Source organism: Rhinolophus sinicus, chromosome 12 (genome assembly GCF_057876585.1).
Source record: "Rhinolophus sinicus isolate RSI-liver-muscle chromosome 12, RSI-T2T, whole genome shotgun sequence".
In the NCBI taxonomy this organism is placed as follows: domain Eukaryota; kingdom Metazoa; phylum Chordata; class Mammalia; order Chiroptera; family Rhinolophidae; genus Rhinolophus; species Rhinolophus sinicus.
Window position 1 is genome coordinate 21507146 of NC_142512.1, and position 111707 is coordinate 21618852.

Genomic DNA, 111707 nt, shown 5'->3' on the forward strand with positions numbered 1-111707 from the left:
CCTGTGAGTCAAGCCCTAGCTAGGCATTTTCACATTCATTCTTACGTTTAATTTTCTATACTGGTTGAGGTGGTTATTATCATTAAACAGAGGAGCCAACTCTAGGCCTCGGTAAAGGGAAATGACTGGCCCAAGACTTCATGGCTAGTACGTGGCTGAGTTAGAACTCAAACCCAGATCCTTCAACTCCCAGCGTAGTACCCTTTCCACCAAGCCTACAGCCCCTCCTTGGCAATGCTGAAAGGTTGATGGGGGAGTTGGCACCCATGCCCAGCTGAGAGGAAAGGGTAAGGATGAAGGCCCACTGGTGGCGACATTGCGGGGCACAGATGATGGCAAGAGGCCAGAAAAATGGCCTTCTGGAAGAATATGGCCCTGCTTTGCATCACATTCAAATCAGGCCTCACAGTCCTCAGGAATGCTGCAGGACAGCTCATTATAATTGAGAGGAGGCAGAGTCCCTGACAAGCCTCAAGGGCTGCCTAATAGCAGCTGGGTCCCACACCCCCAGCCCAGGCCTGGCTCAAGTCTCCTGCTGGACTTCCTACAATGCAAGCATCATCCACACCAAGCCCTAGGACTAATACTTTTACCTCTTTTGGGCCTTGATTTCCTGATCTCCAATGGGATGATGATAACAATGGTCTATGTGAAAACTGTTTTCCTGAAACACAACGTCGTGGCAGTCAAGGTTCCATTCAAATAACTTTAGTCCCCACATACCTCATAATAACAATAGGTTTGACTTGTTATTAAGTACCTAGAGCATGCCGGATATTAGTTATATCTTTACAGCATCCTATTTTACAAATAAGAAAACTGAGGCACAGAGAAGTCAGTTGCCCTACGTCGCACAGCCAGTAAATGGCAGAGCTGTGATTTATTCTCAGGATCATCCAATTTCAAATCCAGGGCTCTTCCCATGACATCACAACACTCTTGTTAATTGCGATTCAAAGCCCTCCATAACATGCCTTAACTTCCCTTTCCAATCCCAGCTTTATCTGCACAGGCTCACTCACTGGTCCCCTCGATACTTTCCCCATCTCTCCAATGGCCTAGATGTGTATGCTTGTGTTTGGATGTGTGTGTATTTATATGAGTGTTTAGCTACATGTATTTATATGTATGTGGGATTTATGACATATATATGTATAGTGTTATATATATATAGTGATATGTACATGTATCGTGAGTACAGTGCATATGTATTTGTAATGTATGTTGTTCATGTGAATGCATTTATAAACGTTTGTGTGTGAGATGAATGCTTGCATGTGTCTACATGTATATATTCCAGTGACTGGGGAGAATTTGACAAGTACTTCACGAAGTCTCATTGTACCTAGTAAGAAAGAAAGAAAAAAAAACATCCTGACAACTGGTAGTTGGCCAATAGGGTAGTTTGCTTGGGACTGTCCCAGTTTTAGCACTAAAAGTCCTGCATCCTGGGTAAGTCCCAGGCAAACTGTAACCAACAAGCAGTTGTGTTTCCTGCTGAACATAAACAATTTCACAGAAGATCAATATCAGATGAGGTCACTCTGTGACCAGGATAGAACAAGACAAAAATTAGGACACTATGCAACTTAAAAAGTGACCAAATATTCTTCTCTCTCACCTAACATGAGTGGCCACTGCTTCCTTACCAATGAGAACTCCAACACTGCTTTGTTCCTCCTGCCTCCTAGACAAAAATTAAGATGCCCAGTCACCAAATTCCCCTTGCTTCTTGGCAGCGTTCAACCCAGAGCAAAGCTGTGTTTCCTTAAGTACTCTCCAGAATTTGCCAGCACAACCCCAAATCCTACAACAAGCCCATCCTCCTGAAACCATCTCTTACTAAGATGCCCCACCGTTCCCCATGGCGTCTGTCCTCCTGCCACAGCCAGTTAATAAACCTAATTTTGGGGCCGGCCTGGTGGCTCAGGCAGTTAGAGCTCCACGCTCCTCACTCCGAAGGCTGCCGGTTGGATTCCCACATGGGCCAGTAGGCTCTCAACCACAAGGTTGTTAGTTCAATTCCTCGAGTCCCGCAAGGGATGGTGGGCTCTGCCCCCTGCAACTAAGATTGAACATGGCACCTTGAGCTGAGCTGCCTCTGAGCTGGATGGTTTAGTTGGTTGAAATGCGTCCTCTCAACCACAAGGTTGCCAGTTCGACTCCCGCTCGGGATGGTGGGCTGCGCCCCCTGCAGCTAAAAAAAAAACGGCAACTGGACCTGGAACTGAGCTGCACCCTCCACAACTAAGACTGAAAGGACAACTTGAAGCTGAACGGCACCCTCCACAACTAAGATTGAAAGGACAACAACTCGACTTGGAAAAAAAAGGCCTGGAAGTACACACTGTTCCCCAATAAAGTCTTGTTCCCCTTTCCCAATAAAATCTTTAAATAAATAAATAAATAAATAAATAAATAAATAAATAAAATAAACCTACCTTTGATTACAGGTGTGCCCCGGGGGGTATTTAGAGCCTGAGTTTTATCACTAACAGTCTAGCAAAATCTCATGTGGAGAGAATGTAAAATTCAACTTTCATTTGTTCAACAAATACCTACTGAGCATTTAACCATGTGTCAGGCACAGGTGCTGGGCAGAGGGAACAAACCCATCCCTTGTCCTCAAGGAGTTTACAGTAGTTGAGGGAGATAGACTAACAATGACAAAAATAAATATGCAATTAAAAAACGTGTTAAATGCTAGGATACACAGTTAGTGGGTCAGGGGATATTTAACAGCGCCTAACCAAGCCCAGCCAGTCAAAAAAGTACCCCATTCAAATGTGAGTTCCCCAGGCCTTGACCTGCGGCCTCCTGAAGTGCCCTTGGGTTGTTAAGATCCTACCTGAAGCCCCAGATCTATTTGGGGTTAGACACATAGACAGCCAGAAATTTCATTTCTCTTCTCAAGTTTCCTCCCTAAAATGAGTCCATTGGAGCCCCAGGGAGTAAATCCCATCCTAGGAGGAGTTCCAGGTCCTAGTAGCAGCTGGGAAGTGAGTCTCTGATAAACCCTGCTGGATGGGAGAGCTTATCAAGTGCCTAGGATCTAGTTGGCACTTCCAACAGTCTATAAAAATGTTTGAGACCTGAAAATAAACTTACAGTGGCACCAAATACAAAAATCAAATTGACAAATAAAAATTAACAACTTAATAATGAAATGTTTCCCCAAAAAGTAAGTTGTCAAGGGCAACTCAATTTAATGTGTAAGGTTTATTTACTGTTGCAGGGAAGGTTGTAAGCTGCCTGGGCGGGGCTGGTGAGGACCCCAGGATTCACTCCCTCCAGGGGTTTTTTTCCCCTCCTACACGTGCTCCAGTGGCCGCTGCAGAAGGGCAGGGCAGATGGGGCTCTAGATAAGATCTCTGGGACATACTGTCACCCCATATCTCTGAGTCACTGAACAGAGGCACTGGCCTCCACAGGATTCCAACCTAGGGCAGCTCTAGGGTGTGGTGGGGTGTGGTGAAGAGGCCAGGGCAGCCTCCCTCCCTAACAGGTGAGGGGGAGGGGACTGGCTACCGCCATTATGCCCTCATCAGGACTCCCTCAACCGAGGTGTGAATTCTCCCCAACCATGCACAGACTAGTGTCACCCACCCCGCACCCCGCACCCCCACTGTAGGCATTGTGGCTACTAAGTTGATTTGGGGTCACATCTTTATAGTCCACCTTTAGTCTGACTTGGCTTGATCTTATTCTCTATTTTTAGCCTCTAACATGTATTCTTATAGGCCCTCCAGGTTCTCTTTGAAATAATGAGGTAAACAAACTCAGGACTTAATCTGTACATGACAAATATTTAAAATGTTCTAAGGCTAAAGATTCTATAAACAAAGTTGATACAGTGACTGGTTGGGGAGAAATATATATGGAACGTCTATAACAAATAAACACAAGTTGTTATATATAAAATATTTAAAACTCCTATAAAACACTAAGGAAAAGGCCAAATGTCCAATAGAAAAAAGGAACTGAACAAGCAATTTGCATAAGAAAGCAAATGACCAATAAACATGAAAAACTACTGAATTTCAGCAATAGTCAAATAGTCGAATAAAGCATTATTTGCCCAACAGATTACAAATTTTTAAAAAAAGAATTGGTGAGAGTGAGGGGGAAGTGGGTTAATTTTAAAGCGAGAGTATAAATTTGTACAACTTTTCTGGAAGCAATTTAGCAGTAATCATCCCAATTTTCAATGCAAATCCCTTTGACTCAGAAATCTTTCTTCTATGAAATTTATCCTATAGAAATATTCAATGTCCAAACATTTTTGTACAAGGACATTCATTGAAACTTTATTTTTAATAGTTAATGATTACATAGATAAACTATGCAGTAGCCATATAATGAAATATTATGCAACCATTAAAAACAATGAAAGCTAGGAATGGACATGGAAAAATGTTCACAATATACTTCAATGAACAATGCAAGATTATTCTATTTTTGTAATTAAAAACAACAACGAAAACTCGAGCTTTTTTTTTTTTTTTTTCCCCATTAGGGAACAGTGTGATTCCCCAGAGCCCATCAGCTCCAAGTCGTTTTCCCTTCAATCCTGTTGTGGAGTCCCTTCAATCTAGTTGTGGAGGCCACAGCTCACTGGCCCATGTGGGAATCAAATCGGCAACTCTATAGCTCAGAGCTCACACTCTAATCAACTGAGCCATCTGGCCGCCCCTCAAGAGTATCTATAAGTCAGTGTTAATTGCAAATACAAGATTTCACTTTAGCTAATTTTAGCAGAGAATAATTCATCAAAGGCTTTTGATAAATCCCTGAAACAGCCAGAGGTCTGGTTTTTTGTTTTTTTTTAATGAAAATATAAGGAGTAAAAATAGTGTATTTATTAGTGATTTACATACCTGCCAGAATGGCAAAAGTGTCTGTAACTTGCATGAATAATACACTCCAGAACATTCCACATCCCCTCTTGGTGTTTAGAACAATGCAGTTTGTAAAGCAAAAAGTGACTTCCCATCAGACATCAAAAATTAGTTTTGAGAAAGAAGATGAAAGGGGTATTCTCTAACTCCTGGATGCTAGGAAGCAGAGTTTTTCAGAATCAAAAACGAAGAGAGCTCCAATTAAGAGAAAGGCCCCACCCCTCAAGAGTCACATAGTTGGTTCTGTTGCTTTTAACTAATTTAACACCCTGAGATAGATCATTACCAGAATCTACACAAGAATTTGCTATTTAGGTACAGTGAGTACAATTCATATTTAAAGTCATTTCATAAAAATAACTGTCCCAAATCATCCAAGTTCCATTTTCTCCTATGATGGTCACCAACAGAGATCGCTATGGTTAAGAGCCTTCTTCATTGCTTGAATGTAGAAACTGCTTAGGAAAATTCTCCAGCTCATTTTTAAGTTGAACAGCTTTATTTCTTAAAAGCTTTGTTTGGTGTTTCCTCCCATTGATCTATCTCTTTGGAAAATCTAGCAATTTCTTCTTGTAGATGTCCTTGTGTAATATCAACTTGTTGGCACAGGCAAGCAAAAGTTCTTGCCATTGCCTGTTGTACTTGATGGCTGCCATTTGCACTAGTGAAACCAACAATGATCTGCAGTTTTTCAGTTGCATAGTTCACAAACTGCTGTTTAAAGGCTCTCTCCTTGGCACAGGTGGTCCCAGTCAGCCTTTCATAAAGATACAAAGCTCCATGCATCCTTAATGAACAGATGTGAGTTTCCAGCCTACACTTTTCCAAATCACTCTTCCAACAACGATGATGCCCATAGACAGTCTCCATGTAAGAGAAGCTAATCATGTTATTAATGTAATCATGAGTTCTCCCTGTGATGTATTATTTGGCGTTGCTGGATTGGTAGGAGAAGCGGGAGTACCGTGTTTCCCCGAAAATAAGATGTAGCCAGATCATCACCTCTAATGCGTCTTTTGGAGCAAAAATTAATATAAGACCTGATAATATAATATAATATAATATAATATAATATAATATAATATAATATAATATAATATAATATAATATAATATAATATAATATAATATAATATATAATACCGGGTCTTATATTAATTTTTGCTACAAAAGATGCATTAGAGTTGATGGTCAGGCTAGGTCTTAGTTTCGGGGAAACACGGTAGAAGCTAAAGTTCTGGGGAGCTGAAAGAGAGGCTCTGATAATCCTAGAAGCACCCTGCGAGCATTCATAGGGCCCAAGAAACGATGGACAAGGGAAGACCAGCCCAAGGAAAAACAAAAGACAATATCCTCTTGAAAATCTGAACATAACTTGTGGCAATTTAGGTCATAGCTGAGATCAAATTTCTTGCAAGGAATCAGTGTGTGTAGTTTATTCTACATATGTTTTTCTTAACATCCAGTGTTAAAAGGTTCATTTGGTTTCAGATAAAGTCCAGTCTATCAATTTGATCTTCCCTCTCTTCCACTGAATAAACTCTTTTCTCTGCTGCCGCCACGCTTATTGAATCCATTATGTTTTTCACAGTATCTAGTATCTGTTGAGCTCTGATAGTGGGCTGTTCAAACTTTGTTTTCACTGATGACTGCAAGATACCCTCCTCAAAGATTTGTTCAAAATTCTGAACCTCCTGTAATCTTGCCTGAAATCTTTCCTCAAGTGCACCACCAACTTCTGACATCCCCTGTGCTTTGTGCATTCCAGCATTAAGAACTTCCTTTGCAGAAATAAAGATATGATTCTTGCTTCTGAAGGACCCACAACTTTGAGCTCCTCCACGAAGAAACGTAGGCATCTTTCCATGTGCTGTCTGCGTAGATCTTCCATGTATCCTGGCTATGATGCAGAGGCATTCCAACGATTATTCAGAATGAAAATATTAGGCTTGGAAAGTTGCTCATTTACCCTGTGAAAAAACTGTTTTTCCATGTTTATTAGTGTTGATTCAGAGTTTGTGACCAAAATGAAGACATCAGCATCTAAGCAAACCTTATCAATCCAGCTATCCAGCTCAGTAGTGACATCTGTACTTGGACTGGCCACTAATACCAGGTCATCTCTGAAGAGGGCACATTTTGCCTTTGACCAAACCACATGCACGAGAGAGCCAGCTTTCAAGTCTTTGTCCACATGAAGGGCATGGGCGAGCTGATTAACTGTCTTCACACTCTTTTTTTTAAAATCTAATCCTCTGTCATAAGATAAGCTTTATCTCCATCAATACCTTCAACACTCAGTAAGCAATTGGTCGTATGGCCAATCCTACTGGGGAGGACTTTATCCCACAACATTGCATTGATAACAGGGCTCTTCCCACCGCTTGTCCTGCCAAAATAGGCCACTGTCATGTGTCTCCGAGACAGCACTTCACCAATGATGGAAAGCTTGTTTTATACCCCTGTATTTCTACCATATCATCCTCAGTAGCTATTTGATCAAGTTCTGGATTCTTGGCTGTCGCTTCAACAAAATGTGACCCTTCAGTAACACACTCCAGTAACTGTCCAAGATTGTCGTAATTGCCTTCTTTGCCAGCACAAAGTGCTTCCGTGGAGAAGCACTTTCTGCCATTATGCTAGCTGTCCTGGCTCCGACCTGTCACTCGGCAACTGCAGTTCAGCCACAGCCCTCAGGCCGCCTCATCCTTTTAAAGGAGGTTCCAGAGGTCTGGCTTTCATGTTTTGCCACCATTAATATTCAAACCAGACCACAGGACTCCTCTAGCAAAGACCCCACTGCCACAATTTCTGGGTGCCAAGAATGCTGAGCAGTAGTTATAAGGATCTTCTTTATGGCTACCCCTGAGAAGTCAACTGCCTCTGTAACCACAATTGCTAAAAGATGGATAACACATGGCCCCTGCGTCCTCATGTCGCTCTTTTTCAGACTCTCGCACAGCTGTTTCTAAATAATAAAGTAGATCATGTGCCTGAGCTCAAGCAGTAAGGGAAGCTGGGAAGGCAAATTCTAGCTCCTCTCTCGGTAAGGTGGACCTCATAATGTGAGAAATGCTCGTCCCCACAGGAAAGCTATTCAAAAGATCCTGGATCTTTCAAATAGGAAAGCTATTAAAAAATACACAAAGCGGGCGGCCAGTTAGCTCAGTTGGTTAGCCTGTGTTGCTACTAACACCAAGGTTGCCGGTTCGATCCCTACATGGGGTGGAGAGCTGTGCTCTCAAAAAAAAAAAAAAAAACCACACAAAGCATATACTCCTCCCCTTAGATGCCCCACGTCTTTCATACTTAAATTTCCAAAACAGTAATGACAACATACTCCCCTAACAATTCACTTATCCTGTACACAAATGAAAATGAAACTATCCTTTCCCCAAAAGGAGGGCATTTGAAAGCCAAGTGACTTACCACATCCAGCTCCAAGACTAAGATCTCAGGCTGTTGTCTATTATCCCTCTAATTCTGTCAGTTATGTCTTGGTATTCCACAATATAGACTATAAAGTTAACCAACAAAAAATATACCTTTTACAAAATAGGAAAAATAGATAGGGAAAATTAGTTAAGAATGTAAACATAGCAAAGAAGAAAATGTGGGTACATACTATAGCCCTCATTTATGCGACTGGTCACTAGGTCAGAATTGACATTTATGATTTCCCTCTTCCACTATTCATTTCACGTTCTCCTAGTTCACAGCCGGCAACTCAGATGGTCAGGGTTCTTTATCGGGTGGTATGGTCCAAATCTTTATTTCTAAAGGATCTGAGCCTTTAGTGGTCCTGCGTTTGTGAGGTTGCTATGACTTTCCATTAACTTTTACCTCTGGAAGTTGCAGTGTTAAGTGGCATTCCCTTGGATATTCCTCTAGAGTCTAGACAGCTCTTTGCTACTCCTATTATACAGCAACAACCTTATTTCTCCTTGGAAAGCAGGATCAATCTTCTATGCCAATATTGCAATCTTATCTTTTGCCTGGTTATTCAATGGCAGAAAAGATCAAAAAGTCCAGGTGACAATCTCAGCTTCCATTTCAATGCAACCATTCTTGTGGTCCCTGGTGGAAGCATTTTCCCCTTTCTTGGGATTTTTTCAGCGTTCTTTTTCTAACTTCTTATTTTAAGACCTAGCTTATTATCAACCTCTTTGTTTTCTAATACAGGCGATTATAGCTGTAAATTTCCTTCAGGTGACCATGTTGGCTTTATCCCATATATTTTTTAAAAATCTGAAACTTGTCAATCATCATCAAATAGACCATGACGCAGGATATAGTCTACCTTCGTGGGCATTTTATGTACATTTGAAGAGAATGTATATTTTGCAGTTGCTGCGTATTGTTTTGTTTTATAAATGTCTATTAGGTTAAGTTGGTTGTTAGTATTGTTCAAATAATCTCTATGCTTTCTATCAATTACTGAGAGAAGGCTGTAAAGAACTCTAACTATGGTTAACAGATTTGTTTACTTTTATCTTTAGTTCTTCATATATATTGTTTTTTTCATATGTTTTCTTCATATGTTTTGAATTACATGCAAACATACTTAACATTGTTTTGTCTTCCTCATGGATTGACCATTTTGTCATCATGACATGTCCCCTTTTATTTCTGGTAATACTCTCTGTCTTGCAGCCTACTTTATCTGACATTAATATAGTCATACCAACTTTATTATGCTTACTGTTAGCATATTATATCCTTTTCCATCCTTTTGCTTTCAACCTGTGTCTTTATATTTAAAGTATATCTCTTATAAACAGCAAACAGTTGGGTCTATTTTTTTTGCCCAGCATGGCAATCTTTTACCTTTTAATTGGAGTGCTTGGTCCATTTATACTTTACGTAATTATTGATACGATTGAGTCTACTGTCTTACTATTTGTTTTCTATTTGCTCCTCAGCTCCTCCTTTGCCTTTTTGGGGGATTAATTTAATATATTTTTAGTACTGTATACATCTATCCATCTCTCTATCCATCCATCAAACTATCTTGTTTGTTTGATGCGTTTCCAAGTAAGTTGTAGATATCAAAACAGCTCATCCAGTAGTACGATGGTAAATGTTTAACAACTGAATCTCTGAGAAAAAAAAGTATTGAATTGTAGTATTTACCAATTTCCATCGTGCAAATATTCCCCTCATGTCTGATTTCAAACTATCAATGTGACACCACTGAACACAGAGTTGGGAAGAGATGATTAATAGTATAGCATTATATAGTATTTCCATTATACAGAATAGATATAACCTCAAGAGCATAGATTATAATAAAATGTCATAGCATTAATAAGAAGTGATGAATTTCAAGTATTTGCTACCTTTGTTTTTAGTATAATTTATTTAATTTAAAGTTTTGTAATTTACTTTTTAACAATGCTGTACTTTATCACTGGCTCTCTACAGAAAATGTTTGCTGATCCCTTCTATAGAGTTTCTAGATAGGAAGTTTTGAAAGTTTCCTGTTATTGATTTCTGACCTTATTGCATTATAGTCATCTGTATATTATTGGTTTTAAAAATATTTGTTGAAATAAATTTTGTTGCCTCATATATGACCAATTCTCAGAAATTACCCATGTATACCTGAGAAAAATATGTATTCTTGAATTTTTTTGTGTAGTGTTGTAAATATAATGTCCATTAAACCAAGATTGTTAACTGTGTTGCTCACATTTTCCATATCTTTATGAACTTTTTTGTTTGCTTGATCATAACTTAACTGAGAGGTGTGTGCTGAAATCTCCTATAATGATGGAGATTTATCTTTGTCAACTATCCTCATTTGTCCACTTGTCCTTGTAATTCTGTTACTTTTGCCCTATATATTTTGAGACTATATTAGGTGCATATGAAATCATAGTTGGACCTTCCTGATGAATTGAAGCTTTTTATCATTGTGTAGTAATTCCCTTTACCCATAGAAAGGCTCTTGTGCACTAACGTCCATTTTGTTTGATATATATACATTTAAAGCACATCTAAAGATTTTTTAAAAATTTTTATTGAGGAATATTGGGGAACAGTGTGTTTCTCCAGGGCCCATCAGCTCCAAGTTGTTGTCTTTTAATCTAGTTATGGAGGGCGCAGCTCAGCTTCAAGTCCAGTCACCATTTTCAATCCTTAGTTGCAGGGGGTGCAGCCCACCATCCTATGTGGGAATCGAACCGGCTCATGCTCTCACCAACTGAGCCATCCGACCGCCCCACATTCTCTTATCTTTTAAGTGTTGATTTTAGTTCATATTTATTTACTATGATTATTATATACTTGGAAATATTCCTATTTTTTATTTATTTTTATTTTTTCAAAGATTTTATTGGGGAAGGGGAATAGGATTCCATTGGGGAACAGTGTGTACTTCCAGGACTTTTTTTTTTTTCCAAGTCAAGTTGTTGTCCTTTCAATCTTAGTTGTGGAGGGTGCCATTCAGCTTCAAGTTGTTGTCCCTTCAGTCTCAGCTGTGGAGGGCACAGCTCAGCTCCAGGTCCAGTTGTCATTTTCTAGTTGCAGGGGGAACAGCCCACCATCTCTTGAGGGAGTTGAACTGGCAACCTTGTGGTTGAGAGGACGTGCTCCAACCAACTGAACCATCCAGGAGCTCAGTGGCAGCTCAGCTCAAGGTACCATGTTCAATCTTTAGTTGCAGGGGGGCACTGCCCACCATCCCTTGTGGGACTTGAGGAATTGAACTGGCAACCTTGTGGTTGAGAGCCTACTGGCCCATGTGGGAATCGAACCGGCAGCCCTCAGAGTTAGCAGCATGGAGCTTTAACCGCCTGAGCCACTGGGCCGGCCAGCGTATCATGTTATTTTGTAATTATATTTTTCTTAATTTTTTTATGCTTTGTTTTTATTTTTTCCTGCCTTCTTTAGAACTGAATGGAATTTACATGTTAATTTTTATATTATCAAAATAACATATCTTAATAGTGTAGTGTAAGCTCTGACAGTTGTTATTTTTGGAATGTAATTACCTGATTTAACCTTTGGTTGCTGAGGCACCCACTTCAAAAAAGCATCCAGTTCAAGGAAAGCTATCTACTAGATAAATAGCCAGGCAGCCACTCCTCACTGTGGCTCCTTTGTTTTAGAGATCTTAGTTGATTTCAATAACTGACCATCTCACCACTTGATTTTCTTTTCTCTTTTTTCTCTACCCTCACTTTAAATTCCTGCTCTTATATTTTAAATTCACCAACTGTGAGCCTGCAAAACCTCTAACCCCCACTCTGACCCCAATAAAAACAGAACCCCAAGAAACGTGCACGTTTTCTTTACCCGTGACCTTACTGTGTGACTTCAGGAGTGCTGTGTAATTTCCAGGTCCTGTAAATAATAAACTTTTATTTTTTCAAAGTTTATGGTTATTGCTGAGGTGCATCTTGCTTTCATAATAAGAACCACAAGGGTTGGTCCAGTCAATAACATTGGTTATTAATAGGCTGAGACCAGCAAAAACAATTGGCACAGTCACAGGATTGCATGATTGCCTCTGCCATTAACAGGGGAACGCCCTTTACCTACAACTTCCTTACTAACCACCTAATTCAGGTGGATAACACCATCCAGGAAAGGAAAGGAGCATTGCTTGCTGGGGTGGGGCGGGGGGCGTCTGCCTTACTTTCGTGTATTACCTCTGTTGTGTGTCGCTTACGGTATCCAACCCAAAAGGTCATGGCTTCCACAATAATCCAACAAACTCCCAAGAGCAGCGTGATGAGGGTCATACGGTCTAATAAGAAGAACGGACCACTAATTATAAAGGTTTTAATGAATAATTCATGAGGGTAAAGGTCATTTCTGCCTCAAGACTAAGGAAAACTAAGGAACGTGGATTGGATGTCACTGCCCAAGTAGAGGCTCTGGGTTACAAGCACTAAGAAAAGATTCCAGTGTGTGAGGAAGACGGGAGACCTCTGCTGTTACCACTGAGTCGGTGGGTTGTGCCCACACTGTATGTTCTAACCTGAAAGAGTGAAATAGCCTTGCAACCAGAAATCAATGGCACCACCACAGGGAAAGTGCAACAAAGGCCTACGGTCTCAGTGTCACCACTTTACACACTAATATTGCTCTTTGTCCCTTGACCTGATGGGATATTATGGGTTCAACCCCTGGTGTGATATTGCTAAAAAATTAATGGGCAAATATGAATGTCCTGAACATCTGATGCCAGCACCTCCTAAGACCCCTGAGGAAGTAGGTAACCAGCTCCTTGATAAATGCAAAGCTCCACGGAAGCTTCCTGAGCATTGCAGTGCCATGTTTACCAACACGCCAAAACTCTAGTATTATGCTCCACAGGCCTCGGGGCTTTCCCTAAGGACCCTGTGCATATCACACCAGTGTAAGCAGACCCCAATCCCAAAGAGGTCTCTTGGGATACCCTGGAAGGGAAATCAGCCACCTATGAAGAGGGCTCACAGTAATATTATCAAAAATTAAGCTTTGATTGCCAAAGCATCCACTTCAAAGAGATATCCACTTCAATGATGGCAATCTCAAATAAACAAATTGCCTTCAGGTAACAGTAAAAATATCAATTCTCCTCAAATTAACATACAGATTTAATACAACCCCTATCAAAATCATAGCAAGAGTTTTTGTAGATATACACAAGGTTATGTGGAAAGGCAAATTTATGTGGAAAGGCAAATAAACTAGAATAGCTAAAAACAATTTTGAAAAGAAAAATAAATTACCAGGAAGGAGTCTACCCGATTTCAAGAGTTATAATATAGTAACAGTAATCAAGATGGTTTGGTATTGGCAGAGAGATAGATCCATAGATTGATGGAACAGAACTGAGAATCCAGAAATAGACCCATACAAATATGCTCAACTAGTTTTGTTGTTGTTGTTTATAAAGGAGCAAAAGTAATTCAATGGAGAAAGGCTGGCCTTTCCACAAATGGTCCTGGAGTAATTGAATATCCATAAGCAAATAAAAAAAGTAAAAATAAATTTAAAAAACCAAAACCAAACAACAAACAACAAACACCTCACTTCTTGCATAAAAATTAACTCAAAATGGATCACAGGCTGAGACAAAATAGTAAAACTGTGGAATTTTTAGGGAAAAAAGGGGGAGAAAATCTTTAGGATCTAGGATTAAGCTGAGCTATTTTTGACTCAACACTATAAGCACAATCCATAAAAGGAAAAACTGCTAAATTGGACTTCATCAAAATGAAAAACTTTTGGTCTGTGGAAGACCCTGTCAAGAGGATGAAAGACTAACTACAGACTGAGAAAAAAATATTTGTGAACCACATATCCAACAAAGGACTAATACCTAGAAAGAAGAAATAACTCTGAGAAGTCAACATTTAAAAAATCCATTTAGAAAGTAAGCAACAGATATGAAGAGAAAGCTCATCAAAGAGAATATACAGATAGAAAAATAATTGCACAAAAAGATGTTAAACATCATTAGCCATTAGGAAAATACAAATTAAGACTGTAATGAGATATTACTCTACACTTATAAGAATGTCAAAATTTAAAAAGTGACAACACCAAATGCTTGTGAGGATGAAAAGAAATTTTTACACGTTGCTAGTGGGAATGTGAAGTGATATAGTCACTCTGGAAAAATTTGGAAGTTTATTTAAAACTACATGCAATTAACATAAAACCCAGCAATTGTGCTCTTGAGCATATATTCTAGAAAAATAAAAACTTACATTCACACAAAAATCTGCACATCAATGTTCATAGCTGCCCTATTTGTAATTGCTCCAAACTGGAAACTCAGATGTCCTTCAATGGATGAATGGTTAAACAGACTGTGGTATATCCATACAGTACCGTACTATTTGGCATTAAAAAGGAGCAAACTATTGAGAAACAAAACAACTTGGATAAATCTCCAGAGAATTATGCTGAGTGTGGGGGTGGGGAGAGCCAGTCCCAAAAGGTTATATAGTGTATGTGATTAGAAATGGAGAAGAGATTTTTGGCTGTCAGTTTACGGATGGAAAATGGGAATGAGAGGGAAATGGATAGAGTTTTAAAAGAGCAATACAAGGGATTCCTGTAGTGATGGAAATGCTCTGTATCTTGATCATATCAATGTCAACACCCTGGTTGTGATGTCGTACTACATAGTTTTTCAAGATGTTACCACTGGGGAGAACTGGGTGAAGGATACATGGGATCACTCTGTTTTATTTCTTAGAACTGTATGTGAATCTACAATCATCTTAAAAGGTTTTATTTAAAAATGAAATCCTTTTCTATGGATTGCAAGGGTTTGAATGACAGAGAACAGGAAAAATCATTTAGGAGTTTTGTTGTTAATATTCTTACACACACACAGGACTTCATTGATAAAATATTCTGGTCAATGAATCCTTAATAAATGACCCTTTTCAATGAGAATTCCCAACCAAAAAGCTTTAAAATCTAGGAGGACTGACTCTCTCACGGTAGGATTTCCGGCAGGAGACCAGTTCAGTGGGTGCAGCCGTTTTGTCAGGAAGCCTTCCACAGCCCGGAAACCCCCACTCGTTGTTAATGGTGTCCCTGCCTCTTGCCAGATGTGGGGTTTCTGGACCTGCCCCATCTGTCCATACGGGTGTCCACAGGCCTCAATGAGTCAATATGAAGTGTTTCAATATTAAGTGTTAAGTGTTTCAGACAGTAACTTCCCCTCCTCCTCCTCCTTTTCTTTTTTTTCGAATGAGGTATATAACCTGTGTTCTGGGAATGCCTAATACTTGGGGGCTGAAAATGGCAGGTGGTGGATCAAAGTCTGTGGGATGTGAAGAAGCAATGTTAGCAGTCAAGTCTGAAGGTGATGAGAGGTCTTGTGTGAGTAAGGAAGACTAGGAAATGGGGTGTGTGTGCTGAGACGGAAGTTCCTGGTAGAGGCACGTGTTGTGTTGACAGGCTGACACTGCAATAGTGTTTGCCTTTCCACCCAGCATAAAGCCCCACAGAGCCACGACAGGCAGGCTTTCAGAAGGTCACTGACACTGTGGTCTGGCATTTGCAACATTCTATGAGGGTCCTGCTATCCTGCACTTCTACTCTTTTCAATATAGATGACTTGAATTGTGGCTTGCAGGATATAATTGCTCGTTCATACCTTTCTAAAACTTGTTATTACATTACACAGATCAACCCATTGAAAAAAAAAGTCTGTCTTAAAAATACTTTGTTTGGAAAATATGCTTGCTTAACCTGCTATGCTCACTTTTAAGGATGCAGAGCGAGGTCCCTACCTGCAGGCTGGGAACTTTTTCTTTGAGACCGGAGAGTACTGTCACACCAGGCATGGCCACCCGGGGGCAAGCAAGAGCAGCTTGGGCAAGGTCTGGAAAGAAATTCCATTAGGAACAGCAGCCAAGGAGAGAAGGAAGAAAGAGGAAGCTAAGGCTCCCAGTCACCAGAAAGCAGGAAACCCTCCCAGGCCATGGAGATTGGAATTGTCTTGCTTCCTGTTGGCTGAAGCCTGTGCCCTGGGGTTTCCTGCAGGATGGTGAGCACTAAGCCCAGCATACTCCATAAGTCCTAGCCTGTCCCTTGGTGGGGTCTCCTCTGAACGGATGGGTGCCATAGTGCCTCACTGGCTGCCTGGCTGCCTTCAGGACCACCTGCCGCAGTGCTGTGCTGCTCAGAAGCGAGCCTTGGGTGGACCCTGCTGGAGCCCGACCCAAGGTTACCGTTTGCACGCTGCACTGAATCTTTCCCATCCTGGCTTCCTTTATCTCTAGAATTTGTCCAAGTTACAACAAAAGGACAGCAGCACGGAGATAATTCACCTTCTGATAACAGCATCTTGCTCTTCCTGCCCCAGTGGGTACAGCCTTGGGAGAATCACTGTGCCTCCCTCCTTGCCAAGGGGTGAGCATGTGACCCAGCCAGGCCAGCCGGCCTCTGTTTCCTGGGAACCAGAATCTTGAGAGTGATAGAATAGGGAGACAGCTGATTTCTCCAGACACCAATGTACTGCAAAGTGTATCTGTGGTTCCTGCTGCTGGGATTCCCTACTTGCCCTGCTTCTCGTCCTCATCATGCCCTGGCTGTTCAGCATTCTGTGTGTTACGAGTTACCCTTCCAGAGTCTGCAAACTCTTTTTTAAAAGACAACCAGAATGTATTTCTTTTCCTTGCAAATAGAGAATGCTAAGTGACACAGATGGACTGAATCTAACAAGGTGACATCACATATAAGGGATACTTGTCTGGGCCTGAAAACGGGGCCAAAACCACCTGTATGTAGGCCAGATGGTGGAAATGGACCCTGGCAGGAGCAGCATGTGAGGTGAGAGCTTAGGGATTCCGGGAACAACACAGCAGGAGCCAGCAAGGCGGTGAGACGACCCCTCCTCCCCCAGTTATGGCTTTATTAATGGGGCATACAATTTGGACAAGCCAGGTGGTGCTCACGTGGCATCCTGCAGAATGCTCAGAAAGGCCACTGTGGGGAGGAATCTGCAAATCCAGAGGTAATTGAAGGAGCAGAGTTGTTGAGCTTGGAGTGAGAAGGCATGCTATCTTAAAATACCGCTTTCTTAGTCATCTGACAATTATTCCTGGCCTATCAGACACTGCTAGATAAGTCAAGGCATATTCTCTTTTAGAGAACTAGCAGTCTAGTACCCTGATGGGGGAAGTACAGGGCTCTGGGACAGTGGGTGCTCCGGAGGAGGAGTGGGCGTCCTGAGGAGAGGGTATCGCAGGTGAGTCTAGCAGGATGTGTAGGAAGGAGTTACTTTAGCAAATAGGCAGGTGGGGTGGACATGGGAGAGGGGCCTTTTAGGCAAGGGCAGTAACAGCAGGTGCCAGGGCTATATGGGGCGGGGGCATAGGATCTCACATGGAGTGAGGGCTGAGTGTAAGGGAACTGGTACCAGATCTAAAAGAGCTTCAGATGTCATGTTAAGGGAACCGTTGAAGGTTTTTAAGTATGAAGCAACAAGGTGAGATTTTCATTTTTAAAAGATCACTGTGAAAAAAGATTTGGAAGCAGAGCAAGACTAGAATATATGAGATTATTTAAGAGTTAGTTGGAATAGCTTGAGAAGGGAAGGGGTCTGGGCTGGTGAAGTGGCAGTGGGACAGGGAAGGAATCGATGGCAGGTTATTGGAGTGGTAGAATAAGGGGGAGGAGAGGAAAAGAAGAGGTCACAGCAGGCCTCATCTCCCAGGTAAGACATTTAGTGATGAGGGTGACAGCTGGTCTTCGAAAAGAGCTGTCCTGTCCATGGTAACAGAACCTTGGATCACCAAATGCCACTTTGTCCAGACAGCCAGACTGTGTCTGGTTTACCGAGGCTGACACTCAGCAATGAGATCCACAAGAGACTGCCTCATAATTCCAAATACTAATGTGTTAACTCCCAGTAGGGAATCAAACTTCAAAAATTCTCAATAGATGTTCCCAGAGGGACCAGATTACAACAGGTACCTCTGCACAGTCATCAAGGGCCCTGGAGGCTGGAAGGGTCATCAGAGGTCACCAGAGGACAAAGGGAATGAAGGCATGGGTGTGGGTGTGTGGGGACACTGTAAGGCTATTTAGCATGACCGTGAGCTACCTTCTGGCAAGGACTGTTGTCCACTGATGTATCCACGTTTCCTGTGAAGTGATTTCTCATGTTAACGCCTCTTACCCTGGCCAATTACCAAATTTCATCTTTCCGTTTGATCTCCATTTTCTGCACAGTTCCCCCATCCTATTTTGGGTCACTTTTTTCAGTTGACACATTTTCCCACTACAGGCAGTACCTTATTTCTATCATACTGTGGAAATGAAAGATGTGAAAGTTGAGAAATGATTTACATGTCATGTGATGGACTCCATTCCTAGGGCTCATAAATGCTATAAAATCCTATTTATTACATAAATGTCTATGGGTATTTCTTTACGACTCAGTATTTTTCAATGTATACCTGATTTTGGAGGGAAACACTAAAACACTAATTTTTCAACAAGTCGATGGGATGAAAAAAAAAAGCTGACATGGGGGATGATGGGGAATGGAAAGACTGTTTTAGAACAAAAAAGATTTAAGAGCCATAACATACCCTTAAAATGTATTATGTAGACATTTGAAGTCTAATTCAAATACAAGACTCCTCAATTGACAAACATTAAATTTCTTGTAAAACATGGCAAGAGTGGAAGTGAAATCAGAGACATGTTAGTCCAAGTTTATGGGGATAATGTCATGAAAAAAATGGCAGTGTACAAACGGATTAAACGTTTTTCTGAGGGGAGAGAATGCATCACTGATGAAGAGAGGTCAGGGCAGCCAGTAACGGGCAGAACTGATGAAACATTGCAAAAATTAATTGAATTGTGCGTCAAAATCGTCGGCTGACTGTGAAAAGCATAGCAGATAAAGAAACAGTTAGGAAAATCATAACTGAAAATCTTGGCATGAGAAAGGTGTGTGCAAAATGGTCCCAAAGAAACTCACTGATAAACAAAAGCAAAGGAGAGTTAAAGTTTGCCAAGACCTTTTGGAGAGGCAAGATGATGTTTTGGCCTGTCTTATCACTGGTGATGAAACATGGGTATACCAATAAGACCCTGAAACAAAGCGTCAAAGTGAACAATGGAAGTCAGCCAATTCTCTACAACCAAAAAAGTTCTGTCAGTCCAAATCAAGAGTCAAAACAATGATGCTAATCTTTTTTGATATCAGAGGGATTACTCGTTAGGAATTTGTACCAACTGGACAGTTAACCAAGTTTACTATTTGGAAGTGCTGAAAAAGCTGCATGAAAAAGTTAGATGAAAACGACCTGAACTTTTTGCCAACAATTCATGGCTCTTGCATCACGACAATGCACCAGCTCACACGGCACTGTCTGTGAGGGCGTTTTTAGCCAGTAAACAAATAGCTGTATTGGAACACCTTCCCTATTCACCTGATCTGGCCCCCAATGACTTCTTTCTTTACCCCCAAAATAAAGGAAATATTGAAAGGAAGACATTTGGATGATATTCAGGACATTGAGGGTAATACAATGACAGCTCTGATGGCCATTCCAGAAAGAGTTCCAAAATTCCTTTGAAGTGTGGACTAGGTGCTGGCATCGGTGCATAGCTTCCCAAGGGGAGTCCTTCGGAGGTGGCTGTAGTGATATTCAGTAATGAGGTATGTAGCACTTTTTCTAGGATGAGTTCGCGAACCTAGTTGTCAGACCTCATACATGTGGAATCTAAAAAACCAAACTCATAGAAACAGAGAGTAGAATGGTGGTCATCAGGGGCTGGGGAGCAGAGGAAATGGGGAGATATTGGTCAAAGGGAACAAACTTCCAGTTATAAGATGAGTAAGTTCTGCGGATGCAATGTACAGCATGGTGAGTATAGTTAACTATACTGTATTCATGCACTTGAAAGTTGCTAAGAGTAGATCTTAAAAGTTCTCACCACACACACACACACACACACACACACACGGAAAAAATGTAACTATATGCGGTGCTGGATGTGTTAAGTAACCTTAGTGTGGTAGTCATTTTACAATATACAGATATGTATATTAAATCATTATATTAAACTTACACAATGTTATATGTCAATTATGTCAATAAAGCTGGGGGGAAAGAGTTAGGATTCCTGCAAGAACCTTACATTGGTATTCATCATCCGTGTTCTAGTTCACACCCGTGGTCTAAGGTCATTTATCCTGTGCTCCAGGTGGATATTTTGACCATTAATCCGTCCTTTTAGAGACATCTCATTTCTTCATGTTTTAGACACAGCCTTGGATACACAGTCCCATCATTTCACAAGAGTTCTTTAAATTTGCCCTTTTGCTTCACTGTTGAGCATCTGTCACCCTCGCTCAGGGGAATGAACACTCACCCGTGATCCAACTCCATGGCTTTTAGGTGCCTGGTGACATTCCATTTTCACCTGAAGTATACAGCACTGGGGTCAGCCAGTGTTTTCCCTTTTCCCTCTCAGTCTTATAAAATAAGGGCCAATGGCAACCAAACGTCAAAATAACGGCACAGAAAAGCTAAAAGTGGGGAAAGTACCATGGGACCGCTTAAGTATTGGTTTGTCAGGGCTGTGAAGGCGTCCCAGCTTAGCTAACTGTGACAGGTGACCTAGGAGTATAAGTATGAAAACGTCAGTGCTCCAATCATCCTGGGGAGCTGGCTGCCTTCACAGGTTAACTCCATGGAGAATGCAAGGACGCATCTGCCGCTATCATCCACTTCAGCAGCTAGCGTTGGCTAGAATTACACCTTTTGCTTTCTCATTCCCCTGACTGAGTTTCAGACTCAGATATGCTTCTCTGAGATTCCACTGGTCATTCCACCAAGATTAGGCCTGCCTAGCCCTAAAGCTCCACAGTCCCGCCTTTGAGAGAGGAGCCAGTCTCACCCCATAACATGTTGTATCTCGCTTGCTACATTCCCTAAGGGTGAGCTTATCAAGGGGCAATTCTACTTCATTCTTCAGTCCAGTTGATCCTTATGTAACCCCTTGTGATCCGATTTTTATCTTTTCCTTCCCTTATCTCACTTGCTAAAACTTCTGGAGTCCCCAGCGCTGACCCTTGACTGCCAACACTTACTAGACCTCTCTTTAGTGCCCAGTCAGCCACACTCTCGCCTGCCATTCTGTTCTCTTCGCCTCAGCCTTCTCTCCTGCTTCTCTTTTTCCTCCCTCTCCTGCCCACTCCACTTCTCTGTCCATCTGAATCGGTGGTGCTCCTCTCTGATCCCTGCCCAGGCTCCTTGTCACTTGCCTGTCCACTCCCACGGCTCCATCACACATATGTGGATGGCTCCCAGCCCTGCCCTTCCTCCTGAGCTCTGGGACAGCACCTCAGACACAGTAACAATCGAACTCCTTAGAGGCATCATCTAATTCCTGCTGACTCCTCTGGCCTCACACTCTTTCCCCATTACTATGAGGTATAGCAAAACCAGATTAGACACTAAGATGGCCTTATAGCTGATTCAATCAGCCTGATAGGGGAGGAAACAAAATGTTTTTCAGACCCCTGGAATAGCAGCTTGGCATAGTGTCACAGGGATAACATCCGTTTTGTGTTCACAAAGCCTCAGTACAGACCCTGTGGAAAATTTGGGATCCGATTCCCAGGCAACAGCAGAGCCCGGTAAAGGGGCTGCAAGCTTGACAGCCTACAGGGTCAGGTGCTTTTTATAGGAGAGAAGGGGAGTGGCGGGGGAGTGGTGAACTAGAGAACATATAAGCCACCTCAAAATGGGACAGTCCCTTCTAGCTTCAGTCAGGCATATAGGCTTGTATGAATGTAGCACAATTTCCAGAGAATCCAGAAATCTGGATTTTCATGTAAATGTTGGCAACGAATTCAAAATTTAAAATGTGCTATGTGCGCCAACTAATTCTTTAAAAACACCATGTGAAATCAGACAAAACACACCACACCTGGGGGTCACATCCAGTCCCCCGCCCCCCGCCAGGGCACGTGTCTGTGAACTACAGAGAATAGAATGTGTGGAGGCTTGGCAGCCAGACAGACACCAACTCCAATGTCAGTTCTGCTACTCTGTAGCTGTGTGTCTTTGGGCAAGTCACATATCCTCTCCCATTTCCTCATCTGTAAAACAGGGAGAACAATACTTCGCCCACTGAGTTGTAATGAGGATAAGACATCACATTTGTAAAATGGCTAGCACAGAGCAGTTCCCTAAACAGAAGCCAAATAATCAGCACTATTAATACATCTATAAGAACATGTTCACATGGTCAGCATAGGAAAATAGGGCATATGAGCATCACCAAGGAAGGGGCAAGTGAGTGGCTGACAGTGCCACAAGCACTTCAGTCCCTAGAGAACAGTTTTTAGTGCTGGTCTCCATTGTGCATGGAGACAATACCCCCAAACCATCTTCCTTTCTTGGGCTCTGATTCCTGGCTCACGCAGCACCTTTCTGATCAGGAATTCCATTGCCCATTTCCCTGGCCCTGGGAATGACAGTCGTAGATGAGCAATGTAGCCATTACAGTCTGTGAACAGACCTTCTGATTTGTACCCCAATGTCATTTGAGTTTAGTTGTCTGGTGCACTTAGAAAAACCAGACCATCAGAGCTGGGGTTCTGAGCCTGGAACTGGGGGGAGGGCCTGACTAAAAGACGTCCTTCCTGCAAACCCCTAGATGTTACTCTCACTGTCATCCCGAAACTGTCAGCCATGAGAAGTTCCTGCAGGGCCTTCCCCAGAGGTCAAGATCCCTGGGCTACTTCCCTTGTTTGATCCGGGTAAATTAAAAATGAACACTTGCCAAGACAGGTTTTTATAGTATATTTTAAACATTTACATTTAACAAATTAACACATTTTAACACACACAATAGAGTGCTATTTCACTGTGCTAGTCACAGGATAATTACATGGACCTGCCTTTCCCATGGTACAGAAAGCCCTTCTCCATTTCCTCCCTCTGTTCTCCTGGGAACCCCTTTCATCTTCTCATTCTTCAAAATTCAGCTCTTCTACTGTGAGTCCTTCTTTGATTTTCTTTTGAGGACACTCTCTGAACTGATTTATGCTACTGTATACTTTTATTATTGTAATTTTGGATTTGTGGTGCTGCCTCCCACTGGCCTGAGAACTCATTGAGGGAGAGAATTGTGTAAGCTCTTGTCTGTACCGTAAACCCAGCTCCTAGGAGTGGGCCTGGCAAGCAATAGATGCTAAACGAACAGATGGAGGGATGGAGAGATGAGAAAGCTTTATCAAGAACAAAGCAATGAGAAGAGAGATCCAAGATGGCGGAGTAGATAAACACCACGCCTGGTTCCTTCTGTGAACACATTAAAATTATAACTAAATTATAGAACAATCAACCTGGAGAACCATCTGAAGTCTGGCTGAACAGAAGTTTTATAACTAAGGATATAAAGAAGAAGCCACATCAAGACTGGTAGGAGGGGCAGAGACATGAACCAGGCTGGTCGCAAACCTCCGTGCGGTGGTTGCAAATAGGGAAGAAAACTTCGACCGCAGAGGTTCCGTCCAGAGGAGCGAAGGATCCTAGCCCCACTCCAGTACTGGTGCCAGGAAGAGGAGCCACCACAACATCTGGCTGTGAAAAACAGTGGGGATTCCGACCATACAGGTGGGATGGAAGGCTGCAGAAAACCCAGACACCCTCTTAAATGGCCTGCGTACAGACTCACTCTCTCGCAGGCACTCACCTTGGGCTCCAGTGGAGGGACGGTAACTCGGGGGGTGTCAGAGACATACAGGGAGCAGACTGAGGTGTGTGTGGCTTCAGGGCCAGGGCTGGAGGACAGTCATCATTTTCCCTGTGTGGATTCTTCCTCCCATGTAGCCAGCCAGTGGCCGCCATATTTAATGTGTTGAGCCCTGCCCCTACATGTACGGTCAAATCTGAATCTCATTGGTTCAGTGAGCTCTGTGGCTCCGCCCTGCTGACTCACTGGGACCCTGCCCCACCCAACTCCCCCAACCCTGGAGGCACTTTCTCGGGAAGCAGCCAACCCCTCCCACATTACATTCTTTCTTGGAAAACTATTGGAGTTCACACGCCCCAGACAGGCGACAACTGGCTTCAGTGTGCTCTGAGACTTTTCCTGAGTAGCTCCAGGCTCAGCACTGACACCAAACCAGACTCTATGTTAACCCAGTGAGCACAACTCTTCCCATTATAGTGACTCCCTGAGCTCCTGCCTCATCCAACTTGCATATCACACGAAGCTTTGTCAGTGGTTGAACCTTAAGGGAGCCAGCAGGTGACAGCAGGCCTTGGGGTGTCCTGGCTTTTTGCAGAGCTACCCCAGGCCTGGTACTAGTAGCAGCCATCTTCGGTTCACAGTGTGACCTCTTCCACGTGCCTTCAGGTTTAGCACAGGCAACAAAAAACCACAGGTCACTTTGTAGTTCTTATCATGTAGTCCTCGCTGGTCACAGGCAGTGGGTGACCTGGGCCTACACGAGAGTTGCTCCCAAGAGGCCCCAGAACCAACATACCTGGAGGTTGGCTTCAGACCACAGCAGAGCACCTCCCAATTAGCACCACAAGTGGTGTACACAAAGGGTGGTCTTAAGATATACCAGAGCCTGCTGGTGGCAAATCCCACTTACTGGGGTAAATCCCCCACAAAGCAGTCCGTAAGCTGTGGACATGGCCAAACACCACAGCCAATTAGCCTGATGGTCAATCCCAGCCACTGATGTGCCAACAGCAATCAAGGCTCAACTATAACAGGGGGGCACACACAACCCCCAAAAGGGACACTCCTGGAGCAACCTGGAGCAGGTGACCAGGGAGACTGTGTGAGGGCCCCACAGGGCACCTACTACATAAGGCCACCTGGCCAAGACTGGGAGACATAGCAGATCTACCTCATACATAGGAACAAACACAGAGAGGCAGCCAAAATGGGGAAACAAAGAAATGTATCCCAAATGAAAGAACAGAATAAAGCCCCAGAAAAAGAACTAAACAAAATGGAAGCAAGCAACTTACCAGATAGAGAATTTAAAACAATGGTTATAAGGATGCTCTAGGAACTTAGTGAGAACTTCAACAAAGAGATAGCAAGCAGAAAAAAGGACATAGAAACTATAAAAGAACCAGGCAGAAGTGAAGAATACAATAACTGAAATGAAGGATGCACTAGACAGAATCACCAGCAGATTAGATGAAACAGAGGCTCAAATCAGTGATTTGGAAGACAAGGTAGCAGAAAACTCATAACCAGAACAGCAGGGGGGGAAAAAAAGAATCCAAGAAAATGAGGATAGTTTAAGAGACCTCTGGGACAGCATCAAGTATAACAATATTCACATTTTGGAGTACCAGAAATAAAAGAGAAAAGCAAGGGCTTGAGATCCTAGTTGAAGGAATAATGACTGAAAACTTTCTTAGCCTGGTGAAGGAAATAGACATACAAGCCCAGGAAGCACAGAATCCCAAACAAGATGAACCCAAACAGGCCCACATCAAGACACATTACAATTAGAATGGCAAAGGTTAAAGACAAGGAGAGAATCCTAAAAGCAGCAAGAGAAAGGCAACTAGTAACTCATAAAGGAGCTCATAAGAGTGTCAGCTGATTTTTCAACAAACGTTGCAGGCCAGAAGGGATTGGCAGGAAGTATTCAAAGTGATAAAAAGCAAGAATCTATTACAAAGGTTACTCTACCCAGCAAGTCTATCATTTAAAATCAGAGAACAGATAAAGAGCTTCCCAGACAAGAAAAAGCTAAAGGAGTTCATCACCACCAAACCAGTATTACAAGGAATGTTAGAGGGACTTCTTTAAGAAGAAAAAGATAAAAAATATGAATAATAAGATGGCAATAACTACATATCTATCAACAATTACTTTCATTGTAAATAGATTACATGTTCCAATCAAAAGACATAAGAGGGCTGAATGGATAAGAAAACAAAACCCTTACATATGTTGCCTACAAGAGATTGAATCATACACAGAGAAGGAAAGTAAAGAGATGGAAAAAGATATTTCATGGGGAAAAAAAAATCCTGAATAGCCATCCTTACACCAGACAAAATGACTTTAAAACAAAGGTGTTAACAAGAGACAAAGAAGGACCCAGTAATCCCACTTCTGGGTATTTATCTGAAGAAACCCAAATCCTACTTCGAGGGGACGTGTGCATCCATATGTTCACTGCAGCATTGTTTACAATGGCCAAGATGTGGCGGCAGCCTGAGTGTCTGTCTATGGAGTGAATAAATAGTAGGTAGTACATATACTCCTCCCATGGACTATTGCTGGGTCATGAAAGGGAATGGGTTCTTGCCATCTGCCGCGGCATGGATGAACACTCAGTGTGCTGAGTGGAGTGTCAGACAGAGAAAGACAGATGCAATGTGATTTTGCTTATATGTGGAATCTAAAAAACAAAATAAACAAATCAGAAACAAAATAAAACAAAAAACAAAGCATTTAAACTGAGAGTAAAAGTAGGACCCCCAAGATAGGAAGTGGTTTGGTGAATCTCCTCTGTGGGGCGTGTGGTTGGGGAGCTGCACTTCCATCCTGCTCTTCTCTGGATTCTGGACAGCATTCCTCCCTCAGGCTCATCTTAGATATTTGTCTGACCCTCACCTGAGACAGCCGCATTTCTTTCTGGTGAAATCCCTCCTGACCTTCAAGCTCAGTTCTTCAGCAACCACCGCCTCTGGCACCTGGACACAGCCACACACATTTTCTCACTGGATCCTAACAAGCTCCTCATGGGTAGCTAGCATTACTTCATTTTTCACAGTCTAGGAAACAGACGTTGTTTCTGACGGAGGTCAGAAATTATTTCACAGATGAGAAAACTGAGGCCCGAAAGGGACTTGGCTAAAGTGTCACAGTGAGTGGATATGATTATAGTTTCCACGTCAGTGCTATGAACACCCTTCGTTGTGATATGAATGCTGTTTACACTTTTAGAGTTGGCACGTGAGAAGCAACAACTCAAAACAATTCAAAACTCATGCTCTCCTCCCTTCCTCTAAATATTCCAAAACACGGTCAGCAATTTAGAAGCTCTGGTTGGCCACTTGTGGAAAGAAAGCACAGGCTTTGTGTGTACGCTCTGACAAGATTGTCATCTGGATGAGGAATTCATGTTGCAACCATCTGTCTCACAGTTTGTACAGTCTTCTACAGGCATTACCCAACTGGGAGTGAAGAAACCATTATAGCGTCTAAGCACTTTTCCAAAGCTTCTCAGCAAAACTTACTGAGCACATATTCCAGAGTTGGACAACACTGTCATTAGTGCCAATACTTTTCATTCCTGACCCATGGCAGACATAACCAATGAATCCAGGACTCCCTGGGATTCAACCCAGAGAAACAGCCCATCTCAGGGCAGCAAGCCAGGCAGCTGCAATCAATTGACTGGAGTTGGTGCATGCCATCAAATCTTAATATTTCATCTCATTGCATGGCAAGCCGTTGTCTCTGCCCTCAAGTCTGGAGGCAGGGCACGGACAAGTGTTGGGAGGAGACAAACCTGTGAACACATATTTATACCCAGGTTACATATAAAACCAGGGATAAATATACAAACACAGTATGTGGAAACACATATGACACAATGACTAATTTTGCCTAGAATTGTGACGCAGAGGTGAGCCTTGAAGGATGAACAGGAGTTGGACAGGCTAAGCAAGGTGAGAAGGGTATTCCTGGCAAAAGGACTAACATATATTAACGCTTGGGATTCAGGAAGCACTGGAACAGGTATAAGGAGAAGAAAACCTATACTCAGAGTGGGAAGGACCATTTTCCTGCATCTCTCCAAGCCAAAGATATGTCATATATAAAAATGTTAATAGGGCGGCAGCCAGTTTGCTCAGTGGTTAGAACGTAGTGTTCATAACACCAAGGTCGTTGGTTCAATTCCCACATGGGCCAGTGAGCTGCGCCCTCCACAACTAGATTGAAGGACAACGACTTGACTTGGAACTGATGGGTCCGGAAAAAACACACTGTTCACTAATACAATTTTTTTTTAAAAGTTATAAAAAAAATGTTAATAGGACCTGCCTTATAAGGTTGTGGTAATGACTGAATAAGATAATGTACGTAACGCCCTCACATAGCACCCAGTTCAAGAAAGTCAGCTCCTACCAATGTCTCCAAAATACTAAGGGGCATGAAGTTAATTTTTGACAATTGAGTCAGAATAGGTGTGAAGTAGAAGAACATCATCAGATTTAAAACATTTCTATATTTTCCATGATAAATACACATGTTTATAATAGAAGAGTTGAAAATATATTTAAAAGAAAAACAAATCTTACCTTACTCCCCCACCTAGCTAGTACCTCTTTTTTTGGTGCAGTGTCTTCAAGTCTTTCTTTATTCAGTGCAATTCTTTTCTACACCTATAATGATACCATATGAACAACAAGTCCGGTGGTGAACTCACAGTGTGATATACAGATGATGTATTACAGAATTGTACACCTGAAACCTACGTAACTTTACTAACAATTGTCACCCCAGTAAACTTTAATTAAAAAAAAAAAGTCCTCTGGTTTTTTTCACATAAAAATGATAATGTAAGCAGTTTTCTATATTACTATAACCTCTTTGAATATATCATTTTAATGGCTAGCATGCATTGAATGGATCTATTATAATTTATTCAACCATCTCCCTTCTGTTGGACAAGTAGGTTATCTACAATATTTTTCTTTTTTTTACTATTGTCAGTAATGTTATAGAGAACATCTTGGCACATACGGCTTTTTTCCTGTACTTCAGATTATTTCCTTAGGACAGCGACTCAAAGGAATTAGAGAATTTAAGGGTTTTGAGGCAATGCTACCAAACTATTTCCTGAAAGGGTGCCTTGACACTCTCCTCAGCAGGGTTTGACACAAGCCTTACCAGCTTTGGGCAGTCTTATTTAAAACTAAATCTCTGCTAATGTGTTGGCCACAGAAACAAAAGCAAAAGGCACAGCATTTCCTTCATTATTCAGAAGTGGGGGAAGAGCTCACGTGTCTCATACTCAGTTCTGTATTACGACATCTCAATGCTTAGTTTTGTTTTTTTATTTTTTTAAGGAGGGCGCAGCTCACAGTGGCCCATGCAGGGATCAAACCAGCAATCTTGGTGTTATTAGCCCCAAACTCTAACCAACAGAGCTAACCGGCCACTCCTCAATACTTAGTTTTTATCCAGTTGTTTGATGGATGGGGAGAGATCTTAAGTTGTTATCAAATATACTTAAAATATTAATTCATTGTCATATTTTAAAGAAATATTTTGTCTGTTGTTTTTAATTCTGTTGGAATTAAATCTACAGATCATTTCCTTTGCAATCACTTGTTTCCTTTAAGGATTTGAAAGGGCAGGAATTTTTAGCTCCCTTGGATAAGTCACCTCTCTCTCTGGATCTCAATTTCCCATCTTTTATAAGGGCGGGTAGGCAAAGATGTGATCTCTCTGCTTCCTTCTAGGTATAGATTCTTGGACTGTGGACCCCACAGGGTAGCTCCATACAGGCAATCCTCTCCATATGCTCTGGGGCGCCAGCTGGAGAATCCCTTTTCCTTAATGGGTTCATTTAGTCATTCAACTACCACCTTCTGAGCATCTACCATGTGCCAGGCATTATTCTAGGTGCTGGGGATACAGCAGTGAAGAAAACAAAGCCTCTGCCATCACTTCTAGCAAAGAGAGACAGATAACAAACAAACAAGAAAGTTGTAATAATGCTGATGGTGATAAATACCATGGAAAAAAATAAACTGAGTTAAGGGGTTAGGGAGTGCCAGGAGATGGGGGAGGGGAGTTGCTATTATATACAGAAGGATCAGGTGATATTTCAGCAGAGACCTGAAGGAAGTGAGAGAGCCAGTCAGGTGGATATCTGGGAGAAGAGCATTCCAGTTAGAAGGAACAGGATTTCTGCAAAGACCCTGAGGCAGGAGAGACTGTTGGACAAGTTGGAGGGGGAGCAAGGAGGCCAGGGTGGCTAGAGCAAAGGGAGTAGGAAGGATGGAGCAGGGGAAAGGGTAGAGAGGGCACGTGGTTTGGGGGCCCTCATAATGACTTGGCTTTCATTGAATGAAATGGAAATCATTGGATGGTTTTGAGTGGAGCAGCGACCTGGTCATAGATATGTTTTAAAGGAGTTAGGAGAGCTACCTAGTCTAGTGGACACCGCAGGCTCCAGCTCTGAGATGAGCCACACCCCTTCCCAGCTGATGGACCTTGGCCTTGTTTCTCAGTTCTTTATCTAGGAAATACTTCTAAGATTTCAGGTGGGTACCCCTCCCTCACTGTAGCTGACCTAACTGGGCCAAGCTTTTGTGTAGGTGGTGAGGAGGGGCAGGAGCCAACCCAGGGTCTCTTATATGTCATGTGGAATTTCCTATCTCTAGGAAGACCACAAGTTCGTGGAGGTCGTGTGGGAATGTGGCCCTCATTCAATCTCCCAGTAAATAGCCAGCATCTACTTATTCTGAGCCTGGAAACTCTTTCTGGCTCAGGGAAGATGGGGGATTGTCAAAAAGCTAGCAACAAGCCCAAACATAGCCACGGTGGCCAGACGTGGAGCCCCCACCACCCCAAGAATCAGATCTGTGGGTCATGGCACAGGGCCTCCCTCCAGAAATCCATTCAGCTGCCCTATTGGCAGGGAAGGTGGCCTTTCCTGGTTCAGTTCCTCCCAGACCAGGCCAGGCCCCTGAATTAGCACACCCGGAGCCCCGAGCCCCGTAACTCCTCTCTTTAAACCACTTGCCACAGTCGAAATCTTACATGGATTAGCATTCTTTGATGTCTCTCCCTACTATAGAAACTACAGGGCCTGGTAAAGGCTTTGTTTTTGTCACAGCTGTGTTCCCAGAGGTTCCCCATCCTGGTTCCTGACACATAGGGGTACTCAATAAATTCACTGAATGTGTAAAGAAGGGAGAAAGGCAGGTAATGCTGTTCCCTTTTATAGGCAATAAAACAGGCCCAGGAAGGAGGTCTGACTGCCTTCTGGCCTAATTGCTATAGTAGAAGCACCCAGGAGCATAGGGCCACACCTAACAGCCTCCAAGGCCCTCCACTGTGCCCTCCTCCTCCTCTGCCCTTCCAAGGGCACTGCAGAGCCAGGCCCCAGCCCCAGAAACAAGACTAGTTTCCCAGGAAAAGATCCTAGGGCAGGAGTGGAGCAAGTGACAGCCTGTTAGTAAAAATAATAGCACTTACAATGCACCAGACACCGTTCTTCCACAGCAACTCTGCGAGGCACGTCTTATTAGCACCCCCATTTTAAAGGTGAAGAAAAATGATACACAGGGAGGGAAGTGGTTGTGGGGGCAGAGCCCCAGAAAGTAGTTTCCAGGCTCTCGGCCTCACATAGACAGGTGCTGGCTCAGGTAGTAAATGGCCATCAACTGTGATTGGATGGCCATCAGCTGTGGCTAGTTGGCCGTCAGCTGTAACCAGTGAGCCATTGGCCACTAATATAACTGTTGTGGCTATGCTAGCAGAAAATGGGGGCTGGCAAGAAGATGATGGCTGAGCCTGCAAGCAGAGCATTGAGGGTTGCCAAAAGTGTGACTCCTGCTTCCTGTGTCTCCAACCCAGCTGCCAGCAAAAATATGGTGGTGTGACTCCCCTACCTATGGCTCCGTGGGTGTTCCTTTTTGGCCTCACCGGGTCCTGCGTTCTTATGTGGGGAGCGGAAGCAGGGAACCCACAGGCCGCCCCCACCACAGTGCTGTGTCCAAAATAGCAGCAGAGCCTATGTAATGGAACCGAGACAGTAAATAAAACTCTAGGCTGCACTGTTACCACTGAGTTACAGCACCGAACATAGGCATAGGCATCAGAAGTCATGTGTTTTTCCAGCTGGGCCTGGAGGGCCCCCAAAGTCCTTGTTCCCTCAACTCTAGATTGGGATCAATAGTGGCTGGCTTATAGGCTTGTTGCGAGATAAACGCGCGCAGAGTTTAGTATAGTGCCCAGCACACGATGAACGATCAGTAATGTTAAGTACTGATATTCTTATTATTTTATGAGTGTTTCTAGGCCTGGGAAGGAGGGTTGCAGGACAATATGCTCGCATAGTTTGCAAGTGATGTCATCCAGTGAGCTGGGCCACGGAGCCCCTTGCTAGCTCAGACGGGGCGGGACGAAAGTGAAGGAGACAGAGGCTCTAGCCCCGCCCCGTCAATCTTTTAAAAGGGTAGGTCGGACGCAGGACGCAGGCGCAGAAAGCCCCGCCATCCGTTTCGCGCCAACCCTGACGTGCAGACGCATGGAGGGGCGCGCGAGCCCCCTGGGCGAGTCCCGCGTCCACACCCGGGCTGTGCTGTGCCGCGGCCCCGTGGAGCCGCTCGTCTTCCTTGCCAACTTCTCCTTGGTCCTGCAGGGCCCGCTCACCACGCAGTACCTATGGTACCGCTTCAGTGCAGACCTCGGCTACAATGGCACCCGCGACCGCGGTAGCTGCAGCAATCACAGCGTGAACCCCATCATGCAGGTAGCGGCTGCGGCGGGGAGAAACGAGGAGCGTGGCTGGGAGCGGGCCCTAGGCGAGAGCGTGGGGGTAGCTGAGGGGGCCGCCGGGGGTTGTGGATGTTGGGTGGTGGGCATGACCGGGAAGTGCAGTATAGGGGATGCGTCAGGTTCCTCCAGCCTCTAGAGTTAACAAAACGAGGTAAAAGGAAAGGAAAGGGACCTAGGTCCATTTCCCATAAATCTCCTTCCAGGGCCAGTTTTTGAGAGTTGTACTAAAATTTTCTGAGGTTTAGGGCTCCCAAGAAAGTCCTCGTCCTGGAGCTCCCAGGATGGTAATGGCTTTGGGGGGGAGGGGACAACCCAGAGTGAGGAAGAGCACCCTGGTAAGAGTGTGCCCCCACAGGAAGTGGAGACCCTTACTTCCCACTGGACCCTCTACATGAACTTGGGCGGCTTCCTGGTGGGACTCTTCTCATCCACCCTGCTGGGGGCTTGGAGTGACTGCGTGGGCCGCCGTCCGCTGCTGGTGCTGGCCTCTCTGGGCCTGTTGCTCCAGGCTCTGGTGTCCATCTTTGTGGTGCAGCTGCAGCTACACGTGGGCTACTTCGTCCTGGGCCGCATCCTGTGTGCCCTCCTCGGCGACTTCAGCGGCCTCCTGGCTGCTAGCTTTGCCTCCGTGGCAGATGTCAGCTCCAACAACAGCCGAACCATCCGAATGGCCCTGCTGGAAGCATGCATTGGAGTGGCAGGGATGCTGGCGAGCCTCCTTGGGGGCCACTGGCTCCAGGCCCAGGGTTATGCCAACCCCTTGTGGCTGGCCTTGGCCTTGCTGATAACCATGACTCTCTACGCTGCTTTCTGCTTTGGTGAGACGATGAAGGAGCCAACACCTGCCCGGCTCTTCACGCTCCGTCACCACCGATCCATTGTCCAGCTCTACATGGCTCCAGCCCCGGAGAAGTCCAGGAAGCATTTAGCCCTGTACTCACTGGTCATCTTTGTGGTGATCACTGTGCACTTTGGGGCCCAGGACATCCTGACCATCTATGAGCTGAGCAAACCCCTCTGCTGGGACTCCAAGCTGATTGGCTACGGGTCTGCGGCTGGCCACCTCCAGTACCTCAGCAGCCTGCTGGGCCTGCGGCTTCTGCAGTCCTGCCTGGCTGATGCCTGGGTGGCCGAGATTGGCTTGGCCTTTAACATCTTGGGGATGGTGGTCTTTGCGTTTGCTACCATCACACCCCTTATGTTCACAGGTAACGTGTGTGGGCTCAGGGACAGTTTGTCCCAGAGGCACTGGGTGAAAATTGGGGCCAGCCACTTGCTGCCCCCAAATATGGCTCATGCCTCTGTCTTTGGACACATTGTTATGCTCCCACCTGCATTGGAAGACAGGCACTTAAGAAACCTCATTAAAAAAACCTCATAAAAATATAGACCTTCAATAGCTAAAGTAATTAATCCACGTTATCAATCATAAATATTATTAGTAAGATAGAACAACAGACAAAAGTATGGCTCATACACTAATTGCTTCACTCCTTGGCCTTCCACAGCCTATATTCATGGTGTTCTTAGACAAAGTCCATCCTATTAATGCTTAATACTCACTTCTCTGAGTCACAGGACCTACCTCAAATATCCTTGGTCAGCTTCTTTGGGTTTTTAGAAAAGCCGGTCTCATACCACAGATATTAAATTTCTGCTTAGGTTAGTTCTTTTTGGTGGGAGAGGGGCAGCTGGGAATGAGGAAGTTAACTTTTTTAAAGGGACAGATTTATATTGATTAAGCCCTAAACTGTGTTGTGTACAAAGTCAGCCATTCAGTAAACACAAGCTTATTAAGTTGGCTGCTTGCCTGGACAGTGAGGCTGAAAGGGACCAGGTACCTTTCTCTCCACCCCCCGCCCCCCACAGCATTTCTCATGGACTCGGTGCTGGGGTCAAATCCCGCAGGGGTACAGAGATCATGAAGACACTGTCATTGCTCTGGGGAGCCTCAGCAGGGTGGGATTTGGGGGCCTGACACCTGAAGGGGCCTTGGGGTGCCTCATCGTATACCCACTTTGGAGAATCCACTATGTCCCAGGGGTTTGCGGTTTTGCCGAGGAGGCAATAGTCACACAAGGGAGAGAAATGGCTGTGAAGGAAGCGGTGTAAGCCTGTGAGTAACTAAACACAAAGCGAAAAGGAACTCACGTTTCACATGTGCTTACTACGCTGTGCTCTTCATGGGTGTTCCCTGATATAGTCATTTCCTAGGGCTGCTGTAACCAACTGCCACAAATTTGGTAGCTGAAAACAACAAATTTATTCTTTCACAGTTCTGGAGGCAAGAAGTCAAGAATCCGTATCACTGAGCAAAAATCAAAGTGTCAGCAAGGCTACGCTTCCTTCAGAGGTTCTAGGCAGGAATCTGTACCCTGTTTCTTCTGGCTTCTGGGGGCTGCTGGCATTCCTCGACTCGGGCTGCATCACTCTGATCTCTTCCTCTGTGGTCACACTGCCTCCTCTTCTGTGTGCCTTCTCTGTTCTGTGTCAAACCTCCCTTTGCTTCCCACTCACAAAGGAGTCATGTGATTGCATTTAGGGCCCAACCTGATAATCCAGGATAGTCTCCCCATCTCAAGATCCTTAACTTGATCACATCTGCAAAGACCCATTTTCCAAATAAGGCAACATTTACAGGTTCCAAGGATTAGGTCCTGATATTATGGGGGGCCCATTATTTAGCCTACTACATCCCAGACCCATCTTGTGGTGAAAGCCTTGGTATCCTCTTACAGGTAGGAGCCAGGCCCAAGGCCACACAGCTGGTAAATGATGGCATCAGGTTTTGAACTCTGGGCTGCCTCTAAAGCCCATGCTTTTTTTCTGTGCCCTGCCATCTCCCTACAACATGGGTGATGCCTGCTGGAACCACAGAGGTCTGACAAGAACGCAGTTGGTGGGGAATCAGCGTTCATTCATAAAAGAGGTAGCAAGTAGGCTAAGGCTGGAGAAGGGAGTCTCTATTCCTCCTTTGTCATTGTCTCCTTCACCAAGGAAGTCCTTCCTGTGTCTAACTTGAGTCCCACTTAGGGTGTGTAGGAGCTCTGCTGCCTCTCCCGGGCACCCCTCTCCCTGACTCCATTTTCCTGATGATTGTTTCTTTCTCCACAGGATATGGACTCCTCTTCCTGTCATTAGTCATCACACCCATTATTCGGGCCAAGCTTTCCCGGCTGGTGAGCAAGTCAGAGCAGGGTGAGTGGCAGGTCAACCAGCGTCTGGTTCCTCGTGCCCAGTGTTGCGTGGACAGATTGCCCAGGGTGGCGGAGGACCACCGTCAGTGCCTTGGATGGATTTTCAGACAACAGAGTTGTCAGTCAGCAGGGCACAATTTTGTTCTTTGGGGTAAACCAAGCAGAGGATTTGCCCTCCGCAGACCCCAGCTTTTCCATCTGTAAAATGGCTGCGATGATGCCAAAGGTCCCTGCGTCACAGGGGTGAGAGCAGGCAAGCTCAGGGGAGCGAACAACCTTGTGATGTAGGTTTCATTGTCCCCAGGTGACGGATGAGAAAGCAGAGGCCCAGAGAGCTAAACCGACTCACCCAAGGTCACTCAGTAAGTGATAGAGCTAGGATGCAAACCCAGGCCTCTAAGAGCAGCAGGTCCTGGGATCTGGGTGTTAATCCTGGCTCTGTTACCCACCGGCTGTGTGATCTTGGGCAGGTCCCTTTCCTTCTCTGGTCCTGTTCCTCATCTGAACAGTGGTTTGCTCTTGATGACATCTACAGGCCTTTCCAACTTTGACGGTCTGACAGAGTTTAATCTCAGCTTCTGTTGGGTTGTTGCTCATTTTGTAAAATTTGGGTTCTGAAATTTCCATAAAGAATAGCTTCTCAGGCCTCTGGATCTTTAGACTCCCAATCTGGAAACATCTGGCTCATCCGCTTTTCCCCCGTCTGCTCTGGAAGGAGGATCTGGTGATGACACTTATAGCCCACTATGGGTCCTGTTGTCCTCAGAACCCAGGGGCTTTCATTCATTCACTTAATATACTTTTTTTCCCTAGCACCTTCACTGTGCCCAGAGGTGCCAGGGGGAACGGGAGAAAAGAACAGCCCTTAACTAACTGGCTTCCTCCAGGGGGCCAGACCCTGTGACAGGGGCTTTATATGTGAATTTCATGTCGCTAACAACCTATGAAATGGGTGTTATCCTTATTTAACAGAAGGGGCATGGAAACCCAGGATAAGCGACTTGTTCAGTGACCACACTGCTAATAAGTGTTGGATCTGAGAATTAACTCATCTCAAACAGGAGGTGATTCCAAAGGGGATAAACCAAAGACCGTTTTTCTCCGGCTTTTGTTAGAAGATACCACGTGTACTTTTAATACATGGATTTAAGAACAGCCATTTATTTCATAGCCCCCGTATGCCAGGTGCTTTGCATCCATGACTTCATTGAGCCCTTGTCACAATACACAATGTAGGATGTATAGGTGAGGAAGGCGAGGCTCAGATTAAGTGACTGGCCCCAGGTTACACAGCGACGAGGTAGAGGGGCCGGCGTTTGAACCTAGGCCTTTCAGACTCCACAGGGTGATATTTATTTCTTCACAGGTGCTCTCTTTTCTGCTGTGGCCTGTGTGAATGGCTTAGCCATGCTGACGGCCTCAGGTGTCTTCAACTCGCTCTACCCAGCCACGCTGAACTTCATGAAGGGGTTCCCGTTCCTCCTGGGAGCTGGCCTCCTCTTCATCCCGGCCATTCTGATTGGGTAACACAGGACTCTGACCCGTGCTCATATGCCCTTTATCCCAAAGGTTTCCTTTTCCTCCTTCTCCCAACCAGAAATGGCTGCTTTGTTTCTGGAACCCTTGCCCTGTGGGTGTCTCAGTCCCGGCCTGATTCTTCCCTGGCAGATGACTGCCTAACCCTCTGGGAGCCATTTCCCAAGGGCAGGGCAGACGGGCAGTAGGGAAAGGGTCAGGCTGACGTTGCGCCTTGGCAAGGCTATGTTCTCTCCCCGTTGCCCGCCTCCATTCGCATTTTACAGACGGAACTATGGAGACAGAGATGTGCTAAAAGGAAGCGCAGAGAGCTTCCTCCGCTTGTGGCTGGGCCACAGGCTAGCCTGCCCCACTGACTTCTGCCCCCATAGCCTTAAGGGTCACTTGCCAGAGCCCTCCTCTCTGGACATTGTCTTCCGTCTTTAGCTTGGGGAGGGTGATACCTGTACCAGCCAACCCAATAAAGCCTGTGTTACTCCCCCAGGAACTGAGGGTCCCCCATGTCAAACCTGAACGCTCTCTCTGGTCTCTCACAGGGTGCTGGAAAAGGATAATCCTCGCTCTGAATTCCTGTAGTTTCCCCAGAGCCCCTGATCTGCCTGGACCAGAGGACAGAGGGCAAAAGGAGTAAAGTGAACACTAATCAACTGGAAGTATGCGTCTGGGACCCCACCCACAGCAGCACCAGCAGCTCCCCTCAAAGGCAGTATGCACCTTGGATAAGGGGGCCCCCACCTCATCCAGAGCTGTGTCAGCCTATGACTCGGATGTATCATCGTAACCGGACAGTCTGACTCCCGGGCAGGCAGTGGGGGAGCCATTTGGAACAGGGCTCTGTTTACCCTTTGTGCCATCAATCACGGGAGAGGAGAGGTTCTGATGGAGGTGACCGCTCAGGGACCAGCTGAAGCGTGAGGGCTGGCATCTCTGCTTCCAACCAAAACTGCACCGCTCACAGTGTGCAGTTCGTGGCGTGCAGCCACCTGTCACTCCTAAATGATGAAGACTTGGAGGGGAGGAAGGGCTGTGGGCATGGGCGGGACAGTGCTACTGACCAGGTGGAATCAGCCCCCTGGGTTTAGCAGTGCCAATCACAATAAAGCAGTATTAAGCACACTGAAATGACCCTTCTGGCTCCCAAAGTATTGGGCTGTGGGGCCCTTTATATTCCTGTTCCCAGTCTGCCCACCATAGGTCAGACAGGCAGCTGCTGGGTGGGCAGAAGCCCCTGAGCTGCCATGGGATTGGTCCTGGGCATGGCCGGCCCAGACCTCATCTGACTGCCCACTCTTCCGAGCTGCTAGAAGATGAAGGGCTGCCGCCAGACTTGCATCAAGCCAGGCAGAGGCTCAGAGCAGAGCCTTGGCTGCTCATGACTGAGGGTCAGAGATTCGCTTCCTAAAGGCACCTACATGTATACTGGTCTTCCTGGCTACAACAGCCCAAGCAGAATCCATTTTTGTTGTCACTCAGCCCTTCAACACCTCCCATCGCCAGGTATTTCAGCCGTGCCATGTGCTGAGACCATCCCTCGTGCATCTGTAAGGCAATGGGAACCTGGAGATGGGCCTGACTCCCCATAGGATCCAGGGACCCCAGCTTCCCAGAGAATAAGGAGGCCTTTTCTAGGTTATAAGGAAAGCCAAGACCTGAAGTTGAAAGGCAGAATTGGATTCAATATTAAGGCACTGGCTTTGATGAGAGCTATAAGCCCCCAAACCCAAATCAGGTGGTACTTATCTCTTCAAACCAGAATTGGTCACAGGGCTTGGCCCCCTATTGCCATTTCTACCCTCATTCTCTCACCAGCCCTGCCAGCCAGTTTTCTGGCTGGAAATCATGCAAGTAAAATGGGTGGGAGTGCCTAGGGCAAACCAGGGTCAACTGTGGCCTCTGCAGCCTGGGCCTGTTTCCAGATTCCCATCTCAGTCCCCTCCGGCATTGGGAGAACATCAGGGAGAGGGCCCTCCCCTGACACTGCATGAGGCGGAAGCAGGGGAGGGAAGAGGCTCTGGGCCGGCCTCAGGCCTGGACCTACTCCAGACGCAGCGGTGACCTTGAGCAAGCCGCTCTGAAGGGCTACATCAGCAGTGCCCTAAATTGTCTGATCATGGTTGGACAAAGTTAGGAAACACTGGATTAAATAATATTCTGAGATCCTTTCCACCCTTATGTTCTAGAATGAGATATGTCTCTTCATGGGCCTGGGGGAAGGATAAACAAGTTGGAGCTGGACTTTTGACCTTTTGTGTGCCCCTGAGCAGTTCTTGGTCCCTGGGGAGGGGTGGGGTGAGGTGGAGTAGGACCTAGCTGACTCAGCCCCGACCTGGCAGAGCTACAGCCCAGCCAGGCAGAAAACCCTGGCCCTGCAGACCTGCATTCCAGCTGGCTTGGGGGGAATGGCTATTTCTTAATCCTTTGTTTCAGGACCATCCCTTGTGGGGCAAAGCCTGGGTAGAAGGTAAGGGCCACGGTGCCTGCTCTGGCTGTGATCTGGGCAGTTTGTCACGGCAGGGGAGGCAGTTTCCTGAACACACTGGCCTGGCTGGGGGAGGGTCATCACTTCAGCAGCTCTGGGAGGACGGGGCTGGGCTCTGATTCCCCAGGAGACAGGGCAGCAGTGGAGGGTGTACCAAACATTAGAAAACAGCCAGGGAAACCTCTCTGAATACTGTCCATGGGGGACCTCGGGAGGGAATGGGACTGGGACCAAAAAAGACACAAAGCTTCCCCTGGAGAATATTTGTCACACTGTATTGTCACTATTTCTGCTTTGTAAGGGCAGCATCCAGTCTGCCTCAGTCACCGTCGTATCCAGGACCTGGCACTGGTGGGCACTCGGTGGCATGAAGGAAGGAGGATCATAGCCAAAGTTGGGGCCAGGACCAGCTAAACAGGATCTCTGTCAGGGAGGTGAGTGGAAGGAGGAAGTCCCAAGCCTGGAGTGAGACCTTTGACTTCCTGGTGATGTGGCTTAGGAGCTATGAGTGACCTGGCCAGCACCTGCAGGAGGTGCTCTGACAGCTGAGCCAGCCTTGAGGTGTGAACCCACTGCTCTAGGGGAGAGGCAGGGTGGGTTCCAGCTGACCCCATTAGCTGGAGTCTGGGTGGATTGCAAGGAAGAAAAAGGAGTGTTCCTGTTCACTTAGTTCTGTATAGCCCGTGGATCAGAAACCTACGCCTCACTTCTAGATTCTTTGGGCGAGAGAGAAGCCGGCTGTCTGTGGAGCAGCGGCCCGGCCCTGGCCATAGCTTCCAGGATGACGCTCAGGAGAGCAGTCCCATCAGCAGTGGGCCAAGCACCGGGAGGCCAGGTCTGGATCCTGGGCTGCCACTCACTTGGGAAATGGCACGTCATTCAGTTCCTCTGTAAAACGGAGATAGCACCAGGTAGGGTTGCTCTGTGATTACACAGACTGTGGAGTGGGGTGCCGGGGAAATGGCAAAGCTCTAGGAGGGACTTGTGTTTCAGACACTGTCATGCAGGGCATCCGGCGGGGTCTCAGCTCCCGCTCCCCACATAAGAACGCAGGACATGGTGAGGCCAAAAAGGAACACCCACGGAGCCATAAGTAGGGGAGTCATACCACTATATTCTCGCTGGCAGCATCCGCCTCTGCAATCCGCGCTTGCCAGCTCAGCCACCATCTTCTTGCTAGCCCCCATTTTGCTGCTAGCATAGCCACAGCAGTTATATTAGTGGCCAATGGCTCACTGGTTACAGCTGACGGTCAACTAGCCACAGCTGATGGCCATCCAATCACAGTTGATGGCCATTTACTACCTGAGCCAGCACCTGTCTATGTGAGGCCGAGAGCCTGGAAAGTGCTTTCTGGGGCTCTGTCCCCACACAGTTTCCCCGAAAATAAGACCTAGTTGGACCATCAGCTCTCATGTGTCACGCATGAGAGCTGATGGTCCAGCTAGGTTTTATTTTCGGGGAAATAAGACCTGGTATTATATTATATTATTATATTAAACTCAGTTCTAACAAAACCTGGTATATTATATCACATCCTATCATATATCATATCATATTATACTATTATTATAAAGACCGGGTCTTATATTAAAACAAGACCGAGTCTTATATTAATTTTTGCTCCAAAAGATGCATTATAGCTGATGGTCCCATAGATCTTATTTTCTGGGAAACACGGCACTTGCTACTTAAAGTGTCATTCCTTGACCACCAGCATCAGCTTCCCTGGGAATCAGAAATGCAGAAACTCAGGCCCCACCCCAGGTCTCCTGAGTGGAATTTCCATAAAATTCCCAGGTGATGCGAATGCACCCTTTGCCCTTCTTCAGGACCTTGCCTCTTCACATGGAACTGCAGGTTCTGCCCAGGCTATTGCTGCTGCCACAGGGGCAGCCTTGGGTGGGGAAGCCAGCTGGGCCAGGCCAGGCAGGAGCCTGAGGCACAGAACCAACGCATGGGTAGGGCGGCTAGCTGCCCTTTGAGACATGGCCTCCCCTGCCCAGGCCCAAGCCCATGCAGGGGGCTTCCATGCAGCTGTGAGTGCTTCAAAACTGGCCGCAGCTGCAAACCAGCCAGACTGAGGGCCGGCTTAGCCTAACCGTGACCTCAGATGGGGCAAAATAAGCTGTGCCTCAGAAGGCTGGGAGGGCACTTGGGACCAGGCCAGGCTGGCAAAGGGCACTGAGTGGTTACAGGGCAAGGCCACAGGGTGGCAGGAAGTGGTGAGCTCAGGGGCCAGGCACAGTTTAGGTAGAGAGTCACCACTGGACACTCAACCCTGGCTGGCCCAGGCCCTTGCTTGGCTGAGAGGGCGGGGCATTGCCCTAATTCCTCTCAGAGGCTGCCTGCCTTCCCCCTAGTCAAGCTGGCTAATGTCAGGGCAAGAGAAAGGGTAGTGTGCAATAAACCCTAGATCTTCAGTTATCTCTAGAATGGAGCAGTGACTCTCCCACACCTGCGACAGAGAATCTGGTGGCAGGGCTTGGGGGCAGTCTAACCCTTACCACCTGCAATACCTGGCTTCCCTTTCCTTTCCGGATACTGAGGAAGCTGGGTTTGAGGGGCCCATGAGGGTGTGGGAGAGGGAGAGCCATTTCCTGAGAAGCACCCAGGCCATCTCAGCCCTGGGAAACCAGTGTGAGGAGCTGCTCCTTCAGGGTGTTACCTTGCAAAAGGTCCAGCTACTTGCTCTAGAGGTGAGGTTGGTGGAAGGAAAAGCAGGTTTACTCTAAAATGCCAGCATTAAGGGAATACAGTGGACTCCTTGGCACAAAGACTGCCTTTCTGTTCTTAATACCGCCAAAGGTTTCATAGGCACGCAAGGAAAGGCAGAACAAAGGGACGGAGAAGTTGGCCAGACCGCTCCAGGAATAAAACGCTTCCCAGGCTGGTCTGCCGCAGGGACAGGATTGGATCCCATACAGATTGCGGAAATCTCTCCCAAGTCACCGGGCACACCATGGGCCTGAAGTAAATAGAACCATTGAAATTGGTATGCATAGTAAATGCGTGGCAAACAGGTTTGGTGGGAGGAGAGGAAAGCAAAGAAAAACTTTGAAAAAGTCCCAAGCGAAAACACTGTCAAGTCAAATTACACCAGAGGTTTAAATGTCAAAATAGAAGACATAAGGTCACCGTTACAGGGGGAGATGATGAAACTGGGGCTCCCAGCAGGGCTTGGGGACTCGGCACTGGTTAAGTAGGACCCATGGGTGCAGCACCCTCCAAACTGGTGTCGGAGCTTGCAGATGAGTCCCGGGAGGGGCATCCCTGCAGGAAGCGGATGATCTTCTCAATGGTGGCCTCCTGGTACTCGTGGGACCACCTGTGGGTACAGAGGCTGGTGGGTCAGAGGGCAGGGCAGAGGGAGCTGCTGGCTGGGGTACCCACCCCGCCTCCTCACTTGATGCCATTGAAGGTGAGCACAGCTTGCATGTCCTCAGGCAGGGCCTGGGGCTCCGGCCACTTGAAGCCATCAATGACAGGTACAATGTTCTTGCCACAGCTCAAAGCAGTCACAATCTCCTGGAGAAAGAAGAAGGGAGGAGGAAGAGACCCGGGTCCCCATCCAGGGACAGGGGAGGGCCAGTCACAGCCTGAGGCTGAGCCCAGGGTGGGTGCTGGTCCTGAAATCCACCTTGACTTCTCCCTCACCCCTTGTGGTGTAATAAAAAATAAATATTTGGTCTTCATCCTAGGTTCCTGATACAAGCTCTTAACACCCTTGGAATCCCCAGAGGACTGGGGATAGGGATGCCTAGATAGCTTTAGGATGGAGGCTGCTTGGCAGAAAGACCAAGCTCTGATTAGAAGGTTGGAACTTTTAGCCCCCTCTCCCACACACACACCCAGGGAGGGGAGAGGGGCTGGAGATTGAGTGCAGTCAGCCATGGCCAATGACTTAATCGTGCCCTCATAATAAAACCTCCACACACACCCCTAAGGATGGGGAGGATTAGTGAACCCTCTAGGTGCTGGGAGAGTGGCCTGGAGAGGGCATGGAAGCTCTGTGCCCTCCTGTCTGCGCCCCCACCCCCCATATCTTGCCCTGTGCACCTCTTACATTTGGATGTTCCTGAGTTGTATCCTTTATAATAAACCAGGAGTAGTTAAAGTGCTTTCCTGAGTTCTGCACATCATTTTAGCAAATTATTGAACCTGAGGAGAGGGGTCCTGGGAACTCCTGGATTTGTAGCCAAGTCAGACAGAGGTGTGGCTAGCCTGGGAACAGGACTTTCAACTGGCATCTGAAGTGAGGGCAGACTTGTGGTGCTGAGCTTCTCAACCCGTGGAGTCTGACACTTGCTCTGGGTAGTTGGATCAAAATTGAATTGAGGGACACCCAGTTGGTGTCGGTAAATTGGTTGTTGGTGTGGGGAAAAAACCCACACAATTTGGTGTCAGAAGAAAAATATCACAGCCCCTGCATCTAAATTGATCCATTATGAGCCCTTACTTTTTCTAAGATCCACCCATTTTTCTCTACCTCCACCCCACCACCTCCCTGTTCCAACCCCCCTTGTCTTTATCCCCCACCAGGTCTCTTCTCATCCACTCTTGCCCCCTTCATCCAGCTACTCTGTAAAATGCAAATCTGATCCTGCCACCCCCCTACTTAAATCTCTTCAAGAATTTACATGGCTGTTAAACCATATTAAGGAGTTTGAACTTGATTCTGAAGGTCCTGAGTGATTGGCCATAACTCACGTCTCAAACATGCTTGCACTGTCCTCTCAGCCACAAAGACCTTGCAGCCCTTAGGTTTACCATCCTCCTTCGCTGCACAGGGCCTTTGCACATGCTGTTTCCTCTGTTTCTGCCCCTTTCCTGCCCCTTCACCTAGCTAACACCTACTTATTTTTCTGATTTGTACCCAATCAACACTTTCCCCAGGAAGTCTTCCCCCTCTTCCCTGACCAGGTCAGATCCCCTTATTGTAGGACCTTATAGACTTTGCAGTCCATGCTACAGTTGCAAATTTAAATGAATTATTAAGTAACTTACTTATTATCTGTCTTCCCCACCAGACATAAGGGCAGGGATCAGGTCTGGTTTTTACTCACCTTGTATTTCAGTATCTTTCACAAAGCCATGCCCATAGTCAGCCCTTGCTAAATACTTTATGGATGAATGGATGGATGAATGAATGAATGGGACAACACAGCATAACAGTTAGGGACTGACTCTGGAATCATCAGATCTGGGTTCGCATCAAATCTCTGACACAGGCTTTGAGACCTGAGGCAAAAACAAATCCTTTAAAGCCCGTTTTCTCATATACAAAATAGGGTTAGTGATAGTTCTGATCTTGTAGGATTAACAGTGATATCTCATGACAAGTGGTTAGAACAGTCCCTAGCATGTAATGCACGCTTAGTTAATAATACGTGTTAGTGTTTCCTTCTGTAAAGTGGAGATCATAAACCTACCTCACAAGGTTGTTCTGAGGATACCAACTATAAACGGGTGCTCCGGAAAGTGCTTATTGAATGTTCTTTCCTTTTGAGGGGGAAACACAGGGACTGGATTTTTGTTGGGTGCAGTTCACTTGTGGTTTTCCATATTGATTACACACTAAATGCGGCTTTGGGGAAAGGAGTTTTGAAACCAGAGGCAATTAAGCACTAAAACCAACCAAGAAGGGATGATGGAACCTTTGGAACTGGTCCAAGGCAAAGGCAATGATGGGTGCCATGACCCTTGTAGAGAAGAGCCCTCCTGAGGAAAGAACCTGCATAACTGCAATCTTGATTGGCTTCTGGGGAACCTCTCATGAGAAGAAGGAGGCCAAAGAAGGAAAGAGACTTGCTCCCTAGTCGCACACATGCCCAGCTGAGGAGGGGATCAGGTCTTCACTCAAACCTTCAGATTCCAAGTCCAGGGCCGTTTCAGCCAAGCCCTCTGCCTCGCTGCTGAGAATCTGGATGAATTGTGACCCTGCAGCAGTTTATTTGGGAACCTTTAGACTTTTGCTTCATCCAGAATTACACAGAACCAAAGACAACACACTACTCATTGCACAGACTCAGAGGCTGGCCAAGAGAGTAAAATGGCTTATTAGATCACCCAGCTGGTGAAAAATGAGAACTTGATCACAGTCAAATCTTTTGACCTGGTAAACCTAGTGGAAACATAGGGTTTTCCCAGTCAACTCAGCTTCATCAGACTTACTCATCTGTTTCATGATTGATTCAATTATTCTATAAGCTCTTCAAGAGCCTACTTTGTACCATACATGGTTTTAGACACCAGGGATACCATGTAAATAAGGCAAGGACTGAGCTCTCATGGAGCTCACAAACACTTCCTTTTTTCTTTCACAAGGCCACCAGCCACCTGCTCTAGGCCTTCAGCCATGATTCTCCAGGGTGTCTCTTTGGCCTGGCCGCCGTCCCCAAACCAAGGCCAGCACTCAGCCCCTAAAACACAGCCTCTGGGGCTTGACCTTCTTCTCCATCGTCAATCTGGACCGTGCTCTTGTGTCAGAGCCTTCCTTGTAAAACCCACTGGCATGGCCTCACTGCCCTCACGGGGTCCCTTTTCCCACTGCTTTAAGCACAAGTCTTTCCCTGCCTTTACATGCTCCACAAGCTGCTTCCATAGTTCTTATCCAGCCAGTAGTGTGCTGGTCAATGTTTAACTAGCTCTCCAGGGGGAAAAAACCAACCAAATAAAACCCTGGTTTGTAGTGTTTACCTATTTCCTTAGTGTCAATACTTCCACCGTGGCTGGCGTCAGGCTACCAACGTGACATCACTGAACGTGGAGCCGGGAAGAGATGCAGACTGTCACTTTGGTGTCAGCTGACTCCAGCCCTATCCCATCATCTCATCCACACCCCCTCAGATCTGCACCATGGAACACAGGTCCCGGGAAAGAACGTAGGTTTTGGAGTCAGAGAGATGGAGTTCAAAGCCCAGCTTTTCCGATTTCCACACCAGTGTGGCCATGGGAAAAATTATTTTACTTTGGGCCTCAGTTTTTTGATCTGAGATGGAGAAAGCAATACCAGTGATGCATGTAGGTTTTTGACATCTTTCTCATCCCTACTTTTGTTCTTCACTCACGCCGTTCCACTGCCTGGGATGCCTTTTCTTCCATTTACCTAAATTCTTAAGACTCTTCTCAAGTCCTGCCTCCTCCATGGAGCCTTCCCTGATTATTCCAGTCCTTAATGTTTCTTTTCCTTTCTCCATACTCCTATGGCAAATAAGAGGTTTACCTGCCCAGCTTAGCACTGACACCGACTATCTAGTCACTCTGGGCATGTTCTTGTCTCCTTAGCTGCTTTAGGATAGGGCCCCATCTCAGATAACTACTGCATTCCTCAGCCCCGGCCCCAATTCCTACTCACTGATTAATGATGAATAACCTGTGAATGTGATATGCTCCATCCATGGATCCATTCTACAAGTATTCAGTAACTTTCTACGATACATCAGGCACTGAAGATATAATGGTGAGTTAAACAGTGGTAGTACTCATAATAGTTATGTATATTAATAATAGTAATTGCTACCGTTATAGAACAATTACTACAGAGCCGGGCATTCTGTTCAGCACTTCACAAATTTTAGCTCTTTTAATCCTTAATAGCAATACACTAAAGAGTTTGGTACTATAATTATCCCACTTTTCAGTAATAAATATGAAGCTCATTCGGATGAAGTAACTTGCCCAAGACCAGAGCCAGGATTCAAATTCATAGCTGTGTGTGTCACGCTGCTCTCCTGCCCCTCTTCCCTCACAGAGGTTATTTTTCAAAGCATTTTCCTACCTCTCTGACCCTAACAACAATCCTACAAGGTGAATAGGACAGGCAGATTATCCTTATTTTATAGATGACAAAACGGGCTCAGAGGGCCTAAGTGACTTGTTCAAGTCCTACTACAGTCAGAGCTGTGACTCCTGACTCCCAGCTGGGCCATGGAGATTGCTGGGGTGTGCAGATGAGAAGGAATAGGAGGAAAACCTTGTCCCTTGTGCCATAGGCCAAAGTGAGACCAGAGGCCAGCCCTACCTTGTGCACCCAATCCTTGCATTCGTGGTCCTGCATGCACTTGTCCAGTGCCCCGGCCGACAGCACCAGCACAAAGTTTCGGGCAGCCATGACACTTTGGATGAGCTTGTCCTCAAACTTGCCCGCTTCCAGCTTCTCCACATCAATGAAGACACTGAAGCCATGCAACTGCAGATGTACCTTCAGGAGGCTGTGAAGAGGTCTTGTGTCACTGCCCTGGCCTCGCTGCAAGGCCCCAGGCTGCCGGCCTGCCCGCTCCTCCTCACCTGGCCAGCTGGGAGCCTGAGTTCCTTCGGTAGCTGATGAAGACATCCGGAATGTCCCCACTCGGCTTGCTGCCTGTGCAAGGCAGCGGGGAGTGTAGCATTTCTGAGGGGACAAGAGACAGCTTAGTCATGCTGGCCCCTCCCCATCAATCACCACGAGGTACATCATCCCCTGCCGGCCCAGCCTTCTCAGCCGAGCCCAGGCAGGGCGGCTTGCTCCAAAAAGGGTCACTGAGGTAGAGAGATGGAGCCTACAGGAAGGAAGGATGCTAAGTCTTGGGGAGTCCCTCTCCGGAGGCAGGCGTTGTGTTTTAGTGACAGTGAAATGCACCTCTGGCCCTGCCCACTCTCCGGAGATCCAGATCTGCACAGCCAGATGCCTGCAGGCCCTCCAACACATGCCAAGTCCTCCCCTGAACCCCTTCTTCCTAGTTCCCCACCAAAGTCAGAAACCTGCGTGTCAGCCTCAACGCCTGCCTGATTCATTCATTCAACAGTATTAACTAAACACTTATTGGGTGCCAGGCATGATTCTTAGTGCTGGGGATACAACAGTGAACATCACCAAACCCTGCCCTCCTGGAGCTGATGTTCACTGCTCAGCACCAGACAACATGCTCTGTACAGTCCTCCTACTAAACACCTAGACTCCAGCCCCAGGGACGCCCTATGTCCAGGCCCCCAACTCCAGCTTCCTCAGTGGTCTCCCCAAATCCACACTTGCCCAGTCTAATCTGTGTGCACAGCTGCCAAAGGGATCTTTCTAAAATTCAAGTCTGAGCATGTCATTGTCCCCACTTAAAATCATGTATTGCTCCCTATTTTCTGTCAAAGGGATTTGTTAAGCTGTTTTTGCCATAGGACCCTCCTGTTTTTTTAAAAAATGAAATCTTGGGGTTTTCTTGGGAGCTGCAATGTAAATATATAAAAAGCTGACCCGATTTGGTGGAAACGAAAGCATGGGGCCAAATCCCAGGCCCTTGTGCCTGACAGGAGCTTAGTATATGCTGGCGGAATGAATGGATGAGTGAAGAGTCTATCTTTGCAGAACATTCAGATTTAACACTCACAGACAACATCTGTCTGTTGATCAAGCAGAAAGACAGGTTCAAACTCCAGTTCTGTTATTTAATGGCTTTTGTAACCCTGGGAAATGTATTTAAATGCTTTAAATCTTAGTTTCAGCATCTTTAAAATGAACACCCTTGATGGAAATGTTCTTTATCGTTGATTAGGATGGTAGTTACACAGGGGTAAGCATTTTTCCAAACTCTTCAAACTGGACACTTTTAAAGTTCAACTATTCCTCTTTTATATTCTTTAAGAAGTTTTACCTTGGTGTTATGAGCACTGCGCTCTAACCACTGAGCAAACCGGCCACCCTTTGAGATGATTTAAAAAAGCTAATGCCCACTGCATCGAATGAATGTAGAGATTAATGAGATATCTGTCAAACACTTTTTTTTCCTTTTTGGAGGGTGCAGCTCACAGTGGCCCATATGGGGATTGAACTGACAACCTTAGTGCTATCAGCACCACACTCTAAGGAACTGAGCTAACCGGCCACCAATATCTGTCAAAAACTTAATACAGGACCTGCCATATAGTAATTGACCATAATTATTAGCTAAATAGTAAATTAAAATAAATTAGTAAATAAAGTGTTGCTAGAGCCCTAGAATCCACTTTGTCTTTGTGACCTCCCTAGAGCACCTCTAGAAGCCATACTTTGTAAGCTGTTGGATAAGCCCCTTGCCTTCCCACCCACATATCCCATGTATGAACTATCCATCCTTTGTCTCACCTCCATACTTGCATATGTTGCTCCCTCTCCCTGGCTGCTCTTCCTGCTGCCACCAGCTCCTACACTCCCCCACCCCCACCCCACCCCCCACATCTTTCAAGACCTGAATAGGCATCCTCTCCTGTCCAAACCCTAGACCTGGCAAGATAGGGTAGGTCGTGCTTCCTCTGAGCTCCCCACGGAGTCCTGGGCATGCCTCCTGCTGTGACCGCCTGCCTGTTTACATACCTGTCTTACTCCCACCCTCCTACCCACCTCAGAATGGGAACTTCTTGAGGGCAAAATGCAACATATTCATCTTTGCATCCCCAGAGCCTAGTCTGGCACAGCACGTGCTCCATCAATCTGCAGGGAGGCTCTGAGGCCCCACCACAATGTGTGTTCCCTAGCCCTTCCGGAGCTGGGACTGGGACGGCCGCAGGGTCCCACGTGGGCAGGCTGACCTCTGGCGGCCGTAAGGATGCGGGTGCGATGCACGCCCAGGCGGATGCCGCAGTCCTCCAGGAGCTGCTGCTCTGACACGCGGTGCAGCAGGGAGCGGTCCAGGCCGCAGCTGACCAGGCCATACGTGTACTGGCGGAAGCGCGGGTCCAGGCTGCCCAGCCAGTCAGCCAGGTTGCTGCGGTCGCACGTCGCGTAGTTGGCGAAAGTCTTGAGCTCCGTGAGCTCCCTAAAGAATCTGTATCCCAGGGAGGAGAGGACGCTGAGGTCCTGACTTGGGACTGGCTAGTGGCCGAGGGGGTGTTTAGTTAGACCCGGCGTGGCGCGGGCGGGCAGAAGGCTCCGTACCTCTTGCGGGTGATGCCCGATTTCATGCCTAGGTCGGTCTGGAGTTCCTCGTCCGTGAGCCGCAGAAGCAGGTCGCCATCTACCTGCCGCTCCTGGGGGAGGGGTAAAAGGTCAGCCCTGGGCTCCAAGCACAAGATGCAAGGGGAGGGAACTGGAGACGGCGGTGGGGGAGGCGGATGGGACCCAGATTAGAGCTGACTGACCACAAAAGTGGCTGAGTACAGGCACTCCACCCCCAAAAGGCCACCCTGGCGCCGCGGGCGCGCTGTCCGGGACCCATCACAGCCGCCTGTGTGCAGGGCGCCCCTAGCGGCAGTGCGCCCTCGGGGATGGGCCGGCTCCCGACCCAGGGAGGCAGCGCTGCGCGTCTTACACAGAAACGCCTGCAGTACTGAGAGAAGCCAATCTGCTGCAGCCACATTTGGACCTCGGCCTCCTTCCAGCTGGGCACGCAGGGCAAGATGCGCCGCGGCACATCCTCGCGCAGCAGGCGCAACGCGTTCTTGGCCAGCGACGACGTGGTGCCATTGGTGGAATAGGAAACCAGGCGTTTCAAGCTCTGGACGGCACCGATGTCGCTGAACACCTAAGATAGGTGTGGGGAGAAGGTGTCTTGGATCCATCAGCTCGCCAGCGCCCCCAAATGTGCCAGTTCCTCCCCTCGCCTCTTCTTACGGCTGAAAGTCCCACCATCTGCCCTAGCCCTGCCATCATCCAATAAATCACCGAGTCCTCTGGATTTCCTCCCTTGATGCTTTCTCAAAGCTCTTGACCTGGCAGGTCCGCCTCATGTCTCCCCTCTACAGTTTCCACCTGTCCCGGGATAAAGTCTGAGTCCTCAGTATGGCTCCCAGGCACGGGACAGGGCAGAGGCTGCCCACCACTCCCAGTTCACCTCCACTTTCACCAACCCACACTTGTCTGACACCCGCTCATGAAGGCTCTCCTACCTCTGGGCTTCGTCCCACGGTGTTCCCAGACCCTTAGTTCTTCCAGCCTGTTTTGGGGAATCCCCTCCATCCAATGGAATCCAAATCGATTAGCACCTACTCCATGGCCCTGCTTTGGTTCCCCCACAGCATGGCCCCCACCTCCAATTAGACCTTGTACCACACTCTGAATGCCACTGCCCTTAGCTGATAATGCAGCTTCCACTGGATGATAAGCCGAAGTCATGTCTTAGCCACCCCTGAAGTCCCATACACTGCAGGGCACAGAGTGGGGCTCACTATGTCTTTCCTGAGCTGCACTCACTTGGCCTTGCTGGGAAATGTGCACTCGAGCTGGTGGTCATGGCTGCTGCCCAGACCCAATACTTCCCTACTTCCTTTTAAGTCCCTTCTCCAGAAGCAGAATAACCTGTTTTATAAAGCCAGTCCTCCCACGGCCCAACTCTGGGGCACAGAGAGGAGAATAAGAAACTCCTAGAACATTGGACCTTGGAAGAGGCCTTAGAGACCCCCTAGCACCGCAGTCTCTTCTTGATCTGTGGGGACACACTCGATGGGTGACAATCATTTGTGAGACACACTCCTCTGAGCAGCCCCAGATGACAGCTGTGGCCCATGTGGTGCACCACTCCCTGTGCATACCTGTCACCAACTCCCAGAGGAATGCAAAGTAGGGAGGGTGACATTATAGGGATAATCTTGATTCTCTAATACTTAAAAACAAAAAATGCAAACTTTTGATAATTTAACTATTACTAGGGTTTTGATAATTTAACTATTACTAATTAACTTTTGATAATTTAACTATTACAGCAATTTTCCAGGGTAAAAACTGCTGCTGTGGTCCACTCCTTCAAATTTCCAGAGGGTAAAAATGAGGCATATAGAGGCCCAGAGAGGGGAATTCAGACACCCAAGGTCATACAGCAAGTTAAAGCAGAGGACGAAGGCTTCAGACCAGTCCCTGGGCACGGGGATCTCTGGAGACTCAGGCGGGAATGATTTGGCTGACACGCTGATATCCTGCTCCAAGCCTTTGTCTACACTCCATCTCATTCCCGGACTCCAGATTCAAACGACAAAGTCGCCCCAAACGACTGGAGTTCCCCAACTGATCATCTCTTGTGTACCTCAAACTCAATCTGTCCCAGTGAACTCACTTTATTCCCTTCCCCCCCCCCGCCCCACCCACCTATCTCTCACCCAGTTCACCTTATTTCAGTCTCATCGGCATCTACTGGGTTGCCTATGTCCAGTCAGGAGTCCTCCTTAGCTCCTCCCTCTCCTTCACCCAGCCACCTACCAAGTCCGAATTCTAGCTCTGCAGCAACTCTGGAATCTCGTCTACTTCTCTCTGCCTCTCTATGCCCTAGTCCCAACCTCCACCATCCCAACTGCCCTCTTCCCCCGCCCCCCCAGTCATGGCCTCCTATCTGTCCCCCTTGCCTCCAGCTTCATCCTTGCCAATCCCATCTCCACTCAGCACGAGGGTAATATTTATAAAACACAAGTGTCCCCTGCTTAAAAACCTTGGTCATGCCTTCCAGATCAGAATGACTGCCATCACCTTAAGTGTACTTCAAATCACCTGAACGTCGTCACTTCCTCTGGGAAACCTTCCCAGATGCTCTCTAACCCCTCACCTCCACCCTACTCCACACCGGCACCCACCTTGGTCTTGCCCTGCAGGCTCTTGATGGCAACTTCAGCACACAGATAGAAAGCCCCGATGCACTGCGCTTCCAAGCGCGACGAGTCGAGCAGCGGCACGAGGCGCTGCAGGTCATCTGGACCGCGGCCCTGGCTGGTGTCGCTGGCGTCCACCAGGCAGCGGGCGAAGTGACCGGGGTCCAGCGAGGCCACGAGCGGCTCCACGAGCGCCAGCGTGCCGGAGCGCTCCACCTCGCGCTCCACCTCCTTGTTGGTGGCCAGCACCGCCACAGCGAGGCACGCGTGCAGCCGCAGCAGCTCGTCCTCTTTGGAGAAGGCGAGCGGGAAGAGCCACTCGGCGGCGCGCTTCTCCACCATGCGCCGCTGCGCCGCCTGGCCCCCGTGCAGCGCGCAGTTGGCCAGCGCCAGCGCACAGTGACGGAGCAGCACCCGGTCCGTGAGGCGGCACCAGTACAGCACCGCATCCAGTCCGCCCTCTGCCACCAGTCGCTGGCACGTCTCCTCCGAGTGCTTGAACATGTGCTCCAAGATGCCGGCTACGCTTCGCGCCAGCTCCACCGGCTCACGCTCCTTTGCCAGGTTCAAGATGACGCCCAGTCCGATGCGCGCCACCCGGTCCCTGCCCAGAGAAAGTGGGAGGGGGACGGTAGAGTTGCTCTGGCCTGGGGTGCTTGGCTTGCCCCGTGGGGACCATGGCTTGGTCACTTATACTTTCTGGGCCTCACTAGTGTCATATAAGACGTGAGGGAGAGAATTATCCTCCCTCTTTTCCCCTCGCCTCTTGCCCGGGAAGACTAGATTTCTCTGATCATAACAGTGCTCCATCCTGGTCACATCCATTTCCTCCCCTACACCCTCCCCTAGAGAGGCAGTATGTGTGGTGGTTAAAAACCCTAAGCTCTGGAGCACATCTCCTAGGTCCTGGTTTCGAATTTTTTGCCATTTTCTAGCTGTGGGACCTTGGATACCTACCTTAGTTTCCTCATCTCATAAATAAGATAAAAAGAATACCTACTCCATAGGGTTACTAGGAGAACTAATGTGATAATTCATGTAAAGTGTTTGCCACAGTGCCTAGCACATAGAAAAGATTCAATAAATGTTAACTTCTTATCATTTGAAGTGTCACTTGAAGCACACGACAGCCTTGCCTTCAAACTTCTCTTCACTCCATGCTGTGTGACTGAAGTGTATTTATTTATTCAGTCAACAGACGTTGATTGAAAATCTATTTTGTGCCAGGCACTGTGCTAGGGGCTGAAGCTAGGGGCTGAAGTTAAACAGTGGCTAGGAGTGATGGAAGCTTATACTCGGTTAATAGAGAGACAAGTAGTAAGCAAGCATACAATGAATGAACAGGGTGATAGTGGTATGACCATAAGGACAAAACAAAATCAGGTGATGTAATGGAGAGTGCCTGAATGCAGGCATATGTCTGAGGAAGTGACATCTGAAAATTAAATGTCCAGAGAGCCCTGCCTGCAAGTATCTGGGAAAAGAATATAACAGGCAGAGAGAACAGCAAGGACAAAGCCCTGAGGGCTGATGAGTTTGGCATGTTTGAGGAATAGAAAGAAGACCAGAGATATTTACAATGTCTAAAACCAACAAGAGATTCATATATAGAATATATAAATAAATATTCAAATCCACAAGAAAAAGGCAGTGAATCCAATAGGGAATGCGTAAAGGACATAAGCAGGCAATTTATAAGGGAGGAAATCTAAAATGTTAACAAACAAAGAGGTGCTCTAACTCGCTGGTAATCAGAGAAGTGAAAATTGAAACCGCGATGACTTTCCACCTATTACATAGGCAAAAAGCAGAAGCCGGGCAGCACTAAAGGTTGGTGAGGTGTGAGGCTCTTGGGGGTGGGGGCTCTGTGGGTGCAGCCTGGGACAGTCAACTTGGAGAGCAGGCTGGCATGAGTGGATGAAATGAAGGTGACACACATCCTAGGAGACAGATATTAGGGCTCTTGGGTTTATATCCCAAAGAGGTTGTCACACAGATCCACAAGAGGACGTGGCCAAGGCCATTCACTGCAATGTTATTTGTGATGGAGAGTTTCGGGAGTAGTCCCTGTGTCAAGCCTGGGAGAGTGGAGAGGTAACATGGGCACATGCCCACTCTGGAGGACTATGGAGCAGTTACGAGTGATCGAGCAGACGATAAAACAGCACCATGAAAGATCTCAACACAACACTGAGTGAGGAAAACTAAAAACTAGAATGTACTACATAACACAGCACCATTTGTGCAAATTAAACATACATGCACACAACACAAGAACAAAGGGTTTACCAGAACACAGACAGAAAGGTATGTATTAAATATACTGAATGATTGCCTAGGGAATTAAGTCAGAAAGCTGGTGGGGACATTAATCAAGAGAAGGGGAGACTGCTTTTTAGAAACAGATGTACGAAAAGACGTGGAGGTACATATGAGAGCTGAGGTAGTTGGGGACCTGCCTTCACCTCAGTCACAGTGAAGTGAAGCAACCTCAAGCGGCTGAAGTGGGGAGTTCAAGGAGAGATTGAGGAGAGTCCTGGAGGCCTTTGGAGCCATCTCAAGGCATTCGTACTTCCTCTTCATAGCCATAGGGAGTCATTGAAAGACTTCAGGAAGGGGAGTGAACTGGTCATACGTGGGCTTTAGGAAACTCACTCTGGCTGCTGTGGGCAGGACAGCCCCAAGACAGAAAGCCTGGAGGCCAACAGAGCAGGCCGGAGAGTTGCCACGCTCCAGGCACAGGGGAAAGTTTTCCATCTTCCGGACCTCCACAAATGATGTCTTCCAAAGGTGACGCTACCCCTGAAGACTTAGAGACCCAGGCCAGCCATGGAGTCCTTGCCCCTGAGGCACCGCAATGACCACAGTGCTTATAACGTTGTGTCCACTGCAGGGCCCAGCTGAGCCCAGAACATGGCATAAGGCCAGCACAGCTTTGCTGAGATGGTGACTGAGCTTCCCTGCATGTCCTAGTCATCCACTCAGGCAGCCAGCACTGCGGTGGCTCCTTTTCCTAATGAGAAAGTCAAAGCTCAGAGCGCTTACACAACATGCCCAGGGTGACACACTGGTGAGAGGCATAGCTGGGATTTGAACTCACATCTGTCTGTCTTCAGAGCTCAAGATCCTTCATCTGTACTTTGTGCTTCCAGAACAATCTGACTATATATAAACTCTGAGAGTATTAGAAGCAGGATTGCTTAATCAATTATCTAACCCAACACCCTCGCTTCCTGAGAACGAGTGAAGGGAAAGCCTCGCTCAGCAACATCAGGGCAGAGAGGGGACTTTATTCTGAGTCTCTTGATCCCCAGTCCTCGCCTGTCCCTATGTGCCTGGCACCTTTATAGAATGTGAACTGAGTGTTTGTTGTGAGAACTATTCCCTCAGCTCCCAATTTTTCTGCAGTCTGTGAATCTGGGTTCAAATGCCAGCTCCAAAGGTGGGGAAAATTGTACATATACGTACATATACAAACAAGTATATATACGAGTACATATACACAGTCTGACAATTAAGTTCGCGAACTCATCCTAGAAAAAGTGCTACATACCTCACTGCTGAATATCAGTATGGTCACCTATGAAGTACTCCACTTGGGAAGCTATGCACCGATGCCAGCACCTAGTCCACCCTTCAAAGCAATTTTGGAACTCTTTTTCTGGAATGGCCATCAGAGCTGTCATCGTATTACCCTTGATGTCCTGAATGTCATCAAAATGTCTTCCTTTCAATATTTCCTTTATCTTCGGATAAAGAAAGAAGTCACTGGGGGCCAGATCAGGTGAGCAGGGAGGGTGTTCCAATACAGTTATTTGTTTACTGGCTAAAAACTCCCTCACAGACAGTGCCGTGTGAGCTGGTGCATTGTGGTGATGCAAGAGCTCCTTCAAGACCATCTTTGCATACACCTTTCTCATGCCAAGATTTTCTTGTTTATCGATGTTTACTTGGTCTGCTATGCTACTTGTAGTCAGCGGACAATTTTGATGCACAATTCGATGAATTTTTGCAATGCTTTCTTCAGTTCTGCTCTTTACTGGTGGTCCTGACCTTTCTTCATCAGTGACGCATTCTCTCCCCTCAGAAAAACATTTAATCCATTTGTACACTGCCATTTTCTTCATGGCATTATCCCCATAAACTTGGACTAACATGTCCCTGATTTCACTTACGCTCTTGCCAAGTTTAACAGAAATTTAATGTTTGTTCATTGCTCTAATTCAAGCTGACATTCTCGCAACGGCACACAAAAACAATAATGAACACCACTAAGCAAGACACCACCACACATCGACACGAACACAGCTGTGAGACACTGATATACCAAGGTTAGGAAACCTTACCGAGCTGTTTGTACAGTGCTGCCAATGTAAGCACACGGTGGTAAGTTCATGAACTTAATTGTCAGAACTCGTATATGCAAATACTTATAATTGCATAGACTCTCTTTGGAAGGATGTATAAGAAACTTGTTTCACTAGTTCATTTCCAGGGAGGGGTGTCTAGGTGGAAAGAAGAACTTTTAAGTGTCTGTCTGTTTTGTACCTTTGCACTTTTTGAATTTATGGGCAATAGTTTTCTGGGTGTTGTGTGTGTGTGTGTGTGTGTGTGTGTGTGTGTGTGTGTGTATGTGTGTGTTTTGTTTTTTTAACTGTCTCCACTTATTCACTGTGTATCTTGGGAAAGCCATTTAGCCTCTCTGAGTTAAACCACTTAACCTCATTACAGTCCCCTGATGGGCTGGACTGTGAATTTACAGGGCTGTCAGTCATATGGGGCCCTCACTGGGGGTGTGAAACCAAGCTCAAACATCTTGTGGGGCTTCTTCTGGTATTTCGGGGGGTGATGGAAGCTGTCACCTAGGCTCCTAGGCAGTGAGTGTGGCAATACCCTAGGAAGAGAGACTGCAGGAAAGTGAATGGCAAAAGAAGTGGACACACTGATGCAAGAACCTTCTTTAAAAGGAGGTTGGTTGGTGGAGGAAGGAAGAGATCTTATAAACACAAATTCTCTGTGTGATCCTTCCTCTTTCCCTTCTAAGCCTTCTCCCAGTGCAGTCTTGAGAGGAGAAGGGTGAGCCTTTCTTTGAAAGGATTTCGATCGCGACCAGGCCCGCTGGGCTCTGTCCTTGGTCCTGAAACAATGCCGAATCAATACATTGTTTCTTAGGATCAGGGACACCGGTTAGTGTGACGCCTCCCTCAGTAATTCTGAACCGCGTGAGAATTATTTCCAGTCTTGAAAAATATCAGCGCTATTTGCATCTTGCAGCCCTCTTTTTCCTAGAGGGTTGCCTGCACCTGCTCCCTAGTAGTTCTAGTTATAGCTGCCCCATCCCATATACCAGGCCTACAGGGTACACCCGCCAACATGGGCCCACACATCCAGTGAGCACCCCCTCCGTTTGCTAGCCTTCCAAATTTATGACTCATTCCCATCAGGGCACCTGTTAGATGGGAGATGAATGACGTGCTGAACAAGCAGAACCCTAACTTAGTCTCACAATTTAAATTGCTTCATGCATGCACTTTTGAGAGTTGTATCATTTTCACCATCCACAAAGTTATTTCTACTTTTTGAAAATGGCAAGGAAAGCATCCCTAACCTATGACCATCACGCTTGTGAAAGTTGCATGCCTTGTAAGTGACCCTTCCGAAAACTTTCTAAACCTGAGAATTCAGCGTGAGATTTGCTTTGGCATCAGAGGAGAGAGAAAGTGAGTGCCCAGGGGTCTTCATATTCTAGGGGAGATCCCAAGAGGCAGGCAAAAGAGTGACGGTCAGGCCTCAGTGGGACCCCACCTATTGTATCTTGACACTATGTGGGAAAGGGGTGAAGAATACATACTCTGTCTGGCCCTGCCTATCCCTACAACTCACTTTCCTCTCCCCTCACCAACTCATCCCAGTAGAAAACTTTCTGTTCCCCATCAGCGCCTGCATAATGAGATCATGTCTGGCCTGTCACATGGACCAAAATGAAGAAGGAAGAAGTGGGAGGTAGATTTGGGATGGCATGAGGGGGGCAAGTAACACTTAGGTCAGCTCATTTCAGCCTGGGGACAGAGGAAAAGGAAGCGCCCCCCCCATTTTCTGAGCATTGTGTTCTCGCCCTCTCTCAGTGGGAGGGAGATAATATAGGAGAGACAAGGTAGTGTAGAAAGGAATCCAGGCCTGTGGGAAGGAGGGATGTGGGTTTAGGGGGCCATTGGCAATAGGATCCTATCTCCATCCTCAGAACCGGGGGGAGATTCCTGTCCTCCTATGCCATTCCCCCTCTCCCGGTCTCATTCCCCACCCCACTTGCCCTGGGAATGAATCCTGGCTGTGACATTAGTTCACTGTGTGATGCTGGGCAAGTCACTAAACTTTCCTAAGCATCAGTTTTCTCATTTGAAAAGTGGGCTGATGTCCACCAGAGGTGTAGTGCAGGGATTGGGTGAAGTGAGGCAGGAAAGACAGTACAGAGGCACACGGGACACCCAGGCACCCGACAGCCCTTGCTGCCCGATACCACGAGGCGCTCTCCCCCTCCCGCCCAGCATCCTCACCGGTTCTCAGCCACCAGGACCTGCTCCATCAGACGCGCGGCCTGCACTCGCGTCTCCAGCTCCGTCTCCTGCAGCAGCCGCAGCAGCAGGTCGAGGCCGCCATCCAGACGGATGGCGTCGCACAGATCCTGGGCTACTTCGCGGCCCACGGTCGGCAGCAGCCAGGCGTCCTCTACCAGCTGGAAGATCTCATCCAGGCAGGTGCCCACGGCCCGCGAGCTGCCGGCCTGCTTCAGCTCCGACAGCGCCTGCTGCAGCTCGGGCAGGGCGCTGTCCAGGGCACTCCGCACCTCGGTGCTCGCCCCAGGCGACACCTGGTAGGCCTTGTGGCCGCCCGTGGTCCACCGTAAGCTCGCACCGCCCTCCATGTCCGGCCCCGGCACCGCTAGCCGCTCGGCTTCCGGCCGTGGGCCCAACATGGAGAAGAAGCGGCACAGCTCGTAGGCAAAGAGAAACAGCGTTAGGGCCAACGGCGCGGGGCTGCGGAGAACATCCCTGGACTGGAGCGGATCGGGCCGGGCGGAGCCACCCGGACCTTGGGAACAGCGGGAACCGAGAGGGGACCAGGGGGAAGAAGATGTAGGAGGGAGGGACGGAGATGAGGTTACCAGGCAAGGGCGCTGGCCAGAATTTTGGAGGTGGGGAGAGGGCAGGACGTGGGACGAAGTGGCTGGGGAAAGGGACGCAGGCCCAGACAGAGGGGATGGGCAGGAGGAGAGAGCTGGGAGGCAAAGAATGGACCCAGTCGCCGGAGGGTCTAGGAGGCAGCAACCAGAACAAAGCGGGGCTCCAGCTCCTGCTTGGCTCGCGGAGATGTTCTGCAACAGCCCCGCCCGTCCCTGAGAAGCCGCGGACCGGGAGCCCACGCCCAGCCTCTTGTGCTCGCGGGTCTCCTCCCCTGCCGCCTGCGTAGCCCCGCCCCAAAGCCTTCCCCAGCCACGCCCATACCCTGGCCCGGCCTCTCCCGCCAGGCGCATCCTCCGCCCCCTCCGCTGGAGGTCCCTGTAGCCCCGTGGAGAGTCCGAGTATTGCCTGGGTTTTCTCCTTAACACTGGAATGTGAGGGCAACGCTGTTGTGTATACTCCCTCCCCTATTACCGTGTTTCCCGGAAAATAAGACCTAACGGGTAAATAAGCCCTACCATGATTTTTCAGGCTGAACATCCCCTGAACATAAGCCCTAATGCGTCTTTTGGAGCAAAAATCTTATAAGACTTGGTCTTATATTAATTTTTGCTCCAAAAGACGCATTAGAGCTGACGGTCCAGCTAGGTCTTATTTTCGGGTAAACAGTAACGATTCTGTATAACCCTCGGGGCCCTTTATGCCTGTTTCTCAATTAAGCCTACAACCTGCCTATGAGGTAGGAATTAGTGTTCCCATTTAACAGCCAAACCGACTGAGGCCCATGGAGAAGAAATTGGTCAAAGTCACACGCCCCTCTGATTATAGAACAGAAAAAGTCAGCTGGAAGCTCTGAAGATCACTTCGTCCAGATGGTGGCAGGACTTCAGGAGGTCTGTGGACCCCTGAAAGTGGGCACAAAATCAGGCATTCTGTGCTAGTGGGCATTTTCTGGGTAGAGGGATCCTACTTCTCGCGAGAGTCTAAAAGTGTGGGGAACTAGACCACTCTTTACCGATGGGAAGATTGAGGATGGGGACAAGCAGAGGCCTGCTCAAGAGCAGTGAATTAATGGAAGACTTAGGAATCAAATCTAGTTCAAAGGGTAAATATACACCCAATTTACTGTGTTGTGAAGACCAGCTTGGGGAAATCAATGCACCCAAGAGATGAATCCAGAAATAAAACTTTGTTCATGAGAACAAAGATTTCCCCAGGGTGCTTACCAGCATTCCTCCTACCCCTCTTTCACTGCCCTAAATATACAATGCGTGGGTGAACCACTCAGCTAGGGAAGTGCCTGATCAAACAGATCATGGATCAATACCATTTATGGAGAATGAAGTTGGGGCTACTCCAGGCACTGGGCATTTTGTCTGCTTTTGATCATATAATCTCCCAACACCTCATGAGGCAAGTGTTATTAGTCTCATTTTACCAAAAAGAAAACTAAGGCAGGTAAAGCGGTTTGCCCAAGGTCACACAGTTAGTAAGTGACAGAGTAGAGCTTCTTTCTGCCGTCCAGAGATGACCCTGAGCTTGGCAAGGATCCTGTTCGAGCTTTCCCAGGCCGAGTTCCAGGAATATGACCCTTTGCTACAGCAGCCTCTGGGGTCAGGGCACTGGGGGCTGGCCTGGAGGCTGAACAAACAGAGCAGCAGAAAAGGCAGCTCCTCTTCTCTGGTTCCCTGTCTCCCTGTCCCCACCTCTCCCTCCCTTCCTCAGGCATCAGAGAGCATAGAACCCAGTTTACCAGGCTCATCGGTAGAGGCCCTGCCATGTCATCTCCAAGGCCCCTTCTGGTGCTGGCCCTGCTGGCATGGGTTGTTCTGGCCGACCAAGGTGCAGGAGGGTGTTGGTGGCCATCGGGGCCAATGTAGGGTGGGCAAGGTTGGCCTGGGCTTGGCTGTGCCGACTGACAACCCCTTCCCACAGAATCATGCAAGGACCGCTGCACTGAGGGTTTCAACGCCGACAGGAAGTGTCAGTGTGATGAGCTCTGCTCTTACTACCAGAGCTGCTGCGCCGACTACATGGCTGAGTGCAAGCACCAAGGTGCGTTCAGAATGGCTGGGTGGGCCTGGGATCCCCTCTGCAGCTGGAGACTCACCACCACCCACCTTGCTTGCAGTGACTCGCGGGGATGTGTTCACTCTGCCAGAAGACGAATATGGGAACTTAGACTACCATGAGGAGACCAGTGTCTACTCACAACCAGAGAGCTCCACCCTCAGCTCTGACCTGCAGGCCCAGACTGAAAGGGCTCCTGAGCAGGCAGCTGGTCTGAACCCAGAAAAAGGGCAGGGGATCCCAAAGCCTGCAGTGGGGCCTGCGAGCTCTGCTCACGGGAACTCCGAGTCCTCAGCGGAGGAGCTGTGCAGTGGGAAACCCTTTGATGCCTTCACTGACCTCAAGAACGGTTCCGTTTTTGCCTTCCGAGGTGACTCCAGGGGCCGGTCTTGGGGCTGGGGTTCTTCCCCAGAAGCATCCCCTCCCTCACACCGCCTCCTCCACTCTAGGACAGTACTGCTATGAGCTGGATGAAAAGGCAGTGAAGCCTGGGTACCCCAAGCGCATCCAAGACGTCTGGGGCATCGAGGGCCCCATTGATGCTGCCTTCACCCGCATCAACTGTCAGGGGAAGACCTACCTCTTCAAGGTGCCAGGCTGTGGGTCTGGGTCAAAGGTATCCCAGACAGGGGTTGAGGGCTGTTGTGCCCAGGACCAGGGTGGGCAAGAAGGCTGGATCTCGGTCTGTGGCCCCTAGCTGGAGCTCTGTGAGGACAGGGAAGCCCAAGGTTCCAGGGTGACAAGCCTGGAACTGGGACTGCTGCCGGGGTGGGGGTGGGGGTGGGGGGGAACGGACTCTGCCTCTGCCCAGCCAGCCATCTCCTCAACCCTCTCCTTCCCTACCCTTAGGGTAGTCAGTACTGGCGCTTTGAGGATGGTGTCCTGGACCCCGATTACCCTCGCGACATCTCTGAGGGCTTCACGGGCATTCCTGACAATGTGGACGCAGCCCTGGCCCTCCCAGCTCACAGCTACAGTGGCCGGGAGCGGGTCTACTTCTTCAAGGGTACTCAGGGGAGGGGCAGTGGGGAGAAAGAGCAGGCAGTGGAGCAGTCTGTGTTCTTTCCACTCCGCTGGGGACAGGCCTCCAATGATGCCCACCCCTGTGCCAGAAGCTCCTGACTTCAACAGCCTTTGGGCTTTGCAGCCTTGCTCACGTCCACCCCTCCCCAGGGAAACAATACTGGGAATACGAGTTCCAGCACCAGCCCAGTCAGGAGGAGTGTGAAGGCAGTTCCCTGTCGGCTGTGTTTGAACACTTTGTCCTGCTGCAGCGGAACAGCTGGGAAGACATCTTTGAGCTTCTGTTCTGGGGCAGATCCTCTGGTATGGAGGGAGGGCAGTACCGTCTTGTTTCCCCCTCAAGAGGGCTGGGATGCCCCGGGGCAGGTGGAGGGCTGGGCTGGCCAGAGGGGTTTGCGATGGTACAGCTATCCATCAAAAGCTGTTTGCTCAGGCCAGACTTTGCTTCTGTTGACTCTTGGAGGGAGCTTATCTCCACCTGGACCCCACACCTTGGACTTTGCCTAGCACAGCCAAAGGCACAGCCAGCAGGAGGGGCTGCGCTGAGGCAAATGGGGAGGCCGGGTGCTAGGCTCTGCCACTAGCTTGCTGTGCATCCTTGGGCACCTGATGAACTCTAAAGGGCCCGGGCCCACAAGGCTCCCCATTAACCCCTTCCCTGCCACAGGTGGTGCCGGGCAGCCCCAGCTCATCAGTCAGGACTGGCCTGGTGTGCCTGATCAAGTGGACGCAGCCATGGCTGGCCGGATCTACATCTCAGGTTACGCTCCCCGTTCCTCCTGGGCCAAGAATGTGAAGTCTAAGCCACGCAGCCGTAAAGGCTATGGCTCACGGCGTGGGCGTGGCGGGGGCCGCAGCCAGACACGCCATCGGAAATCACGTTCATCCTGGCTGTCCTTGTTCTCCAGTGAGGATAGTGGCCTAGGAGACTACAATTATGATAATAACTACGATACAGACTGGATTGTGCCTGCCACCTGCGAGCCCATCCAGAGTGTCTACTTCTTCTCAGGAGGTGGGAGCCCCTGCCACCCCTGTAGCTGGTCTAGCTGGGGTCCTCCCTGCGGTCACTGGTTCCCATGAGCTAAACACAGCCCTTGGACAGTGACTCCAGAAAGCCAGGCCAGGAGTCCTTGGCACTGTGATGTTCAGTTGCCCTTCCAGGAGACACCTGGGTCTTCTTTCTCAGGGCAGGAGTGGGCAAGGCCAGGCTGGGTCTCACACACTCTCTCCCAACCTCTCTTCCAGACAACTACTACCGCGTTAACCTTCGCACACGGCGAGTGGACAGTGTGAGCCCTCCTTACCCACGTGACATCGCCCAGTACTGGTTGGGCTGCCCAGCCTCTGGCCTCCACTAGGAGAGGAGTTTGAGGCCACACAGCTGGGCCCTCTGTTGCTCCCTCCTCCAACCTCCTCCTCCCAGCTCAATAAAGATGCCTTGGCCCTGAGTGTTAGACTACCGTGCTGACTGGGGTGGACAGGCAGGAGGCAAGGATCTGCCTGGGTAAAGGAGGCGAAGCGGGGCTGTCAGGATGGCTTGGGGAGGGGACAGAGAAGAGCCTCCCTGTGTCTGGCCCATGTTGAGCTCAGGTCCTTTCTGTGAACCGTAAAAGCTGTGGGCGGGGAAAGCCTCCTGAGCTCCTCCTGAGCTAAGCAGCTCTCAACAAACCACCAGCAGCGAAACAGGAGCTTGAACGCCTCTGATGATGACCGGAGTCACCGAGCTTTTCCTCCCAGCCCTGGGCTTGCTTTGCCTCTTGGAGTTGACTAGCGCCGTGGAGAATGAAGGGGCAGAGGGGATGGGCTCTGCTTCAGCTTTGCTGCCCATCCTGAGCCTGAAATGTTGTTAGCTCAGACACCTGAGTCCCTAGGGAAACTGGTCACTGTGCTCCCCAAACCCACCCCTAGGACGAGCCTTTCTTTGAGGTCTCTGTCTTGGGTCTGGGGTGCAGGTCATTGAAGTTAGGAGAGCTAGGGAAGGGCAGGAACTCAAAGGATTAATTTAAATGCACCTACTTCACTTAGTGGCCCAGAAGACCTCCAAGCACGAGTACTCTATAAAAACAAACATCTTTCTTAAAACCCCGCAATTGTACCTGCAGAACCTCCTCTGGTTCCAGGTTCCTGGACTCTAGGAAGCCCCCTTGGGCTCTTGGGGCCAAGGAGAAAGGGTTAGATGCAGGCAAGGCTCTAAAGCAGACCTGAGGGAGATCTGGTGGTGACAGGTGCTCCCCAGCCCTGCTGAGGGCGGGGTGGCTCCCGCTCATCTGCTGTCTCCCATCTTCCTCCTCCTTTCCAGCCTCAGCAGCCCGGTCCTCAGTTGTGGGACAGGACTCCACCCACTCTCCCCTGAAGGCAGCCAGCACTAGTGTCGAGTGCTCCAGGAGGCGCAGCTGGAGCGCTGAGAGCACTGGAGAGAGGGATCTCTGACTTCCTGGATGGAGTCCTGGGAGGATTTTCATGAAGTACAGGATTTCAGACGCTGACTGCCAGTTTGCAGTTCAAGGAGAGGGGCTGGGACCTGCTTCCTTTGTGAGGTCCTGGGGGAGCAGCGGCACCAAAACGTTCGCTTTACCCGTCCCCCGCCTAGCCCCAACACTGCCTCTGGCCACCCGTCTTTCCTCCCACTTCTCTACCTCACTTGACCTGGGCACTAAACCTCTCTCCTCCTGGAGGCGGGGCCAGCCCTGAGCAGGATAAAACCCCAATTGGCTGGGCCCTCTGACTCCTTACTCTGCTAGCTCCATGGCTTGCCCTGTGTTTGCATCTCCAACAGGTGATCTGGTGGGGGAAGGGTGGGCAGGAGAAGAATGTGGGGAAGGTGTGATGGGGGATATTTGGGCAGGGAATAGGGGCTAGAAGGTATGCTGGGGGCTTTGAGGTTGGGGTAGAGGCTCTTGAAGTGAGTCCTAGCTTGACGTCCACCTCGGCCTGCAGGCCATGCCGGTGGGTTGGGCCCTCACCGGAGAAAGCGGACAACCTTCAGCAGAGGGGCAGCTGCTAAAGTTGGAGTGGGTGTTTGCAGCATGGCCCTACCCTGACATTGGCACCCGTGAGCACCTGGCCCGGGTCACCTGCCTTCCTGAGGTCAAGATATAAGTAAGCTGTGACCGCCCCTCAGAGTAGGGGTACTCTCACACAGCCAGCTTCTGGGTTTGACCCACAGCTCCTTCTCTCTGGGTATCCTGCCTGCAGGTTCTGCTTTCCCTGTACGTGGGGGAGAAGGGGGAAGGGGTGCTAGAGTGAGAAGGACGCCTTCTTCCCTTACCAGGTGTGGTTCCAGAACTGGCAGACCAAGAGAGTCAAGAACAGGAAGCACGGAGGCCTAAGCCGCAGGCCTGAGCTCCCCAGATACCCTCCAGCAGTCCCAGGGTCCCCACACACTGGGCCAGCTTCCACCCTCCAACAGCACACCTCAGAGGGTCGACATGCCCCTGTCTGGCTCCTGGCTTGGGTCCAGGGCAGGGCTGGGTGGGGGCTAAAGCCGTAGCCCCATGGGGACCAGCTGAGGCTTCAGGGGTTCACCTTTCTTCAGAGAGTGCTACTCCCCAGACTTCACTAGGCAGCCTGTCTGACCTTACCTATGCCTCAGCCATCGTCACCAACCTGGACCACTCCTAATCTAGGTCCAGAACTTGCAAGCCCCTGCCTCTGGCTCCAATTGCCCACGCTGCCCCTTAGGATACATGAGAAGTGAATACATGAGACTGGATCCATGTCTCCTTTTACACACGGATGTTCTTACGGGAAGTTTAGCTCAGGGTTCCCTCCATCCCACCGTCCTCCAGGCCAGCTTAGGTGTGGGTCCTGTACAGTGACTGGGACCTGGCTCCTGCTGCCCAGCACTCTGAGTCTCCTGGGGCATATGCCCATTGTCTTGGCAGGAGGCACCTTCAGAGGGATGAGGTGGGGGCTATGTTTTCTACCTCTCTTGCCAGGCCTGGTCCCCAGTTCTTTTCACCCCAGCTGATGACACCTCCTCCCGCTAAAGCAGATTGGGCAGCCGCCCCTCACTTTCAGGCCAGTAGCTAACTGACTGCTAAGTGAGCTGGGAGACGAGAGTGCTGATCCTAAGTCTAGACTGCTGGGGACCCACACTCTCCCAGTTCTGGGCCTCCTCTCCTGACCGCCTGCCACCTAAACAGATTCATCAAATTAATCAGAACCATGGATCTGAAGAGGAAGTGATTGTTAAAGTAATAACGTAGAAATAGGAGCTGGGGCTTACATTGATTTAATTTTCATAAAGATCAGATTGGCTGCCTCTCATTCAGGAGACAACTGACAGATGACGGACGCAGTGGGAGTATGCTCGTGGCAGCACTGGGTTTTGGTAGCAGCGTCATCTGTGATACCAACTAACGTCCAAATAAAACCCAAGCTCTGTACCTTAATCCGGATTATTGTTTGGAGCAAATGAATGGGGACGGGGGCCGTTTGCTTTTGAAATTTATCTCCATCACCTAATCCCTAAATGGGCCAAGTCCCAGATTCTGGGTGGGAGGTATTATCCAGCTTCTGCTGGGATTAGGTAAGAGGGATAATGGCTGACAGAACCTGGGGAGATGAAAACCTTTGCTGGCAACCCCTACTCCTGGTCTCACTGGTTCTAGGACACTCCAGCTGCCTCTACTTCTGGAGCTGCTCTGCTTCACAGAGAAAAACATGGAGTTTGCAATCAGATTCAAATCTTGGCTTTGCTATGTAACCTTGCAACTCTCAAAGTCTGTGAGCCTTAAAATGGGGATAATACTTGTCTCCTCTGTTTTGGGAATGAGAGCAATAACGTACGTGAAGGTGGTGTGGGACACATTGTAAAAGCTCTCAACACACCATTAGTTCCTCTCCCTCTAGAGCAGGCCATGAGAAACCAGGAAGGCTCCAAGTTCTTGTTCTTCTAGCCTCCTGCCCAGCACTCCCCGTTCTCCCTGGGAAGCCCTGGACCCAGATTGCACCAGAGAGAGCATGATATGGTGAGTCAGAGGAAGTGGCTGAGAGCAGACAGAGAGTTCCCTTTTCTGTGATGACAACTGGAGGACAACCCGATTCCTATTTCTAACTGTGCTCTTGCTGATGGAAACCACCTTGCACAGTGGCCATTTCCTTGGCAGGAACTAGGTTGTTTACCTCTCTATCCCCAGACGCTAGCACCATACTTGGTCCGTAAAAGAGCTCACTAAGTGCTCAGTGCCACAGAAGCCTTTTGGCTTCTGAGTCGGGCATTGGGATCAGGTAAAGACCCCATTCTAATGAAAGGGGTGTGTGCGTGTGGAATGACCCCAATCTCATCATGAGAAGAAAACACCCTGGATCAGAAGCTGTTTGAGGAGGCTGGCTCCTTACCTAAAATTTGGAAATGTTCTAACATGAATCCAAGTACCTGGGGGATGTGAAAGCTTAAGGCTTTGTGGGTACCCTAGCCCACAGAGTTCAGCACAGGTAAGTACAGCCAGGATTCTCCACAAAGCTCCAGTGGAGCTTTTTAACTTAAACAGTTTGGGTTGCTAGAAGCACTGCAAAATGCCACCTCCATTTTTTTTCTCACAGTTGACATTTCTTCCAACCAACCAAAAAATCCTAAGATTTCTTAACAAACTGATCTATGGTAAACAAAAGGGTCTAAAACTTGCCTTTCTCTCATGTAGACTATTGCCCTGAGACTCAGACTTGTTATGTATCAGGAAGAAGCTGGCAAACATTGTAAATTTCTACGGAGCCAATGAGTGTATTATTTCTAAGAGAAGAGTGCTCTGGGGGGAAAAAAAGACCACAGGAGCTCATGCAAATGGAAAGACGAAATCTACCATTAGGGGCAGACCCTGAACAATTCTAAGAACTATGAAAATCTTTGGGCTTTTATGTTGTCACAGATTTGAAGTAAAAATACAATGAATACAATAAATATATATATTTTTTATTAAATTTATTGGGGTGACAATTGTTAGTAAAATTACATAGATTTCAGGTGTACAATTCTGTATTACATCATCTATAAATCCCATTGTATGTTCATCACCCAGAGTCAGTTCTCCTTCCATCACCATATATTCGATCCCCCTTACCCTCATCTCCCACCCCCCACCCCCCGCATACAATAAATATTTATTGGATAAATAACTAATGCTGATACTGTTTTTAAGTACCTTGTGCAGATTCTATCATCATATCACCAATGTAAGTTCTAGAAATTTAACATTACACGGAGACTTCAGGACCACCTAGTAGTCTTTGGCTCCTTTTAACAGAGGAAGCACCACAGCAGGCCATTTGATGTCTCTCAGCCTTAGTTTTGTCTTCCGGAAAAGGGGCCTAAGACAATTTGCTTTTCCAACCTCCAAGACTGTTGTGAAAACCAAAAGCAACTATGTAAAACAATTTAGTCAACCATGAGCATTTACATACTATTTTTTTCACTTACCCAAACATGTTTAAGAACCCACATAAAATATCCTACATTAGGCTTATGTATAACAATATGCAGACATACACATAATGTATATATTCTGTGTACATACTCATGTGTATATTTATTCACATTCGCATAGTTACATATATAAATTTGGAAATAATTCCCGTCCACAACAAATATCTCTCTTTACTATTATAGTCGAGATAATCCACAGCAGGCACACTCTCTCCACAAACACAAATATGGACGAGGAATTTTGCCATTAAAAGCAGATAAACGGTTTTGCCATCTATATTGTTTACATTTTTGGAGGCAGAGCAAAGGGTGAAGGGAAGATGGGAAGTTTAAGGAGGGCTGGTGAGTGGTAGAGACAGGCAGAAGCATTTAGAACATCTGAAGAAGGCAAGCAGAAGAAGAGGATGGCGATAACTAAGATTCCACAAAGGTCGCTGTCTGACTTCCAATTCCGCCCCCCTGTACCAACCTGTTTTTCTCTTATTTGGTATCCTCTGATCAGTTCTTCTTCCAGCACAAACGGGAGAAAGGGAAACCTTTCTGCTTCCTTGGAGGTTTCAGAACTGTTACAGGTGTGCATCAAGGATGTGTGGAGCACGGATGATGACTGATTTGTGTACTTGTGCAAGTTCAAGGCAGTGTGGTCCACTTCTAGGAAGACCTGGATTCTGTTTACTCCGGAGGGGAAAAAATCCATCCCTAGCAGTGCCCAGAATGGACTGGTGAAGGCAGATGGGCACCAGGATCAGAAAGTACTGACAGACCAGTTGTTGTCTGAGTCTCCTCTATGCTCCCTCTGGCAACTGGCAGACGACAGGGCTCCCCACAGGAAGGGCAGGTAGCCTTGGCTCAGCCCTGACTAACCAGAGCTGAGTACAAAGATCCTGATGGGTTGACTGAGAGTCAGTGATGGCAGCCGGGAGCCGGGAGCCCCTCCAAACCCTCTCCAGACTTTGATGACGAAGTATCAGTTATATCTCTCCGAACTCGCCTTCCATCGCCCGCACCATGACATACAGCTCCGCCAGACCTACCACAGAGGCGACGATCAATGCAGCCAGTACCCGCTGGGGAGGGAGAGAACCAGACTCAGGGGATGAAGGCCAGCCTCCAGTTCTGTAGCCTCCAACACCTCTAATAAGGATGGTGAGAACCTCAACCCAGTCCATAAGTTGGGGAAGAAGTTTCTCTTGAGGTTATTATCTACACCCATGACGAATGGAAAGCTCAAATGCTTTTGTTTATTGCATTAATATTTGTTCAATACCTAACCTATGCCAGGCATTTTCACATACACCCTCCCTATCCCATTAACACTCCATCTGGAGCACCCCACCTTGCTCAGTGCCTACTCACCGAGGCCATTTCTGTGAAGACATACTGGCTTCCAAGGTAAGTGCAGACGAAGGCAGCTGCCACCGTGACAATGAAGTTGAAGATAGTGATGATCAGAGCTTTCACTGACCTCACTTTGGGGAAAAACCAGGGAAGAAACCTTGAGATCAGCATCCTTCAGGAGGCCCTCTTAGCTCTTGGCTGCCTCCGCCACCAACTGGGTTTCCCTCAAACAGCAAGGCTGAATACCTCAGGCTTAACACCAGAGCACTGGGGTGGGAAGGAGTGCCATGACTGACCCTTCCTAGGGACAGCCTTTAATGCCTGATTTCCTAGTACCTCACCTTGTTTTCCCAGGTCACCGAGAATCCCACCATGCCTTGAATCCTGGGAAAAAGAAAAAGCAAGTGATTTCAGAATGGAAGCAGCTCGGAGGCAGCCTAGAGAGTATCCATTTATTAGTCTGGGCTCAGCCTTCTTTATTCCCCAAAATATTAACTCTGTCTTCTCCATGGATTCTTTTGTCTGGGACCAGTTGGGTTCTTTTCTGGACCATAGATCAAATATTTCAGAGAAAGGACAGAGGCTCCCAATACCCCTCTCTTGCTCCGGGGCAGGGGTATGACAGAGAACAGCAGGGAGGCCTGTCAGAAGAAAGGCTCCAAGGCTCATTTCCACCTCCACAACTTTTAAGAATCAGTTACCATCCAAGCCCAGAGTCTCAGTGAATGAGTTGGGAATTATGTTTGGTTTGTATGTAGCACAGAGCTTCTATGGTCCCTGAATAGTACACAAACCAAGTTTCCAGGTTGTTTCCTTCCTCTGTACCTCTTCCCAGTGTAGGGCCCTGCTTTTCGGGGCTACTCAGTCCATGTCCTGAAGAGCAGGCCCTTACCTGACAGGTGACATTACGGGTGATCCGCTTATATTCCTCATTGGCGAGATGTATCTTAATTTTCTCCAGACGGGCAACAAGCTCTGGGTTCTAAGGCAGAAAAATCAAATGAGAAGAATGACATTCCCAGTTTGCTAGGAAACATGTCACAATCACTGGTTTCAAAGAGCAAAGCACTGCTAAGGGTACCAGGAGACTCATGTACCAGTTCTGCCTCCACTGCTTTGCAAACTGTTTTTTCCTTCCTTTTTTTTTTAAAGAGGACACAGCTCAAAGTGGCCCATGCAGGGATTGAACTGGCCACCTTGGTGTTAGTAGCAACGTGCTCTAACCAACTGAGCTAACCAGTTGCCCTGTAAACTTTTTTTTTAATGGACCTATTTTCCAAGCTGTCAAACATGGAGGACAATATCTGGTTCCCCCACCCCAACTCCCAAGGATTTAAAAGACACATTTTTGAGCCCAAAAGTTAATCCATAAATCTGGATGTATCACGAATAAGCCCAACTCGGCCAACACCCACTCTCACAAATATATCCCTTACGTACCCTAGGAGGCTTCACCACCTCTGGGATATAGATTTCACTGCCTTCTAGGAGCTCATGAAGGTACAGTGTGGAATCTGGGAAGAAAAGATTTCCACAAACATAATGATCCATAGAGCTGAGGTCAAAGGATTAAGATCAGGAAAGGGTCTAGTCCTTCTATTCTTTCTACCAGAATAAAGCATGGCCATTCCTATACCAATTCATATCTGGGATCATTTTCAATTGGGAAAAACATAAGACAATTCCACATAATCACCTCCTAGTGCTGCACAGCTGAGTTTAACTGTCAGCTCTCAATTATCCCGCCAACGTCACAGCTAACATGTAAGCCACTTATATTTGCCTTTAGGTTAGGTCATTTCTGTGGTCAAGCTAGAACTGCCTTAAATAGGTTTAAGTCATAGCGATGCTGAATCCTCAGAGGACAGTGTATTAGATGAACTCTAAGATCCTTTTTAGCTCCAATAGTTAAGCAGTCTACCCACCCTTTGTACTTCTGGGAAGGCTGTATGAATTCTGGAGAAAGACTTTACATCCCAATTTGTTCTGTTCCCACCCTTTACAGTGAAGGGAACTGAGGCCCACGGAAGAGAAATAACTCCTCCAACAAGAGTTAGTGGCAGCGCTAGGACTAGAGTTCAGATGCTACTCCCAGCTCAGACCTTTCTGTCATCCTATCTAAACAAACAAGTCAGATTTAACCACTTTTGCTTTTGAGATGAAAAGAAATCCAGACTTCCGAACAGGACAAGCGCACTATGCTAAGGTGGTTTTTGAATGTGGCTGAAACGGAAGAAACTGAACCTGTGAGGTGGTACTGGGTTAGAACCTGAACTTCCTCAAGGGTCAGGTGGGCCTACTTGGGCCTGGAAGTGGAGACTCTCGAGGGATCAGAAACTGCACACGTACATTTTGTGATATACGAGGAACGCCCATGGAAGTTGTGAAGGGAGTGGGTTGCCCTAGGATTTAGGAGGTGACCCTTGGGTTGGCTCGATGACCGTTCGGCGGGCGAAACAGAGTGATGGATTTTTCCCTCAGAAAGATGCTACAAGTGGAAAAAAGACCTCAGGTGGGAATAAAGGAGGCGACTCCGGACTGGAGAATGGGTCTCTCACCCTTTTCTCTCAGGTACTGGTGAAGATCCCGGATCAGGCGGAAGGAAACCAGGCGAGCGGGACCACTGGGGCTGTCACCGCCCTTGCGCTTCTTCCCCAGCGCGGCCTCAAGCTCTGCCCGCAGCTTCCGGGGCAGCTGCTCTGGCTCCAGCTCCCCGCCAGAGCCCAAAGCGCGCACCAGCCTGTCGCCAGCAACCAAACAAGACGCCATCTCTGGCCGCCTCTACGGTCAGGTGACCCCCAAACCTGGACTTCCGCCAGCCGTGCGCCGGAAGGAGCTCGGAGCTTGCGAGGCGGGGCACCGGGCCAAGGGGGCGGGCCGCGGCGCGGGGCAGTGTGGGGCGGGGGCGGGCCGCCGCCGGGCCGCAGGTCGGGCCCTGTTGTCAGCAGCCCAGCGGGCGCTCGGGTGGGACATGGCGGGCTGTGTGGCCCGGCGGGCCCTGGTCGTGGGCAGCCGCTGGTGGTCTCGGTCGCTGACAGGGGCCCGGGGGCCGAAGCCGCTCTGTGCGGCGGGTGGAGCTGGGGCCTTCCCACCAGCGGCGACCACGACGCGGAGGCACCTCTCGTCCCGGTGAGGGACGGAGCGCGGGGCCGGGGCCCGGATCCTAGGGAGAGTGTTCTCGGTCAGGGAGGAGGCCAGGAGGCCGGGCCTGCTGAGGGTGATTGGAGTTGCACCCGGGAGAGGGTCCGGTCCGGGAGCCGACCTGCGCTGCCTGGGACGTGTGCCAGGAGCAGAGAAAGAAGCGTGGTCCAGAGCCCTGGGTTGTGCGGGGTTGGCTTCGAGGGGCAACTAGTAATCCTCCCCGAGTGAATCTTACCTCCCCAAAGGAGGGTCTCCGAGCGCCGCTGTTAGCTAGCCTTTTACTAAGCCCTAGGGCTTTTGACTTGAACCCCCAGCCCCGGATTGGATTAAGGCCTCAGAAAGATGCTTGAAGTGGGAAACAGAGGACTCTTGAGGCTGGGCCCTGCAAGGGTCCCCGGTTTCAGTGTGACCTTGGGGAGACTGTTTCCCTCAATGTGACTAGGGGAAGGGGGCTTGAGGCCATGGGGGTGGTGTGAACATTGTCTGTGGGGATGGGACAGGCAAATCAAATTGGGGCTGGTGAATCAAGTGGAAGTATAATGTTCACATCTCCCAAAAATAGTAAAAATAAGTGCTTTGAAGAGTCCCTAGAAAGAGCACGTGTCCAAAGAGGTCACTGAGAGAAATGACCTTTAGTGGCTGAGATTAGACACATTGGGGGGAGATGATAATATTTACAGTTTCAGACCCCTGTGAAAACTGATGTAAATCTGAACAAAAACTAGAGTGAGTACTAGTTGCAAGGTGGGGAGTACAGTGGGAAATCTAGAGAGGATGACTAAGCCCTTCAAGGGGAGGGGGAAGAGGGACATGGAATTATAACACAGAACAAATATTTTTTGAGCTCCTCTGATACAGTAGGCTCTGGGGGGCACACAGGCTAATCAGACATAGGCATTGCTCCCAGGGAACTTATAGTCTCTAATGGAGATAAGACATGGACACAAATAACTGAAATGCAAGATGAGAAGGAGAGTTAAAATGCTGTGGGAGGTCAGGAGAGTGACTCAGGGAAGACAGGGAGGCAAGGAGTACAATGAAGCAGGGTATGAGGAATGCTGAGCGTGAAGAGAAGAAAGTGATCTAGGAGCAGTCAGTCCTAAGTTGGAAACCAAGGAGGGGGCCTGTGGCGGGACCCCAAATGAGAGATAGAATCTCTATGGAATGGTGATTTGCAGGACCCCTATCTGCTTTAGCTGGTCCCACTGCCCTGACTCCTCGGTATCCTATTAGCTTTTTCTGATGGATAAATTCTATTACCTCCTCAGCTGTTCAGTTGCTTATTCTTTTCCTTCCTAATTAGAAACCGACCAGAGGGCAAAGTTTTGGAGACAGTTGGTGTGTTTGAGGTGCCAAAACAAAATGGAAAATACGAGACTGGGCAGGTGAGTACTGCTGGGCTGGTTCGTCTTCTGTTTCGTGGTGTGCTCTTCTGAAAGTGTCAGATTTGGTCACGGACCTGAATGTTATGATTTTCTGCCTTGGTGTTTGGTGCCAGACCAGAATCACAAGTGTTGAAAGGCGGGTTTCTGTTTTTATGGATTTGAATGCGTTTCATATATCAATGGGTTCTTGCTCCACGTTAGTGTGGACAGGGATGGTTTGGACTATAGTGAGGAGAGAGCCAAGTTACTGAAGAGTTGTCTAACATAGTGGATGGTAAGAAGCCAATGGAAGGAGCTTTCAGAAAAGCAAACCTTTGATGCTTTGTCACAGTTGAACTTTTCGCAGTGTAGTAAGATCTGCGTGTGAGGCTCTTTTTCTGTATCAGCTTTGTGTCAGATCCACTGAGATGGATTTAGGCCCCTTGTAGGTAAGGAAAAGTTTTTGTTTATTCAACTTTTTTTTTTTTTTTTTTTTTTGGTATTCTTACAATGGACCAGGCATTGTGCATTGGAGTTAAATCAGAAGGCAATGTCTTCATGGAGTGACAGTCTGGAAAGGAATTATGATATGCAAATGGTCAATGGCTGTGCACTGTGCTAAGTGGAGGGGAGGGAGGTCAGGGAACACTTCCTTGAGGCCTATGCCGTGGCCTAAAGGATGAGTGGAAGTCAGCCAGGTGAAGAGGGGGTTAAAGTGTTCTACAGTTGGTCTGGGTGAGTCACAGAGTTCAAGGAAAAGAGTGCTAAGACCTTGTGCTGGACTGGGCATACCTGCCCTGCTTAGTGGTCTGGGCCCCACCTGGATGGACTCGATGGACTGCAGACTCACCGCAGCCTCTCTTTCCTCCCCTCCCAGCTTTTTCTTCATAGTGTTTTTGGCTACCGAGGTGTCGTCCTATTTCCCTGGCAGGCCAGACTGTATGACCGGGATGTGGCTTCCGCAGCTCCAGAAAAGTAAGTTTCCCTGTCATTGTGCCTCACAGTGTCCTCAGGAGGAGGCCTGACTCATGGCAGACATATGTGCTTGGGATCCCAGGGGTGAAGACAGCGTCCTCCTGGGCCTTAGGAACAGCCCCAGAGTACTCCCCTGACACTAACAGCCATGGAGACAAAAGTGCTGAGTGCCAGGGACAGTTTTAAGCCAGAGGGTCCCTTTAGGCCTCCCCACGATGCTCTCCCATGCTATTCTCAGTTTGCGTTATAATTATCCCAGAAAGCATTTGGGGGACTCGTCTTCTTGATTTCTGGATGTTTAGTTAGAATCTTTTCCTTAATCTCTTATCATCATTAGAGTACATTTAAAAGGCCCAGCTCCATTAAATGATCACAGCCCCTGGGGTGTGAGAAGAGTAGGGTACTCTGGGCTCCGGGGACTGAAGCAGCAGTTTGATTTTTCTCAACACAGCCCCTTCTTCCGAGAGGCAGCCAGAGAGTAAGACAAATGACTGTGCTATAGGTCCTCCACATTCCGTTGTTTGCCCCTGACTAGCGAGTGGCTGGGCTGGGTGTTGCTGAGCAGGTACTCAGCTGGTGCTAAAGTTCCTTCAGATCAGGCACCAGTCTGTTTAGATGAGAAGGGGGTATGGAGCTGGGGCAGGTTTCCGTTTCTCTCAGGGTGGTCTTGGGCTTCTTCTCCTCCCCTGTAGAGCAGAGAATCCTGCTGGCCACGGCTCTAAGGAGGTGAAAGGCAAAACTCACACTTACTATCAGGTGCTGATTGATGCCCGAGACTGTCCACATATAGTAAGTAAGCAAGATGGCTGGGCCTGGGGTTCCTCGCCATGGGAAAGGCCTGAACCCTGATGGGGGCAAAGGGAGGAAGAGGGGTGAAACAGAGCCCAGATGGGCACTGGGCCCCAAGTCCTCAGCACTGGACAGTGACTAAGAAAGTCTGACTTGCTTGTTGCCTTAGTCCCAGAGATCTCAGACAGAAGCTGTGACTTTCTTGGCTAACCATGATGACAGCCGCGCCCTCTACGCCATCCCAGGTAAGTACGAGCATCTAAATGGTACGTGTTGAGGAGGGATCAGGTGTGCCTTGGAGAGGATTCTGATGCCTTGCCGAGGTCCTTTCATCTGCTCGGAGGGATTATAGATGCTGAGAGCAACGGTGCCAGGTCATCCCACCTTGGGACAAGGCCAGGAGTTGTGCTGCTTCTCAGCCCCGTTCCTCCCCTCTGTGCCAGGTCTGGACTACGTCAGCCATGAAGACATCCTCCCCTACACCTCCACGGATCAGGTTCCCATCCAGCATGAGCTCTTTGAAAGGTTTCTTCTGTATGACCAGACAAAAGGTAATCTCTCTCAAGAAGACAAGCTGGAAAGGGACAGCTCTTTCTTCGAAGACAATATCATAGAAGTAATTTCAAAGCTCTATTTCCACAACCTTATTCAACCTCGCATTAGACCTGTCCAGTAGCTGGCTATCATTCTCCTCTAGATATGGAAACTGAGGCTCAAAGATGAGAAGGGACTCAAAGTTGCTAGTTAGTGGGAGAGCGAGGTCTGAAAACCAGGGCTCCTGACTCCCAGGACAGTTCTCTCCCTGTGAGGTCACATACGTCCTCAGGGCTTATTCTTGGAAGCAGCTCTGTACCTTCTTCCAGCCTGTGCTTTTGCTTCATGTTTGAGTATCTTGTTTACCTGGGCCACCACTGGGAAGGGTTTTCTAGGAGGGGCAGTTGGAAAGTGGGTGCAATGCCCTGGACTCCGGCATGGACGAACCATTCATCCTCTTGCCCCAGCACCCCCTTTTGTGGCTCGGGAGACGCTACGGGCCTGGCAAGAAAAGAATCACCCCTGGCTGGAGCTCTCCGATGTCCACCGGGAAACGACCGAGAACATCCGCGTCACCGTCATCCCCTTCTATATGGGCATGAGGGTATGTGCCCAGCCTGGGCCCCTTTCCTCAGGGCTGGGCCGCCGATTCTGTGTGGGTCCCCCAATGGGACTGCTGGAGTGGGTTCTAAATTTCAACCATGTGCCTGTGGTTCTGCTTCCAAGTGCTGCAAGTATTGGGTGGGGTTGAACAGCCTCTTGACAATGGTTGACACCAAGACCTAGAACAGGGAAACCCTCGGGTCCTAGGAGGAGTCCTCCAGGCTGACTCCCCCTTCTCTTCTGGCTCAGAGGTAGCCATGTTTATGAAGAATATACACATACTTGCATCTGTATGGGCTGATCTTCACACTTTTTATGCATTAGTTAAACATTTCTTGAGCTATTTCTTGCCTGGCTGTGAGCTAGATCCTGGGGATGTAAATAAAAATGAAATGCTGACCCTGCCTTTCAGGAGCTCATGGTACTGGGGGAATCTCAACATACACCATACTAAGTATTATAATAAAGTTGGGCTGTGGAGGGGCCTAGGAGGAGGGCGGCAGCCTGGGCCAGCAGTAATGGGGATCGAGGGACGGCACCTGGCAAGGAGGGTGGTCCAGAGGAAGGGAAGAGCCCTGTGGCTGATTTCCATTGGCATCCAGCTGTGTAGGTGCTCTCGGTAGGACGAGGAGGAGGGAGGCCAGAGATGGATGGAGGGGAGGCTGCACCCACTGTCAGCTTACTGGCCATAGCTCAGTCACCCTCATCCACAGATAGTCGCAGCGTTGTTCTGACTTTGCAGACTTCCTGCAATACATCTATGTCACTGGAGAGATGTTGATCGGAACAGACTGGGTCCCGCCTTCTGGCACTTAAATTATTTGTGTTTTTTCCCCAGGAAGCCCAGAATTCCCACGTCTACTGGGTGAGTGTCTCCGTCGGGGAGGAGGAGCTCAGGAGGGGTGCCTGCGGGAGGGTGGGGGGCGGGCAGGGTGGGAGGTGGTTTATGCCTCTGGGGAGTGGGGCCTGTGCAATGCAGGTGTCAGCCTTTGCTGCCTTTTGCTGTCCTGGCATTTTGGGCGGGCTAGCCCGGTTTACTTTCTCAGGCATGAACTCTTCTCCTCACTCCCATAGTGGCGCTACTGTATCCGCTTGGAGAACCTTGACAGTGATGTGGTACAGCTCCGCGAGCGACACTGGAGGATATTCAGTCTGTCTGGCACCTTGGAGACAGTGCGAGGCCGAGGGGTGGTGGGCAGGGTAAGCATCATCGGGCCAGTAATGCCCAGTGCCTGGTCCTGCCCAGCAGGCCTGAGCGCGTAGCGCGTGGTTCCCTCCTCTGTGGTGAAGGACAGAGGCTCCCTGTGTGAATGCATTGGTGAGAAACCTGACAACAACCCTGTGAAATAGGTTTCTTACAACCCATTTCACAGATGAAGAGAGAGAGACTACACAGTTAAATGACTAGCTCATTGTCCCATAGCTAGTAGTGGCAGGACCTGGATTTGAATCCAAGTGAATCTGACATCAAAGCTGGGGTAGTTTTTGTTGCCAGCATAGTGCCTTTTAAAAAATCTGAATTTGAGTGCCCGTAGGTGAGGTATGCACCTTCCATCACTCTTGGTTGTCCTTCCTCTGCCTCTTTATATGCTTACATCTTCTGCTGGTCGTTGAAGAGATCTGATGGTGCCCTTCCTGTCCAATCCCACTCTGTCACCTGAGAAATAAAGTCACAAGAAGTGGCCAGGGGCTATTTAACAACCATTTATCCAAGTCAGCAGGGACTTGGGGAAGCAGGATGGGATAGCGAGTAAGAATAGGGCTTTGGAATTTGTCTTCAAATGCAAGCTTTGTTCTTGTTGCATAACTTTGGGCAAGTTATTTAACCAAAATCTCAGTTTCTTACTGCTGAAATGGAGGTCACACCTAGTAGCTTATGAGTACTTGGTGACTTCAGTCAGCAATGGTTTGCAGAGTACGACCCTGGTGCCTGGCACATAGGCACTCTGTGAATGGATACTGGGAGTGTTGTTTCTAGAGTAGGTCCTGGGCCTGGCATCTTTGCCCAGTGCCCTCAGACATGCAGTCCGAGATGATCTTTCCCAGAGTCGGAATAAAAGGCCCAGGTCCATGGCTGTGCAGTGGAGGAAGCACTGGCAGGCAGTTGTTTGGCGAAGCATGAGGGCATCCAGTCCTGACAGACTGGCAGGCAACACCTGGCCCTGGGGTACAGGGACCTTTTCTGGCCTGACCTATTTTGCCTGAACCCTCACAGGAACCAGTGTTATCCAAGGAGCAGCCTGCGTTCCAGTACAGCAGCCACGTCTCCCTGCAAGCTTCCAGTGGGCACATGTGGTGAGTACGCATGTGCTGGGGTAGGGGCAGCTCAGCTCCACAGATACAAGGTACAGGTCAGAAGAGTAGGAGCTCATCGCTGGCAGTTAGTTCTAGGCCAAGTTCAGTCCTGCGATGGGGCCTTATCTGCTGTTCATTGTTGTGTGGGACTTGTTTTTTCTTTTTCTTTCTTTCTCCCGCCCTCAGCCCCTGCCCACTTTGGTTCAAGCCGTTGTTTCTCAGTCTAATTGTGTAGGACACAGCTCCCTGGCCCATGCTGGTATTAGGAGCCTTGCACTCCTCCCAGCTGAGGTAGTCAGTTGTCGGTTGGCCACTCAGAGCAGCTCACGGCAGCTCTCGCTGGCTGCCAGCCACTGGCCACTCACAGCAGCACACAGCAACCTGCAGCAGCTCATGCCAACCTCCGGCTGCTCACGGCAGCCCAGCTCCAGGGAGAGCCGTTGTTCACAATCTTAACTTTAGAGGACACAGCTCACTGGCCCATGTGGGAATCGAACTGGCGACCTCGGCATTAGGAGCATGGTGCTCCAACCACCTGAGTCACCTGGCCGGCCCTTGTTTTTTTTTTTTTATGACCATGTATTTTCCAGCCACCTGTGGTTTTGTGGACGGAAGACTTAAGCCAAAGAGGTCTGGTAATTTGATGCTGCACTGAGTTGCCCAAGTAGTTGGTTCCCCCCCACCTGGTGATCTTAACCTGAAAGTGTAGTTGGGTAGCTTATACAGTATGCATCTAAGGGCCAGAATCAGGACAGCTGTTTCTTTCCATGCATGGCCAAGAAGGGCTCTTGGCTCTCTGGACCTGTTATCCTGGCATGAGCCAGGCAGAAGAGAACCCAGGCCTGCCTCATCCTGCTGTGGTTCTGCAGCTGAGGACAGAGGGCTAACTAGCTCCTCAGCCCTCACTCCCTCTAAACCAGCTTCTCTGACCCACAGGGGTACATTCCGCTTCGAGAGGCCTGATGGCTCCCATTTTGATGTCCGGATCCCACCCTTCTCCCTGGAAAGCAATAAAGATGAGAAGACACCACCCTCAGGCCTTCACTGGTAGGCCAGCTGAGGCCCTGAGTGCCCAGGCTCAGCCTCTGAAGAACAGTTCTCACCCCAGAACTGCTGCAGAACTCTCTCCATCAGGGGCCACAATGGGTCTCTTAATCATTTGAGCCATTTGATTGTGGGTTTTTTTGGTGGGTGGACTGTAACAGTTTTTTCCAGAAGACTCATGTAGGATTCCTCCAAGCCTAACCTCCCCTGTAAGCCCTGCCTACACTGTGTTCCAGTAGACCTTTCCACCAGGAACTCTGAGTTCAGCTACCACAGGCCTGGGGGAGTTTCCAGGCCTGTCACACAAGTTGTTTGAAATGGGGCATTTGGTCAATAAACCAGTGCACGCTTGGCCACCTTTGCCATTTCTGCCTCCAGGGTCTCAGGCTTCCTTTTCGACCCAGTGGGGGCCCTTGATTGCTTTCCTTGATGTCCTTCCAGGAAGCTGCCCCTTCTAGGGTACGTGTATTTCCCTCTTAAGGCTGGAATTTGGCTGGATGTCTCCCAGGGTCACTGTGCCTCTCAGCCAGTGGGGTGGGGGCTGGACTGGACTCTTGTTCTCTTCTTTACCTTCTGCCAGATGCGGAGTGGGAGGCCAAAAGCAGGTCAGAGGAGTGGCCCGATTCTTGGTGCTGGCCAACCAGTGGCATCTCTGGCCTCCTTGGGCGTGGGAGAGGAGTGAGCAAATCAGGCAGGTTTCCAGGATCAGTGGGCTTGCCAGCCACCAGCACGAGACTGTCAAGCCTCCAGACCATAAAGGCAGAAATTTAGCCAAGGAGCTGTCGGTATGGATGGCGAGTAAGCCAAGCTACTTTCTGAACTTCTCACAGGTCTCCAAGAGCCAGAGGTGAAATGTGCTGCATTTCACCCTGATGCTTAGGGTTCCTGCTCCCCCACCACCACAGTGAGTGTTAAAGAGGTCGTTTTATTCTTGAATTCATATTAAATCTCAGTTTCAGCCCTGATTAGTGTTGTTCTTAATCCTCCACCAGGGGGAGCCTGGATTGCAGGGCAACTGGGTACAATCAGATTTATAACTGAGGGAGAACACAAGGCCAGTGGTGAACACCAATACAACTGCGTCCACAGCAGTGAGCTGACCAAGCCCTACGCACGTTAAGCATGGCTCTGCACCACTGTGGTGTAACTCAATTTTATTAGAAATTAGTGTTTGTTTCCATCACCTATGCTGAACAACAGAGAATTGTAGTTATATGATAAAAGAGACGTTCTCTTATGCCAGGACCTGTGCCATCCTTCAGGCAGACCTTGGTCAGATAACAAACTGAATAAAACCCGATACTGGTACGTGTGGTTAACAGCAAGCTGTCAGTTTTCTCAGACACTGATGACATTTGACTTTTCATCCACACTTTTTGTTTACTTTCCCCTGGGCTACTCAGAGTTGAAAAATTCACAGAACTAAGCTGCTTTCTGAACGGAGTTAGGAAACTCAATTCTCTAAACCCTTACACCACAAAGTCTGATTTAAAAAGCTAAGATTACTTCAATGAGTTCAATGTTAGTGTTCTACTTAAGACCAAGGCGATATTTCAATTAGAGAAAAGTGCCCAGAGTCCCAGACTATCTTGCTTCCTTAGGAAGACTAGCTACCACTGAGACAGCAGAGGAGCTGAATGTCAAAGCAGTAAAGAGGCTACAGGGGCTGTGAAGGTCCAAGACAATCATTAAAATACCTCAGTGTGGAGCTGGGACTGGGAGTATTAAAGGACTTCAGGAAGGCAGCTGAAGAAATAGGCCAGTGGCTGCAGGCAGAAGTGTCCCAGGTTCTGTGGGAAAGCCGCAAGGTCAAAGCTAGAATCTGGCCAAAGAAATGGATTTGTCCCCATCTTGTTACGTCAGTGAGGCTGGGAGAATTGTTTATAGCTGATCACCAGGGTACCTCCCCTGGAAGTCTATACATTCAAGGCTGTGACAAGTGTAAAATACCTGATTGGTGACATTTCCCTGCCCCATCATGTCAGTTCACGTCTTTGTTGAGTGTCTGCTGACCCTGGCCTGGCATTTGCCCATAGTCTCAGTAGGGTCAGCCACGAGCAGCCACTTTCGGGCTTACAGTAAGAGTAGTCGAGAGATGAACTTGATAACCTATGTCCCTTTCCAAATGAGTGGGTATTGCTCAGTGGCTATATTGCTTTGTTAGGTTGGCCGAACACTCCCTCCCTGATGGCATTCTTTTGGAAAAGAATTCGGATAAGCAGCCTGCCAAGGGCCAATCTAAACAGAAGGGAATGAAAACCAAAGCTCTGAAGAGGAACTCACACCTTTGCCCCAGAGCTGGTGCTTGGCACTTCCATGGCCAAGTTACCCAACAAGAAAGAAATGAAGAAACCTTTTAAGGGGCTTAGGCTGCTCACATCATCCTGTGTTTAGACTCACCCCTGGGTAGAACCACCATCCTCAGCCAGAACACAAACCCCATGCGTGGCTGGGGGAGGGGGAGACGTGTGACTAAGCACGTGGCACCGCTGCACCGGGCTGCCAGGAATGCAGGACTACACCCACTGCCCACGGCTCCACAGCTTTCCTGCTGTGGCCCATGCTCCTGGCCCCTAACATGGCTCTTTGGCCTCACAGTAAGGACAGCATGCCTTGGCGATAAGGGCAAGAGAATCAAAAAGCAATCTTGCTAGACCCTAGGAGTTAGTTACGTGACTCTCAGATACTGGGGTAAAACATCCTTTCTCACGGGCATTATTAGGACCACAGGTCCCAACTTACACATCGTTCCTCAGCGCTCTCTGGGCCGGCTGCTTGGCCAGCCTGGCAGAGCCAAAGCTGGCCAGTGTTTTTATTGCTTCTTTTATCCCCTCCCTCAGATTGATTCTGCAGGGAAGAGGGGATTATTAGGATCAGAAAAAGACAACGTGGGTCAGGGAATACAAATCTCCTGAACAAAAGTACAAAGTGCTTTAAAGAAATAGATCCCAAAGGCATCGAGAAGGGCCCGGGGTTCTGCCTTACCCAGGTTGTTGGCACCCTGGAGGGATAGCAGGAATACCCAATCCTCTCATTAGACCTGTAACTATTCATTTCCTAGATTATTTAAAACAAACTCACAAAGCCTGTGCTTAAACACCTTAGGAACAAAAGGAGCCCCACCTTTTAAGAAACTGCGCCTCCATAGCACCAGCAGCCACCTCCACAGAATGAACCCATTCTCCATGGGCCTCAGCTGAGGCCTAAAAGTAGCCCTTCAGCAGAGCAGAGGGCCAAGGGGAATGTTCTTAGCAGGAGGTGGGCCGGTCGGTCCACTCACCCCAGGGGCAGAATGCTCCCCGTCAGGCAGGCAGGGAGACGCTGAGCAAAGGAGCCAGGATGCAGTCATCTTGAAGTGCTCAGGGAGCCGGGCACAGGAATGTGGTCCCTCCCCTGCTCAGGCGCTCTGACCTCCCAGGCAAGGCCTGCCATGCCTCTGGGTGTTGGAGCAGAGACCCAGCCAGCAGCAGCGTGGGGTGGCCCATGGGGTGGGGTTCCACAGGAGGGGAGACAGGGTGTCCTGTGCCCTGACTCCCTGAGGGTCTTGTCAGTCACGATGGGCAGACTGGTGGCCGAGCTGCCGGTCATCGTAAGTGCTGTAGCGCTTGACATGGATGCGGCGGACACGGTCCCGCAGGTCCAAGGTCTCCTCGTCTTCACTGGGGGAAGCCTGGCTGCGGCTACGGCTGGTGGCCTCCAACAGGGAGTTGTCAGGGACTCGGGGGGTCTCGTAGAGCAGGACATTGAGTGTCTCCTCATAGATTCGGGCCTCTGGGAATTCCACCTGGGGGGACGGGGACAAGAGGACTGAAGGAGGTTTCATCCCAGAGAGGGAGCAGCATGTTAGGGCCCCTGGCCCTGCGCTGGCTCCAAAAGGTCGGAACTCTAACGAGACAGAGGGCTGTCTCCTGGGTGAGGGCAGGTCACCCTCTGAAGGTGTGAGATGTACTCTGTGCACATAAGCATGCAGAAGACGAGCACGCTCTCCACACCCCACCGCATCCCCGACCAGGGGACTTGTATGTGCAGAGGTTCGGGCCCTGGCGTTGTGGTTAGGCCTAGGTACAAGTATAGCTCCAGTACTTCATAGCTAGGGCCCTGGGCTTAACCTTGCTGTGCCTCAGTTTCCACATGTGTAAAATCATGGTTAATATCTACCTCAGAGAGTTGTGGTGAATGTTAATTAAAAGACAGGAAGGGATGGCATTCAAGGCACCCGAATTCTAGCCTAACTTGCTGTGTCATCTTGAGCTTATGTTCCCTCCTCTGTCAAATGGCTCTAGGCCTGCCTGTCTCACATGTATGGTGCGAGGAGTCAAAAAACTCATGAAAGAGAAAGCACTTAACAGGACAGATGCTGCCGCTACTTCCGCAGTGTAACCAGCCCCCAAAGAAACCTGCCCTTGAATCCTGACTCCATTGATATGTGCACATGGGAGCCACCCCTCCCAAAAATGACAGGAGGAAGCAGGGGCACCTCCTGTAAGCAATCCTTCCCCGACCCTCAGACTGCCCAACTGTAGGCACTTCAGAAGTCTGGGGGCCAAAGTGCTACACCAGCTTGGCTGCTTTAAGCCCTTCACATGCATCCAACTCCCCCAGATGAGCTGCCCTCACGCCCCAGCAAAGCCTGGCTATCTCCAGAACACACACTCGAGGGGGGCAGCTACGCTCTGGGGAGGACACCGAATGCTTGCGGCCTGGGAGAGAGGGGTTAGCTGAGTTTTTGTTAGCTATCGCCTCACAGATTCCTTACACGTGCCTGGCACTGTGTTGTTACTGCAGAGGCTAAGCTGATTGACCAGGAACAGCCAACTAGCAAGGACCAAAGAAGAGGCCTGAACAGCTATTTTCACTACACTACACTGCTTCTCTTAAGAATTGTCTCATTTTCATAACAGCTCTGTTAAATTCGCACTATCATTCCCATGTTTGCAAACAAGGAAACTGAGGCCCAAATGGTTTAAATGGCTTATCCAGAGGCCGAAAACTGGTAAATGGTGGGACCAGAGTTCAAACTGGAATTGGGCCAACTCCAAAGACCTGGTCCTTTCCACTGCACTGGTTGTTCCCTTCCCAACAGCCCCTGCCCCTCAGCTGACTGCAACGAGTAGTTCCCGTGCGACTCCCTGAGCCCCTGGTACTGGCTTTTATCCTTGCCCAGCACCGTCCATCATGGCATGCCTTTTGCTCTCTGTGGTGAAAGGCTCCGTGGGGCTGCCCTGGTGTGTGCCCTGCCCCCACCTGTGCAGAGGGAAGCCCCCCATACCTTAGTCTGCTTCTTCTCCGTGGCATACACAATGGAGGTGCAGCACACCTCTGCCAGCTTACGGCCCTGCCCATAGAAGGACCAGCAGCAGATCTCATCGCCGATGACGTCCTTGATGAAGAGCACGCGGCCATTGAAGCGCAGGGAGAGCTTGTCAAACAGTTCGATGTTTTTCAGTAGGTGGTCATCAGAGTTGCTGAAAAACCCACGAGGGCCAGCAGGCCTGGGAATGAGGTTCTAGCACATGGAGGGTACTAGCTGGGCTCTCCCTACCCCTCCCGTCATTCGGAAATGAGGAAAAGTCAAGATGCCAGAGGGGACAGGAAGAGAAGGGGTCACAGGGCACCCTCTGGGCTTGGGGGCCCGAGAGGAAAAGGAGTTGAGTTGGTTTTAAGTTAAAGCAGAGAGAAGTGAGAGAGGAAGTGCCCCTCTCATTAGGCCTGGAAGGAAGGAGACTTGCTGCTATCTCAGCAGGATTCTTTCCCTTGTTGTAGGGGTGACACTGGCAAGGTGTCTGTCCACAGAGAGTCACTGGGAGGGGTTGGGCCTCGGAGCCTGCAGCCTCCTGCATAGACCTAACTGTGGCGTGTTGAGAGGACACTGGGGGTCAGGAGGACACTGGCCCAGTGCAAAGGCGGGCTTAGGAGTCCTAGCCCATTGGCTTCCAAGTGTCCCCCCCCCTCCCCCCGTAAGGTAATGCTCGGAAAACACCTGGCATGCTGCCTGACATGACACAAGGCAAGAGGGTGTGACATGTTCGGTCTCGTCTGTATCCCAGCCAGGGCCCTGCACCAAGTTCCAGATGCCTATGCTCCGATTCACCTTCTACTCTCTGTCCTTCCCTCCTAAGACCCAGACCCATGCCAACTGTGCTAGGAGTGCAGGTGACTTCCCTTGGGTCTGCTGCCCAACTTCCACTCTGGCTGCTTGGCCCTTTCCGCTGCTTCTGCTGCCCCCCCCCACCCCCCCCACCCCCCCACCAAGGCCCACCCTACCTGGTGTAGGAATACTTGTTGTTGCTTCTATTGTACAGCAGCTTCACCACGGGCTGTGGGGGAGGAGCGTGTGAGGGCCGGGCCGGGGTCCTGGCACCCCCCGCCTGTAGCCCTCAGGTCCCACCCAGTACCTTGGTGGAAGCTTCGATGAGCCTCTCCTCCTCCTTCAGGGATGTGATGACAGGGATGTTGCACACAGGCTGGTAGGAATCCTTCTTGTCCTGGGTGACACACACAGCCGAGAATCGTTTTTGATGCCTGCTGTTTGCTAGGCTTAGCCAGGCTTTCGCCAGGAGCTGTCAGAACCGCTCTGACATGGCCACCCCCTGCTTGTTGAGGAGGTATCAGGCCATGACCAGGAAGCCCCTGGTAATAGGGACTGCCAGCTGGCAAGCGGACTCCCATTTCCAGAAAACCTCAAATCTAGTCTCTAGGCCAGCCAGGGGTGTCCAAACATTTTCAACGTTTTTCACCAAGGGCCATATGTGGTAAAATACACAAACAGCTGGGCCACTTACTCGAGGTGAAGTACGTATTGCCTCACCTGGTTTATTTAAGTAAACTAAATATATTTTTGGAATTTGCTACAGGCCAATTAACAATGGACTGCGGACCGCAGTTGGCCCACGGGCCGCAGTTTGGACACCCCTGCTCTAGGCTATAAACTAGCAGCAGAGCCTAGACATACTGCCTGAGTCCGTCACCTCACAAACTGACTGGCTGCCCATTTGTTTGGCCTGGGCAACGCCTGGCGTGTCTAACGAGGTCTGGACTCACCAAACATACCTGCCACACAGCCTTCTAGGAACTGGACCCTTATGTCCCCAAACCTCATCAACCGGCCCAACTCTGCCTCTGTACCTGCAGGGCGGTCTGGCACATGTTCACCAGCCCCTGAATGAGGTAATATTTCGCTTCAGCCATCAATTCCTTGATTTCTTGCCGGTTTTGAGGGAGGATGATGGTGTCATCACGGAGGTAATTCAAAATGGTGCCAAAGTGCTTTCCACATCGATCTATGAGGATCCAGCCTAGGGATTCAGATGGGTCCCAGGGGGTTACTGTTTGCCTCCAGGTACTTTCAGAAGCACAGGCCACCTGATGAGTCTGGTGACAGGTGGCAAAGCGCACATGAGCTTAAGGCCCACAGCACAGGGTAATAAAGGGGAACAGGACCTCTAGCTCTTAGGTCCGTGGCTGCTCTTCGCCCCTCCTCCCGGAAACCAAGCACTGGCACATATCCTGGGAGAGACAGGCCCTCCAGGCTCTGTGGAGGCTGCAGAGGTCCAAGCTGAGGTGCCCGCCACCTGACAGCACAGAAAATAGCACTGCCCTGCCCACCTTCTGTCCACTGCGCCTTCACTATGGTGAAGCTTCTTATGAGAATCTAGTCTTATGTCAATAAAAAACAAAGTACGGATTGTCTCCCTGGAAAATGTGGAAACACACAACATTCTATATGTACACTTTCTAAGGGAAGGAGTCCTGTACGAGGTGAACTGGAAAAGTGAACTTGGACTCTAGATCTGCCAGGCTGAAGCCCTGACGTCACTTCCCCCGGAACTCCTCCTTCCTCCCCACCTCGCCCAGCAAGCCCCAGTACCTCACCTTCTTTGTCAGTCAGCACCTCCATGCGCCCGCTGAACATGGCCTTCAGCATGGTGTCGTGCCTGGTTAGCGCCCGCACGGTGGTGTAGTACAGGGAACCGCCCACATTGAGCTGGACGTATTTGTTGCCCAGGCTTCCTCCCTTGAAGCCACTCAGCTTGGGCTTGGCCCCTGAGGCTGGGCACAGACAGGTATCCCCCGACATCTCCCGCTGCAGGTAGATCACCACACGGCAGGAGGTTGGCTTGGAAGGCTCCGCCGTGGTGGAAGGGTCACGAGTGAGTGGCCAGCGGAGGCCAGAGCCTCATACTCTCAGTGCTGTGAGCAGGAGAGAAGAGAGAAGACAGGAGTTGGCGGAGGAGAGGCCTTCAGCCAGAAGGAGATAGGAGGAAAAACACTGACCACCCACTCATTCTCTTCTTGATGAGCCCGATTTCCTGGCAGAGGTAAGGCCCTGGGCAATGGTAAGAAAGATGCTTCTGCTGTTCCTCATGGTACCAGGAAGCAGGTCTGGGACGTCTCCTAGAGCCCGAAGCTGGTCACCTCCCCAACCTCCCTGAGACTCAGCTGAGCTCTGGGTGGCAAGGGGGACAAGCAAGCCCTTGGAACCAGTCAGAGGAACAGACTGGGCAGAGTAGACGTGTTCAAGCTGGGGATCCACCAGTCGGATTCCAGTTATTTTCTTCTCCAGGTTCCTATGATCCAAGACCTCCAGTCAAACCTACTGGGAGACTAGCCAGCCTAGGAGTTTCCCAGGAGCCCGAGAGACAGGATGTACTTCCCCTCTAAAGATTCCAGGCTCAGGAGCAGCCTGCACCAGTACCACCCGGAGTCTGGCTTCAGGAAGGCAAGTAAAGCAGCTTCAGGAGAGCACGGAATGAGTCAGGCTGGAGGGAACACCGCGGTCAGTGTTCTTGGCAGAGGTGACCCTGGCTTCAGCTGGGGTTTCCTGACCTTCCCCTTTCTTGGCACCAGCCCTGTCCCAAGTTCCTGAATTTGTCACCATTTTTCAGGATAGAACAACTACAGGATGGCTATTTTTGCTTCTTTTCCTGAAAGGGGGCCCAGCCCTATCTCTTCCTCTCTTCCTTCCCAACAAGACTGGGGAGAAAGGGCTAGAAAAAAACCAGATGATAAATCTAAAAACAATGAAGTGACTTAGAAGTTCATGGAAGGGAAGAGCAAGGAAAGCAAAGGAAGGCAAAGTCAGGTCACCTCTTGTGATTTAGATTCTATAGTATATGTTTTGGTTTTCTAGAGAATCACTAAAATTCATTTGCCGAAGAAAAAAATAATAGCAAACATCCATTGCATGTTTACTATGTTCCAGGTACTATTCTAGGCATTTAATATGTAGTAGCTCATTACTTCATTCAGCAATAAAACAACAGTGAGTGCCTACTATGTTAAGCAGTAGGGATAGAGAGATGAGAAGATATTGTCCTTGCCTTCAAGGAGTTCAAAGAAGCATCATAATGGTAACAAAAATAAAAAATAATAAGAGTTAGCATTTACTGTGCCTGTGCTATGTGCCAGGCACTGGGGATACAGAAGAGAACAAACAAGGCATGGCCTCATGGAGCTTACATTCTAGTTGGCGGATATAGACAAAAAATGAATAAGCAGGTAATCCAAAAGTGAGAAAGGCAATGAAGATAGTAAAACAATGTTAAGAAAGTGACTAGGGAGAGGCACTAATCTAGACAGGGGGCCAGGGAACGCGTCTTTGGGAACGTGATATTCCAGCTGAGGTCTGAAGGAGTATTTTAGACACATGGAAGGGTAAGTGCCAAGTTCCTCAGTTAGACACACATTTTAGGAACAAAAATCAGGCCAAGATGGCTGGTGCATAGAAAGGGGAAAGTTGGCTTGATGTAAAGGGAAGGCAGGGGCCAAAATCACATTAAAGAGTCTGGATTTTATACCAATTGCAATGGAAATCGATTGGAGAGCTGGTTGTTGTTTTTTTTAAATAATTTATTTTTTTTTCTAAACTTTTATTTAAGTGTGTTTTTCCAGGACCCATCATCAGCTCCAACTCAAGTAGTTGTTTCAATCTAGGTGTGGAGGGCGCAGCTCACAATGGCCCATGCGGGGATCGAACTGGCAACCCTGGTGTTGTTACGAGCTTCGAGCTCTAACCAACTGAGCTAAGTGGCTGCCCCGATTGGCGTTTTAAGGAGGGGAGTGATATGACCTGAATTATTTCTATTTTGAAAAGCTCACTCTGGCTGCTGTGTAGAGAATGAATTTAAGGGTTCGAGAGAGCAAGTGGGAAGACCAAAGGAAGCAGTAGTTTAGGCAAGAAATGGTGAAGGCTTGGACTATACTGACGATAACCGAGACAGAAAAAAGTGAACTTATTTCATTTAACCATCACAACATGCAGAAATTTACAGTTGCCAACATCTCTTATAAGTGCAACCCAAAAGCAGTGCACTGGTTTTCCCAAGTTTATTGCTCCATTCTCCAAAGTGCTTAGCACAATGCCACACACATTTTAAAGTATTTAATATATGTCGGTTTGTTATACTGAAATTGTCGCTGAAAAGATTTAGGTAGGTCCCTGGGAAGAATGTCCAAGGGCCAGAGCAGATGCTGTGTGAAGTACTGAATTCCTTTGACTCATTAGCCTCAAGGATGGAATGAACCCTCACCAGAAGATTGCCCAATCAATAAGTAACACTAGTCTGAGATCACCTTACCTTCTTCAGCCCACTCCATAGGAATAAATCCAGCCCTTAACAGGTTTTAACAAGTTCCTATGTATTTTGTATCTAGCCCCAATTTCCCCAGGATCAAAGAAAGCACACGTACAGATTCTGCCAAAGCAAAGGAACTCAAAGGCTAGTCGGCTGCCAACAGAGGAAGACAAATCCAGAGCTAATCTATTCCTTTCCTACAAAGCAATTACTATGAGCCCTTGGATGACGTCAGCTCAGATTCTGCCCAGACCAATGAGTTCCAGGAATTCTTTGGCAGGTGACGCCCCAGAAAGTAATTCCAGTGAGAATGAAGTTTCCACTGGTAGCCACAGTGCTCTTCCTTCCGGACTTCGGCGTGGCTATTTGGGGATGCCTGAAGCTACGGGCGTATCTGTGTCTCACTCAGCGAAGCTAAGGGGAACCCAAGTAGAATAAAGGGCAAACAACCACGACTGTGGAAGGAGGTGGCATCCTAAAGGAAGACCCAGAAATTCGTCACACACGGGGGAAACGGGGAGTGGGAAGAGAGCCGATCTTGGTTAGGGACAATGGATCTAGATGAAATCCTAGGTGTAAAAATCTTAGGCTTCATCCAAAGGGTCTGGAGAAATTTAGGGAAACCCGACCTCTCTGTGGCCAGTGTACAGTCTCACCCAGCCCTTACCCCTCCTTACTGGCGAGAAAACGAGGCCGGTTTTGACACACCCTCAGTAGGGGATTTAAGCTCTCCCTCTCCCCTACACCGTCTCTCGCCTTTTCCCCAGGTCCAGGTGGGGTTCTCTTTGCTCCAGCCCAGGGCCCATCCATCCCTTCCCCCAGGGTATCGGCAAACCCGGTTCTCACCGTCCCTGGGGGCGCCTCTCCTCTCAGCTTGGTTGCAAGCCGAAACCGTGCCGCCCCTAGGCTGTGGCCCCAGCCTGCCAGCAATCCCGGGCTGTACACTCACACCCTCCGACCGGGGACTCCGCCTTGAGTTACCGCCCAGACGGGCCAGCCTACGATCCTGAGATTATAAGGCCAAGCACGCCCAGCACCCAATCAGGGCAGAGGGAAGAGCCCCTGAAAGTATTCCGTGGTAAACGCACAACTACTTCCGGCAGCCTTTCCGGTGCAAAGGCCTCTGGATCTTGTAGGCAGCCGACTTTCTTCTTGGGCCTCTGTTTCCCAGTAGGCTCTGCGGGTTAGTCGCGTGTAAGTGCTTCCGGTGTCAGGTAGTGACGTTATGTGTAAACAGGTCCTGTAGCCGTGGCAGCGGCTGAAGCGGGCGAGCTAGGTACGGCTGCCGCGGACCGGGGAGAGAAGTTTCCTGCGGACATCAGCCTGCGCCGCAGCACACCGCCACTACGGGGTCGGAAGGTAGGCCGTGACCCTGGGTCGGGGGACGCGGGCGGAATCGGGGCGAGATGACAGGCCCGCGCGCGCTAAGGAAAGGCGGTCCCAGGCCGAAAGAAACGTGGGAATTACGCCCGACTCTTTGGGAGGGGTTTTACACACAGCTTGGGCCTGGAGCTTTGCCTGTTGATACTCGCAACAATTTTATGAGGAAATTGCGGCTCGGATAAGTTCAAGAGGTTTACATAGTGAAGACAGCCAGCTCCATCACCCAGATCTAACTTTCTTCCCAGTGCCCTTTCCTCACACCCCAGAGACGGAGCCTGCTGGTAGTGCCTGGCGTGGATCGGGGGAGTCAGGGGCGGAGAGAGTGTACACGCCCTCATCTCCGGGGAGCTCGGTCTGGCTTTTGTGCCCGGTGTTTCTCAGATGCTCAGACGCGCGTGGGGTGGGAGTTGGAAGAGAATCTGATAGTCAGCTGTGAACCTTCTCTGGTCTGACCCATCTCATTCAGCTATTCCCTCTAGCTATGCAGTTGTCTCAAACCAGAAATGGGACTCTTGTCAGACTCTCCTTCACTCATCCTCAAACCCCTACATTCAGTCATTCCTTGACTGAATTCTGACAACTCAACTTACAAAGCATCTCAAATTGGAACACTTTTCTTTGGCTCTAAGCCTTGGTTACTATAATAGCCTCCTCTGTTTTCAGCCATTCATCCCACAAACAATTGTTGAGTGCCAATTATGTGCAGGCCTCATGCTAGATGCGAGGGTTAGGGTGATGGACAAGGGAGGTGTGGCCCCACCCTCTTGTTCCCTCTAATCCACTCCATTCTGAGTCAGAGTGATCTCTCTAAAAGGCAAGTTTGATTATGTTACTCTGTTGAGATCCCACTGGCTGCCCTTTACCCTTCTGATACAATCCAAACTCATTACTATGACTTTCAGAGCCCTCTATGACAGCTCTAGCCTCTCCATCTAGCCTTATTCTGTTCCATGCTCCCCCTTGCTCACTGTTTCAACCACACTAGCCTTTCAGTTCTTGGAATGTGTTAAATTTCTTACAGCCGCAGGATCTTCACACATGCTTTTCCTTCTGCCTGGAATGCCTCCTCCCCAGTTCACTTAGAAAACGTTTAAACATTCTTGAAGTCTCAGATTGTCACTTTTTCAGAAGGCTTTTGTTGACACCCCCGCCCCCATGAGAATTATGTTCTCCTGCTGCAGCTTCACCCAGTACCAGTGCTTTTCCTCGTACTATTAGCACAATTGGTGATTATTTGTTTACTATCTGTCCAGAGGTCAGGAACTAAAAGCATTGAAGCACTTTCTTCACTACTCTGTCTTCAGAGCAGGGACTCAGTGTTTTTGAATAAACGCATGTTCTCAGGAAAGGGAGTGGAAATGGAAGCAAATGTGTGTTTGCTCCCTTGGGTTACTGAAGCTTTCTAGAGCAGTTGGTCTGGTTAGTCATCCAGGAGGTGTTAAATCAGGGGTGTCCAAACTACGGCCGGCGGGCCAACTGCAGCCCGTGATCCATTTTTAATTGGCCCACGGCAAATTCCAAAAATATACCAGAATATGGCCCGCACATGAAACCTGGCGGTATTGCATTTCTTGGTTTTAACTCTAGGTGGAGCTACTGAGTTGATCAAGGCAGTTCCTCTACAAAACAAAATTAAGGAAAGAAAAATTTTGCCACAGCGCACTGAAAATGACAACACCAAAGAAATGCAAGATAGCAAGTGAGTGTAGAAAATTTCAGACACGGTGGGAAAATGAATACTTCTTTGTGGAAGTCAAGGGGTATTGTGTGTGTTTGATTTGTAATGAGAGTGTCGCAGTGATGAAGGAGTACAATGTAAGACGACACTACGAAACCAAACATCAGACCTACATGTCCTACACTGGTGTGGAACGAGAACAGAAGGTTAAACAGATGACAACTATCTTGCTAGCGCAACAACAGTATTTTTCCTGTGCCAAAAAACTCAAGAAAATGCCACAATAGCCAGCTATGAGGTGGCTCAACTCATTGCCCAGCATGGGAAGGCTTTTTCAGATGGTGAATTTATAAAACAGTGCCTCACTAAAATCGCAGGAATAATGTGCCCAGAAAAAAGTCAAGAATTCGACAGCGTTAGCCTATCAAGAAACACAGCTGTGCGGCGAATCGAAGACTTGTCAGCCAACATAAAACATCAACTGTCAGACAAAACGTGTGCTTTTGATTTCTACTCCATTGCATGTGATGAGAGCACAGATGCCACAGATACCTCACAGTTATTAATTTTTTTGCGGGGAGTTGACAGTAACTTTTGCGTTACGGAGGGGCTGCTTGATCTCAGCAGTCTAAATACCACAACAACGGGTAAAGACATTTTTGAAGCTGTGTCAAATGCAATTGACAAGATAGGACTTAAATGGGACAAGTTGTGTGGAGTTACAACGGATGGAGCTCCAGCTATGACAGGCAAGCACAAAGGAATGGCCTCTATGGTGTGCGCCCAGGTGCAGGAGAGCGGAGTGAGGCAGTTAAAATGCACTGTATCATCCACCAAGAAGCGCTCTGTGCCAAGACAGCACAGCTCAGCGATGTGATGAACACTGTTGTGAAAACGGTAAACATAATTCGAGTACGAGCACTCTACCACAGAGAATTTCAAACTTTCTTACCTGACGTTGATGCTGAGTGTGGGGACCTGCTCTACCATTCAGAAGTGCGCTAAGTCGCGGCTCCATGCTTCAGCGGTTTTATTCTCTGAGATCAGAGATTGACCAGTTTTTGAAAGAAAAAGGACCGACCTCTTCATGAGCTGAGTGACCCTCTATGGTTGGCAGACCTGGCGTCTTTAGTTGATGTCACTGAACACCTCAACACACTCAACAAAAACCTACAAGGCAAAGACCAACTCATACCACAGCTTCACACACACATGAAAGCATTCTGTGTGAGCTCCAACTGTTTGAGGCACAGTTGCGCACCTTCAATGTCGCGCACTTACCCACACGGTCCAAAATCAGATCTGCGTTTCCAAGGGCCGATCTCGCTGATAAAAAGGGGAAATATGTGTCTGTGATCACATGTCTCATGACAGAATTTTCTCAGGGCTTCCAAGATTTTTCTACCATTGAGAACGATATCAAGCTGTTCGCGGCTCCCTTCATGACAAATGCAGAGGAAGTGGAAGCGAGTCTGCAGTTAGAACTTATAGAAATGCAGTGTGATGATTCTCTGAAGGATCAACACCAGCTTCTCTCCTTACCTGACTTCTACCGGAGCTTGGAAGAAGCCACGTTTCCTCTGATGAGACGCCACGCAGAAAGAATGATGAGTCTGTTCGGATCAACATACATATGTGAACAAACATTTTCTCTGATGAGGCTGAACAAAAGCAGATTGAGAACCAAAATGATCAACTACAATCTCTGTGCCGTCCTTTGCATCTCAACCACAAAACTGACTCCCGGTCTGGCAGCAATCCTGCAAGCCAAAGCGCAACTTCATTTTTCCCACTGAGTGCAACCGTGTTCCCCTGAGTTCAAAATATATTACACATTCCATGTGTTATTAAGCCCTATTACTTAATAAATGTAATCATTTTATGTTGACAGCAATTTTAAAACAAATATTAGTTGATCTGTTTGCAATCCAAACTTTCTTGCATAACAAGCTTGAAATATAGTATATAATTTATTTTATATCCCCACCCCCTCCAGGTCTGTCAAGAAGGACCACCATCCAGAAGGCATCAGAGGCAGCTATTTTGAGAATGAACTGCCAACCTTTTTTGTTCTAAAAAAAAAAAAAAATCCCATTCATGAAAAGCAGTGTTGTAGGCTGATTTATTTAGTTTACTTAAATAAACCAGGTGAGGCAATACGTACTTCCCCTCGAGTGAGTGGCCCGGCTGTTTGTGTATTTTACCGCATATGGCCCTTGGTGAAAAAAGTTTGGACACCCCTGTGTTAAACGCTCAGACTATATGTGTAAATATAAGAACAAGTTGGAAGACGGATCTTTTTATAAATCCTGATCATAAGGAAACTCTGGATGATTAAAATGTTTCAAAAGGAAGATGCTACGTAGCCTACTTCAGTGGATTCCAGTGAGGCCAAAGGCTCTGGGCCACACCTATACACAGACAGCCTATGGACGTACATTAGCTGGCCCACACAACGTGGGATGTGTTTTTGTTTTTTTCCCCCTTACTTTAAATTTTCGAATTAGGTACTTCCCTTTAAAAATCAGGTTCCATATACAAATCTGGATTTCTGGTCCTCTTGAAAGTTCTGGCAGTGGGAGGACTTCATTTTTTTTTAACCATGAATCCTCCTGTGGTACAGGAGCTCTGGGCAGTCACTCCCACAATCACCCCGTTCAGAATAGACCTCTAAGCTGGAAGGGAAACAGGCGAGGCTGGGGGAGGTGCGAGCAGAGGGAAAGGCTGGTGCAGGGCCAGGTCGTGGTACCCTTTGGAACACCTGGGGTTTTGGAATCGGTATAGCAGCCAATGGCTAGACCTGAGTAGCATTGCCTCCATTTCTAGACAGGGCATGTAGTCTCTATTTTTTGTGTTGTTATTTTTAAGCCAGAATGAGGGTAAGTTTTCAGTGTTTCCTTCCCAGAATTGAGGCATCCTTTGGATCAGGAATGCACGGTATCTTGGGAAGGCAGAAAATATCCTTGCTGGTTCTCTTGCCTACAGAAAAACCCCAAACTCTTTAGCTTGGCTTCTAGGGTCTTTCTGCTCTGGCTCCATCTGACTTTTCCAGCTCTATCCTCTGTCCTTTCTAGGCAGGTAGGCCCTTTCAGTGACTTCAGGCTCTGTTCATGCTGTTTTCTCCGCTTGGAATGACTTTCCCTGACTTCCTTACTTGATACGTTGTTGCTGATACTTCATTCCTTTTTGTGTTTTCTGCTAGAAAGAGACTGACCCAACTTTGGGTCCTCGTTCAGGCAAGTGGACAGTATCCAGTGGCATACATTTTGGGTAGTATTTTTACTCCTGGCTTCTTATTTTTCTAACTCTAATTTTTAATTCACTCAGATGTTCTTTTTCTTGCTTTTTGTGTTGTTCCAGTACTGTATTTGAAAGCTTTTTCATGTCCTTTCGGGTGCGTGACTGGGGATAAATATACTTATGGCTGACAACTTAGTGCAGGTATCTACTCCCTCTCCCCAAGTTAACTGTTCTGTGCTCCTCCAATGCTTTAGTAATATTTCTGTAAAAACACTTAACACGGTATAATTTTTCAGTTTACGTGTCTGTCTTCCTCCAGCTAAATAAACTATGTGCTCCTCCAGGGCGAGCACCGTGTGGCGCTCTTCTTTGTACCCCCAGCCTCTAGCAGTGTTGGCATGTAGTAGGCACGCAAGAAATATGTGTTGAATGAACGATGCCTGTGACAAGCAACTGGACTTTATTCTTTCCTGACCCTTGCTCCTATGACACATCTCCTCCTGACTGCCACTGTCACTCCTTCAGAGCAGATCCTCTCTTCTCTAGGGAAGCCAGAAGGGAAACAGGTGAGGCTTAGCGAGGTGGAGGTAGCGGGAAGGGGGAGCCTTTGGTACATCTGGGCTTTTGGGGTCGGAGTCTGGGGGCAGGAGTGGGGCCGGGCTGGGTTGGAAGCAGGCATTTCCTTGGGTGGCTGGGAAGAGATCAGGGATGAGGCTTGTTTCTTTACAGCCATGGCCAAGGACATCCTGGGTGAAGCAGGGCTGCACTTTGACGAGCTGAACAAGCTGCGGGTGTTGGACCCCGAGGTGACCCAGCAGACGACAGAGCTCAAGGAAGAGTGCAAGGACTTTGTGGACAGTGAGTGTCATTTGGGGAGACATGTTGCCACGCAGCTTTATTCCAACAGTGCCCCACTTCCACCCTGCCAGAATGGAGCTGCTGGCTCCTGGATGTGGAGGCTGGCCGTTAGGAATTCCCACGTGCCACCTACCGTCCCTACCTGCCCTCTTATGCTCTTACGTAGTCCCACAAGGAGCACCAGTCAAAATGACACTCGAATACAGAGGAGGGTGTCTTTCAAGATATGCCATCTTTGATTTTTTTTTGCTTTCAGAAACCTTAAACTAAATAGGGGCAGAACTATGGCTTGGGAGTGGGAAAGAGAGTTATGTACTGATGATTTGATTTCTTGGGGAGTAATAGTGTTCTCATTGGTAGGCTTGCCATTCTTGGGAGGGAAAGTTGATTAACCGAAGTCTCTAGAAGCAACTCAACAGACTCTATGAAGTCAGTTTTCAACTAGAGATATCCAGGACACCTCCTGTCCTAGCAGCCAAGCAAGCCCCGTGGCAGACTCGAGCAGATCTAGCCAGAGCAGGGATTTCTGAGCCTTCTGGGGACTCTAGGCTGTGGCGAGAGCTCGCCTGGTGAAAGGTACCATAGGTTCTATCACCAGCCTTCTGATTTGCTGTGTGAACTTTGTCCCACCTCTCTGGGCCTTAGTTTACTCCTCAGTAGAATGGGGTTCCACCACATCAAAGGATACGGTAAAAAAGAGAATGGGAGATTAAGCACTTCAGTGTTTTGAGCTCTTTATTGACTCTGGGCACAGGTAGCAACCCCCACCGCACCATTAACTGAAATCTGGTATGTCATCTGTGGCTATAGTCAAGAGGTAGCATTCCAGTCCTTTCATGAACATGGCCCTCTGTGCTTCCTGTCACTCCTGGGAAAGCAGATGGGGTCCATCCACAGAATGGGCCCACCAGGAGCCTTCATAGCTTGAGGTAACAGCAACTGACTGGCTCAGTGGGGACCCAAGGTCCAGGTGTGTCCAACCAGCTCTGGGCACCTGGCCCCTATCTCTAGGTTCAGACCAAGGGTGGCCGACTTTAGGCCAGCAGACACCAAATTGTTTTGACACGTTAGAAGGGGCAGTTAGTCCTGCTCTCATGCTGCAAGGGAACGCTTAGGGAGAGTAATGACACTGAGAAAATAAAAACATTTTCTTTTTCTTTCCCCAAAAGAAATTGGCCAATTTCAGAAAATAGTTGGTGGTTTAATTGAGCTTGTTGACCAACTTGCAAAAGAAGCAGAAAATGAGAAGATGAAGGTAAGATCAACATGTATTTTGTCTAAATCTTGGCCTGGGACCCTGGTTCACTAGCCCTGTCATTCTTCTGTCCTCTTGACTTGTATTTTGGGTGGAGGGGGAGAGTCTTTTATTTAATTAAAACAAGATTTTACATAATACTTCCTATACGAGCATCAATTCATTATGTTGTGCACCTGAAACATGTTATATGTCAATTATACCTCAATTTAAAAAAATCCAAAAATTCCCGGTCCAAGTAAGCTACTATTGAACTCATACGCCAGGGCACTTTAATCATTATTTTTTGTAAAGGTCCCTGAGATAAATGGTTTTATCCTCATTTTATAAATGAAGAAAGGAAGGGCAGAGTATAGATGACTTGGCAAAGGATACAAAGCTAAGTGGCACACCAGATGGGCCACTGAACACCCTTGTACCTTGTACCAGACTCGGGGGTACGCCTAGCTCCCCCCCCCCCCCCCCCCCCGCAGTCCAGTTCTCATCAGGCACTTTGGGATCATGAGGTTAATGACACTCCCAAAGCTCTGAGGCTCGACCTTCTTTTCCCGCGTGGGCAGTGAGAGAGCCCCCAAGTGGCCCTTACCCAGTTGTGGACTTAATGCTGAAGATGGTTTGAAGGAAGCTGTGACCTTCTTGGGTAATACTGTGTTTTTCTAGGCCATTGGTGCTCGGAACTTGCTCAAATCTATAGCAAAGCAGAGAGAAGCCCAACAACAGCAACTCCAAGCACTAATAGCAGAAAAGAAAATGCAGCTCGAAAGGTAAGAAGTTACATAAAGCAAGTTCTGACTCAGCTGCAATTCTGTTTTTCCTTCTTAATGGCCACCTCTTGTCCTTCATCATTGTTCTCCCAGGAAGTGCTCACTTGTCATCCTGATTCAAAGATTTAAAAAATAAAATAAAATTACACTCAATGGGAAGGAAATAGAAAATTTGTTCATGTCAAACCACCTGTAGTAGAGAGCATGAAAGCTCAGGCAGCAAGTTGGCTGGCCTGCTCTCTGAAAGGAAAAGATCCTCTCAAGGCTGATTTCTTATGGGTGGCCCTGGGCAGGGCTTTGCGCCTCCTTTTTTCTCTCTTTCTTGCCCTAACTTCTTCATTCTGAACTCAGACCATTTCTTGGAATCATTTAAATCACCTCTATTCTTCTCTAGAAGAATTAAATCCATGGTTTATTTCATCCATTTTTAGCGCTTCTAACAATTTTGTTTTTCAGGTATCGGGTTGAATATGAAGCTTTGTGTAAAGTAGAAGCAGAACAAAATGAATTTATTGACCAATTTATTTTTCAGAAATGAACTGAAAATTTCATTTTATAGGAGGGCAAAAAAGAAAAAAAACAAAAACCTCTGTACCATTCCAGTGACTGACCAATGACCCAAGTATGTCACGTGAGGTGGCGTATAAGGAATGCAGCAGCTCTGAAGGCAGTAAAACAAATCTGGGGGAGTTTGTTTCAGATGTCAGTGCACATCTGCTGAACACCCAGTGACCTCAGTGGCCGAGGGTCTCACCTCTTGCAATTTAGCCTCAACTGAGCAGTCTGTAAACTTTGATCCTTTTTTTTTTTTGTAAATTCACAAAGCTTTGGAAGAAAAAGCAATAAATTATTGTTTTCAAATGGCTTATCTATTTCTTCCCGGTGCCCTTAAAGTGTACACTTAACCCCTTGTAAAAGAACCTTGGACTCGCTAGCCTCTAGTCCACAAAACAAACCAGGCAGTGGTCAGCAGCTACCTTTATTTGGACCAGACACATGAGTCAGATGATACTCCCAACAGAACAATACAGCTTCTGAGCAGAACAGGCAAAAAGGGGGAAACTAATTGAGACCAGTTGCTACTATTTTCCATGTGTATTCACAAATTTCTTTTTTTGAGTTGGCCTTGTGTATGAATTTAGAGAAAGCTAATGGAACACCAAGTACTAATGTGAAGAGACCCTATACGATGCACACATTGGATGTCATAACCAGCTGTCCCCCCACTTTGACTAAGACAGGAAGGAATGATTATTAAACTGTTAGGAAGGATGAAGTTATCCAGTAGGAAGCACACGTCCACATGAGGTTTGAGACACCAGACTTCTGAGTAAAGCAACTTCTATCAAATGGTGTGTAAAAGTACAGAACACTAAGGTTTGGAAAGAGGATAAATAAGGAGACTAAAAAAATCTCTTCTACTGGGACGAGCTGTTTAAGACAGAAACAAAACACCTTCCAGTTTCCTGTTTCTGGCTGATACTCATGCCGGGGCCAAACCTTAAGGAAAACTAAGTTTAAACCTCTTACAGAATATTCCCCCGCCCCTTCCCTGGGATGGGGGCAAGAAAACATGATAGTTTTTAATGAATATTAAAGAGGCATAATTTCAAACTTTAAAATGGCCTAAAACATCCCACTGTTCATTTTGCTGATTAGTGATATGCTATAATCATGAGCCGAGGGGTTAGTCACATGTATATTGTGGGTCAGATGACTCAGGAACATGCCAAGCAGGCCATGTTTGTTGGAAGTTTGTCGTTTCTACTCTTGCTCTCAGTAACCCTGCGATGGAACTGCAGTGGGGCACGCTGTGAGGTGTCTGGCACCTCCTCCCTATAATCTAGCCCGTATCCCTCAGCCCGGCCTCAGGTGATCGGTCTGTTGGTGCCAGTGCCCTTGGAAAGTGACAGTTTGATGGGGCTCCTGCCAGTGCCTTGCTCTTGTGTGTTGCTGCTGTGTGTTTCAAATGGGTTCTGAGCAGTTTTCCTTGTACTAGGTCCAATAGGAAACTGCCTTCTGGGCGTCTCTCCCCCTGGGACAATGGTTATTTCTCTCATTTTTTCTTTCTTTTCTCCTCATACTTGTAGTAGGGGCTCCGCAACATGAAAAGCAGAAGCATAAGAGGGATGAGAAAGTAGGGGGCATAGATACATATGAGGGTTAGTCGTTCTTGGAAAGTCTTAGGTCCTTGGGCTTTGAAACCATTGGCTTTGGAGAAATCCTCAAATAGAAATGTGGAAAGAATTGGAATTAGAGTTGTCATGGTGTGAACCGAGTAGACGATTGCGGGGACGCGGATCCACTTGCAGCCTCCTAAAGTTGCCAGGAAGAGAAAGAGAGAAGCGTTCGTTTTGTTCACGACTCCAGGGGTACCCATGACATTCCCCACGCTGTCTCTGCCTGCTCCCTTCAGCTGAAATCATTCTACTTACTTTTCCAAGTGGAAATAAATGGAAAGCCAGATGTGCTATATACTGCACAAACTTCTGTGACAGAGGCCCTAGCACACTGGCTGCCAAAGAACCAAGGGTAGGCGTTGGAATTCAGAAAAACTAGGGCAGTAAAATGGCCAGTATCAGTTAAACCCGTTTGGTTTAAATGCGAGGATTGGGGGCTGCCAGCAACATCTATTTAGCTACAGTATACATAAGCGACAAGATCAACAGATTCTGCCAAGAGATGGATTCGGGGTCTCCAGTGGGAAATATGCTGTGCAAGCTTAGTTACCACATACATCAGTATGACCGCCTTCTTTATAAAAGCATTAGTTATATGGAGACATTGTAAGAATAATTTTTAAATAAGAAGTGAAGCCCTTTAGGAATTAGCTTGATGCTGCTGCTTATAAGCCAGTATGATACTACCTAAAGCAGAAAAATGAAAGCCAACAATAAAAAATTCTGTGAGGAGGAAAAAAACCCAATAAAAAGCAACAAGTTTGATCTTTAGATTAAGTAGCCTCCGGTTTCATGTGTACGAGAGCTTTCCAGTTGGCGGGGGCCGTCACGCAGGCCAGCTGACCACACACGTCAGCCCGAACCACTTTAATGGCCCTTTACAGGAGCGATCCTGGCCGTTCCCACCATATCCTATAAAACCGTCACACAAACTCCAGGGACCACTCCCCTCTCCCTTGGAGACACTTGCCCAAAAGATTTCTGGGACCTGATTTCAGAGCAAAAATGGGATGTCCCCACCATTTACCAACCTTTGAAGAAGGCGTATGCTGCAATGGGAAAGAAAGGCAGCTGAAACACAAGCTCGCAGAACAGGAAGGATTTAAACCATGTTGGGGGGTTCTGTAGCAGAGGGTCTTTGAACTCCTTGGCGTACCACGTCAGCAGGTTTCGCAACTAGAAAAAGATAAAGATCACGATGAAGACGCCACCTGGCAGGACACACGCAGCAGCTCCATCCCACCGAGAGTCTCATGACCCAGCTCCTGCGGCAGCACACGGCCCACTCAGCTGCCTGTGTGACGCAGCCTAGATGATCATTTAGTAACAACGCACCAGCTCTAAGTGTTACCTTCTCCCAGCTTTCCTCAGCTCTCCCGGCCCCTTTGTGCCACCCAGCACGTGTGTGTGACTGCATGATTAACACGTATCTGAGTGTGTTGCCCACTGTCAAAAGCAACAATATTTGGCACTTAGTAGGCCCTTGGTTTGCTGAATGAATGCACAAACGTGACATAGCCACCAACAATATCATGCTTTATAAAGAAATGGCATGTGAAAACCATCCTGACATTTGTCCTTTCACAAGGGTAACTGCACACCAAGCTTGGCGGGCGTTCCCCAAATACAGAAATGAACTGAGTTTGTCTTCTTTTGAGGGTGGTAGAAGGGGGGTAAATTGAACCTCTGTGAAGATGCAATTTTAGACAAATAATCCCCAAATCTCAAATTCCTTATCACTCTTAACTCCCCTAGTTCTCAAGTTTTTTCTTTTAGGAGACCAGTAGGATATGTGTAGAACAAACTCTGCCCCAGACCACAAATTACATAGCTTCTTGGCTATGTCCAAACTTCTGTTGGCAGTCTCAGTTCTGACTTGGGCCCCACCCTCGTAATTGAGCTGTCAAATAAAAAAATACAGATCCCTGCTGACATGGCTACTGGCAGAGGAGGGAAGTAGCAGGGTTTGAGGCTGCCCATTCTGTGCTTTTTTAAGAGACGAAAAGCTTAGGGCTTTGCACGCCACGTGGACTACTGAAGGTCTATTGCATTTAACCTCCCGGAGATGGCATTATGTTGACACACCTGCCTTCAGAGCCAAATACTCGTATATATCTTTATATTATGATAAAGACAACTTCCAAGGTAAAATTTAGCTTACAGTGGAAAATCCAGAGATACTTTTCCTGTTAATTTTTAATCAAAAGATAAAGGCTCACTACTGTTAAATAGAGGCCTCATTGGTGCAAGTGAGCTTTAAGCAAATATCCAGAAATACTCTGTTATATTAATTTTAGAAAGGCTCTGGCTAGAGAACCAATTTATTGACCAAGTGATCTCTAATTTGTACTTGAAATTTAAATTCACAGCAATACCCTTAGCTTCCTTCTAGAAAATATTCATAAAGGCTAAGTCACGGTACTCTCCTGGGCTCTATTTCCTCATCTGTAAAACAAGCAGCTAAATGTTTTTTTAAGATCCCTTTTTGCTTTCTAGATTTCCTTAAAAAAATACTAGCGGTAACAACCTGCTTTTCTGCAGTAAAAAGAGTTACTGCCAAATTTAAAGGGCATTCTGGTTCATTTGAATTTCATTTCCTATTCAATCTGTATCCAATCTCTCAGATCCACCTATTTCAGATATCCAGGCAGATTCGTACAGCACTGTAATTTCTAAGGGCTGCAGGATGAGATTAGCAAACTAAATACTCATCCAGCTCTCGTAGTAATCAATTAGAACCCAAACACTTGCCCACACTCATAAAACAGCCACCTGATGCCACAGCGACGGCTGGTGGAAGGCCAGGCACAGGCCCTCAGCAGAATAAAGAGCATGGGACCTGGGGGCAGAGTGCCTGTGGGGACAGAGTCCCAGAGAGCAGTTTCCAGGCTCTCGGCCTTACGTGGAAAGGTGCTGGCTCGGGTAGTAGATGGCCATGAGCTGTAACTAGTTAGCTGTGACCAGTGAGCCATTCGCCATTGACGTAACTGCCGTGGCTGAGCTAGCAAAGGTGGATTGCAGTTAGCATGGAGTTGGTTGGTAGAGAAGCGGACGGCAGGTCTTGCTTCCTGTGTCTCCAACCCAGCCGCCAGCGAGACTATAGTGGTATGAACCCCCTATCCATGGCTCCGTTGGTCAAGTTCCTTTTTGGCCTCACCATATCCTGCGTTCTTATGTGGGGAGCAGGACCAGAGACCCCACATGACAGCCTGGCTCTGAGTGCTGGCTCTGGGCAAAAAGCACTTACTCTCACTAAGCTTGTTTCCCAATTACAGTACCTACACTTCACTGTTGGTAAGATAAAATGAGTTAATACAGTCTTGAGAACAATGGCTAGCACATAAAGATTACTTAATTGAATATAATTAATACGTATTTGGAGAGGTTCAAGTTTAATCCTATTAAAGATCTTGGCATTGCAACTGGTCCTTAATAAGAATTATTCTTATTAGTTAATAAGACTCCCAAAAAGGTACTAGAACTGTTTCCATTTATACTGGACTCAGATTTGATTCAATTTACCATTGTTACTCATTAAAAATAGTCACCTGGCCTGTGCACATGGAATTCTAAACCAGTTGAACATTTTTGCACTTCTCTAACTTAGAATGAGAGCACAGACTGATTTCAGACGTAGGTGCTCACCTATTTTTTCCTTATTTCTAACAGAAGCAATGGCTCCCAACTGCAAATGACACTCCAAAATGCTTCCCATCTTCTTCATGAACCCCCAACTTCATGTTCTAATCCCAACTAAATTCTTACTGTTTCGTAGTAAGAGTTTTTCCAAGTGTTGATTTGATTCAAACCAAAAAAAAGTATTTGCAAATTTTAGCCCAAACAGTGTGTGATCTTTTTAGTTCTAGGGGAAAATCCCTTCTATTTAAGGAGGAAAAAAACAACAGATGTTAAATTTTGGCAAATTATCAAAGAGAATCTGAGACTAACTCAAGGCTTTTATTATTGTTATTTTCCTCATGGAGAAGCAGCAAACCATCATTTCCCCACCTCGGAGCAACAAGAGTGACTTATTGAGACGCAGGCCTTTCAGCCAGGAGGCCCATATTGCTAACACGTTCAAAACACACACACACACACACACACACACACACACACACACACACAGTTTCTGGCCAGATCCTGCCTGCATTGGCCCTTGACCTTTTACAATAAGCCAACATTAAATAAAGCTGAGGAAACTTGACCAAATCAAATATATAAATTTAAATAGGATCTTTATGATGCTGGACACATTTTAACTGTATCTTGTGAGTGGTGAGCAAGGACTTGTGGGAATGGCACATTCAAAAAGGATGAAGAAAACAACAGCTGTTAAGTCTGAAATAACCTGGAGTAACATATTTGCCTAGTATTATAGCGACTCATAACATCACAGATTGTAAATAGGCAGCCGGCCTGAGTTTTGCTGGCCACACAGACTTTCTTTAAAGCAACTAATGGCTAATGCAGAGCTTTGACGACCTGTTTAGAAAGAGTATGTGTTACCTGGGCCTGTGTGGTGGGCTGAATAATGGCTCCCCAAAGATATCCACCTCCTAACCCCTGGAACCTGTGAATGGAAACTTACTTGGCAAATGAGACTCTGCAGCTGTGATTAAAATTAAGGATCTTGGGACAGGGAGATTCTCCTGATGGGCCCTAAACGTAATCACAAGTGTCCTTATAAAAGTAGGGCAGAGGGAGATTGGACTAGAGAAGAACCGGAAACAAAGTGATGACAGAAGTGGAGATTGAAGTGATGTGGCCACAAGCCTAGGAACACTGGTCGCCACTAGCAACTGGAAAAGGCAAGGAACAGATTAGAATCTCTACTAGGACCTTCAAAGGGAACCAGCCCTGCAAAATTCATTTTGACCTCCAGAACTGTAAGAGAATAAATCTGTGTTGTTTTAAGCCACTGTGTTTTTGGTAATTGGCTACAGCAGCAACAGGAAACTAATACCCTGTATATGCCTGAGCTTGTAATTCAACCCAATATTCTCTTACTTGATAACTGAGGCTAGAGCCCTGACTTGCCAAAGACACTCAAGCAGTTCTTGGGATATCCCTGTCTCCAAACTGCAATCCAATGCTCTTGTCACATGTTACCTACACATTTCCCACGAAAAGATAGGTTAGAGGTCTTCCCAGTTATGCTTGGATTTAGAAGCACACAAACCAAAAGACTATGGAGTAGGGGTACACAGAGCACCAGCTCTTAACCTTTTGGGGAGGGTAAGACCCCTGGAAAAGTTCATGGAAGCTACACACTCTCCTCCCAGAAAATTCAAGGCACACACAGTTTTGCATGCACTATCGGGTTCATGGACCTCCGGTTAAGAAACCTTGCTCTGCACAGAAAAAGCATTTAAGAAGAAACAGGGGCAAAATTAAATCTGTAGGTTGATGAGTCTGCAGAACTGGGGACAAGTACAGACAGACTGGAGATACATAGACTGAGAACAGGAATTCCATGGAAGAAAGTTACACAGGGTCCAGGCATGAAAAGACCGGGAAAATAAATTTCTCAAGAAATAAAATGCATCAAAACAAAATTTGGGAATAAGAATGCGCTCCAACAACCAGGAAAATGAGGCTTTTTGCCCCTATTTCTACTCAGTTGATCATTCTTAGTGGAACCCAATGGAAAGGGCCCATTTGAAAAGGTGTCCTTAATTGACTTCCGAGCTTTTGAAGTTGCTGGATCCTCATCTTGAAGTAATGACGATCTGCAAATGCCCATGAGATGGCTCTAATTCTACTTGAATTATTTGTGATTAGACGGTATTTTAAAGTTCTTTCAAGAAACACAACGTTAAAGCAAAACTCACACGTGATTCAGACACTGGTTCATCCAGGCTACTTCCCTCAAACACTGACAACTGACTACAGAGATGGGGTGTGAGAGCCTTAAACATACCGGGGAAGAGCTGTTTTCACAAGGAACAGTGTGCGCTCCCAGTAGCTTGGGGGAAGGGTCTGGGATAGACAAAGAAAACCCCGGGGAAGAAGTCGAGTTGAAGGGGAAGGAGGGGCCGAAGCACCCGCAGGACCTAAGGAAGACAGAACTGCAGCCTTGGGTGGGCGAAGGGGGACCCGAAGGCGAAGAAGGGGAAGTCATGGGGACGCCAGGGCACAACCGCAGCGCACGGAGGGACCCCAAACTGGGGGGACCGACCGGCGCCCTCACCTCGACCGGGTAGAGTTCGCGCGGCAGCACCGTCTGCAGGTCCAAGAGCAGGGTGATGGGAACGTGGGAGAGGAAGTAGAGGCCCAGCAGCCACTCCAGGCCGCGTCGGGCGCTCAGAGTCCCCATCATCCGTTAGCTGGGTCGGGCAGGAGCCGAGGTTTCGCTAGCTGAGACCGCCAACGTGGGAATAGGGACGGACACCACGCATGGTCCCCGGACCCCTTACCCCTGCGGCCCCCCCTTCGAGGGATACGCAGTCCGCTCCCATTGGTTGGCTGGGAGAGGCGGGACTCTCCTCAGGGAACGTCTATTGGCTTGAATGAGTATAGCGTGTCGAGAAGTCGCCCCGCATTGGCTGCCAAGAGTGCCGCGTGGGATAAGGGCGGGGCTCCTTGCTGCCGCGCGGCGCGTGCGGACGGAGGGGTGTGCCAGGGAGGCGGGCCCCGGGCGGGCCTCTCACCGCCCACCGCGTGGCGCGCTGTGCTCAGCGGCGGCTGCCCCTTGTGGCCCTTTGCGATCAGTACTCGACTCACTCCCTCGGTTTTGAGCTCACCGAGCGTCTCCTGGATGCTGGGAGGTGGGCGCTTATGGAGATGCAGTGGGGGTGTCACAGACTAGAGCCGGCCGGACAGCGCGTTGCCGTGGCACGGCAGTCACGGGCGGTGGGGACACGGGGTAAGATCCCTGTCCCGCCGGAGATGAAGAGTCGCGGAAACCTTCCGACGGATGCGTGGGAGGCAGCCAGCCTCAATTTTTTAAAAAAGCAGAGGGGTATAGACAGTAAAATGGATAGGTCTTGGTGACCGGCTGTTGAGAATGAAGGAGGATCAGGGATTTATTTATTCATTCAGCAAACGTTGATCTCTGTATGCTGGACCCAGGTGTGCTTTGGATGGGGCTGCCACTTGCGGAGGAGAGGGCTTGAAAAGGGAGGAGTTGAAGAGAGGTAATTGGTTCTGCCCATGTTGACATTAAGCCGTCTCTGCAGCATCTGAGTGAAGTCTAGTGGGCATTTGGATGAACCTGTCTCGAGATGCAGATTTGTGCGGCATTAGGGTTTGCTAGGAGTTGAAGTTCTGAGAGCAGAGGGCCTCTAAACGGAGCTCCAACCTCAGGGTTCCTCCAAGGAGGAGGCTGTGATACAGGTGGATAACAGGAGTGTGATGTCAGAA

General features: G+C 48.2%; 9 protein-coding genes and 2 pseudogenes across 15 annotated transcripts; 5 read left to right on the forward strand and 6 right to left on the reverse strand.

Annotated features, from left to right (window-relative positions):
* Positions 1-5320: 5320 nt before the first annotated feature.
* Positions 5321-6331, reverse strand: LOC141568925 (mitofusin-1 pseudogene; annotated as a pseudogene).
* Positions 6332-6354: 23 nt separating this feature from the next.
* LOC109447244 (mitofusin-1 pseudogene) lies at positions 6355-7532 on the reverse strand (annotated as a pseudogene).
* Positions 7533-32578: 25046 nt separating this feature from the next.
* Positions 32579-38751, forward strand: SLC46A1 (solute carrier family 46 member 1). Its single transcript, XM_019731406.3, has 5 exons — positions 32579-32876; positions 33258-34110; positions 36017-36100; positions 37466-37622; positions 38172-38751. Exons 1-5 carry the CDS (start codon positions 32652-32654, stop codon positions 38209-38211), a joined length of 1359 nt encoding a protein of 452 aa, XP_019586965.1. The 5' UTR covers positions 32579-32651; the 3' UTR covers positions 38212-38751.
* A 4452-nt stretch (positions 38752-43203) lies between these two features.
* Positions 43204-61241, reverse strand: SARM1 (sterile alpha and TIR motif containing 1). Of its 3 annotated transcripts, XR_012492335.2 has the most exons (10): positions 60187-61240; positions 53618-54236; positions 51370-51582; positions 50997-51088; positions 50651-50886; positions 48404-48506; positions 48138-48327; positions 47490-47562; positions 43521-43642; positions 43204-43442 (listed from the first exon to the last, which is right to left on the reverse strand). XR_012492335.2 is itself a non-coding variant. In XM_074320520.2 (9 exons), the coding sequence occupies exons 1-9, from the start codon at positions 61161-61163 to the stop codon at positions 43313-43315; spliced, it is 2682 nt and encodes an 893-aa protein (XP_074176621.2). In that variant the 5' UTR covers positions 61164-61229; the 3' UTR covers positions 43204-43312. The 3 variants fall into 3 exon arrangements, 2 of the variants coding, with proteins under 2 accessions (XP_074176621.2, XP_088658177.1); XM_074320520.2 differs by lacking the exon at positions 47490-47562 and having other exon boundaries at positions 60187-61229; XM_088802051.1 differs by lacking the exons at positions 43204-43442; positions 43521-43642 and adding an exon at positions 45184-45355 and having other exon boundaries at positions 60187-61241.
* Positions 61242-62476: 1235 nt separating this feature from the next.
* On the forward strand, positions 62477-65354 carry VTN (vitronectin). Its single transcript, XM_019731474.3, has 8 exons — positions 62477-62652; positions 62746-62865; positions 62942-63250; positions 63330-63469; positions 63730-63886; positions 64054-64206; positions 64571-64918; positions 65152-65354. The coding sequence occupies exons 1-8, from the start codon at positions 62589-62591 to the stop codon at positions 65262-65264; spliced, it is 1404 nt and encodes a 467-aa protein (XP_019587033.2). The 5' UTR covers positions 62477-62588; the 3' UTR covers positions 65265-65354.
* Positions 65355-66651: 1297 nt separating this feature from the next.
* Positions 66652-67667, forward strand: SEBOX (SEBOX homeobox). Its single transcript, XM_019731378.3, is given in 5 exon segments — positions 66652-66727; positions 66844-66896; positions 66898-67002; positions 67272-67327; positions 67329-67667. Coding segments are annotated over 5 exon segments (489 nt in total). The 3' UTR covers positions 67528-67667.
* Positions 67668-69995: 2328 nt separating this feature from the next.
* On the reverse strand, positions 69996-74476 carry VMA12 (vacuolar ATPase assembly factor VMA12). Its single transcript, XM_019731469.3, has 6 exons — positions 74227-74476; positions 73109-73182; positions 72561-72650; positions 72010-72052; positions 71687-71799; positions 69996-71397 (listed from the first exon to the last, which is right to left on the reverse strand). Exons 1-6 carry the CDS (start codon positions 74435-74437, stop codon positions 71302-71304), a joined length of 627 nt encoding a protein of 208 aa, XP_019587028.3. The 5' UTR covers positions 74438-74476; the 3' UTR covers positions 69996-71301.
* Positions 74477-74557: 81 nt separating this feature from the next.
* On the forward strand, positions 74558-82765 carry POLDIP2 (DNA polymerase delta interacting protein 2). Its single transcript, XM_019731377.2, has 11 exons — positions 74558-74797; positions 76113-76194; positions 77051-77148; positions 77841-77937; positions 78107-78182; positions 78381-78488; positions 78939-79075; positions 79913-79939; positions 80149-80274; positions 81290-81369; positions 82306-82765. Exons 1-11 carry the CDS (start codon positions 74640-74642, stop codon positions 82418-82420), a joined length of 1104 nt encoding a protein of 367 aa, XP_019586936.2. The 5' UTR covers positions 74558-74639; the 3' UTR covers positions 82421-82765.
* Positions 82766-83550: 785 nt separating this feature from the next.
* On the reverse strand, positions 83551-93995 carry TNFAIP1 (TNF alpha induced protein 1). Its single transcript, XM_019731405.3, has 7 exons — positions 93834-93995; positions 90286-90603; positions 89539-89708; positions 88809-88898; positions 88678-88730; positions 87683-87878; positions 83551-86197 (listed from the first exon to the last, which is right to left on the reverse strand). Exons 2-7 carry the CDS (start codon positions 90488-90490, stop codon positions 85961-85963), a joined length of 951 nt encoding a protein of 316 aa, XP_019586964.1. The 5' UTR covers positions 90491-90603; positions 93834-93995; the 3' UTR covers positions 83551-85960.
* A 208-nt stretch (positions 93996-94203) lies between these two features.
* IFT20 (intraflagellar transport 20) lies at positions 94204-103026 on the forward strand. Of its 5 annotated transcripts, none has more exons than XM_019731402.3 (6): positions 94204-94346; positions 99633-99854; positions 100018-100146; positions 101316-101401; positions 102062-102165; positions 102622-103026. In XM_019731402.3, exons 2-6 carry the CDS (start codon positions 99725-99727, stop codon positions 102701-102703), a joined length of 531 nt encoding a protein of 176 aa, XP_019586961.1. In that variant the 5' UTR covers positions 94204-94346; positions 99633-99724; the 3' UTR covers positions 102704-103026. The 5 variants fall into 5 exon arrangements, with proteins under 5 accessions (XP_019586961.1, XP_019586962.1, XP_019586963.1 ...); XM_019731404.3 differs by having other exon boundaries at positions 94206-94346; positions 99814-99854; positions 102622-102751; XM_088802052.1 differs by having other exon boundaries at positions 94210-94346; positions 99608-99854; positions 102622-102751.
* Positions 103027-103125: 99 nt separating this feature from the next.
* On the reverse strand, positions 103126-110799 carry TMEM97 (transmembrane protein 97). The gene is made up of 3 exons (XM_019731401.3): positions 110536-110799; positions 105377-105521; positions 103126-104481 (listed from the first exon to the last, which is right to left on the reverse strand). The coding sequence occupies exons 1-3, from the start codon at positions 110662-110664 to the stop codon at positions 104222-104224; spliced, it is 534 nt and encodes a 177-aa protein (XP_019586960.1). The 5' UTR covers positions 110665-110799; the 3' UTR covers positions 103126-104221.
* Between the last annotated feature and the right edge of the window lie 908 nt (positions 110800-111707).

Coding starts and splice junctions, on each gene's coding strand:
- POLDIP2 (XM_019731377.2), top strand. CDS start 74,640: ATGGCGGGCTGTGTGGCCCGGCGGGCCCTGGTCGTGGGCAGCCGCTGG. Junction 76,195..77,050: donor GAAAATACGAGACTGGGCAG/GTGAGTACTGCT, acceptor CTCCCCTCCCAG/CTTTTTCTTCATAGTGTTTT. Junction 81,370..82,305: donor GCTTCCAGTGGGCACATGTG/GTGAGTACGCAT, acceptor TCTGACCCACAG/GGGTACATTCCGCTTCGAGA.
- SLC46A1 (XM_019731406.3), top strand. CDS start 32,652: ATGGAGGGGCGCGCGAGCCCCCTGGGCGAGTCCCGCGTCCACACCCGG. Junction 34,111..36,016: donor CACACCCCTTATGTTCACAG/GTAACGTGTGTG, acceptor CTTTCTCCACAG/GATATGGACTCCTCTTCCTG. Junction 37,623..38,171: donor ATCCCGGCCATTCTGATTGG/GTAACACAGGAC, acceptor GGTCTCTCACAG/GGTGCTGGAAAAGGATAATC.
- IFT20 (XM_019731402.3), top strand. CDS start 99,725: ATGCCTGTGACAAGCAACTGGACTTTATTCTTTCCTGACCCTTGCTCC. Junction 99,855..100,017: donor GGAAGCCAGAAGGGAAACAG/GTGAGGCTTAGC, acceptor GTTTCTTTACAG/CCATGGCCAAGGACATCCTG. Junction 101,402..102,061: donor CAGAAAATGAGAAGATGAAG/GTAAGATCAACA, acceptor GTGTTTTTCTAG/GCCATTGGTGCTCGGAACTT.
- TNFAIP1 (XM_019731405.3), bottom strand. CDS start 90,490: ATGTCGGGGGATACCTGTCTGTGCCCAGCCTCAGGGGCCAAGCCCAAG. Junction 88,899..89,538: donor TGTGCCAGACCGCCCTGCAG/GTACAGAGGCAG, acceptor TGTGTCACCCAG/GACAAGAAGGATTCCTACCA. Junction 87,879..88,677: donor AACAAGTATTCCTACACCAG/GTAGGGTGGGCC, acceptor TGGGTTTTTCAG/CAACTCTGATGACCACCTAC.
- TMEM97 (XM_019731401.3), bottom strand. CDS start 110,664: ATGATGGGGACTCTGAGCGCCCGACGCGGCCTGGAGTGGCTGCTGGGC. Junction 105,522..110,535: donor GCGAACTCTACCCGGTCGAG/GTGAGGGCGCCG, acceptor ATCTTTTTCTAG/TTGCGAAACCTGCTGACGTG. Junction 104,482..105,376: donor AGCATACGCCTTCTTCAAAG/GTTGGTAAATGG, acceptor TGGCAACTTTAG/GAGGCTGCAAGTGGATCCGC.
- VTN (XM_019731474.3), top strand. CDS start 62,589: ATGTCATCTCCAAGGCCCCTTCTGGTGCTGGCCCTGCTGGCATGGGTT. Junction 63,251..63,329: donor TTCCGTTTTTGCCTTCCGAG/GTGACTCCAGGG, acceptor CCTCCACTCTAG/GACAGTACTGCTATGAGCTG. Junction 63,887..64,053: donor GCGGGTCTACTTCTTCAAGG/GTACTCAGGGGA, acceptor ACCCCTCCCCAG/GGAAACAATACTGGGAATAC.
- VMA12 (XM_019731469.3), bottom strand. CDS start 74,437: ATGGCGTCTTGTTTGGTTGCTGGCGACAGGCTGGTGCGCGCTTTGGGC. Junction 72,651..73,108: donor AGGTGGTGAAGCCTCCTAGG/GTACGTAAGGGA, acceptor TTTCTGCCTTAG/AACCCAGAGCTTGTTGCCCG. Junction 71,398..71,686: donor TCTTCACAGAAATGGCCTCG/GTGAGTAGGCAC, acceptor CTCCCTCCCCAG/CGGGTACTGGCTGCATTGAT.
- SARM1 (XM_074320520.2), bottom strand. CDS start 61,163: ATGCGCCTGGCGGGAGAGGCCGGGCCAGGGTATGGGCGTGGCTGGGGA. Junction 54,237..60,186: donor GTCCTGGTGGCTGAGAACCG/GTGAGGATGCTG, acceptor TTCTCTGGGCAG/GGACCGGGTGGCGCGCATCG. Junction 51,089..51,369: donor AGTACTGCAGGCGTTTCTGT/GTAAGACGCGCA, acceptor CCCCTCCCCCAG/GAGCGGCAGGTAGATGGCGA.